This window comes from Sinohyriopsis cumingii, chromosome 7 (assembly GCF_028554795.1).
Source record: "Sinohyriopsis cumingii isolate HCF-2022 chromosome 7, ASM2855479v2, whole genome shotgun sequence".
Lineage (NCBI taxonomy): Eukaryota > Metazoa > Mollusca > Bivalvia > Unionida > Unionidae > Sinohyriopsis > Sinohyriopsis cumingii.
The window spans coordinates 96,395,117-96,510,790 of NC_142967.1; the positions used below are offsets into that span (position 1 = coordinate 96,395,117).

A 115,674-nucleotide genomic window follows, 5' to 3' on the forward strand; every position below is an offset into this window, starting at 1 on the left:
ACATCCTGGGCATTTCCAGCCACAAGACTTGTGTTGCTCTCGATTGTTATAACCATAATCACATTTCTCACAATAATAACCGTATCCCAGGAATCCAGTGATACTGGTAATGGTATCGAAATGTTCATCGTGATAATAGACATGAATGTATTTTCCGTCCTTAAAATCTTGGCCTCGAAACAACAGAGACCCACGCATTTCTTGAGGGTGCACTTTCAAGGTGTAGCGTGGAGCTAGGGGATCTTGCAATTTTTGCATCTCAGGAATGCCACAGGGTGTGTCTTTGGACAGGCCAGCTTGTTGCAACAGGAGTTCTGCTTCGTTTCGTTGTTTGGCTAGGTCCGATTGTCGAATAGTTTTCCAGGCTCTTTTCCATTCTGTCGTGTCGTTCTTGTTGGCATAGGTTCGTCCCACCACGATGGCTCGAGCTAAACACATCTGGTCTTGAGGGTTGTTAATTCGGACGAGACTTGTTTTGGTGTTGCGAAGGTCGTCCACCAATAACATCTTTTTGCGTCCAGTCCCTTGAGGAGGAGAGACGTGGGCCATTTTCAGTGTGGCTTTACCATCGGTTATGTCAAACTGGTCATTAGATTGTTGTACGTGTTGAATCTTGTCCATGACTTTGGAAGGGGTTAGTTCTGCGGGTCTGCTAAACTCGATCCAAACAGGGGATTTCAAACCGTTGTGTTGTATGGATAGTGTCAAGCGATCGTCTTCTTTGGCTTGACATTGTCGCTTGAGTGCGGTGAGCAAAGAATCCCACATCTCGGTGATAAACCCTTCTGCTTTCTCTAAGGGTACGTCGGACTTGAAATCTTTAAACTTCACCGTGTAGGTGTAAGCCGTGGTTCTAAATTTTCTAGAGGAGCGCTTTTCCGTCTCTCGAATGGAATAGTATTTTTCAGGATTGACTAAGGGTGGTGAACTTGGTTTAGAGGTTTCAAATTCTGGTTCACTCATGTCCTCTTCAAAATCACTGGCATGAATTTGTGCCAAGATTTCAGCCCTGGTACGAGGCGATAGATCACGTTTCTGCCTCTTACTTTCTTCTTCTTCTTTCTTCTCAAATGAATAGGATCGTTTCATCTTGAGTGCAAAACGTCAAATGACTCAAGTTCAAACACCATAGACTAATTTATAGTCATGGCAAACCAGCGTATATAAAAAGGGTGTGTGTCTTGTCCTTTCACTATTCATTTCACTCTCAAGCCGAGCACAAGGATGGAAGAGACTAACCAAATCGAACGTTTCGTCAGAGCTTTGCGAGGGGTCATTAGAAAATTCTCTTCAGACCAGCCGACGGACTACTCTCCTTCCTTTCGAGATAAAAGTCAAGATACTTGATGTATCTGTCAGAAGAAAGGGCATTGGTCTTCACAGTGTCCAGACCGTCAAAAAAGAAAAAAAAAAACAGGGGCTAAAAAAGACAAAAGTCAAGATACCTGTTATTATTGTAAAGAAAAAGGACATTGGTCTCCAGATTGCCCAAAAAAGAAACAAGAGGAGTCAGAAGAAAAGAAGGATTCTTCAGAAGAAGAGAGGGATTCTTCGGAAGAAGAGAGGGATTCTTCGAAAGAAGAGAGGGATTCTTCAGAGGAAGAAAGAAGACAATTCTATTTAAAAGAAGCAAAGAAACAGGAGAAGAAAAGAAGGGAAGAAAATGAGGAAAAAACGGTGAAGAAATTCAAAAAACAGAGAGACTAAACAAGGAGAAAGAAGAAGTCTATGAACTTTTAATTAAAGTGTTCTGTGGTGAATTGTGAATTGGATTATAAAAAATGGAGTAAAGAATACATGAATGATATAAGGTAAGTGTCTTTGAGTTTTGATTTTAAAATAAGAAGCTACACTCACGCACTCATACACAGACACGTACTATAAGGGTAAAATGGGTGGGGTTTATTTTTGAGTTATTAGCAAATTGAAATTGTATTTCTTTTCGAGAAATGTGGGTGGCCCTGAAAAGGGCCTTTTTTCTTTATGGTGTAGGAGTGAGTTTAACCAATCAACTTTAACTGCCTTAAGCCTTTGCCACGGCCAAGGCCTACTTCTGATGATTGGGTTGAAATCACTAAGGGTGGTACGACAGGCTTAGTCACAGGGTTGGCGTGTTTAGCTCGGGAAGGTCGTATTCTCTTCGGTCGTGATAAAGAAGTCTGATACATTTGTTTCAGACTTCTTAACTCCGCTAAAATGTCCAACAGTACCGTAGCCGTTTGATTTTCACCCTCTTGTTTCTTTGCTGCTACTTCTTCTTGCTGTTGTTGCTGTTGTTTTTTTCTTACCTCTTCTTGTTGCTGTTGCTGTTGCTGTAGGAGAAAAGCTTGTTCCGCTTCCTTTTGTCATTGCATAAATTTCTCCAATTCTTCTTTCTGTCTCTGTCTAAAATTCTCCACTTGCGGTAATGACGAAGGTTCCGGAACAAATTCTTGCGAGGTAAGAAAATCCACAAAATCCCAATGTACCTCTTCTGAAAGTAAGTCCGGGTTCCCTTGGGCGGTCTCCCCTGCTGGTGCACCCCAATGGATCGTTTTCTGAGTTTCCGTCATGTTGAATCACTGTCGCATAGATTGACTGCACACAAGCGCTAGCGAATCTATATAGACCAACTGACGTCACAGACTAATCTCTTCAGATTGGATGCGGGCTGACTGAATTTTGTAACGCGTGTTTGGATTGGTGAATGAACTCAATCCGTTTCAATCCTACCTCTACCTATAAATAAGCGCAGTTCAGTGCATTGATTCACTTGTTCTCGTCGCTTCAAAATGTGGACCGATGTGCAATCTTCTACGCTTGTGTCTTCCATGATGTTCCGGACGGACATACCCATGTATGTCCGATCCAAGTGGACCGTTGTCCACAGGACAAACACCAGTCTGTGGATACGTAGGATCTACGTAGAAAGACAAGGATGCCTCAAAAGAGTCCTGATTTACGGTCCTACAGTGAAACGCAGCCTAAGGACAAGAAGAAGACCAATGCGGTGCCCTTTATGTTAATGGATACATTAACATAAACCCAAAGGCCCTTTTCAGGGCCAGCCATATTTCTCGAAAAGAGATAGCCTTTCCATTGCCTACCCTTTTTTAAATTTAAATTTAAATTTAAATTTAAAAAAACTTAAAAAAAATCCCATATTCAATTCCCCTTGTCCCTAGACAAACCCAAACTCTATTCCCATTGTCCCTATACAAGCCCCACAATTTATTCCCCATGTTAATTACCCTTGTCCCTAGACAAGCCCAAACTCTATTCCCCATGTTCAATTCCCCTTGTCCCTAGATAAGCCCAAACTCTATTATTATGTTCAATTCCCCTTGTCCCTAGAGTGGCCCAGCAATTTTCTCCATGTTAAATTTCCATTGAGGCTAGAGTGTCCCAGGGGTCTCTGTAATGCTAATTCCCATTGAGGCTAGGGTATCCCCATTTACTACTCTCGGATGCGTGAGGTCGTGGGTTCGATCCCTTGCCGAATCATACCAAAGACTTTAAAAAATGGTACTAAACAACTGCCTCGCTTGGCGCTCAGCATTACGATGTTAGTGTTAGGACTGGTCGGCCTGGTGTCAGAATAATGTGTCTGGGTGGGACATGTTACATGTCTGCAGCATGATTCCCCAGTACTAGACATTACTATGAACTGCCACACTGCAGGACACACGGTACTAATTATACGGAAGAACTGTGAACCAGTAACAAATAATAGAGTATATACGGATTTGGTGGTCCATAATTGGTTAATAATGAAAATTAAAATTTTAGTAAAAATATCTTCCGAGAGCTTATCCTATCTGTAATTTAAAAAAATATAGGCAAAATTCTATTCATGCAATTTTAGTATTTGTACAGGCTTGACTTAGGGGTATTCAAAAATGAAAGTAGCACCTGATTCATTGGTACAGAATCAATAACATGTGTTTCATGCACATGTAGAATAAAAAATGCCGCGGGTCATATGGTGTTCTCCACACAGAAGCTTGCACCAAAGATAGGTGTGCATAGGGAAATATAAACCTGATCATCAGCACCCAGAAATTGTAAGTTATTGAATTTTGAATATGATGGTGTTTCCCTATGTTTATCTATGGGAGTTGAATTAGTACCGTGACTCCTGCAGAAAGCGATATGACTAAAAAATTGTAAAGCTAGGTTATACATCCAAATCAAATCAAATCACATACACACACTGATAAGAATATATCACTAAAATGGGATACTCAAAGGTACCCGGATGGTGTTGCTAAAGAAACCCTCCGCTTGATTCTAAACTCCGATCATATTGACATTGTTTGTGACTCATCTGGCGATAATTAAGGTTAGACATATGAACTGTTTAATGTGCGACTATGAACCGAAAAACTAAGTTTTCTGCCTTTTTTTTAACTAACAAACGGGAAGGTGTGTGAACGTTATCTTTTTTTTATAGTGTGATGATTCTTCCCCCATAATCATACCAATATGGTAAGTATTATTACGATTCTGGGTCACTTTCGAGGTGATCAGAAAGAGGCAACGATATTCCGAATGAATGCAGAGTGATTACTAGTCTGGTTCCCTGACCTCTCTCTACTCCGTCACTATTGTTTTTGAGGGACCCTCATAAAACTCAGGGAACCAAACTAAGTGATTACAAGAGTTATATTTGTATATAGTGTAGCTGCCAAGATCGCTGTCGCTAAGTTATGAATATTCATAACGCATCCAGGGCCTTTACCCTCTAGGCCTACCTGAAGCACTTGCAGCATAGTCTATGTCAAAATTAAATAGTGTACCGGTCTGACAGTTAGTTTAACCAAAACATTGACCATGCGGACATTGGCACTCCATTGCTCTTGCATATGATGGGCACGATTGTGTCATGAGATACTACGAAAATTGGCAAACAGATAACACCAAACGCATTTCCTTAGCAGCCATTTAATCGGTGACACAGTGATGACAGCAGCTGTTCAGAACAATTTGTGGTTGATGCAAAACAGCTGAGACCGGCAACCTTCAAGCTTCACCTTTGCTGCAAAAATAGTTTGGTGAGTTCAGTGAGTGACCATGAACTTTGCACATACGAGTTGATATTTCATACATGCAATGCTGTGTGGCATTTCTGCACACGTAAGGTTTCCGTCTTGAAGCAGAACGCATATCGAATTCGATTTACGAAAATAAATAACTGCAATGCTTACCATTTGAAAAGAGGCAAGTATCACCAGAATATTCTGTTCAAAATAATATTAATTTTGGACACACGGGATACCAACCCCGTGTTTTCCTTACTCACAATATGTAAGTATATTCAGCACACAGCTTTGAAAAGATGCAGTGTTTATCCATCCAGCTATATAAATGAAATACATTACTTTGGACTGTTACTGTCAGCAGTTCAGGTCGAGTCAGGTGTTTAGCTAGTTTACAAAATTCAACGTAACAATGGCAGTAAATGGCAAGAGATATTAAGTAAACTAAACAGATCTTGTAAAAAACTTTTTAGTAAAGTTTAACATTTTATTTATAAAAAAGCTATTATGTGGAAGAGAAACAACAATGAATAGGATGTAATGTATTTACAACATCTTGTTTATGAGGGAAAATAGCTAAAGAAATTAGAAATAGACTATATAACAGGGAAGTTCTTGAGAATCCCATTCTAGCGCCAAGTTGACATGTTGGGCAGCAGATAATTTTGTACATGTGAGACAACTTGCAAAGTTGAAAACTTGGATTAAGATGCAGAATTTTTTGAAGGTATACATTTCCATCTTTTAAATAATTTGTAAGATTCTAAAAGATGCATAGTAAATTGGATATTCTGTGTTAGACATTCAAGAAGGTCAGGGTGTGGGTCTTCAGGATGACATTTAGAAATCACATTTTCATATGTGTTTTGAGTTGAAATTTAGGATATTTTTTTGCACGTTATGAATATCACTTTTTTAATTAAAGTACAATCGTTCTTACTAATACAAAATGGATTTTTGACCTAAAATAACACGTGATCCAATGTTTACAGAAATGATGTATCATTGCGCATAATCGGCAGACAATTTTTTTAAAGGCTTCAATTTCTTTTGTTCCATGCTTTATACCATTTGCTGTTAGTGTTGACACTATGCTTTTAGCAATAAAATTGTCATATTATTCCCTATTTATATTATGAAGTGTGCTCCTTTCTCAGATGTGTTATATATGTAATTCGTATAAACTAACTTTGTCTATTTGCATAGTATTTAATGTAGTATGTCTTTTAATCATCTGTGACCATGGACACTGCAGTGTGTTTTGTTTCATTGTAAATATGTACTATCAGTTGAATCATGAAATAGTTTTGTTATATCATGTTAGTAAAGCTTTTACAGAGCTTAATATTTGGTGTGCTTTTATCCAGTCGTTGTTGTTGTAGGGTTTAACGTCATTTTTCAGCACAAGATAGGCCATACATGGCAGCCAGTATAACTGGTCTAAGAAGAACCCCTTTTTGTTTATTTATTTTATGTTCCAGATATAAAATAAAGCATAAGCATGTTCACCGACCAAGCAATTAAATATAAAGTAACTTACATTCCACAAAGATGTCACTGAAATTTCTATGTAGTAATTAAGGTTAGTTTGAAATAAACAAATATAGTTTCTGGTCAAAGAGAAAAAAATTCAAGTTCAAGTTAAGTATCATATATCATCTGAGCTAATTATGTTTTGTTATATTTGGTAAACATTTCTCATTAAATTGCCTAAAAAATGTCCGATTCACAGTTTGGGCCACCCACAGTCACACTAAGATTTTTTTGAATTAATGTATTGGCTAAAACAATATTAATTTGCAAATATTGTTAAAGAAATTACTTCGAAATATCAGTGCAAGAGATGGATGACATTGAACAGCAGGTTTAAATGTCAAATATGGAGAAAATCCTGTTATTTTATTATTTTGGTTTTTGTAGAAAACAATGTATACATTTAAAACCTTACTTTCCGATTCAATTTACTACCATAGAATTCTTGACATTAAGTACAAATATTAGTATAAAGTTTGATTACCCAAAATTGGACTGGATTACATCCCTTTATTTTGCCTCAGTTTGGTGTTAATTATGAACTTCATTATTGTAGAATGTGCAGATGCTAATTTCAAATGAAAATACTAGTTTTTTGCAGCATATGGTTACATCTTGTGTTAAATATCGTAATAAGAGCAATTGTTTTGTTTCTTATGAAAGATTATACAGCTAAAACAAAAATTTTATCCAACAATTTGGTATCATTATGACCTTTGCAAGTACAATTAAACCCGTCAATTCTCATGCACAGATCAATTCTATGATATAAATTCATCGTCATCAGTATTAACATGATTTTCAAATACAAATCTAAATGTTTTATGATAAATGTCTATCTTTATTGCTATACAGTATTACTTTTGAGATGACATGATTGAAGCATTTTGAGAAGAACTATGGATAATAGGTAATGTAAAATGAATGTACATCAATTGTTGATGTTTTCCTCTTTTAAGGCTGTTGCTTTTTGTCCTTGAACAGAAGGTTGGTATTGGCATCAGGTGCTGTGTGCCTTGTTATGGTGTGAAATGACTTCTTTGGCAGGTTTGTGAACAGTTATTCAAGGATGCAGTTTGTAAATTGCAAGCTGTCAATAAACTGCAGCTACCTAATGAGATTGTTCTGTGTTGTCCAGATAGCCAAAGCCTCAACTCAGACTGAGTGCCCATTACACACGATTGGCATGGTACATGTGGAATTCTTCCCCATTATTGCCTTTGCAGGTGAATTTTACAGACACCGTTCACACATGATTTTTGGCAGTAAACAGGCTCTCCATCCATGGCCATTTTTTAGTTTTTTTGGTTTAACGCCATTTCTTAGCGCAAGATAGGCTATAAATGGTGGCCAGTATAAATGGTAGAGGAAGAACCTGGTAAGAACCACTGGACCAGTAGAAGTTACTGGCAAGCTTTCTTAAATACCTACATTGGCTGACCAGAGACTCAAACCCTTTTGAACATATGTGAGATGGCAGTGATCATTAAAGGTGGGTGCTTTGAACCACCACCCTGGGCCCCATGGTCACAGTTATTAAAATTTAAATAGCTTTTTATTTAAAGACAAATAGAGCTCCATTATCACCCAGGGTTATCAAGTTATCACACATTACTTGGATTAAATAAGGGCCATCCACATTGCGCCAATTGTATATAGATTTAGCATTGAGCTGTTGGTAGCAAACATGACTCACTTTTCATTTTAAAGGTTAAATTTGATATTGTACATGGTATGGTAAGTTATGCCATAGGAATTGTTTTTTATGGCGGTCTATGGTACAGCAACATTTTAAAGGTTATATCATGTGGAGACAAATAGAGCAAAGTTCTTTGCTCAAGGACACACCAGAGGACCTGGTCTGATGGTTCATATGTGGGAGGAGAGACAGACTTAAAAATTTTTTGCTAATCGATGAAATGACTGGAAAATTTGGAAAAATAATAATATTAGTTGTCATTAAGGTAGGTACCTCTAATTATTCATGTTGATGTTTTTAAAAAAAATATTATTCTTCAGATTTCTTTGTTGTTTCTTTTAAATTCAGTGGTAATACAGGTTAAATATACCATAGAGCTAACTGGTTATATTTTTTTATTTTACATTATCTATTCAGACTCTTGTGAAAGAGGAATTGGCTACACTATCACCTTCATTTGCGTCATATTAAGGCTCAAATTCTGATTGTCAATTTTCAAATTATCGCTCCCCCACCACCAAGTTTGATTCTATTAGCCATCTTGCAAACTTGTTTATTGGATTTTACAGGCTGTTTTTAAAGTAGTTTTAGGCTTATTCTTGCACTTGGACATGTTGGCTCACTGGTTAACATGCTAGACTTGCAACCAAAAGGGTTTGGGTTCAGATCATGCCATTGGGTCAGTCCTGGTCAGCTAACATGGTGCGTCCTAGTTGGACAAGGCACTTGATTCCAGTTGTCATGGTGCTAACCCTTAATGCTTTGCTGTGATATGAAATCTATCCATTGGATCAGTCCAGGTCAGTTACCAAAATGGCTCAGCAGATAGCATGCCAGATTCATGATTGAAAGTGTGCGGGGTCAGATCTTTCCAGTGAATCAGTCAGGGTTGGCAACCATGGTGGCAAGTGGATATCATGTCAGAATTATGACCGTAAGGGTGTGGGTTAAGATCTTTCCAATGAATCAGTCAGGGTTGGCAACCATGGTGGCAAGTGGATATCATGTCAGAATTATGACCGTAAGGGTGTGGGTTAAGATCTTTCCATTGAATCAGTCAGGGTTGGCAACCATGGTGGCAAGTGGATATCATGTCAGAATTATGACCGTAAGGGTGTGGGTTAAGATCTTTCCATTGAATCAGTCAGGGTTGGCAACCATCGTGGCAAGTGGATATCATGCCAGAATTGTGACTAAGGGTGCAGGTTCACATCTTTTCAGTGAATCAGTCATGGTTGGCAACGATGGTGGCTGAGTGGATAGCATGCCAGGTTCATGATTGAAAGTGTGTGGGTTCAGATCTTTCCAATGAATCATAGTTGACAACGATGGTGGCTGAGTGGATAGCCTGCCCGAATCGTGACTGAAAGGGTGTGGGTTAAAATCTTTTTATTTGATCAGCCCGGGTTGGCTACATGTTATGACCTTGGGCAAAACATTTTATACCTTAGCACAAAAAGACCTACATTTGTTGCTGCGCTGTAAAATACCAAACCAAATGGTTGGTTGCAGATATATATCACTAGATGTAAAAATGAAATGGTTGTCCATGATGCAGTTTTGTGGTTGATTGTTCATACACCTTGCATAATCTGATAAATATAGACATGGTAATATGTATAAATCAGACTTCAGTTGTAAACAAGAAAAACAATTTAGGCGTATGCATGTATATATTTCTTTTATAATTGAAAATGATAATAAAAATTACAGTTAAACTGAGAGAGAAGTATTATTGTTATTTCTTATTCCCTAGAAGAAATTTAAACAGATCACTCACAGTTCACCTCTGTCCATGTGCTTTAGAGTCTCAGTCAAGACATTGTGACTTTAAGTTAGCTTGCCAGTACATGTACCTATCTGTAGGTTGGTGGTTTTAAGTTAGCTTGCCAGTACCTCCCAGTAGGTTGGTGGTTTTAAGTTAGCTTGTCAGTACCTCCCAGTAGGTTGGTGGTTTTAAGTTTGCTTGTCAGTACCTCCCAGTAGGTTGGTGGTTTTAAGTTAGCTTGTCAGTACCTCCCTGTAGGTTGGTGGTTTTAAGTTAGCTTGTCAGTACCTCCCTGTAGTTGGTGGTTTTAAGTTAGCTTGTGGGTACCTCCCTGTAGGTTGGTGGTTCTTCCTCGGGTCTTCCCTAGTTATTCCTCCACCAGAAATACTGGCCACCGTATAACATGTACTTAAAATAGCAATAAACCCATAAATCCCAAACCAATGAATTGACTTGGGGTTAGCCAGGTGAGTGTATCAGGCACTTGGGTCTCATTTTTTAAAAAGATATATTGCATTTGATATATCATTTGAATCACTACTTTCTTTTTAGAGTATCAAATTAAAAAATGAGCTAACTGAATGAAATGTTCTTAAAAAAATTAATCTGATACATGTACAGTAAGTAAATAACTTTAACTTCGTAAATGAACACTAATTGCCCATTGAACATTTTTATCACCCAGGGCTATCAGTTTATCACACATATAGATTAGATAAGAGCCCCTCATACTGTCTCTGTACATGCATATCAATTTAGCCTTTAGCATTTACCAGCAAATGTCATTCACTTTTCAGCTGAATATTACATTTAATATATACTGCACAGAGCATGGTAAGGTTCATGATAGGAATGGTTTGTTTTGGTCTTTTATGGAACAACAACATTTTGAAGGCTAGATTATGCTGAGGTAAATAGAGTGGAGTGCCTTGCTCAAGGACACACCATGGTACCTGACCTGGTCTAATAGTGGGAATTAAACCTAAAACTTTTTGGTCAAGAGTCCAAAGCATTAACCACTGAACCACCATGGTTTGTACATGATAGGAGAGCATGAGACAGACTTAAAAATATTTGCAGATACATGAAATGTCCAGCAAATTTAGCAGAATAATAATATTGGTTGTCACAATGGTAAGTACCATTAGTTATTTTTGTGTTTCATTTTCTTTGGTTTTTAAAAACTAAGTCTAAAAAATTCTCCTCAAAATTATACAGATTATACATGCCATTTAACTAGATGGTTAAGCTGTTTTAAAAGAAAAAATCAGAAATTTGGCCAATTTTTTTTTATAGATGAACTGAAATGACATACGGTTTGAGTTTTTGTTTATTTCAAAAACTAAATTTACCCCCCCCCATATTTTGTTCAGTCATTAGTAAGGGTGGAATATTGATGTTTGCCAATTTTAAAATCATCCATTATATTGTACCTGAGTAGGTTTCAGGTTTATTGTACTTAGCCATGGTTGCTCATTGGTTAGTATCTTAGATTCACAACTGAAGGGGTATGCAGTGCTTGGCGTTATTTTTTGTTTTCTTCAGATACCATCCCAGGGCAAGGGACTTTAAGAAATTGCAATCCCCAACTCAAATTCCATGTGCCTGAAAGGAGATGTTTTGTTACAATTACTTTGACATTGTTGAAAATACTGTACTTTAAATATAAAAAGAAATATACAAAAGTCATATGAAATTGATGTGTGTTTATTCATCTGTCAAAATATTTCACTGTACTTTCTGTCGTCATCATAGAATTTCTCAGCACCAATCTGTAGCTAATTCCCTGTTCAGACTTTAGGGAGATCCTTGCTGGATTTGTTTGGGATAAGGCTAAACAGTAGGCTTCCTTTTTACGTTTCCCCAATTTTAGACCATTGAGCATAGGTTCAGTGGTTAATGTTTCAACTTGAAGTGGGGTCATCTGTTTGCTTATGCCTTTTCATACTTCATGATGATTGTACAAGTACTTAAAAAGTAATGGACTTCATTTTGATTGCCTCTCTGTCCCCAACGATTGTGGTTCAAAGATCTTCTCAACCTTTTGGTAGACCACCCCAAAACATTGCCCAAGAGAACAGACTTGTCACAGCACATGGGCTGTCTCCTACACAAAAGCCCCCCCCTGCCCCCCCGAGGCTGTCTCATACACAACAGCCCCTAGATTCTCCACCTTTACATGTTAGTTATCACTTCTTCTAAACTACTTGCATGATTGCCATGAAACTTTATATCCCATAGTCTAGTTGGTTCTAAATAAAAATGGTGTCACTGAGACATCTAATATGACCACTACAAAAGCCATTTTGGAAATCCTGTTTTTGCTTCTACTCCTTTGAATGAATCATCATTATCCGGGTTTTCACTGAAAGACTTCTTCTGAAGTTTTGATGATGATGTCCAATATAGCCAATGCCACATGAACCATCTGAAAAATGTTATCGCTATTCCTTCTGAATGGAAATATTTTTGCGTGTTTCTTGAACGTGCCAAAAAGACCTCTTATGTTTGGTTAGTTTTAAATGAAAATGGTTCCATTTTCGATATCCAATGTGGCCTCCCAAGCTTCATCCTGAAAATTTTATCATTACTTCTCAGTAGATGATCATATCACTGAAAGACTTTTTGTGATGTCTGATTAGTCCTAAATGAAAATGTTGCTTATCTGACATCCAATATGGCCACCATGACAGCCATCATAAAAAATCTTGCTAGGTGCCATCCATTTAGTATGTATGCAAAAATCTGGCAAAGCTTGACCTCGACCCCTTTCCGGTACACATGCATCCATTTTTCACCCTCACCTGTGTATGTATGCTTGATGCAACCCCCCCCCCCCCAATTCTATAGAATGGCCTGAATTTAATCCGCACAGAAACCATCAATGATTAATAATATTAATGTGTTTAATAAAACAGGTAGTCCACTGACGTTGAATGTCTAGCTGCATCAAATAAATAAGCTGTGTAACTTTAAAGAGTTTGTAGTGTCCACTAAAATTCAAAAACCTTGACTGAATCGAGTTGAACAGGTTAGGTATTAGACAAATTATCGAGGTTTCACACCCACCCACCCCCGTTTCCTCTGCATACGTACATTATCAGTAGACAATATATATACAGTACCATATATACTTGTGTATAAGACAATTCATGTATGAGCCAACCTGTCAAACTAAATACACTAAACTTTGAAAAGTGCATGACCCACACATAAAGTCGACCCATGTGTCCAACCATATTGAAAAATCTTATTACTGATTGAAAAAATTTAAAAATGACTAAAAAGTCTTGAAAAAATTTCCAAATTTTTTGTATTGCAACCATTTTCATAGAAACCAGGAACATGGCTGCTCTTAATGGAGTTACCTTGGTAGTCTTCCTAGTCTGTGGAAACATATTAGACCTGATATTGTGATTGCAAAAAAAGCTGTACTCTCTACTATAGCAGGTGTTGTTATTTCCTCAGCATGCTATGGCTAGTAATGTGTTAAAACTGCTTTGTTGTTGTTGTGGGGTTTAACGCCATTTTTCAGCACACGATAGGCCATATATGGCGGCCAGTATTAATGGTGGAGGAAGAAACCGGGAAAACCCCGGAAAGAACCACCGACCCACGAGAAGCTACTGGCATGCTTTCTCACATATCTACATTGGCTGAATCTGAGACTCGAACCGGCGCAGACAGAGGTGAGATGGCAGTGATCCGTAACGGCGAACGCTTTAGACCACTCGGCCACTCGGGGCCCCTGTTAAAACTGCATTAAAACCAACAAAAAAATCATGTTGGATATCCCATTATGGTTGCCACAATGAACTTATTGAAAATCTTGTTACAAATTCACCTGAATGGGGTGGTCATATTGGCATGGAGTTTATACCAAAAGACTCTGATGGTGGCAAATTTGTTTTAAATAAAAATGGTGCTAATTAATATTGCTTGTTTTGAAATCATTTTGCTCAAGAATTTTACAGGCAGTTTCAAGACTCTGCAGTTGTAAACAAGAAATGGTCTTTTCTTAAATTCCTGGAATTTTTTTTTTGAACTACAGTGACAGTCCCTTTGATGGACTCTTGTTTCATTTTGTCTCAAAGTCCACATAGTGTAGCAAAGTTTTTGAACCACACTAGTTGGTCAGATAAGATGTACAAAACATTTTATTCAGCTAAATCTTTTATTGTTTGACTCCAGTATCAAATTTGTCAAAAAGTGCTCTCTGTCAAGGTTCCTAATACAGACAAGTTTGACCTTGTACAGTACACTGGCATTGTTTATTGTTCTTGACCTGAAACTGACCTGCAGGATGTATCCCATGGGTCATGCAGTATAGATAGCACCTGGATTGTGTCACAGCTCTTGGACTGGCAGAATGTCTTTTCTCCATTGTATTCAGCTCTCATGTTATTCCAATACCTTGTTTTATACACTTAAATAAAAAAAGTTTATTGTGTTACACAGGATTATGGTTTAAACCTGTTTTCAAAATTCATCATTCCTATATAGTTTTGATTCTTTTATAAATCATGCAATGTGCATGCATGGTGTGGCTGTTGATAGGTCAAAATTGGCTATTGAGGTACTACAGATAAGAGGGTAGTTTGCAAATATAAATATAGATAACAAAAAGAAACCATTTGAAACAAATTTCTGACAAAATCCAAACTCTCTTGGCCAGTTACTTATGCCATTAGCATAAAAGATTTTTAAACATGGGGTTTAATAGGAATCACTTGGACTTGGTATGGGTGTGTGTACTATGTTTTATTGGTCTTGTGGAAGTGGAACAGTGATGAGCAGTGTCAAGGGCAAGCTGTGAAAGTCGGAATAATATCATCACATATGTACATGTGCATATAGTGTTGATAACGAAATATGAGCATTCAGAATATAATAATAATAATAATAAACCTATTCCCAATATTAAAAAAAAAAAAATAAATAACACAGCCAAGCAAATGAAAAATTTCTCTTAGAAATTAGTTTTATTCTAAAAATTTGTTTTAGAATGTATTTCATCTTAATTTGCACTGAACCAGCTTAAGCAAGTTGTTTTTCAGTTTTAATATTTATCAAATCATGTTTACAGGTACATATATTTTAGCTATCAAAGCATGTAGTTTAAATTCTGAAGGCAGCAGCCATCACCACCTGTTCTGTTGAATTTAAATTTAAAATAAAATTTACCTTTGTCCCATTAGACTAATACCAATGTTCTGATTTTAGTCTGTAGTGAAATCTACTAGTGTTAGACTATTGTTAATTTCACACACTGAAAATGTCTACATAACCCATTTTCTGAATCTTATTTTAAATAATATTAATCTGTAGTTTATATATTTTAATTTAAAATATGATTATTCTATAGTTTTTGATAGTTTATTTTTCATGGATGCAATCGCATTTATACACAAAAAGGTCTCTTCCTTGAAATTTTAATCTGACATGCATATCAGCAAAAAATGCAAATGCAATTTTTTTTTCAAAATTTGTTCCTTTCATCACTATTTTTGTTTCCTTTGCTTAAATAAATCTAATGGAAATCCATTTCTGATAATTAAAAATAAATCTCCAGTCCATTGAGCATTTTCTGAGAGCTGTAACAGATTGTGAAATGTATGCCAGTATCACACCTATTGTTCTAACTGCAAGGCATCCTTTTTCCTGCAAATTGTGGCATAGGTGCAACATACTTGTATGACAGTTTGTCTGCTGACACCATCATTTGTTTAGATTTGAGGATTTAAGATTTCTTTTAATTGTTTGACATTTAAACACTGTAAATCTTCTAGGCTATTATGAGATTATGAGATAACTCAAGAGCATTATTTTCAGGTATTGTGAAACTGGCCCATTGTGCTAATTTTTTTTAAAAATATAAATTTTGTTAAAATGAATTTGTCCTTATAATTTAGTTGCAGTATTTTGAAAAGTTAGTTGAAAAAACTTAATGAAAATTAATATGTTTATACGAAAACTGATAATAAAAACAACTAAAATAATGCTAAATTTTGAAGCTGTAGGTTCATCAGTTATGACTCATCATTTAATTATTATTTGTGCAAATATTATAATAAAAATGAGAACGTATGGAAATCCATAATATCTGTCCAGAAATTTACTTCTTGAGTAATACAGAAGAATTTGCACTCATATAGCTTTATATGTTATCTGTTTCCATTTTTGATTATAAATTCTTCACAAATTTACTCAGATTGATGTGTAAAATTCTTGGCACTATAGTTCTGTTTTTGAAATAGAGAATTTCTCTGTACTGTGATGGTTGAAAAGTGTTTGCTTGGTATTGGTTGTAATGAGATAGTTGAAAAGTGTTTGCATGGTATTGGTTATAATTTGATGGCTGAAAAGTGTTTGCATGGTATTGGTTGTAATTTGACAGCTGAAAAGTGGACTGCTCCTGTGTCTTAGTGGTTAGAGCATCCGCCTCGAATGCGAGAGGTCGTGGGTTCGATCCCCGGCTGAGCCATACCAAAGACTTACAAAAATGGTACTAGCAGCTGCCTCACATGGCGCTCGCTCAGCATTAATAGGTTAGTGTTAGGACTGGTTGGCTTAGTGTCAGGATGATGTGACTGGGTGGGACATCATGCTACATGTCTGCGGCATGATGCCTCGGTGCTAGACATCACTTTTAACTGCCACACTGCAGACATCGTAGTGATATGACTGAAAAATTGTTAAAGGTACGTTAAAAATCCTAATAACACACACACACTAACAGCTGCCTCACTTGAAAACTCAGCATTAAGAGGTTAGTGTTAGGACTGGTTGGCCTGGTGTCAGGATAATGTGACTGGGTGGGACATCATGCTATGTGTCTGCGGCATGATGCCCCAGTGCTAGACATCACTATAAACTGTCACACTGCAGACATTGTAGCAATATGTCTAAAAAATTGTTAAAGCTACAGATAAAAATCAAAATCACACACACACAGCTGAAAAGTGTTTGCTTGGTATTGGTTGTAATTTGACACCTGAAATGTGTTTGCATGGTATTGGTTGTAATTTGATGGTTGAAAAGTGTTTGCATGATACCAGTTGTAAAGCGACATAAAAAGTGTTTACATGGTATTGGTTGTGAGGAGACATAAATAGTGTTTACATGGTATCAGTTATTATGAGACATGGTATTAGTTGTGAAGAGACAGATAAAATGTGTTTACATTTTATTGGTTGTAAAGAGACAGATAAAAAGTGTTTACATTGTATTGGTTGTGAAGAGACAGATAAAAAGTGTTTACATGGTATCAGTTATTATGAGACATGGTATTGGTTGTGAAGAGAGATAAAAAGTTGACATGGTATTGGTTGTGAAAAGACAGGCAAAAAGTTTACGCGGTATTGGTTGTGAAAAGACAGGTAAAAAGTTTACATGGTATTGGTTGTGAAGAGAGATAAAAAATGTTTACATGGTATCAGTTATTATGAGACATGGTATTGGTTGTGAAGAGACAGATAAAAGGTTTACGTGGTATTGTTTGTGACGAGAGATAAAAAGTTTACATGGTATTGGTTGTGAAAAGACAGGTAAAAAGTTGACATGGTACTGGTTGTGAAGAGAGATAAAAAATGTTCACACGATATTGGTTGGAATATTTTTGTGTAGCATCAGCAGTGGTTGTGAAATTGACATTTCATGTGACAATCATGCAGACCTTTGCATTAAAGTCCCAAATGATTGTCACTCTGAAATGTATGACAAGTTATGTTAGAATGCATTGGTTTACATTGACATGTCTGCCAAGAAATGATAGCATTATATTACTTTAAGTCCTGTACATTAATTTTTATCTCAGTCTAATTGATTTCTCAGTAGGTTAGCCTAATTAATCTGCTTAATTGACACAGAGTTGACCTTAAGGTACATTAATATTTTAAAGCAAGTCAAGGCTAGGTCAGGTTTTGTGCTCTATCATGAAATTACCCTTCCTGAATAGGGTTTGCATCAAAATATATACTGATACACTGCTCAGAACTTGCAAACTGTTGTATGGTAACAGGTAACCTGTGGTTGCATTTTGTCCAAAAGATTTACCTAGACTGACCATGAACCAAGCCATTCTTTACTCTACCTGGACATTGTCCCTGTTATGATACCGGTACTACATGTACCTACTCAGATAACAACTATTCCTACTGTATGGAACTGTAATTTAAGCTCAGCAGTGAAGAAACTATGCTGATTGTATGACAAATAAATTTTGAAGATCTTAAGTTTGTGATGCAGAAATGTTAACTCACCATTGCTTGTAGTTGATCTGGGATTGTCATGACAGTTCTATTCTATGCTCGTTTAGCATCAGTTTTTGAGAACCATTATTGCAATTTGTTTCCAGGGTGAAATGAAACCCTCCTGTAAACCTTGAGATTTGGACATGCCTGGAGTTGTATCAATGTTGCCAGACCTGGAAAATGTCTATGCCAAGTGGGAGAAGAAAGGGCCAAGAGGGCACCACAGCAGTGATTATGGTAGCCAGGCAAATGGTAAAGAGATTGACAGAAAAGGTGCAAATGGTAAACAAAAATGGAGAAACAAATTTGGAGACAACATACAGCTAGCAAAGCATCGACGTTCTCGAGAGAAGAGGGTAGTTGCCATCCCAGTTGAAACTGTAAGTATTTTAATCTCACTAATTCAAATGATGGGCCATAGATAATATAGCAGTAATAGATTTCCTTGGCATCTCTGCGAACCTTGGTTTGGTCTTAGTTCAAGCAGGTACTGTATAAATAATTGCCAATCCGTGGTCAGGGATTTCCAGTGGGTTTTCCAATTTTACATTTAGCTACAATGACCAGCTTGTGCGCAGTACATATGAGTCTCACTGCAAACTGCACAGACCCAGATCTGCTGTCACAAATGAGCCAGCTGTTCTGGGTCTGTGCAGTTTGTAGGGGGTAATCAGACTAGTAGAACAACAAGATAGACCCTGATCTGCAGGTGAATTATGCTGTGGCAAATTTACTTATTAATATTTTGGTATATAGTAAAAAGAAAACTTTTGTTGCCTCTATTAATACTGGATATATTTTATGTTGTGGTACCAAAAATGATATATTTTAACTGGTGGCTTTGCCCTTGTTAAAATATCTAAGTTTTGGTATCACATGATGATATATGGTATTAAAGAAAATATTCTGTATGTATGGCCCATGAACTTTACATTTTTGGCCCATGTGACTTACGTTGTTGAAGAGGCAGGACCACCCTCATGCAACTAATATTGTGTTAAAAGTGCCATTAAAACAAAATCAGAAATCACCTGAAGGAGGTAGAGGAGAACTGTTGTAGCTCTCTATGTGTCAGGATCTGCATATATAAATGCATATACAGTCTGGCTGCATACCAGACTACATTTTGGGGTGGGTTTAATAACACTCAGCATATACAGTCTGGCTGCATACCAGACTACATTTTGGGGTGGGTTTAATAACACCCAGCATAAACAGTCTGGCTGCATACCAGACTACATTTTGGGGTGGGTTTAATAACACCCAGCACCTTGAGAGAGGGCTGAGGGAACTTAGCATACGTAAATTCTTTGTGAGATTCAGCATTTGTAATTGTATAGTGTTTTACATCCAGCATGCAAGATGTTGAACCTGGGATCATGAAACTTGGTGATGGGATGCATCTCATAACTTTAACCTCATCATAACAAGTCATTGTGACACCTATATGTCACACTTGAATGACTTGGTCATTATATAGTGTCCTCTTTGGTCATGAGCTCAAATAAACAACTATGTGTGTGTGTGTGTGTGTGTGTGTGTGTGTCTGTATATATATATGAGAGAGAGGGAGGGAGAGAGAGATTATTTATGTCCCAGTGCTAGACATTGTAGTGAAATGATGGAAAAATTATTAAAGCTACGTTAAAAATCCAAATTTCAATCTCACACACACAAACACATACATGTACATACAAACATACATACATATCCCAAGATCACAGCATGGTCATCAATTATGCTATTTATCGTGATTATTATAGCGATAATATTATTATTAGCTTTCACATATAGCAGGTTCTCATTAGTTCTCTAGTCCAGATTTTTCCTTTAATCAGTTTGTAAAGAACGGAGAATATCCTCTCTGTGTCAGCATTAGAATTTGGTAATGTCAGGACGACCAAGCTTAGTCAGCAGAGAAGTTCTTACTTCAATTTTCCTGTTGCCAGGTGTGTAATGTTGCCGACTGTTCTCCATTACTCCTCCTAGCTATGTTCACATCAAGGAGGAAGTTACTGATTTGGACTTAACATATTTTCCTGAGCCATAACCTCAGGGGATTCAGTTTTTCATGGTGCAGATCCAAAATTCTGTGAAAGTTTCACCACTGTAAATCTAAAAAGGTGTAGATTGATTTAGCTTTGAAGTAAGCAATGAAAAAATACATGATGTATTTATAGTTTATGGGGGAAAAATCCCAATTTTAAAATAAATTATCTTGTGTTATATTTTTAATTGATATATTTTATATATGGCTTGACATTGGTTTATGTTGATGAAAACTTCAATAGTTTATGAAATACAAAAGATGCATACCTTTGAAACATACAGTGCAAACTTGGATGCTTACTACTCACCTGCACACACTGAAATCCAAGCATTGTTCAACTTGAAGTGTTTTCTAGCTGTGTGGATTCTTAGCACTGAGAGAAAGCACATATCTTGGCATGAACTGAAAAAAATGTAGGAGCTGTCTTTATATATTCCTCTTAAAGCCCCTTGAAAAGTGCAATAATAATTTATCAGGACAAAAAAAATCAAAATACTCTAGTTTCTGCTGAAATCATTTTTTATAGTTCTCTCCATTTTATCTCCCATCCATCAACGATTGGACAATTTTCATTGAAGACTTGAAAGACATTGTGGACTTACTTTCTTTTATTACTTATAACACCGCAGAAAACATCCTGCAATTGGCCATAATCTCCTAAAATTATGAGACTGCTCCAGTGGCCTAGTGGTTAGAGTATCCGCCTTGGATGCGGGAGGTCATGGGTTGGATCCTCTGTCAAGTCATACCAAAGACTTACAAAAATGGTACTAACAGCTGCCTCGCTTGGCGCTCAGCATTAAGAGGTTAGTGTTAGGACTGGTCAGCCTGGTGTCAGGATAATGTGACTGGGTGGGACAAAAATAGAAAAGCAACAAATACTGTTGAGAATAAATCGGACAAACAGTGGAGAGAGTTTAGCTGAAATAGGGAGAATACATGTGGCTTTATTTTTAATGTTGATGTAGATTACAGATTGTTTTGTTGGGATCATTATTCTGTTCATAGATATCTGCAGAAAGATTATAATCATATTTTTTAATACTTAATCCTTGGATCATATTTTGTCAGTTGTATAGCTTTGTTACAATTATTTCTTCTAATGATATACAATTTTATAACAGCTTTGAAGTTTGTGTCTATTGAGATGCAGTTTTTCATGATAGAGCTGTTCTCTTGTTGCATTTTAGTTTAGTTTACTTGGTATTAATATTACTATTACTAATTCAATAAAGTATCCGTAAGTAGTGTCATAATTTTTTTCTTCTCATTTTGACCTCAAACAGGTTAAAGCTTATATATGGATTGGCCTAGCTGGGCAGGCAGTTTTGTTTTTTTTTTTTTATCTTTTCTGCTGAGTCAACATTTTGTAGGTCAAGATGGTGTGTGGATACTTACCAATACTTGACCTTCAGTTACAGTATCATTTCTGCTCAGTAACTTTAGATGGACTTTATAGATTCCAACAAAATTTCACATTGGGCTCTACATTAAAAAAAGGACATGGGTCAAATTTGATTTGTCAAAATTTCCAACAAAAATGTACAGGAATTATAACCTCAGCTTGACATAGAACTTTGACATTCAGTTCATCAGAATTTTATTTCTGCAAGTTCAAGGACTTCACTGAAACCAAATTTGGTACAGGTCATTACATTAAGAGATACAGTTATTTAGAATTTTGTTGTTTTATGACAAAAGTTTGTGGAGTTATATCCTCAGGATTTTGCCTAAATATTTGCCCTTCAGTTGTATTATAATGGCTCAGGCATCCATGTTGTATTGATGCATTTCTTGTTTTACGCTCCACCATGACAATGGTAGTGGCATATTGTGTTACCCATGTCCTTCCATTGTGTGGTATAATCAGCCGTGCAATTTTAATATTTATAAATCTGCCATAAGTATCTATGTTTTTTCTGTGACCTATTCTTTTTAACATAATAACTTGAGTTTCGTCACTTGGTTTTGTAAATAGCTTTCATTTGGAGTTAGGAAGAATCCTATGGATCTTACCATCAAAGGTCAAGGTCACTGATTGAAAGAAGAATTCAATAGTTCTACAACACATACCTGGACCAAACATTGTAGATGGAATGTAATTGAGGTAAAGAAGAAGCTTATCAGTATTGGGATCAAAAGGTCAAATGTCAGTGTTGCTGTGAATGAAATAATAGTAGTTATACATCACAGGCTGGAACCAAATTTTGTAGATGAATTGCACTTTGGGTAAAAAATAATAGAGTCTGTCATTTTTGTGGTCAAAAGGCCAAAGGTCAAAGTCACCAACTGAAAGAATAATGCATTTTGCACATAAAATTCCATTCATGACTAAACAGACTCTTGAATGTTTATATTTGACTACATTAGGGTAAGAAAGAAGTCTTTAATATTTGAGTCACAAGTCAAGGTCACAATAACTGAAACAAGAAAAATAGTGGGTTTTTGCATAATTATTTAATTTGAGACAGTGTACCTTGACCAAAATGCATGTGGTAACAATGGGGTACTCTGATTTTATTGTCAAAAGATCAAGGGTCATTTTCACTGTCACTGAAATAAATATGGGATTTACACAGTAACTTTTGTTCTAAAGTAAGTTACGTGACCTAAACTTTATGGATATTTTGCACTTATGGTAAGAAAGAAACTTGATCTGGGGTGTGAAAAGATCTAATAGTTTCTGCACAGTAACTTGAGTTGAGTCATGCAGACTTTTGTAGTTTTAGCATAGAAAGTTTAATTGAAGACCACATACTTTCATGGAAAGGTTAAAGGTCATTGAGATGTTATGGACTTAGTGCTCTATTTAATTACATTTCTGTGTAATCAGATAGTTTCTTCCTATTGTTAGGGAATTAAAAATTACAAGTAACAATCTTCTTTTCTTCTTTGTATTTTTTCTGCAGGTAAGAAATGATACCATTGCAATGTTTAAGACCACTCCTACAGTTCTTCCAGATGATTTCATGAAAACAAGGCCACTTATGGGACAGTGCTGTAATTTGCTGCCAAACAGTCAAGTACGTCTGCTTGAAATCTTATCATTTACAAAATGACAAAATCATCATTAGAAGTGTCTGAACTATTTTTGTTTCATCGACAGTTTTGGAAATATATATTTGATGATAGTTAGCTTATTTACATCTTATGTGGTTTGAAAGTTTTTTTAAAAAAAAATTAATATTGAATTTTGGGATACAGTTATGGATGCTACTGCAGATGAATTATTGTAATATTCTGACCATATTCTTCCATCACAATAAATATGATTACTTCTGACCATAATCTTCCATCACATTAAAGTTGATTACTTTTGACCTTATAGTGAAAATGATTACTTCAGACCATAATCTTTTACCATAATGAATATGATTACTTCTGACCTTATTCTTTTATCACAAAAAAGATTTTTTTTACTTCTGACCATAATCTTCTATAACAGTAAAGATGATTACTTGTGACCATAATCTTACATCACACTAAAGATTATAACTTCAGACCATAATCTTCTGTCAATATAAAGTTGTTTACTTTTGACTACAGTGAAGATGATTACTTCTGACCATAATCTTATATAATAATGAAGATGATTACTTCTGACTATAATCTCTTAATAATGAAACTGATTACTTCTGACCATAATCTCATATAAGAATGAAGATTATTACTTCTAACCATAATCTGCTATCACAATAAAGTTGATTACATTTGACTATAATCTTATATCGCAGTGTAGATAATTCCTTCTGACCATAATCTGCTATCACAATAAAGTTGATTATCTCTGACCATAATCTTCTATTACAATAAAGTTGATTACCTCTGACTATAATCTTCTAATACAATAAAGTTGATTACCTCTGATCATAATCTTCTATCACAATAAAGTTGATTACCTCTGATCATAATCTGCTATCACAATAAAGTTGATTACCTCTGATCATAATCTTCTATCACAATAAAGTTGATTACCTCTGATCATAATCTGCTATCACAATAAAGTTGATTACCTCTGATCATAATCTTCTATCACAATAAAGTTGATTACCTTTGATCATAATCTTATATCACAGTAAAGTTGATTACTTTTGTCCATAATCTTTTATCACAATAAAGTTGATTACTTTTGTCCATAATCTTTTATCACAATAAAGTTGATTACTGTTGTCCATAATCTTTTATCACAATAAGGATGATTCCTTCTTATCACTTAATATTAAATTTTAAGATAAATTTGATCATATATTATGGAATATCATTGTAAAAAAATCTTGTTTAATTTCTGTGAAAAAGTAAAACAAACCCAACAAGTCAAAGATTATGTGAACCTACTTGCACATGTACTGATGTGGTGTATTTGTTTCTAGTGGCATCTCTACTCTACTTAAGCAGCAGGGGGGGCGAATCCGACATTTTGTCCAAACGTCATTTGGCTTAATTAGTACTTTCTGCACTCAGCGGATCCGGTGTCGTCAGCGCCTGGTAAAAAAAAAACGACGTCGTCGTCATTGTCATCGTCGAGAGGCCAAATCGACAATTGTCCGGACGTCATTTGGTTTAATTAATACCTTCTGCGCGCCGATCCTAGCGTCGTCAGCGTTCGGTAAACACAGCGACGACCGCGTCGATGTCATCGCCCCCCCTGCTGCTATGATCTTACAAACAGAGTGATCACTAACTCCTCCTCTTGTAGGTCAATTAGGTTATTTGACTGATCGGTAATTCTAAAATTAATTCTCGTTAAAAACCGATCATGGCATCGCATATAGACCGGATTAATCGGACTCTCAATGATCAAAAATCCCGGAGGGGCTGTTGGTGAAAACGAATAAAGGATATACCCCTGTTGAGCTTGATTTGATTGCTTGGTATCCACCTGGTAACTCCCTTCGATAACATCGCACACTAGATTAATCGCTATCACCGATGCAATATTTACGTTGTATGGAGCAATATGCCTACCACCATCTCCGTTATCGTATCTGAGGATAGTTGATGGGGGGGCGTCCGCGGGTGGATTCTTAGGCCATCCTAGTATGGTTCTTATTGAACTGTTATAAATATCAACCATATACCCCGGTGTGCTTATTTCAATCGTCGACGATAACGTCGGTTCCTGAACCGTAATAGCGATTTTTGATTCTTTTCCTGTGATCGATTTTATCCTGCGTTGAAATTCCTTATTGATTTGTTCTATTTGGTATGACCCAGTTGGTATTGTAACCTCCTCCCAGTCTGGGGTCCCATCGGGTTTATTTGTCCGTGCAAAAACCAGCGAGTTATTAGGTTGTTGTCCATTAAATGCGTCCGCTCGAATATTAGGCCAACTGTGATATATTCGCAATTTTGCCAGTGCTATTTCCTTTACTGGAACCGGCGATGGGAAGTTCACACTGAATTCGGGTTTCGTTGACGTTATCGATATCATATTTGTTTGTACCGGAGTGGTATTCTCCGCGATCCGCTGAAGTAATTGAGACCCTTCGGGGTTCAGCGACATTATTATTATTCGTTGTTTTTAGTGTCTAATTTCAACAACCAGGTGGTTCCGGCTTCCAGTTGAAAATCCTCGATTTTTGACATCGCGGAGCTATACAACTGGACCATCGTGGAGAATTCAACATCGGATATGAACAAATTATCAATCGATAACGAGATCAACCCGGATAATTTCGAGTACGCGTCGGATACTATTTGATGTTTTACTGTATACTCGTCGAGTTTTTTCTGAAAATACGATGATATCTTTTTAGTGATTGCGTTGGCGACTCCAGCAATTGTTGTCATCGCGGAGATAGCGATTGGAACAGCGATCGGGGCTATCGTGGTCACCGTGGATAAAATAACACCGGCGCCAGTTACTATACCCGACACCGAGTACACGACCGCGTCGATGGTGGTTATTTTTCTGCGGTATTTTTTTATTTTTGCGCGGTATTGTTCGGAAAGCGTTTTCAAATTCGCGGAGAATTCTTTTGCGGTATCGAATCGATATTGATGTGACGTCGGTGATACCTCTGATTCAATTACCCTGGTGGTCATTTTATTCTAAAAGAGCTAGTGTTTTTAATTACTTAGATTCGCTACAAATTCCACATACCATGTGATGTTTGCCCGGGCTAAATTTCCATCAACGGCATAAATTGTAAACTGTTCAGTTGCGTTCTTGTCTATAATTGTTGATATTGTATTGTTAAACCCGGATGAACTCGACGATAATATATTAAACTGCATCATTGAAACCAGTGTCAATCGATAAATGCCCTTAACAGTTGCGGTAGTATTTACTGTATTCTGTGTAGGAGTCCAATCGAATGATCCATGCCGAATTGTGTATACTGTGTTGATGATGTTCTCATGAGGGATTTTTATTTTTTCGAATTGCTCTGCTACTCTCGGTAGTCCGTCTTTAATCGCTTCAACATCAGTTCCGATTATTTCTATTCTCCGCAAATTCGCGTCTATATTATTCTTGTTCGCTGCAACCCTAGTAATGAGTATATCTATTTCCTGTATATGCGCGTCCACATTTTTTTTGTTCGCTGCAACCTTAGTAATGAGTGTATCTATTTCCCGTGTATGCGCGTCCACATCTTTTTTGTTCGCTGCAACCTTAGTAATGAGTGTATCTATTTCCCCTGTATGCGCGTCTATATTTTTTTTGTTCGCTGCAACCTTAGTAATGAGTGTATCTATTTCCCGTGTATGCGCGTCCACATCTTTTTTGTTCGCTGCAACATCAGTTTTGACTGTTTCTATTCTCCATTCATGCGCGTCTATATTATTCTTGTTCGCCACAATATCAGTTTTGATCGTTCCTATTCTCTGTTCATGCACGTCTATACCTTTTTTATTCGCTACAATATCAGTTTTGATCGTTTCTATTTCCCCTGTATGCGCGTCTATATTTCTTTTGTTTGCTGCAACATCAAGTTCGATTGTTTTTATTTCCTGTCCATACACGTCTATATTTCTTTTGCTCGTTGCAACATCAGTTTTGATCGTTCCTATTTCCCCTCTATACACGTCTACACCCTTTTTGTTCGCTTCAATATCAGCTCTGATTGTCATTATGTCCTGTGTATGCGCGTCTATATTCCTTTTGTTCGCTACAATATCAGTTTTGATCGTTCCTATTTCCCCTGTATGCGAGTCTACATTATTTATGATCGTTGCAACATTAGCGCCGATTATTTCTATTTCCCGTTCATGCACGTCTACACTCCCTTTGTTCGCTGCAACATCAGTTTTGATTGTTTTTATTTCCTGTCCATACGCAGTGATATCATTTATAGTTGTTGTGATTTCATCCAGCTTGGTATTTTTTTTACCAAAGAATTTATCAAAGTTGTCATCGATCCTGTTAAAATTTTTTCGTAACGTGTAAAATTGGCCCGACAGCGTTGTAAACTCCGAAATAGTATTTTTTATTGTTGCAAGATTCGGTTCGCTTACCGTCGGGGTCCCGAAAAAACTAGCGGTAGTGAGTTGTATATCGGTGACAGATTTTTTCACCTGCGCGTCAAGTTCGGTCACCGATCTATTCAACCTTATAAAACCGTCTTTGACTAATGTTATCGTCGACAGATGTTCACCCGGCTTGAGTCGTCCGTCGCTGGTATACAGCGCGATAGTGTCCTCGGCGGCATCACGCCGTCGTGTTAAAACGTCATCCAGCGACACATTACTGGATTTCAATTTACCCTGGCGGTCTTGAAATACAACTATTTCACCTGGGTCAACACTTGTTAAATTCAACGTATCAGCGATTTCATCCTCGATTAGTTTTTTTATGTCATCGGTGGCGGGCGTTTCCGTGGATCCTTTCAGCGCCGATATAGGTCGTCCCCAAATATCAATCATCGTTATTGTAAAAAAAAACAGCGTTTCTAATTAACCCGCCGGGCCTCTACGACCCCACTAGTGTATTCGTTTACAACCACATAAGGTGGTTTTCGCGATGATGAAATCGCCGCGAGTACGTTCAATACTTCACGGCCGCATATCGGCGGGTCGCTTAACTGCTGTGTTGGCAGCGTGGAATAAAAAACCCGGGCTGAACACGTCCGGATATACCGCATGAACTCGTTTGGCGGGGCTAACCCGTATGAATCAAAATAGACGATTGCACGCGGATCAATCGCGTATGCAACCCAATGAGTTCCCGCTCCGGAGGACCCATCGAGGTTAATTATGCCTGTTTCAATATTCCTTGGTGCCGCCGGTAATTGATCCCTCATAAAAACACCTCTGAAGTTTTTTATCGCTAGCGCGTCTGCGGCGTCTATTAAATCAAAATTAGACATGGGGGTCATAGACTCCTGAGTCAATAAACGGTTCCCGGTAGTCTTAGACCCTTTCCCGAGTACCATGAATACGGGGTTCCCGGTAGTCTTAGACCCTTTCCGGCCACGGATCGTTTTTTTTTATAGCCTTTCCCGGTTGCCTTCTTCAATGCCATCCCCGCCGCGGTACCAACGGCTCCTAACGCAGCCGCCTTAGCCATTGCTGGTGCGGCCGCGGCAATCAACGCTGGAATCGCAGCTAACAGCGGAAATATCCCACCGGTCTTTTCCATGTTTTTAATTGCTGCGGCCGAGAAATCTACCTGAACACCCTTTTTATTCTTCATTGCATCATTGAAATGTTTTATTTGACGCGCCGTCAACGATATCTTATGATTACCACCCGCCATCTGCGACGGCTTCAGCGTTATTGTGGTTCCGCATTGTTTAGCCGACTTTGATCGTAATTTCTTGACTTGACCATCAGTCAACTCTACACTGACGACACTATACGACATTTATTGTAAACGCGTTTGTGCTTTCAATTACATGTTTTCCACTGGTGCATCAATGATTCTCATTCGTCCACCAACACCTTCTAGCAGCATTGATTTATCGCTGAGAATGACAGCAACCGCTCTATAATTAACATTACCTGGGGCTATATGAGCTCGGAAGTGTATATCAACGACGGATTGTCTCGTTAAATCAAGATGTTCCAACGAAAAATAATAAATCGGATACAGCTTTTTAAAATCAAGTTGTGATATTTGCAAACCAGTGTCGACGTTTTGATCACGACCCATATACGACAGCAATCGATGATACACACGTGCGATGTGGTTGTCGCCGTAATTAAGCTGTATATCCTCGGATGGTTCCTGTTGTCCGTTTATTCTCAGCGAAACATCCCTGACTCCTAATTGATCAAATATCATATGGCTGCGTTCTTGACTGCCCAATCGTTCCCTATTCTGTAGCGCTATGAATATATGACGCGGGGCTGAAACACCCTGTTTTGATGCTAGGTGCCATGTAAACGTATCGGCGACGTTATCCTCTTTAGCATCAGTTGTTACCGCTAGCCAACTCAACAACGATTTTCCTCCCTGTTCCATAAATGCTAACAATCGTGCTTCCGTGGTAACTGATGGAGTCAGCACCGGCATCCACAATGCCATTTTAGTTAAAATGACTTTACCGGCAGCGACGCCAGCAGCATGCCATATTGCATTGTTATCATCGCCCCTTCGCGTCAGGGCAATTGTATGCTTAGCCCCATAGATGACTTTTCTAACATTTCTGCAGAATCCAAATATGTGATGGAGTGGAATCGCGCATGAAAACTTTCGGCGTGGTCCTTGCAACATTCCTACTCGTGCTGCGAATCCCATATTGTAATTATCGTTAAGACTTTTTGTAACAGTGAAATCAGCGTCCGGTTTTGCTCTGCGGTCTGGATTGGCTGCTTCAGCCTGATCACCTGCGATATCTTTTTTCGCCAGCACGTTGATGTACTGAAGATGATCAGCGCTATTAGCGGTGTCCTTCGCAAACATCATAGATGGGCCCGCCGATCTTGTATAATCATCCGAGTATCTCACTAACCCAATTATCGTCGTTGCAACATCAACCTCGCGTTCTATTGATTCAATTTCTCGCCCATCAATAAGATATCTGGCGCTCTCAAATAACGCCATGATACCGTTGTTGACGAAGCCAACTCGAACACGATGGTCATCTGCGTATGGTGCATTATCGGCGGCATTTGTCACGAGTTCTCCCTCAATTTCGATAAACGCTTCACACGGCAGAAAGTATTTACTGGTATCTTGGACTTGAAGTTCAATTCGCGATCGTAGGTCAGGTTGCGCTGCATAATAAGAATAATATTGATAATCACGGACAGAATCATCCCTGCGCACTGGGGCATCCATATCAAACGCGGGATCAGCGGTTCGCGCAAACATTTTATTATTATTCATGTTGATGTTTTCAATTGAAATCCATCAACGTCGTTTTCGTCGTAGACCACTTCCCGCTATCGCGTTCATGAGCGCGTTGGTTGCCGCATCGGCGGATGGCGAAGTCGCCATTGGCGGAGTCGTCGCCAACGACTCTAGTTTTTCTTCCACGGCGTTATTTATTACTTTACTGACATTTGCAGGCATCACTGTCGTTGATGGCATCACCGGTGGTTTCTGTTTTCTTTTTCTCACCAATGACATTAGTTTATCCCGCGCGGCTGAAAGCGCCTTTCCGGCAACATCTCCAATAGCACTAATACCCTTATCACGAATAACATCAATAGCCTTCATTCCTAATTGTTTGGCTAACGGCGCTACTTTTGGGGCCATTCTTGTAAATAACCCCGCAATGGTGCTACCGAGACCATCTCCATAGTACGCGCGGTAAACAGGCAATCGCGAGTTTACCACGTAGACGAGTACTGGTTTATCGTGGTTGTAGTGTATGATCATCTTTATTATAAAAACACCGGTTTTTCAATTAGTGATTGTGATCACCAGTGATTGTGATCACCCCTTTCCCCTTTCCCACCGCCGTGTGGAAAACCGGAATAAATTTTATCAAAATTTCCTGGGGTTTTTGCCCTCGATAAAAATCCGGTTTTTTTCCGGTTTTTTCCTGATTTCTAGTCATTTTTGGTCGTTTTTTGTTGCCTATAGTCGTTTTTTTTCGATTTTTCAGCAAAAACATCGATTTTCTCTAAATGATTTCCTGGGGTTTTTGTCCTCGAAAAACGGTCAAAAACGACCAAAAAATGGCCAAAAATGGCCAAAAAACGGTTAAAAACAGTCAAAAAATGGCAAAAAATGGCCAAAAACAGTCAAAAACGATAATAATTTTATAATTTTATAATTTTATATTTTTTTAATCATCCACGAGTTCGTCTATGAGCGTTCGATACGCACTAACGTCCATGATACCACCCGTAAATAACCGCTTGCAAATATCGGCGGCCTCATTGATTATTTCCGGAGAGTTATTTCCGGCTCGTTTTCCTCCGATTAGTACCTCTAGCCGTGATATATCACTGAGAACACTGTTAGGACAGGTAACGCCGTAGGATTCTTTACCAACAGAGTATCCTTTTCCTTTTTTTGGTATTCTACTTTTTACTTTATTGTGGAATGCGTCGTAATCGGGGCCATCACCACGTAGTAATGCATTCTCGTGTTTACTCGCTAAATACACTATTCTTGTCCAATCCTTTAACGACTTTATACTTTTCTTGTAACCGCTATTGATATGCTCCTTATCTCGTATGCTCTTAGCAAAATTGGAGGCAGTAAAATCAATTAATTCTTCCCTCCTGTCCCTGAGGTCTCTAATTTGATCTATTGTGCTCTTCTTAAGTACATTACGGGGTATATTCCTCTCTTTTTCTTCTTCTGGTATTTCTTCTTCCGGTATTTCTTCTTCCGGTATTTCTTCTTCTGGTTCTCTTGCGGTGGCGCCTAGTTCTTCCTCGTCGGCCATTGTAACATAAGGTTCTTGTGGTTCGGTTATAGCGAGTGGTGGTGGCCTCCGTGTTGCAGCAGCCGCTAGTGTTTCTAAAGACCTTTTTGTTTGTTCGGTCTGAGCCGCTATCTTTTCAAGCGCATCGAGGACGGGTACAGTTGCCGCCGTAACATCTTTGGTCGCTTTAGTTACCGGGGCAAAGAGTTGTTCGCTTCCAACAGTAAAATCGGTTTGTAGTTGCTGCCGCGTTTGAAGTTGCTCTCGGACCCTGTCTCGTAACGGTATGAACTTTTTAAGCGCCGCTAGCCGCTCTCTGGCTAGCCGAGTAGTAAGTGATTCGCCTACCATTATTGCAATTGCGAAGCAATTTCTAATTTCTCGCCGGAGTTTTCGTCTATAATCCTTCTAATGTTTTTAATCTTGCTAGAAATCTCCCGGCGTCGTTCATAAACACGTCCGAGTTTTTTTCGTATTATTTCAGCGGCAGTAAATAGTCCAATGAATGCATTTGCGTCATTGTGGTACAAGTTTTCATTAATCGTATGTTGTAATCGTTTTACAAAAAAGTACTCGCGGGCCAGGGTAAAACGCCCCCGTTTCGACTGTTCGTTAATAATTTCATAATCGGATAATATTTTTTCACTGTCGAGACCATCAGATAATTCAATTCCTTGATTTTTTAATTTTGAAATCTCGGCTAATATATTATTGATGTCTTCGATATTCATTATTCCTATAAAACATCTTGTTTTTAAATAAAAAAAAATGAAACCCCCGCGTATCAATTCCGAAGGTGTTTAATAATTCGTTTTCTTCCGGAATGGACAATTTATTGTCATGGCGACTTCGTCAGCGCCATAGGCGCCGGTGACTTCGTATCTACATATGAAAATCGAATTCTATGCCCGGTCTTTTTTGAGATTGCTGTTTGATATACTCGTTCTGCTACTTTTCGTATTGAGGCGATACAAATGTCAAAGTATCTACTGGCTTCATTCATCGACTGAAATATTTTTTCCTCGTGAGTTGTTGTATCAAATGACTTTATGGGTTTTGCTTTCTTTGGGTATTTACCGGTTTGGCCTTTTTTGGTATTTTGACTCTGCGAGACAGCTTGCAAGTTTATAAGAGAATTATCAGTCTTATTATTATTAATATGATCAATCACAAGTCCATTTTCGATTAATCCGTTGAATGCTTCAAATACCGCCCTATGAACATGGTACTTCTTCTTTCCGGCACCAAACATCAGATACCCCTGATTACTTACGGTACCAACCGGCTTCTTCAGTTTGCGGTTTCTAACAATGCCATCGCGAGATGCCTCGTAATTGACGAGCACAGGATGCGGCTGAAATTCTTGGTCCATTTATATAATAATACTATTTGTCTAATTTATTATTTGGTTTAATTATAAATCTTTCAACGTAGTCTTGGGGGGTTTTGATGACGAAGTCAGCGGTGGGGTCAATGACGGCGTTTTTAATTCGCTTGTCATAATAGCGTTTTAGTTCCCTGTATCGCTTTCCGCCACAATTAATACACAACTGCGATTTTCCTCTTACACCGACGTGGCAAACCAAGCACGGGAGGGGGCCAAGAGAACCATTACGAACGCTTTGTAAATGATACCCGCAGAATTCACCTCTACATGATTTATTGCACGGGGTTGTCGACCCAATCATCAACCATTTGCAGTGATTCATTATACTATATTCTTTCATTTAAATACTTGTTTTAATTATATGGATGAGTTCGAGAGATTAGCAGCAATTAAGCCCCGGAAAAATATTAAGTTCAATTTCGATAGAGTCCTCAAGGACACACCAAAAGCGTTAATAAACGATAGAACCCTGTTGAGTAAAATACGCGATTGTATCGATGAATTCAAGCGTGATGGTGCATCTCATAGTTGGTCAACATTTCGAATTGATGGCGTTGTTGATGCTACCATGAACGACAACCGCGCAGCAACGATAATATCACAACTTGATGGTAAAAGGTATTTCTTCAGAGTAAAATTCATTGTCCGGGTGGAATCAGGTGATTGGATCATACGTGATAAATTTGAACCAGTTCTCAGCGAAAAGAAAACAGTCATTGTTAGCCGCGACTCCAAGCCGGGGTTGTTAACCGGAATTGACAGACCATACTATGAACGAGCGTATCCTGAAACAGCAGTTGTTTATGGAATATACCCGTTAAATAAGAAACCTGATATCGGAAAACTAGCGCCGATGAAACAGTCAACAGGGATAAATTGTGTAGCAGAACGAGTAACAGAGCATTTTACAAATGCGTGTCGAGGAAACAAGTTGACTGATTTACGACGTAGCAAAATCAACCGGTGGGAGGAGACAGTGCGCGAGCGTGGAGCAACCATCAGCGACATAGCGAGATTAGAAACGTCGTTGAGATTTCCAATAACCGTTACAACGATAACCGGTGAAGTATTATACGAATCGAAGTACAAATCAAATGGATCCCCAATCAAAATTATTGATCATAACGAACACGCGTGGACGCCCGCGATCACAGTGTTTCCACGGGATAGAACGGTAAAGTATATCCCGGGGGAATTCCTGGAAGAGAACGGGTTTCTCGCGGAGAGAAAACTATTTGATGCTATCGCTTATTTGTGTAAAAACGACCCTGTATCAGTGTGGTTACTTCGCAGCGCTGATACCTTTGATCAGTTTGTAAGACCAAACGGCGAATTATATCGCACTGAAGCGTTTCACAACAGGATAAAAAAAACCGCCATAGAATTTGAAGAGCATGATGAACAACTGCTAACAAATTGTTTTACGATTCCATCGGTTGCGGCTCATGTTGCAGCGAGGAAAAATGCGTGGAGTCCAACACGCAAGGAATTTCTACCGGATGTACAATCCAGTTGTTTGGAATACTATCACGGTGGACTATGGAACACTGAATACAACCGCAACGCTATGATTTCCGTTGATATGGTTGCCTGTTATCCAGCGAGTTTTCTCGGGTATGGATCCGCCGCTGAGTATTTCAAACGATTTGGACACCCCAGACATGAAATGACTCGTGTTGCTATTAATGGACCACTGCCTGATTTTGATTTAACCGGATTCGCTCGCATAGTATCATTTGAATTCGCGGCAGGACTTCATTGCTGTTGTTATATTTGGATCGGTAGACACATGGCTGAAAAGAAGTGGTTGCCAATAGCGCTGCTACGGTTTATGATTGATTGTAGCATGCTAGTTTCGTTGATTGTTAGTGACGCGATTATATCATACCGGGCGCAGACTGAAGTCTGGTTACCAGAACCGGAGCGTCTAGATAGCATAATTGACGAGTCCAAAAAACACATCGATGCCGACGAGGAATATATCATCGAATGGTCCAGAAGGATATTCAACCAACGAAACCGCGAGGCAAAAGATCTCGGTAGAAGAATAATTGGTAAGTTCACACAAGGTGGAAAAAACTGCGATTACAAACGATATTGCTCACGGCTGATTATAGATGACGCAGAATATGATTTCGTAATCAAGGACGCAGTGGCGAAAAATAGATACGTGAACTGCGAAACAGCTTTCTTGTCCAATGGAACAAGGTTGGGTACAGTTGTTACCTACAGCGACGGAGACAGCCCGGCATACCCGCATTTGAGGGCGTCTATGCTGGGTTACGCCGCTATCAATTTATTCTCGATGATAAATAGATTCCCCGACACCGTGGTTAGAGTAGCCGTTGATTCGTTTTATGTTGACATAGCGTATAAGGAAAACGTAGCCGAGTTTACTAGTCCGGACGAGAGTTGGGGTACATGGAGAATTAAAAATGAAATACGACGCGATTATTCCCCGTCAGCAGATGTCACCGTTGAAAACAATTACTTACGCGGTGATAAATTATCAGAATGGTCTAATGCACCACCGTGTTCTGATCCAATTTGTAGACACAAAACAGTTTATTTAAGCGGCTGTGGCGGGTCAGGAAAGACGACTCGGGCAATTGAATTATTTCGAACGCGGGCAAGTATAATCGTGCTTACACCGACCCATAGACTAGCGCGAGAGATAAAACAACGAAATGTTGACGCCGTTACTTATCACAGCTTTTTTCGATACAGTGGCGGTGAGTGGACTCCTGATCGAATGGGTGAAAAATTTATTCCTGGGGTTATCATTTGGGATGAGATATGTACTGTTTCGTTAGATGTTTTACAAATGTTTCTTGATTGGTTGCTGCGCGCAAATACAGCGGTGATCATGTGTGGCGACCATGGCCAACCACCACCATTTGTCGGCGAGGGTCCACATGATTGGTTGAGCGGGTTCGTGGACTATTATGAAGAAACCGATACTGATTACCGGGCACTTGATGAACAACTGCGCGGGGTTAAAAAATTAATCAGATTACAGCCGGATAGAATTCAGTGTGAAATAATCCGTGAGGTGATTCCGGAAACGCCGTTAAATGAATTCTGGGAAACATGGAGACCAAACGATTTGATTGTAGCGAGTAGAAAGATAGTCAGGGACACACTTCAGCGGAAGTTGTTTACGTTGCATAAGGAAAAGTTTCCAACGCGTCCAGTGCCGTTATGTTATAGACCCGCGGATACACGGCGGCAGAACATTGAAGTTGAAATCCCGGGCCGGACAGAAAAACAAATTCTCGTGCTGAATGATATTGTGCTCGTTGATATCAGCGTCGTCGAGGACGCGCTACGTGCTGATAAATCCCCGTGGACGCTAGGATACGCAACAACAATACATTCCTCGCAGGGACTAACCATCACGGACACAATTGTTTGGATAGTTGATAATCGCATCGAATGGTCCAATCTAGTCTATCTTGCAGTGTCCAGAGTACGGAGGATAAATCAGCTTCGAAGAATTGTTATTGACGGAGTCAGTGACGAAGCCGGTGACGGGGTCACTGACGGAGTCATCGATGCAAGCGTCATTGATAGAAAACTCTCGGGTTACCGCCAACAGGATAAAAAAAAACAGCGGCGTTTTGATATTGATGCCGAATTAATAATTGCGTTACGACAACAACAGAATAATCACTGCGCGAGTTGCAATTGTATAATGAGTTGGCGTTATTCGGATAAAGACGCTCGCCAATTTACCGTGGACAGAATCGATAACAGTCTCGGTCATGTCAAAAACAATGTGAGGTTGACCTGTCTTGAGTGCAATAGACGAAACGGCGCTAGTTAAGACCACGCGGGGGTAATTGAGTATCGTCAGGTATCACTTGTAGTTGCTCGCGTGTAAATCCGCGCTGAGGAGCAGTTGAATCCAGTCTATAGATCGGTGGTCTACCAGTTGATCGTGTTATCGTTGATATGTTATGTGTGGTAACACTCCAAATAGGATCAGTAGCTCTTTTTTTACCGCCTTCAAGCTCTCCTGGTTCATATAGATATCTAACAGTGACATCGCCGAGAATCGGCTTGGAAACGCTATCTATTTTTGATCTTCCGGGTATGTACTCGTATTTAATCGCGTCGCTGGGCTCCATGTTGATTGCTCGGGTAATCTCGTTATTTAACGCTCCAATTACGCCTGGTAACCTTTTAACCCATTCACGAGATCGTTTTTCTTGGATGAATTCCTTCGCGTATTGATACCCAAATAACCGTTCAGCAAGAGTCCGATTGAATCGTTCAACAATTGCCTGATCACGATGTAGTGCAGTATGACCTCGTCGTATCGCGACGCTATGATGTTTCAGCGTTGATAAAACAGCGCCGCGAAATTCACTACCAGGATCAACTTGTAATAGATTTGGCCAGCGCAGAGGACCTCTTCGATAAATTCTTTCAAACGCAGCGGCTACTTCAGTTGCTGACTTTGTTTTTAACGGCTCCGCTTGTTTGTATCGACTCGCAACATCAACTACGGTTAGCGCGTATTTGTAACCGTTGTCATGCGGCAGAAATAATATGTCAGCTTGATGAACTTCATTGGGTACGCTGACATCAAAGCGCGAAAAGTTGATTTGTTTAGGTGGCGGTAGATAAATTTGCCATATAGCCTGTTTGGATAACCAATTAGCCGCAACGGCCTTTGTTACCTTTGCAGCGCTTGCGAGTTTACCAATTGCGGCCTTTCCTTTCCAGTATCCTCTCGGAGAATAATAGATGGATTCCATGTTGTTATTATAAACGCTAGCGTTTTCAATTACCAGCGCGAGAAGCTCCGCTTCCAATCATTAATTTACCTTTCATAGCCGATTTTACCAACCATGAGGCCAATTTTTCTTTGACGGATTTATCGGGAATAGCATTTAACGCGTGAATTAATTTTACATCCGCGATATGACGCTGTTGCAGATCGCTACTTTTGTAAGCAACATCATGAGCATGACACGCCTTATCGATAGCGTTTATTGGGTACTCACCGGGTTTGGGCTGATTTTGATCATCGAGTCTAATATCTAATCGCGTTCCGGGGCCACAGTAGCTATATCCTGGGAGGTGTTTTTCTCCTGGATACTTTGCCCATGGTGTTCCGGGGAGTTTTGATAACTTGGCTGCAATATCACCTCCTCGCTTTTTTTTAAAACATCTCCGGGTCTAATAGAAATAAATCTAAATTTCTTTGCACCGCATTGTGCACACTTGCCAGTAAGCGCCGATCTGTTATTTTTTGTTGTAGCGGTTGTCATATCATTTGTGCCAGTACGCACTCTACACTTTACACAATATAGATCCATAATTTATGTATAGAGACATGAATATAATTGACTTTTCAGCGACTAAAACAAGAGAACCAGTTAAGCATGTTGCAGCGTTACCAAACTCGATCCGGATGATTATCATCGGACCATCTGGATCCGGCAAGACGCAATTGTTACTTAATTTAATAATGAGATGGATGAAGTGGGATAAGTTGTATTTAATCGCCCCTAGCGTAGATGATCAACGATGCTACGAGGTGTTGAAAGATTTCAACGAGAATGCATCAGCGATCGCTAAAAAAAATGTTATTGAGTTTATTACAGATATCAATGATGCACCAGGTATCGATGATATTGATGGCGACGTCAACAATCTAGTCGTGTACGATGATGTTATGTTAGACAATCAAAAAAACCCAGCTAGGATATTTTCCAGAGGCAGGCATAAAAACACCGACGTGATATATGTCACTCAACGATACACTCAGATTCCAAAAGTAATCAGAGACAACTGTAATATTCTTGCTGTATTCAACGGCGTTGATACACACACGCTACGAAATATTTGGCAGACATGGTGCGGCGGTGACATGGACTTTAATGTTTTTCGAAACTTTTTTAGTCATGCTCAGTCGACCCCACATGGATTTGTAACGATAAATTTACATGATCCTCGGACACGATATCGTATCGGACTTGACCAAATATTCGGTTAGTTGTAAATAATTTTCATTGTAAATAACTACTTAGCAGCAGGGGGGGGCGATGACATCGACGCGGTCGTCGCTGTGTTTACCGAACGCTGACGACGCTAGGATCGGCGCGCAGAAGGTATTAATTAAACCAAATGACGTCCGGACAATTGTCGATTTGGCCTCTCGACGATGACAACGACGACGACGTCGTTTTTTTTTTTACCAGGCGCTGACGACACCGGATCCGCTGAGTGCAGAAAGTACTAATTAAGCCAAATGACGTTTGGACAAAATGTCGGATTCGCCCCCCCTGCTGCTACTTAAGCTGGACACTTCATACCTGTGCTATGATTTTGTATTATCGTTTGATGTGCAGATAAGTCATCAGAATCAGAAATTTAAAGTATTTCTCCCCCTCCTAATTAAAACTGAATTTTTTGTATTGGCAGTTAAAACTATGTGGCTTGGATTGGTTTGGCATTTGAGAGCACAGCAACTCAAGTAAAAACAATGTGCCAGGACTATTGTTCAAGGACACAATAATGGTAGCCAACTCTGGTTTGTTTGTTGGTATGATTCAAATATGCATTATTTCAGTTACAAGTGCAGCACGCACACCACTGAGCCAGCACAGCTCTTGAAAATGCTTGGTGGCAGTCTCACATTAGAATGTAGTTACTGATATTCTTTTTGAAGTAAGATAATTTCTTTGTAGTGATTTTACATAGATCCGACATAGTGTAATACTTAATCAGTTAATTCCATTTGCTGGTCATAATTGAATGTATTTAATTTCAGAAAGACCTTTTAGCACCCAGTAACTTAGGAATGCGCAATATCCTTGATGTCGCCCATGAGATGAGGTAACCTAGTTCACATGCAAATGTTGGTTCTAGATAAGAATTCATCAAAAATGATATTTTACTAATTGCATATTTTGAAATGCAGTAGAATATTTCCGTTGCAAATTTATGATACCAAATGAGTAAAGGTCATAAAGGCATTAATCATGCCTTTGAGAATACATCCAGTGGCTTAGTCGTAAATTCTGTAACAGGGTGCATTTGATTTATATGCTTTTGCTTGAGTGAGTGTCACTGATCAAGTGCTATCATTTCAGGTGTGCACAGAACATCTGGAACTGTCCCAGTTACATAGTTGATATTGACTGAATACATCATCATTTTATGAGATCAGTACATGTACTTGTATGAAGGATTTTTTAGGAATAAGTTACGGAAATTTTTCTGTTTGAAAGGAAAGTATTAGGTTGCATATGTAAGTATGAATGATGTGGGAATTTCAAGTTTATTTGACTTGCAGAAATATAAAATGTAATTTTGTTAAGAATTTATTGCAAAACTATGGCATATACTGTTACAACTTTTACACTATGTATAATGTTGTGTGACACTTCTGATCTAATTAGAGAGGGAGGTTATTTTGTGCTGAATGAAATCAGTAAAATGCACATGCACGCACACACACAGATAGAGCTCTCCCTCATTACAGTGTACTTCATTATAACACAGTTATGAATATAAATGTGATACCATTCTGGATAACATGACCAACACCATTACTAATGTTCAACAACATGGGTTGAAAGAAAACAAGGTGAAGCTTAGTGTTCGGTCTTTATTTTCTTTTCAGTTCAATATATTTTCCTATTCTCAGTATGTCATGGTTCTATACATATCCTAGATTTAATTATAACACAGTTCAGTACATAATGTGGTCATTGGTAGTTATAAGAATAGGCTTTTTGTTTACTAGTTAAAAAAATCACAAAATAAAAAAATTGTATAAATATATGAGAGAGAGGGGGAGAGAGATTGAATGACACAGAAAGACCCAGAGACACAGTACTGTTACTTGTATACATTGCTTCAGAAAGAAAGAGATGGGGGATACATGCAGACTAGACTAAAAAAATGAGGTGATATACAGCTTTTATGTAAGATATTTTAACTTCAGTATCTATATGAGAAACTGCACATAGAAACTCTGAACTCTTTATCTTTACTTGTGTTCCTAGAAAACTCTGATCTTGTTATCTTTTGTTGTGTGCCTATAAAACTCTGAACTCATTATTTGTAGGTGTGTACTTGTCAGACTCAAAACTCGTTATCTTTTGTTGCACCAAGAAATCCCTAAACTCATCATCTTTTGTTGTGAACCTGGAAAACTTGAAAATCATTATCTTTAGTTGTGTACGTAAAATACTCTAACTTGAGTTGAGTACCTAGAAAACTTGAAAAGTGTAATATTACCAAGTGGACAGTTGTAAATGGCATTATTGATAGATGTGTTCAGTTTATGCATAAGAAGAAATCACTTTTATATTAAGCTAAAACTAAAACAGCATAAAACATTATCTGAAATTGGTTGTAAACATGTTTGCCAGGGTTATAAAATCTGTCTTTAATTAAATTGATTGCTAGTAATATGTGGCTTCATGATTATAAACTCTGTCTCTAATTACATTGATTGCTGTTAGCATGTGGCTTCATGATTATAAACTGTCTCTAATTACATTGATTGCTAATAATATTTGGCTTCATCAGTGGCATCGCTAGGAGGGTGCGGGGGGGTGCGGACTGCACCGGGTGACACCATCTCAGAGGGGTGACACCAAATGAAAAATTGCAAATTTTACAGAGCACACACTGCTCGGTCTAGTCTGGAGGGGTGACACCATGAGTTTACCGCACTGGGTGACACCAACCCTAGCGACGCCGCTGGGCTTCATGTTTATATAATCAGTCTCTAATTGCATTGATTGCTGTTAGCATGTGGCTTCATAATTATAAAATCTGTCTCTAATTAAATTGATTGCTAGTAATATGTGGCTTCATGATTATAAAATCAGTCTCTAATTAAATTGTTTGCTAGTAATATGTGGCTTCATGATTATAAAATCTGTCTCTAATTACATTGATTACTGTTAGCATGTGGATCATGATTATAAAATCTGTCTCTAATTATATTGATTGCTGTTAGCATGTGGCTTCATGATTATAAAATCAGTCTCTAATTGATTGCTAGTAATATGTGGCTTCATGATTATAAAATCAATCTCTAATTGATTGCTAGTAATATGTGGCTTAATGAATATAAAATCTGTCTCTAACTAATTGATTGCTAGTAATATGTGGCTTCATGATTATAAAATTTGTCTCTAATTAAATTGATTGCTAGTAATATGTGGCTTCATAATTATAAAATCTGTCTCTAATTAAATTGATTGCTAGTAATATGTGGCTTCATGATTATAAAATCTGTCTCTAATTACATTGATTGCTAGTAATATGTGGCTTCATGATTATAAAATCTGTCTCTAATTACATTGATTGCTAGTAATATGTGGCTTCATAATTATAAAATCTTTCTCTAATTAAATTGATTGCTAGTAATATGTGGCTTCATGATTATAAAATCTGTCTCTAATTACATTGATTGCTGTTAGCATGTGGCTTCATGATTATAAAATCTGTCTCTAATTACATTGATTGCTAGTAATATGTGGCTTCATGATTATAAAATCTCTCTGTAATTAAATTGATTGCTAGTAATATGTGGCTTCATGATTATAAAATCTGTCTCTAATTAAATTGATTGCTAGTAATATGTGGCTTCATGATTATAAAATCAGTCTCTAATTACATTGATTGCTAGTAATATGTGGCTTTATGATTATAAAATCTGTCTCTAATTAAATTGATTGCTAGTAATATGTGGCTTCATGATTATAAAATCTGTCTCTAATTACATTGATTGCTAGTAATATGTGGCTTCATGATTATAAAATCTGTCTCTAATTAAATTGATTGCTAGTAATATGTGGCTTCATGATTATAAAATCTGTCTCTAATTAAATTGATTGCTAGGAATATGTGGCTTCATGATTATAAAATCAGTCTCTAATTAAATTGATTGCTAGTAATATGTGGCTTCATGATTATAAAATCTGTCTCTAATTAAATTGATTGCTAGTAATATGTGGCTTCATGATTATAAAATCAGTCTCTAATTACACTGATTGCTAGTAATATGTGGCTTCATGATTATAAAATCTGTCTCTAATTACATTGATTACTAGTAATATGTGGCTTCATGATTATAAAATCAGTCTCTAATTACATTGATTGCTGTTAGCATGTGGCTTCATGATTATAAAATCAGTCTCTTATTGCATTGATTGTTGTTAATATGTGGCTTCATGATTATAAAATCAGTCTCTAATTGCATTGATTGCTTGTAATATGTGGCTTCATGATTATAAAATCAGTCTCTAATTGCATTGATTGCTAGAAATATGTGGCTTGCTGTTTTTAAGGACTTGAACAGTTATCCCTGGTAGATCTTTATCTATAACAAACTGGATGGGAAAGAGATTTTGTCTTAGAGGCTGTAAATACAAATTATTTCCTGTTATTGTGAACCTTTCATTTTGTTTTCAAGGTCATAGCAAATATTTTTGCCATGTTCATTTGATTATTGCAGTAATGCTGGCTGATTTGAATTTTAGTCATTTAAATTTCTGTAACTTTTGATATGTATGTATTAAATATGACCAGATTGGACCAGAGAATCAAACTAGAAATAATGGGAAAATAAGATGAGTACACTAATAGCAGTTTATAATCCATTATAATCCAATTAAATCTATTAATTCATTTTAAATATAAAATGAATTGCTAAGCAGCAATTTACCTATTTATTTGTTTTGGATATAGAATGGTATCAAGATTGTATTTCTAAATTTTGTCAATAGATGAATTTGAAGTTCAGACAATTGCAGCAATGCATGCTCTCAAGTCATCAGTGTCTGTTTCCATGTTAGCCATGAAAATGCACAATCCTTTGCTATCTCTCTTTCATTTATGCATATAATAAACTCATTACAAAGAAAAATGCATTTTTAAGGGGAAAAGCCTTTTGTGAAATAGTGCTTTCATCAAACATGCCATTGCTTTGTGATGCTTCAATTGACTTGTATTCTGTGTTCAGCATGGAAGATTAAGGAGGAAATACATTTTTTTAATAGCTTGTTTTATATGGTGCTATAAACCAGTTCTGCATGAAAATATCACAGCTTGACCTTATTACATTTATCAGTCCATATTTCAAACCCAAAATTCATTTTTCAGAAACTAATATTTTGTTTTATAAAATTGGTTGACAAGAAACATTTTCATTCAGAAGCTTATGTTTCTTCAGAAACATTGGTGCTTAAAATGACATGAAAACTTGACAATTTACAAGTGCAGCATCTGACTTGAGAGTGAAAATGTCAACCATTGGCTATTACTTGATGACCAGCTAATGAAAAAAGTGATTAACATATTCTTTTACATGAAAATATGAATAGTTGCTGATAGAGCACTGAAGACAAATTCTGCATTTGAAACTTTACAAATTTGTCATACTCTCAAGTTATCAATTTTTAAGTCTATGGATAAAGCTGCTGAGGTTTTCTATTGCATATTTTTTATTGTGTAGATATATGATGGTACATTATTCTTAGTGAATAAACTTGAGAATTACGACACATGCCATTATATCCCTTGGAGTTAGACATCATTTGCTTCAAAAATCATGCTTGACTGAGATCATGGGTCCCAAATGTGTTACATATATGTCAAAAATTTAATATATATAAACAACTTGCATTGGTTGCATACTTTTGAGCTTATATGTAATGAATATTTATAAAACTGACCTCAGAGATTCATATTTTGACTTGACCATGAGGAGAAAATCAACACATTGAAAATGTTGAGCATATAACTTGGTGTCCTCTTTTTGCACAAATTACAAATGGAGGGGCCCCGAGTGGCCGAGTGGTCTAAAGCGCTCTTCGTTATGGATCACTGCCATCTCACCTCTGTCTGCGGCGGTTCGAGTCTAAGATTCAGCCAATGTGGGCATGTGAGAAAGCTTGCCAGTAGCTTCTCATGGGTCGGTGGTTCTTTCCGGGGTTTTCCGGGTTCTTCCTCCACCATTAATACTGGCCGCCATGTATAGCCCATCGTGCTGAAAAATGGCGTTAAACCCCACAACAACAACAACAACAAATGGATATGGACACAAACAAGCATAATAATACAGAATATTTCATTTCACAGCATTTTTAAGTGAAGCTTTCTGTGAAACTTAAAGGAGTAACTTGACATATAATAATCATACATAATTGGACACCATTATCTGTGGAATATACACAAGATTAACTTTTTCCTACTTAAATATTCTGAAAACATTTTATTATTTAATCTGATCTGTGCTATTTGCAACAACTCTGGAACTCCATGGACACTAACAATGTGCAGTTACTTATAGTCTAGAATAAACTAAAACTATGGTCATCTCATAATTGTCAACATTTAAAAAAAATCAATATTGCGAGTTATGAGACAGGAAATGGAATATTTCTGCATGTGTTTGGTGGCGTTAATTTACTTAAATGATTTTCATTTTTCTCTTCAGAGGTCACAGCCCATTGGCTCAGAGAATTTGCTATTTAGCCTACAGTCTCAGCCGCAAAACGACACACAAATACACTGATGTTTCAATGGCAGTACTCACCAGTCAAAGGTAATCATTTAGTTTTATATTGTTAGAAGATTAATTGTATTGAACAGAGTAAACTTATGTAAAACGTTTGTGAGACTGTGCTGCAGGCAAGGTTCTAGTAACCCAGAGAAAGTTTCAGAAACTGGGATAAAAGAATCTCCGCTATTCTTAGACTTGATAAAGAGAACACAGTCACTCTAGTCCACATCATTAGTTAGTCTTTGTTTAAATTTTGGTCACAGTTTTTTTGTTTGCTTGTATTTCCTAAAGTACTTGACAGATTTTACTTATACTTGGCTTGAATCATTATAAAGCCAAAACAGTTCATTGTACCACATGTTCACTCAACCCATTTACCTTGGAATCAAGGTCATGGTCATAGAATATTTGCATGAAGGTTTTGTTGAAGTTGTGTTCATACTTGGGATGGATCAAGAAGAAGGAAAGACGTTTGGTGACATGCATGCTTGCATCTTTTATCATACAGTCGGGGTCAGTTATACTAAATGACATTAAGGTTTTGGGCTCTGTCTTTTTCATTGCTAATATATCATAATCCCCTTGATTGATTTGGTTTTTACTTGAAAAGAATCATTATTAAGCATAGACAATTAAATTGATGACATTTAACTTGGTCAGAGTCACAGTTTGTAATAGAAAAGTGCATGAGGATTTTATATTGTTTTTTATTTGCTTATATTTTTGTAACTTTTTCTTCATAATTGGGTTGAATTGTGATGAAGCTGAGACGAGTAAGTTGTTGGTCAAGGTCACACATTTTAAAGCAATGTTTTGGTCATGGTTTTGACATACATGTCATGGCTTTCTTGTTATTAGAATTTTTGACCTGAATGCTGTGTATGACAGAATCTTGTGAACACAATTTATATTTTGGATGTATCATTGTGATATTATTGTCCTTCATCTATGGTGCGTCATTTGTCAAGTCATCCATTGTCCACTGAGTTACAAGTACTTCTCAAAAACCACTTAATAGAACTTTACCGAAATTTACAGAAAGCATTATGGCATGATGCCCTTTCAATTTTTTTCGAATGATGCCAATCTGCCATCAGATATGGCCAATATTATTAAAAATTGTAAATCCTTTAAGTGTCTTTTTCTCAAAATCTCAACAGCATTTGACCAAATTTGATTGGAAGTATCATGGCATTTATTTTTTTTGTTATCTTATAAAGGAAAAATAATTACTATTTTCGGGTCAAAAGGACAAAAGTTAAAGTCACTGTCAACGAAATAAGATCAATGATTTCTGCACCATAACATTATATCTTCATCACAGACTTGTTCTAGACTTGTTAATGGTTTGTATTTGGCTAATGAAAATGTTTGTTGATCTGAGGTGGAAAGGTCAAAGGTCCATGCCATTATGCTGGATAGAAGAAAAAAAACGGTTTCTGTATCTTGATTTTGGGGTCATAAGGACAAAAGTTGAAGTCAGTGTGACTGAAATAAGATCAATGATTTCTGCACCTTATCATTATTTTGTCATTACAGACTCAGACTGGATTTGTTAATGGCTTGTATTTGGTTAATCAAACTGTTGATCAGTGGTGGAAAGGCCAAAGGTCAAGGACACCATACCAAATGTTTATAAAATATGGCTTCTATACAAAATCTTTAGTTCTTGTATGTGTACCTTCACTTGTGGATGACTTACACATTTGATAAGAAATAAGACTCTTGATTTTGGCATCTAAAGATTAAAGGTCATGGTCACTGTGACTGAAGGAAGAAAAGTGGATATTGCACAATAACTTTAATCCTTTACCATGTCCCATGACCAACGTTTGTGGAGGACTTGCACATAAATGTGTGGGTAGGTGTTGGATTTTTTATGTAGGGTTAACAATTTTCCAGTCATATTGCTACGATGTCTGCAGTATAGCAGTTTATAATGATGTCAAACACTGGGGCATCATGCCACAGACATGTTCCACCCAGCCACATTATCCTGACATCAGACCGACCAGTCCTACCACTAGCCTCTTAATGCTGAGCTCCAAGCGAGGCAGCTTTCTGTACCATTTTTATAAAGTCTCTGATATAACTTGGCCGGAGTTCGAACCCATGACCCTCTGGATCCGAGGTGGATACTCTAACCACTTAAGCCACTGGAACTGTATGCAGTTAAGGTATGGAAGAGGCTTATCGATTTGCAGATTAGAAGATCAAAGATAAAGGTCACTGTGACTAAATGCCAAAGGAGATTTTGCAGAATGAAGCTAGTTCTAGAGTAAGTTCTTTGACCAAACTATTATGAATGGATTACACTACTCCGGTGGCTGAGTGGTTAGAGCATCCAACTTGGATGCAGGAGGTCATGGGTTCGATCCCCGGCTGAGTCATACCAAAGACTTACAAAAATGGTACTACCAGCTGCCTCGCTTGGCGCTCAGCATTATGAGGTTAGTGTTAGAACTGGTTGGCCTGGAGTCAGGATAATGTGACTGGGTGGGACATATGATTTTATGTTTGTGGCATGATGCCCCAGTGCCAGGTATCACTATAAACTGCCACACTGCAGACATCGTAGCAGTATGATTGAAAAATTGTTAAAGCTACGTTAAAAATTAAATCACACACACACACACACACATATAAATGGATTGCACTTGAAAAAACAAAGAAACCTCAAGATTTTCTGGTCTCAAGTTCAGAGGTAACAGTTTTGTTAAATCTAATAGCAGATCTGCCATAAGTCTTGCTAAAATTACCCTTAAATTATTGAGTGAATAATAGTGAAAATACAAAAAGATAATGTTTCCAGTCAAATCCAGTTATTGGCTTGTTCTGGTTTGGTCCAGAAGGGAATACCTCAGACATTTTAAACTACCCATAGTTTTCTTGCAAAATGCTGGCATGATCAAGTTTATTCTTGGAAGAAAACAAAATGCCTGCATGATCGAGTTTTTTCTTATAGAAATACAAAATGCCTGCATGATCAAGTTTTTTCTTTGAGGAATGTTGTGTAACAATTGAAAAGGCATTGATGGCAAAAGGAACAATCGTCGTCTTAAAAAGTTCATACAAAAAAGAAATATAAAAACAAAAACAGTATAACCTGTCTTGAGTGACCTTTGCTATGAGCAACCGTCTGTAATCTACAGTCACAATCCTTATGCATAGATCAATTTTATTATATAAACGCACTTTAATCGGTGACCATCAGCAGAATATGACCTTCAACCAAGATTTTCTGGCAAAAAATGTATTTTGTCACTGCAATGAACAACCAGTTCACAAAAACAAATGACCACTGCTGACTTTTGTTTAGTCCAGTGTAACTATTGTGCATAGTCTCCCATGGCTGCTTAGTAGTGTCTGCAGACAAAGTGAAGATTGTTCTATAACAGCACCGCTACACATGACTGCATCACAAAACAGAAATGACTGGTCCTGATATGATCTTTTGAAGTCAGAAATCTTTATGAGAGTGTTTGTGTTTAAAAAAAAGCAAAAATTAAAAAATTATCGTTGAATCCTAAAATGTAGATGTGAGCAGGTAGTTGTCGTATGCTACACCCCATAAACCAGACTAAAGTACATGTCACTAACTACCACTGTAGTGCCAAAGTCCTGTAAATCCCCATTATAATTTTATCCATTACTTATTTAAAAGGATCTGTCACAAATGTACATAGGCAATTCAGAGGGTTGTATCATTTATTGATCTTTTGTGAAAAACTGCAAAACCCAGATAATTCTCCCAGTGAGAAGCCTACACTGTAGTAGTAAAATTTGTCTTTGGAGTCAATCAGTAATGCCTGGGGTGAATGAGGTCTTTGCATTTGTCTTTAATAAATGATTATCATATTACAGACTTGACTCTCATTGTAAAAGATTCATCTTGTTTGTTGATTTCTGATATTACTGATATTAATACTCACACCATATCATGATCTGTTCACTGTGGCAATGACCATTTAAGCCTATTGTTATCACACAGGTGTTAATCCCTTGAGATGAAAACCTGTACGCCAGACCAATAAAAACCTTACAAAGACCAAAAAACACTTACTTGAAAAAATGTATTCATACATTATATAAGATCATAAGTTTTAAAACAACAAATGCTGCACACCACTTTAATGTCTTTGCTACCAATTTTACAAAAAGCATGGAAAGATCCTAACTTGGATACATCTACTCTGCCAGGGAACACTTCAATCCAATCAGCCTGAAACTTGCCACAACAATGGTCATATCTTTAAGCTTGCGTTTCTTTGAGTTAGGCTCAGCCTTTTGATGGATGGAATATTTCAACTAGATGAAAGAAATAAAAAAATTAATTTCAGAATAATTTTTTTTTTGTTTTGTTCATAAACCCCAAGATATTATGCCAGAAGCTATCCAGAAGTTGAAATCGACAAAGTAGCAGTCCAGAAGTTTATACCTTGTAAGCAGTTGATCGTTTCTATTAAAATTGCGTATCTGGTATTTGAAAAGTTATGAATTTGCTATATGGTGTGCCGATTTTGGTAAAAAATCTGATATAAATTGGCAGTGTTACATATTATCGAGCCACAAGAATGTCACTCAGTATCTGTACTACTTCCATCATGCTGGAAATGCATCTTCCTGTTACAAACTTGATTCAAAACTGTGACCGCATGATAAAATGCCAGTGCTAAATTCAGTAGACCATTTATTTTTAATTAGTATATTGTTAAAATTTTTAGTAAATCATCTTTATCTCCACACCGAAAAGTCGGATGATTTACAGTTAGAAAAACATGACTGCCACACTATCTAAAGTATGAAAATTGATGCAAACTTTATGCATTTGATAGTAATAAGTATAAATAATAAAATAATAATGTATAAAATATGAAAACATACTTACTACACAGATGGTTAGTCAGTATTAGAAATCTGAGTGAGCGTCAAATGTCAGTGATAAACAACAAGATCTTCACACACTGGAGTTGAACCATGAAACAAAACTTGTTTCATTATCAAAGTAAAAGCGCAGTTTTGAGTATGATTTGATTATTTGTTTCGGAGCACCCTGATCTTGTTGAATTCTCATTCTAAAAAATGATTATGACCAGAGTCCTGGATGCACACAAAGTGAGAAAAAAAATTTAAAACAAATTTGTACAGAAAACCCCATACAAAATGGTTGTACAGCCATACACTGATGAAAACGGGGAAGAAACTTACAAATTACGGGTAAACCTTACAAGTTGACACCTATGAAATCAGGTGAATCTCCTTTATCAGTGACAAATTAAGCATTTTGGTTTTGGCAATTTATTCCATATTTTTCTAAAGCATGATGTTTGCTAGTTCACATACAGGGTGAATAAATGAACAAGTGTTATCATAACTGACATCGCAGTTCTTATGTTACATATGAAGTGAGTCAGAAATTACTGTAACAATTCTGAAATTCATATGCTAACATTCATGTATAAATGATCTTAAAATATACCTGTAAATGTTTTATGCACATGTATATCTTTATTGCTCTCCAAAATTACTCTGAGAAAATTTGATTGCATTATTTTGACAAGAACCATGAAAAATGAATACAATGCATGTACAGCAGTTGTGTATATTTTCACTTAAACCTGCTGCATTTTGACCTTGAAATCTTGCACAAGCTTGTTATGAGAAACCATCTGTCTTGAGAGACTGCTTTATGTTGGCAGTAGGGGTGGTCTCTGAAGACAGATTTTAGTGTATTCATATTTTTGGAAAACAGCAGGCAAGGCAATAATTATCCCAGGTACATTTATTTGACCTTCATGTGTCGATTTGTATAATGCTCACACCTAGAAGAGAGATCTAGCAAGAAGTCATTGACCTTCCTAGTTTGGAATTGCAGTTTATGAAACTGGGCTGGAGGTAACTATGGTTAAAAGATGCTTAACAAACTTATTAGTTGTCCACAGATTTGTCTTTGCAAATGATTTCTTACACATTACTATAAATTGGTCTAACTTAATGGATAAATACTGACTGCCTTACTGAGATGGTCTTGTTCTGGATGTCCAGGCTGTACTATGTACTAGGTAAAAAAATGGTTTAGTTTATTAAGAATATATTATGACCAAAGGTCCGGGACATCAAGGTCCAGTGGTCAATAATCTCCATCTAATCTAATAGTCAACTCATCCCCACTTGTGCCTTCAAAGAGAACTATTAAAAGGATGGGGTATGATGTGCCATTTACCATCCTTTTGTTGTCTTAAAGATGGAGCAGTATATGACAGAAATTCGTGAATGCAACTGCTTTTGCAGTTTTCAGTGGGTTGTTAAGAAATTTGGTACTTTTATGGTCATCGTCAGAAGATGCATGTTGACCAGTCATTATACTCTTGTGTACTATATGGAAGTGGGGTTGGGATCAAGGGAGGTGGGGAGGGGTGTATTTGTGGGATTTCTTGTGCATTCTTTAATAAGAGACAAAATTTCCAACTTTGTCACTTTACTGTGTTCATGGAGAGTACTATTTTACACTTACCTTATATACTTGCTTATATATTGAGTCTAACTGCAAACTGTCCAGACCCAGATCTGCTGCTGCATAATGCACTGGCATATCTGGGTCTCTGAAATTTCTTTTAGGAGTAATCGGTAGAATAACATAGACCCTGATCTGCAGGCACATTAATCTATGGCAGATCAGGATCTTTGTTTTTTGCAGTTTGACTCAACTTATAAGTGAGTATATATGGTAGGTAATGATTGACATCATATATGTGATGTCACTGTGTGATGATCATAAGATTTTGAGCATAGCAGCTGGCATTGTTTTATCAAAAGGGAGACCACTCACATCTGCTTTCTCCTAGTTCTCCTTCTCTCTATTTCAGAGTGATAGATGCTGTTCAGCAAGCTGTTTTGAAAGAAAAACATGGTGAGTCTTCATGGAATATATTATCTTATAAAGAAGTAAATGCATAATAAAATGGAATCCATGCCCATACCTGCCATATAATGGGAGATGTGTTATAATGAAGGATGCTATAGTGAGCGAGTATTTTATTAAATATATTTTCTATCTTAGATATTTTTCTTTGTATTATGAATGCTATGACAAGTATTTATTCTCTCTTCCATGGTGGAAAACATGAGTAAGCTGCATTATTTGTTTCCATGTTAAGAATGAACACACTGTACCAAACAGAAATTGAAAAACAAAATTGAGTGGATCATGATGGCATACTAGATGAAATGTACTATCATGCATTTTAATATTGTACGATAAACTGTCTCTTCCACTGAAGACTGTATGTGCATGTACCGTATATTATTGCTTAAATGTTTAATCCAATTGCAGTCAGCTTGGAGCGCTTGATTTGTGTTGTTTTTTCTAATGATTAGTTCTGCCTGAATATACCCAGATCTGCTGGAACATATGCAGTGGTATATCTGTGTCTATGCAGTTTGCAATGGGGTCTGATTCATATGCATGTATATATGGTAGTTATTGACAAACCACAAGTAGGTGTGATGACTATCATGTTAATTTCCTACTGAATTATTCCAGTAATGTAACTAATGAAATTGTGGTGAGAAAGTTTCTATTGAATTGCCCTTACAAGAAATTTGCAATATGCTGAACTAATTCTGTTTACCATTTACACACATATATAAGTTGGGTCCAACTGCAACTAACATAGACCTAATCTGCTGGCACATTAGGCTGTATGTAGTTTGTTCAGATATGTTCTAGCTATCTGCACAGACCCAGATCTGTCATCCCACTATGTTATTGCAGATCTGAGTCTGCAGTTTGTATTTGGATTTGACTTTTATGTTGTTTATGAAAGATTCAAGCCTTCATTATTTTTCCATGTGAAATGATAATTGTTAATTACACAGTATTGTTAAAATGTATGCTGTTACCAATATGCTCATATGGTAAGAACATCTTCACTATTCGGAATGTTAGCAAATACAACACTTCATTATAAATTGGTTTCTGCTAGATGGCAGATTTGGTCATGGATGTAGTGGTACATGTAACACACACTTTATGCCATAAATATGTTCCAGGGGTTATGGCATAAATTGAAATTAGTGTAAATCAAAAGTAAACTTGGCAAGGTAGGTTGGTACACCCTGCCCCTTGGCAACTATTCCAGCTGTTGCTAGCTTGTTAGTTTGTGTTATTAGCTATTGTCAAATGTCATTTGAAAATGTTTTACAAATGCTTGCTCAGGTCAGAGCTACGTCAGGTGCAAACAGATCTTTGAAAGGATGAATGCAAAATAAACAGTACTACGAGTATTCATTTTTAAAATTTATATGTCTTCACCAGGCAGCAGTGTGAAAAATATTTACCTCTACACTATGTAGCAGAAAACTTTGCTTGAGGAGAGCTTTCCTGAAGAAAAAAATTGGATCAGAGGATTTTTTCCTCCAAGAACATTGATTGTACATCATTCCAAGGTCATATGTCTCACTTGGGGATGATTTATAATTTTTTGAGCTTATCATCCATTTTTGCAGTAGAACTGACCGAACTTTGGAACAATTTTAACACAATGGACATTGTTTAATCTAGTTTTTATCAATGATTTTGTCAGCACTCAGTCATAAGGTAACGAGTTTTCGTATATAAATCTCTATCTCTTTTACAGAGAAGTTGGTCAGTGAACTCGAGAAACGAGCTAGGAAGATTTTACGAGGCATGAAGGCATCAGTCTCAAACTATCTAATCAGGTAAGGAGAAAAACTTTGCCTAAAGGGGCTTCTTACTTATTTTATTGATGAGTAATTTTGATTTATATTGAATCAGAACTGTAGAAAACATGCACGTGGCACTGACTGATTGTGAAATTAACATATAGGTCCTATGCACTGTACGAGTAAATGCTGAACAGTCTTTCTCAAAAATGAGCATGCTGTAGTTCATTTACTTCTGAGTGCCTCTTAGAATTTATACTGGTGAATAGATATTTACATTTTTTGTCAGTTGAGACAAATGTACATTACTTTTTAGTACTTTATTTCACTTCTCAATACCAAATCTTTGCCATGGCATGCTTTAAATTTTATAATTAACTGAAACTGATAGTTCAAAACATTATCAATCTGGTTTGAAGCTGACATGTTTTCCATGGAAATTTTAGTATAATAAAAAAAAAAGTCTTTTAAAAAAATGAGTCAGTACAGCTTTATACCATTTTAGATTTCTTTAAACTCTGTGAAAAATGTGACCCAAGGAAGGTATTTTTCAATACGTAGTAACTTGTATATACAGTTCAGAATTTTGTATCATTTTCATATCAGTTTTTTCAGTATTTAAAGTACTGGCATTTTTTAAATAAGCTGTCTTCTTGACATATGTTTAAATGGACCAGCCCATAGCAACAGTATAATTTGTTAATTGCATGCATTTTTTTTTCTTGCCTGCCTTTCATATAATATGAGGGAATAGTACATTTGGCCTGTCATTTATTCCATCTACTTGTTGTTTCTTCTGTCTATCCCACTCTTGTTTCAGCAGAATAATTCCTTTAATTTTTATTGTATATAAACTTAATCATGTGTGAAGCTTGATATTTTATGGGACATTTTGGCTGAGTTCATTTGTCTGCTTTGTGTCCTCATTTAACAGAATATAGTCACAGATTGTCCAACCCACCATTTTGTTCCTGCACAACACCTGGACTATTTTCGCATTTCAACCAATTTTGGCATGCTTCTTGATATTGATGAGATCTTGGCTATGTTCGATTTTCAGCTTTCTGTGTCATTATTTAACAGAGTTATGGTGCCAGTTTTTCAGATCCACTCACTTTTCCATGCAGTAAATCTCTTGTTTGGTATTGCATTTCAGCGAATTTTGGTATACAACTTGATTTTCAGGACACCATGGCTATCAGAGTTCAGTCGTCAGCATCCTGAGTTATTTAATAGAAATTTAGTCCTTGATTGTCAGATTTACTCCATTCATTAGTTTTGCATTTCAGTCAAATTTCAAATGCAACCTGATACTAATGAAACCATGGCTGAATTGGATTTTCAGCTTCCAGTACTGTTGTATGGCAAGGTTATATCTGATTGTCAAACATGCCCATTTTCATTTATGCACAGTAACTCCTTTATTTATTCCAGCCGGATTTAATATGCAACTTGTCAGGACACCTTGGCTGAGTTTGATTTATCAGCATTCAGTGTCCTCAGTAGTCCCTGATTATCATACCCAATCACTGTCATGTCTGAAGAATAACTGTTTGTCATACCCAATCACTGTCATGTCTGAAGAATGACTGATTGACATACCCAATCACTGTCATGTATGAAGATTATCTCTCTTTTTCTGTTGTTGTATTTCAACCAAATTTAGTTTACAATTTGGTATTAATGAGACCTTGGTTGAGTTGATAATCCACATTCATCATCATTGTATTACTGAATTATAATCCTGATTGTGGAACCACTTCTTTTCCACACTGTAATACTTTAATTACTTGATTTCGACCAAATTTGGTATACAGTTTGATCTTCCTGATGCGTAGGCCGAGTTGAGTTGTCAGTTAACTAAAATAACATTGTCACCATCAGATAGTGCATAATTTTAAATATATAGGAATTACATTAACTTTCTACACACAACTGTAGAAATATATAGGAATTACATTAAATTTCTGCACACAACTGTAAAAATATATAGGAATTAACTTTCTACAAACAACTATAGAAATATATAGGAATTACATTAACTTTCTACACACAACTGTAGAAATATAAAGGAATTACATTAACTTTCTACACACAACTGAAAATTACACAGGAATTTTCACCATCAAAACATGCATAATTTTAATTTTGTAGGAATTACATTAACCTTAAACAAAAGAAACGAAAGAATCTAGAATAATATTGTCTTTAAATGGAACAGGCTTATGGGAGTCAGCACCATACTACACGATTTTTGAAGTTTGTATTACCTTATTATAATAGATGTTTTTAGGGACCTTCCCTTTTTTTTCTTTTTTTAGGTTTACAGGATGGTTTTTGTTCCGATTTCTTGGGCGAATTCTGAATACTGTCCAGGTTCACAAAAGCCAGATGCAGATGATTAAAACTGCTTCAGAGGTGGGTAATTAGGATGATGTAGACAGTGAATGAACTAAAGTCTGTTTAACACTTGAATTCTTCATTTACTGGGTACTTGTTTCTGTCAATGTCATAAAACTTGTATAAATGTTTGCAGTAACAACTTGTACATGAACAGAGACGGTTAATTTTTTCTTTGAGAAAGCTCAACATAGTGATGACTATGGTGTCCATGTTTGAATCTTGAGATTTAGGTCACTATTGAAGTTTTTGAAATAAAGTTCCATCTTCAAGTTTTTTACTTTCTTTCTAAATAAAAAGTGAGCTTGAAGAATTGGAATCTCTTGTTTCATTCCAGCGAGGCATGCCTATCATATATCTTCCTCTTCATAAGAGTCACCTGGACTACATCCTGGTCACCTGGATTTTGTGGCATTATGAGATAAGAATTCCCTTTGTGGCTGCTGGGGATAACCTCAGGATACCTTTATTTGGGTCAGTATTACCCTTCCTTTTCTTCTTTCTACTACATTTTCTCACTTTTTAGCTCACTGGCTATTAGGCTGAGTGAGCATGGTATGGCCCAGTGTCCATCATGTGTCATCTGTCAGTCACTTGTCCATCAACATTTATTTATTACTGTGCTGGAACATGAGCCAGTTCTTTGTTTGTTAATGAGATGATCTTAAATCTGATTCACTAAGCTATTTCCCACTCTGAAGGTGATATTTCTTATCTGATTCTGATTAAGCTTGGCATTTTTGCATATATTATCAAATCTCAGTTAAATTTAAATAATGAGTGAGATCCACAGATAATAATGAGATGGCATTGCATGTATTTGACTGTGCTTGTTGTCACACTGAAATCTTTATTTTCAAATCCTATTTTAATAAAACTTTGAACATTTGTTTATATTATCAAGAGCTTGGACAGGTTCAGTAATGAGGGCAATCCACATCTGCTTTCTTTCTTTCAAAAAGAAAGCAAGGGAAGTAAGCCATTATGTTGACCTTTGAGAATAAAGGGTTTAGGGAAATTCAGACATCCTCAATCTTTCTCAATACAAGCTAGAAGAAACCTCAGATGTAAATAATGTAAACAATGGCCATTTTGAACGCTCTCCAAGCCTGTGTTTGTTTTCGTATTTTAATAGCTTCATGATTTCACAATGACTAGATGACAGATCATTGCTAACATCAAGTTTTATTTTCAACATTTATCATTTTGTAAAAGTATGTTCTTCTTGCACTAGCTGGATATTCGCCATCATAAACATACCAGTTTGGTAAGTACCACTAAGATGAACTTCGTGTCCCTTTTGGAGATTTTACTTGCTTCACTCACATCAGAAAGATGTGATGTTCTTATTGGGTTTTGAGGTTGTACAGTGTTCTTCCCCTTGCACAAAGTATGTTAATGTAAACCAGATCTCCCAAAAGAATTTCTAGATTGCAATATCCATGAATTTCAATAGAACAATTCATACAAATTGGCAAGATAATATACTTTAGCAATTAAAATGAATAATGTTCAAAATGTTCAAAATAGGAATATTTTTAGAGAAAATATACAGGTGCAAGCTAGTATAATTGTGCAGTTCATAACTCATACAGAATTATTTTTAAAATGCTCCCACCTTTGAAATTCTGAAATATTTGGAAGCAAGGTTGATACGTTGGAGAAATAGAGTTTGGGAGTTGCTAATATTTCTGTTGCTGTGTTAGAATGCCTGAATTATTTTTCATTTATATGGTCTCACATGTAGTGTGCATTATTTTATGTCATTTTACACATTCAGGACCTTTATTCATAAATTGAAATTTATATGTAACATTAAATAAAAATGAACCCAGTATACTCACTTGAAAGACTTCTGAATTTGTACATATTCTTTATGCTTTTGTCTTTTGAAAGTATTTTTGTGAGACTTTAGTAAAATGGTAAAATTGACATGATAAAAAGGTTGGGGAATTTTTTTAATACATAAATTGTGTTTTTACACTATTGCATAAGCCTGCTTCTTGAGATGGTTAACTGTTGTTTAGCGAGGCAAGTGTTATTTGGTGAGGCAAGTGTTATTTGGCCTACATGGGTCTGTTGTATATATGTACAAGTCTACCATTTGCACAACTGTTAAACTAATTTTTATCTTCCACGTTTTTTTAGTCGTGAGCATTGATTCTTGTTAATCTTTGTATAAGCTCGGACCTTTTCTTTCCTTTGTATGCTTTCTGTTAACATAGACACACAGAAAGCATTTGCATTCAATACATTCTAGACAGTCCAAGTTGTCTTAGACTCTGAAAATTTAAAAAATATTCAGCATGTTTATAGGATGTGGGGATTATGTTGTCCTACCTGTATATCCTTCCTTCCATCTGTACATCCACTATGTCCATCTTTTAGTAAGTATTTTGATCAGTACATCTGTGGATAAAGATTATATACATTTGGAGAGAGTGGTCAGTAGATGAGCATGCTAATTAAAAAATTGTTATTACACTTTGGGATGGGGTTAGGTGGTGGGTAGTTTTTGAAAATCCCAAAAATGTCTAAAGTATGGTAGGTGGAGATCTGAAAGTTGGTTTGTGTCATCATCAAAGTCAGTGATACAACATTTGCAACAGTTTTATGATTATATCCTTGGCTCAGGCCACAGGAGTGTGGAAATATTACTGGGTCATCTCTTCGAAGCTTAATATCCCTACCTTAAGACCGTATATATGATGAAGGACATACTAAGACAAAATCAGACACCTATACAAAACAGACTCCCCCAGAATCAAGCCATACCCACAATGCCATCACTAGGAAGTGCAGGGATATGTGGTTGCATGCCATTGATCTAATTCTGGTATCTGTTTTCAGGAGACTAATGAGTGGCCTTGGTGCATATTTCATCCGCAGGAAGTTAGACATAGAGGTTGGCAAGAAAGATAAAATTTATAGATCTGTGCTTCATTCAGTGAGTAGTATTTTTTATATCAAAAGAAGCATGCAATGGAAGAGTTTTCTTCATTTGAATCACATTATAAACTTAGTAGAGCAGATTTTATCACAGTCGTGTTAGTCTTATTAATCAGTCTGTGGTTATGCGGTTTGATTTTATCAGTCATGCTAGTTTCATCAAACAGTCTGTGGTTATGTGGATTGTAGTAATAAAATGATATATCGTATGCAAACCACAGAAGCCATGTTCTATTGTATCTCCTGTGAATATTGTTGTCACATATTGAAATGATTATTATCACACTACAAAGAATTTTTTTCAATAAATAGAATGTTAAGTTTAAGCATTATTCACATCAGTTTATGTATTTTTTGAAAACCCTACAACAATACTAAAATCTGAAAATAAACCACAACAATAAAATTGTCACCAATTAGTTTCAATCCCAAATGATCACTGTGAATGCTTTAGCATCTCTGTTCCCACCAAAGAAACTTACACGAGTGAACACCTGACAGTACTGTACCGTATATACAAAAGGTAATTACCATCAATAAATTGAAAGAAAGAATGAAGAAACAAACCGTGCAGCTTATGTGCCCGCAAAACAATAACTCAGAATTAATGTTATTTAGTAAAAGATGTTAAATGCCTTTTGAGTTGAGAATAAGTAAATAAAGTGGGATATAACACATGGGAAAATATTTGCCACCTGTATGATAGCTCGAGACTGCATATTTACAACAAAATAGGAGATCATTTATTTACCAATCAATTGCTGGTGCTTACATAACACACACTGTAGAACACAGATTCTTTGAATTATGTCAGAAAAGCACTTCCTTTGAATTATGTCAGAAAAGCATTTCCTTTGAATTATGTAAGAAAAGCATTTCCTTTTCATATGATATTTGCAGTGATAAAGATTAACTGTTCATTACTCACACTGGCTTTCTTCGCTTGTTTGCTTAAGACTAACTTTTAGCTCTTGTGCAGTTTGGCCACAGCTGAATAGAATATGAAAAGAGGGTATTTCTTTGAGGGAAAAAAAGTCATGTCAATATTGAGAAATGATGCATCCTTTGAAAATTTCACATGTATTGGACCCGGAAGATCAGTCAATATTTAGTGCAGACAGTGCTAAAAAGTGCCACAATAAACCTCCTAATTTTAGGTCCAAGTCTCTAGGTTTTTTTTTATTCACTGTCACTATTTGGCTTTTGAAAAGTTGACAGGGATAGATGTTTGAATGTTGCAGATGTTTTTTTTGTGGGGGGGGGGAAGAGTTGATAGATGTTGAATGTTGCTGACATGGGTTTGGGGGGTCAGTGGATAGATGTTTGAATGTTGTAGATATGGGTTTGTTGGGGGTAGTGGATAGTTTTTGAAAATATGGTCACTTAGGTTAATTTTTGTTTTAGTTTGTTCAATATAAAATTAAGTGTTGTCAGTGTTCACTGTGTAAAGAGTCAAAAATATTAATTTATTATCATTTTTCAGGGTTAAAAAGTGTTGATTTTGTTTGTTTGGTCAGACACTTGTTACACTTGACCCAGGTTGCTGGTATTTTGGAAAACTTTTCCTTTATTGATACATTGCTATGCCAACAAAAAAATATTTCTATTAATACGAAATTGCTTTTCACAAGAAAAATGTTGCCAACTTAAATTCAAAATAAGTTCTGTAAGTAGCTATGCCTGTTTTGACCAATTATCACACAGTGCATGCCATTGCAATCTACACAGCACATAATGCTAAGACAATAGCTGATTGGTCAGAATTTAATAGGAGTCATGACCTTGAAATATTTCAGTTAATTTGGCCAGTCCGCAATCTTCCCTTTTTTAACACTACTCTCGCAAATGGAGTTTTATCTAAAATGGATCATTTAGTTTTAAAGTAGGTTGAAATAGAGATGGTTGAAATTAATCTGCAAGTTAACAAAATTTTGTTGTGAAAATAGGAGTCCTGACCTTAAAATATATCTCTGTCATAGTTGGAACCTGACAAACACTAATGAAGGTTTATGTTTTGGTGACCTTTGGAATTCCCAGTCCTTTTATTTTTAGTAATATGTCAGATAAGCATTGAAATTTGTATTGGGGATTTGTTATGATTAATACTGACATGTTCCAAATGATACTTGTCACTTTCAGAACTGTGAAAGCTGACCTTGCATTGATGTTTATTTATTTTAAGTAGATCTCTGTTTTAATTTGATTGCTAAACACTCTTATACCAGATAAAAATCAAACATTTTTTTGCATTCTATATCACTTGACTTCTACATATCGAACTTGTAAAGATATGTGATTGAAAAGAACAGTCTCAGCATTAAAATGACAATATAATTACAGAGAGGCATCAATGTTAATGGAAATAATGTAAAAGAAATCAAGCACTATGGGTGCAGCTGCAATTTCTCGAGTCACAGGCCTTGTCACTTATAATATTTATCTAAGGGTCCCTGCATTTGAACATAATATTATCAGTTTTAAATCATTTTAGTATCGTGTTTGCATCATATTGCAACAATAATTTCATGGTTTTTACCTGTTTTGTTATCGAGTCTGAATCATTACAACAACATATCATCATGGTTTTTACCTATTTTAATATCAAGCTTGCATCAGGTATCTAGTTCTTTAGTAAAACCATAGGCAGTCTTGGGAGAAGTGTACTGTGTTGAGTAAAATGAAGACAGGGACAAGTAAATGTTACAACTCGCTATTTCCAGGTACAAGTTCCTGGATAAAAATCCTGAGCCCTGGTCATTATTTTACATTAATAACTTGTGCTTGTTACATTTATTAAACTGTTAACTTCTTGTCCTTATATTTATTATTTTGGTACCAATGTTATTCTTAAACAGCTAAAAATGATGCCTTTGTAGCATCTTGAAAAATATTCATCTCTCATGAAATTCTAGGAACATGCTTGGAATTTAGTTATAAATAAAATCTGAAATCAGACTTTTTTAGAGTCCTCACCAAGCAAAGTATTGCAAATACTAACTGGTCCTCATCAAGCAGACTTGTGTAAATACTAACAGGTCCTCGTCATGAAAAGTTGATACATTTTAGATATAGACTATATCTTAACTTACCTCATTTTTGGATGGTGACATATATCAGCCATAGTCCTTTGGCATTTCAGTTGACAGGCAAACCTCAGAGAACACTGCAAGTATTTGCATGAATGGTAGTGTCTAAGGGTCATACATGTGGTTGGCTAAATCATTAATTTGGATGAACTGTTTTGGACAATGTGCATAAGCCATGCTTTGAATGCCATGAGGCATGCCTGTTTCATGGAGAGATGGATGAAGAGAATCATAACCATGTATTTATGTTTCAGTACATGGAGGAACTTTTAAGAGCAGGAGAGGCAATGGAATTCTTCATTGAGGGAAGTCGGAGCAGATCTGGGAAGGCCTTGCCACCAAAGGGAGGTCTGATGTCTGTGGTTATGGACAGCCTCAATGCAGGTAAAACTTCTTGCCTCAAACGATCAGTTCTGGTCAGAATTTTATTTTGAATCATGTACAATAAGCAGTCTGTACTGTTTAAGGCTTCATTAGGGTCCCACATCATGTACTGTATAGTGCTTTATTAATGTCCCACATCAAGTAGTGTATAGTGCTTTATTAATGTCCCACATCAAGTAGTGTATAGTGCTTTATTAATGTCCCACATCAAGTAGTGTATAGTGCTTTATTAATGTCCCACATCAAGTAGTGTATAGTGCTTTATTAATGTCCCACATCAAGTAGTGTATAGTGCTTTATTAATGTCCCACATCAAGTACTGTATAGTGCTTTATTAATGTCCCACATCATGTGCTGTATAGTGCTTTATTAATGTCCCACATCAAGTAGTGTATAGTGCTTTATTAATGTCCCACATCAAGTACTGTATAGTGCTTTATTAATGCCTCATATCAAGTAGTGTATAGTGCTTTATTAATGTCCCACATCAAGTACTGTATAGTGCTTTATTAATGCCCCACATCGTGAGCTGTATAGTGCTTTATTAATGTCCCACATCAAGTACTGTATAGTGCTTTATTTATGTCCCACATAATGTGCTGTATAGTGCTTTATTAATGTCCCACATCGTGAGCTGTATGGTGCTTTATTAATGCCCCACATCAAGTACTGTATAGTGCTTTATTAATGCCCCACATCATGAGCTGTATAGTGCTTATTAATGTCCCACATCAAGTACTGTATAGTGCTTTATTTATGTCCCACATAATGTGCTGTATAGTGCTTTATTAATGCCCCACATTGTGAGCTGTATAGTGCTTTATTAATGCCCCACATCAAGTACTGTATAGTGCTTTATTAATGCCCCACATCATGAGCTGTATAGTGCTTTATTAATGCCCCACATCAAGTACTGTATAGTGCATTATTAGTGTCCCACAACAATTACTGTATAGTGCTTTATTAATGCCTCACATCAAGTATTGTATAATGCTTTTTTAAAAATAGGACTTTGTACATCTTTGTGATTGGGGGCCCTAAGTGGCCGAGTGGTCTAAAGTGCTCTCTGTTACAGATCACTGCCGTCTCACCTCTGTCTGCACCGGTTTGAGTCTCGGATTCAGCCAATGTGGGTATGTGAGAAAGCTTGCCAGTAGCTTCTAGTGGGTCGGTGGTTCTTTCCGGGGTTTTCCTGGGTTCTTCCTCCACCATTAATACTGGCTTCCATGTGTAGCCTATTGTGTGCTGAAAAATGGTGTTAAACCCCACAACAACAACAACATCTTTGTGATTGTTAAAAGAACTTTTAATTCCCTTTATTCTGTTGTTTGTTTGATTGATGTAATTTGGGTTATAGAGTAGACTCCTTAGCCTTACATCAGATTTGTACCTATAAAAGAAACTTGGCTCTTCTTGATCATAAAGTAAATGTAAAAAAGAGGCATAAACGTTTTTTTTACATTTGATATATTTTGTAATTCATTGAGTGCACTTTAAGAAGCTGGTATTGTCTAGCCTGGCAAAATTGGTTTTCTCTATTTTAATAACTGTTAAAGATAGTGTAGTAATTCTGGCTGATTATTTGAGTGCTGGGGAATAGCTATTTTTGTTAGCTGTGTGCTTAGAGCATATACAGTCTCCACAAGTACAATATCCAAAGATATTTCAGCCACAGTACATGAAAGTTACATAGAGGTATGCCAAGATTCTATCCACTGTGCATGTTTCAAATGCAAACAGCTTCATCTTACACTTGTTACTGTCAGAAGTACATAGTATCTATAGGAAGACCCCTATACAGTACATCATCCCAACACAAGAAGAACTGTGTTCATTTTTTAAAATTTAGCTTTGTTAGAGATGAGATACCCAAATTGTAAGATGTTGCCCAGTTGAAAAGCTTTGGCCATACCAGAATCAACAGAACTGAGACTCAAGATGTACTTGTTTATTATGGGTGATAAGGTCAACCAAAAGTATACTGGTTTTTATTGGCTTTTGAAATGAAATTTGTATGGACGGTAGGTCTCTTTTATTTCATTCTTTACTTCTGCTAATGCATATATGCGATCCTAAAAATAGCCTTGTAACCCCAGAGACACATATACAAGCTGCTAATAATACTCTGTCTGTCCCGGCTGGTTCATGCATGTGTTTCCGGCCAAGGGTTGGGAAATTCCATAGATGCATATAAACGTTTTGTATTAAAGCTTTGCATTGGATGACATCACAAACATCCTGTCTTTTTAATAATATTTAGCCAGTGATAATAGTCCATACATAAAATGATGAAAGTGTTCTATTAATAGTTTTACAGCATATAAGTGGGAATTTCCTTCGAAGACGAGGTCAGTTGTCAGAGTGAAAAACAAATGGCAACATTCATGTATTCTGACGATGATTCCAACGAATGTTTTGAAGGATTTGAAAAATTGATGACATTGCAAATGGCATTGCCTTTAATAATCTGATTAAAGATGAATGATCAGACATTAGTACAAGTCCTGTTTCAACACCTGACATTTCAGATTTATCTGAATCTGTGGATGAAACATGAGATGTTCTTTTCTGGTCGGAACATGTTTGACAATTACATGTGGATGTCTTTACAGCAGATTCAGGCCCAACATTTCATTTAGATGACAATGCAAGGGAGATAGATTTATTTTTAGAGTTTTGAGGTGTAGTTTTTTTTTTATTAATATGTGAATACAAACATTGGTTCCAGAGGATTATATGTACTTGTTGGTGGAAATGAGTGGCACAAAACTCTGGAAAGTGTTTTAAATATTAGTTTTCATTAAATTACATAGTTTGCATGGGACAAGATATAGGAAATGTAAACAGCATGTGCACTAACTCAAGAAGTTCTCACTCAGGCAGCCATTATGATGCTCTGGGGTTCAGCCTACAAACAACTGCTAGATGGCAGGCTGCTTATCAGGCTTTGTAGGCAGGGCAGTAAGTACTTGCAGAAGGTAAAGGGTTAATGTTCAGCTAAATTTATTTTTTTCAGGAGTAATAGAAGATGCCTACATTGTTCCCATCAGCATTAGCTATGAGACTTTACTAGAAGGAAATTTCAACAATGAACAGATGGTGAGTTATTTCTGCATACACATCCAACTTTTAATAGAGAAATAATCAGATTTATTGCTTTTGTGAATATCCTGTCCTGGTTTTTAAATGTAATTAAGAAAACTTGCATTACTTTAGCAGTTACAACTCTCATCTGCATAAATTTGCCCTTTTTCAGTTTATGGCGAAAATTAGGAATACTTTTGACACATGGAAAACTTTATGACTTTAAGTGTTTATGCCAAACAAGATTTGGCAGTTTAGCTAGTTATACATTCGATGCCAAAAAGATATGGACAGTTTAACTAGTTGTACAGTTGATGCCAAAAGAGAGATGGGCAGTTTAATAAATTGTACAGTTGATGCCATAAAAGATATGGGCAGTTTAACTAAACAATTGATGCCAAAAAGATATGGATGGTTTAACTAGTTGTACAGTTGATGCCAAAAGAGAGATGGACAGTTTAATAAGTTGTACAGTTGATGCCATAAAAGATATGGGCAGTTTAACTAGTTGTACAGTTGATGCAAAAAAAAAATGGGCAGTTGAACTAGTTATATGGTTGAGGGCAAAAAATGATATTAGCTTTGTGTAACGTTGTCTCTTATTAAAAAGTTTTCATCATTCTCTCTTGTAGGGAATTCCGAAAGTGAAGGAGACTTTTTGGGGTGCCTTAAAAGGCATTTGGAGAGTTATCAACAGCAACTTTGGAAGTGTCCGTGTTGATTTTGCCCAGCCATTTTCCCTCAAGGTAATGTTTTATACTGTTAAGATAAACTAGAAATGTGAAACATTAGGCAATGTTCATTATTTAGTAATATAGTTTGTATTAAGTTTTTCTACATCAGACACTGTTCAGTAATCAGTAATTTGTGTTGGAACTGCAATTTTTTTCTACATTAGGCATTGATCATTGGTTCTAGGCCTTTGAGACATCTCGACACATGAGACCTGGTCATTTTTAGGAGGCTGGGGTATCTGTGTCTGTGTGCTCGACCTTTAAACTGAGAAAGTGTTGGACATGATAATTTTTGCTTCACCTTGCAGTAGTAAGGTGGATAAAATTACAATGGTTCAGCTGATATATGGTCACAGCAGTGATTATTGTTATAAATTATGTTGTGTGGATTTCAAAAGCTGTTGCATTTTTAATGAGTATGATACTTCTGCCATTAGAAAAGTAATGTCTGACTGGTTACTGGCTAATGCAACTGAGACAATTGAGGATACAGTAATACCTCGAACATTCGCAAGGTTAGGTTCCAGAACCAGTCGCGGATCAGGAGGAATCATGAATGTTTGGTACGAGTCACTAAAAATGCTAATAAATGCTTATTTCTAGGGTTTAAACCCTAAATATGACCCAAATCATGCTTCCAAAGCACTTTAATTTCATTTAAAAGTTAGCTTAATACATTACCCTTAAAAAGAGAAATAAATGGTTGATGTAAAAATAGAGTACAGTATCGCCTAATGGGTATTTGCCACACTAGCACATTTACAGTACGGTACATGTATACTAATATTACCCCTATACTAATTCATTGGCTGTGGTTTTCTTTTGCACTCACAGTAAGGTAAAACCAAGTAACAAATGGGACTGTAAACTTAATGACTGACATTTTCTTTGTCATTGTCAGGAAGGTAAACTAGGTAAACTTCATATGTCACAGAAGTCATATAATGAAGGTACAATTCAGTAAAATAAAGAAAACATATACGTAGAGGGTACCAATGAAAATTTCGCGAATCCGTGAATTTGCGAATCCAGAAACGCAAATGCACGAGGTATTACTGTACATCTTAATGTAAATTCATTATATCATAATTGTTAAGTGTCTCAGAATCATAAATTATTATTACTGTTGCGATGTAATATAAAATCCAATCGGTTGCAGGAGTTTGTGCAAGTTTGTCAGAGTGCCTCTCAGGCTAGACGAGACTCTGATGTCTCACCTCCAACCACCCCTCATGCACCCATGGAGACTTTACGCAGGATATCAGAAAGCAATGCAGCTATATATGGAACCAGTGTGGTGGAGGAAGAACAAAGACAGCTAGTGAAAAGGCTTGGGGAACATGTTGTGCACAGTAAGTAGTGGCTTGAATTCATCACCATTGCAGTGATGTTTACTGTTATTTCACCCTAGTTAAAGAAAGTACAGCCTTTAGATCAAGTATCAGTTTTACTGGCAAAATTATCTTCAAAGATGCAGCATGTCAAAGTTCTGTGCTTTTTCTTAGGTTCTTTAACTTGAGCACTTGAGAATGCTTTTTTGTACTATATTCATTCTGTAGGAGTGAGGTCAAACCTGCAAATCTGGTATTGTAAATGAATAAGCTAAATCTGTTGCATATATGTTCACTCTGAGTTACAGATGAGATGTTTGTCTTAGAAATGAAGGTATGCAACAGTGATTAAAAGCTTGTATTGGCCAATTCATGTAAACTTTGGTTGGTATAAAAGGACTGGCCAATTCATGTAAACTTTGGTTGGTATAAAAGGATTGGCCAATTCATGTGAACTTTGGTTGGTATAAAAGGACTGGCCAATTCATGTAAACTTTGGTTGGTATAAAAGAATTTGGTGGGACTTAGCAGATAGAGGATCAACTGCTGTAGATACAGTCCTAAATAATAATAAGACAAATAGTAATAATATAATAACCAAATTACAATGACACAATATGTACATACATTGGCAATATAAACATACAAATACTTGTCCCATACAAGTTTAGAAAAAAACTTGTTTTCACTTAGATTTCTCAATTTGATGGATACATCAACAAGGGGTTTTCCCTAAAAGACGTATTGTGATGCCTAGTTTGTCCTAAACAAAGATGATGTCGATCTGCCTTCCATTATGGCCACCTTATTAGCCATCATGGAAATCTTATTGCTACTTGTTTTGAACGGATGGTCATATCAGCATGGAGTTTGCACACACAAAAAAGATGTCTTGTTGAAACTTGTCATATCTGGTTGGTTGAGAAGTCTCAACAAGGCATCTAAAAAATGGTTTATATATGAAGTTCAGTATTGTTGCCATGACAGCCATTTTGAAGATCATCTTATTGCAACTTCTTCTGAACAGAACATTCTATTGATGTGGGGTTTTCAATAAATTACTTAACATGGTACCAATATGGCATGATTTATGACGACCTCACAGCAGCCATCTTGGAAATCAAATCATTTCTCTTCCTGAAGGAATAATTATATTATCATGGGGTTTTATCTTAGAAATTTCTCTTGATATTTTGATGGTCCTAAACTAAAATGTGCTGATCTTACATTTAATAGTGGCCATCTTGAAAATCTAGTTTTGAAAATTTTGCTGAAGAATATTGGAGAAGGTGTTAACACTAGCAGTGGAAAGGAAGAAATGGTCTTATCTTGAATTCCTAGAATATTTTGCCCATTTGAGCCTCAGTCCCTTCAAGGGACTCATGTTATACTCATGACTATGCAAATGTAAGTTATCTATATGGAGACCAAAATATATAATACAGTTATGAGAAATGATTATGTATATACTATGGGAGATTCATTAATCTTAGACTAGGACTAGCTGTCTGCTTTAAAAGTTTAAACTATTGACATGTATTATGGGTAGGACTTTGTTAGGCAACCATCAGGGTAAAAAATGTCTACATGTGGAAATGATATTGTAGTTTTCAATGAAAAATTAGTTAATCTAAAATTAAAAACATAGGGGTATGGTGACAAATTGGAAACTGTATTCTTCATGTGTATCAGTAATCAGCATAGTAAAACCTGTCTTGAAAGACCACTGCTGTGTGAGAAAACCTGTGTTGAGAGATCAGATTTACAATACACACAGTTTTACTGGTTATGTAGTGTTATGATGTGTCATGAAAGACAATTTGTTGTGAGAGACCATAATTCTCTTTATAAATGGGGTGGTCTCTCAAAACCTGTTCTGTGTATTTGTTGTTTTGCAAAAGTTTAATTTTCATTGAAACTTGCATTTGCGGATGTGGAAATGATATCAAGTTTTCTTTACTGATTGATAAAGGTTCTTAAAGTTTGTGGTTTATAAGCTGCATTCAGATATCTAGAAATTGGTACACGGCAAATTCACAGTATTTTAAATGAGTTTGTAAAGGCCATTAGTAACCCATTCTTTATGGGCTTATCTCCTTCCATACAGTTTGACTTGTCACAGCCACCAGGCCTGCCAACCCATTTTGATTTTACCACATGGCTTATCAAAATGCCCTTAAACTATGGACTAGTGGAACAGTAGCAAAAATTAAAAAAGAAAATATTTAGTTTCTTTGAGTTAGTCATAATCTGTGTTTTCATATTAAACTCTGTGGAGTTCGTCAGGGAACCAGAGTAACTTTAATTTACTGGGGATACCTCAGACATTTTAATCTACCCATGTTAATTATGCAAAATGTGGATGTTATCATGCTTTTGCTTTGACATTATAGTATTGTTTGCAAATGTTGTCTCGTTGAGCATCAATGTTTTCAAGGTCAAGGAAACATCTGGTGGCCTCTTATACAGTCAAAATAGTTGGCACAGAAGTATACAAAATTGTATACAATTTAATGTAGAGAAAGGGAAATTAAGGTACTTCATTGTTCATACAAAACATGGGTAGAGAATAAATACAGAATTTGTTCTATTTTTTAAATTATCTTTCCTAGTTTACAAGCTGGATTTAAATGAATGTAGAAGAAGTCTGGCTTAAAAATAAATACGATCGCCAGCTGCTGGAGATTGTTATTTTCAATCACATGAGATAAAGAGTCCTCTTTTGTTTGGCACTTCTCAACACAAAGACTGAGCAACAATCAGATGACATCATTGACAGGAAAAAACTGTTGAATATAACCTGAGATCTTTTTTGAATTTGCAGTTTGGTGTAACAAGTAGCCATAGGCCATCTTCCATTAATATGTCACCATTCCTTGATGGGTCACTTTCATTAATGACTAGAATTGTCCAATCCCTTGACTGTTGGCTTATATAAGGTTGCAGTGTAATTCAGTTACGTTTTGTATGTATAAGCATATCTCATTAAGTTTTTGTTTCCCTCCATATATACAAGTTCTATAATCAGTTTACAGTTTAGATAGTCATCTATGCAAAATGAAGTTAACAAAATGTACAAGTAAGATTGAATTATAATTTGACTGTTTTTCAGCTTGTGTTCAGACCACAGCATTCATGTGTACAAATCTGTTGTCCTTCTTGCTTCTGACAAAGTATAGAAAGGTAAGTGGTGGCTTGCACATTTTCTTGTCCTTCTTGCTTCTGACAAAGTATAGAAAGGTAAGTGGTGGCTTGCACATTTTCTTGTCCTTCTTACTTCTAACAAAGTATAGAAAGGTAAGTGGTGGCTTGCACATTTCTTGTCCTTCTTGCTTCTAACAAAGTATAGAAAGGTAAGTGGTGGCTTGCACATTTTCTTGTCCTTCTTGCTTCTGACAAAGTATAGAAAGGTAAGTGGTGGCTTGCACATTCCTTGCCCTATTTGCTTCTGACAAAGTATAGAAAGGTAAGTGGTGGCTTGCACATTTCTTGTCATATATGCTTCTATTAAAGTATAGAAAGGTAAGTGGTGGCTTGCACATTTTGTTGTCCTTATGGCTTCTAACAAAGGATAGAAAGGTAAGTGGTGCCTTGCACATTTTCTTGTCCTTTTTGCTTAATGAAATATAAACCTTTCAAATTTTGATTCTTCTGGTGCAGACATTTATATCACATGACTGTCCTCCATTAAGGTGCTGATTCAACTCAGCAGTTAGTGTGAGAGATGATTATTCACATAGTGTTAATTCTGAATACCAGTGATTAATTCAAGCAGCCATGTCAATAGAGAATCTTGTGGGTGAGTAGATTTGCGATATTTTACAGTAAAATTGCAGAAAATAATTCCAAATGCATATACAGATATTTAGATTGATCAGAGTTAGTCTAGGCTATGCCAAGTAACTTGTCTTTCCGTTTTCTTCCCATTTTAGTGGACCAGGTCAAGTCTTGTCCTTAAAAACTGATCAGTTTTGTAAAAATAGCAGTCAAGTCACTGAATGATCATAAAGAACTGGTTTTGGAAATAAACAAAAACAAACATTTATGAAACTTTACATTATATCCATGGATGTGAGATGCCAAAATATTTAGACACATGTTCCAGATATTACAATTCTCGGTTAGTAACATAACACCTTAAACTTGCAAATGATGCCAAGTTTCGGCTGACTTGACATGGGAACTTGTTAAAATTCCTTTAAAATGAACCCCAGGAGAGAATCACAGTCTGCTAATATCTTGGTACAGAGAGGGGGGTGAGAGGAGACACCTGGCCTGTCTTCATCTCATTATAAATCTGGACCAAAGTTACTATGCAGTCAAACTTTGCGACATCATCTGGACCCAAGTTACTATGCAATCAAACTTTGTGACATCATCTGGACCCAAGTCACTATGCAATCAGACTTTGTGACATTATCTGGACCCAAGTTAATATGCAGTCAAAATTTGTGACATTATCTGGACTCAAGTTGCTATGCAGTTGCTATGCAGTCAAAATTTGTGACATTATCTGGACCCAAGTTGCTATGCAGTCAAAATTTGTGACATTATCTGAACCCAAGTTGCTATGCAATCAAATTTTATGACATCATCTGGATGCAAGTTACTATGCAATCAAACTTTGTGACATTATCTGGACCCAAGTTACTATGCAATCAAACATTGTGACATTATCTGGACCCAAGTTACTATGCAATCAAACATTGTGACATTATCTGGACCCAAGTTACTTTGCAATTAAATGTTTTGAAATTGTGTTGAGAAAGGCATTAAATTTTCTTTTCTTAGCTACCACCTCAAAGTGCAGCTTGTTAGAAGAACCAGCTGTAAACATGGCCAAAGGTTTGCTATGAAGACTTGGTTGATTACTTAATTTATTCCAGGGTCTATGATTGAAAAGAAATGAAAGCATTTAGATCCCTATATTCATTGTATTATGTACAGAATGGATAAATGGATGACATTTTTCATAGGAATGAAAACAATCATAGCTTTCACAAAACCATCCCAACAACGTGTAGGACATACCTGGGGTGGTTGTGAAAAATAATGGCCTTGAAAAGATAGCATCATGCACTGATTCTACAGTCAAGGGAGAGTATGCCATTTCAACCATCTTCTTTACTGTTTCACTTGTTTGGAGACATTTCTTCTTCCTTTTCACTCCTTCTCTGAAAAATGTATCATGCATACCAGAAAGTCCATCAGCACTATTTGTGCATATGCAATAAATGTAAACCTATTTGTTGTGTGCTTATAGGTGTAAAATATACTGGTATGGCGGCCAATGTGTGCCCTTTTTATATACATTGAATACAATGAGCAAATTTTGGAAGCAAAAATCTAGATCACTTGTACATATTTACCACTGTCACATAATTTATCTGATTAGTCTCAAATGTAAAAAACATTTAAAAATTGTGCATTAATATGATTGAAGTTGGATTGATGAATGCTGAGTAACCAGCTGGTCGGTCAGTGACTTATTTAATAGGTTTTGTTCTCAGTATTACAGTCATTTGTATAGACCTTTACCAGACACTCGATGGCAAAGATTTCATGGAGCCACAAGAAAGATCTGGTTGAGAAAGATTATTTCTCAATGTAAAAAACTGTATGTAAGAAACCAGTCAGTTAGATGGTAATTAGTTGTGAAGTGGTGACACAGGTGAAGGAAAAGAAATGTGCAGATACTTCAAGAGAACTAATATTTATAGTTATTGTTTTGGACCAAAATGTTCCAGAAGTTAAAGGTTTTGGATTTTCTAGGAATGGATTCACCATTTATTGTCGTTGGACCTACATTGTTTCAGACTGTGTACAAGTATGTATAGATTTATAGGAAGATGCAGTTAGGATTAACTGAGGATAATGTTAATAATGATGTTATCTATTCTGAATGGGCTTCTAGATTCTACAGAATTTTACTGCTTGGATTCCTGATCAGAATGCTCAGGGGTTTTATCTTCATGTACATCTTATAATTTAGAATATTTTAATGAGAAGATTTTGGTCAACAATATCATTGATAAGTTTGATCAGTAAAATGCTTGCATGTTACTGCAGTGATCTTAACTCTGATTGGATGAGCTTGTTACCATTCTGGAAGCCATATTTTTATCTGATTCTGATCAAACTTTGAATATAGGCTTATATAATCAATAATACATAAGCCTGCTTTGTGAAATGGTCCACTGTTGAATGTAAGCCAGGTGAGTTATATAAGCCCAGTTTGGGCCTCTTTTTATTAAACTCATATGATAGTTGAGAGGTGTTCATTCTGGATTTAGAAATTCAAGTACACAAAATAAGTACAAATTTGGTTACACTCAACAGCAAACTTTATTAAAATATAATCATATATAGCTAAAGAATATGATTGCCAGATTCCTTCCAAAGGAGACTGATTTACCTTGAAAGTCCTCTTGATCTTTGGAGTTCATAAAATGAATTTAAAAAAGCAAAACAACAACAACAATTAGAATCTGTTGTAGAACTTGAATATCACAGCTTGGTGCCAGGAACACAAAACTTAAGCATAGAAATGGACAGGTGTATGGTAACACACTAAGCCCATTTCCACAGGATATAGAAATTAATTCATTGTGATAGTTATTAAATTTTGTAATTTATTTATTTGATGCATTTTCAGGGTGTGGATCTGGAGATTCTCAAGACAGATTTTGAATGGTTGATTGAGGAAGTCATGGTACGAAAGAGAGATGTTGGGTTTTCCAGCACCTCCAAAATATCAGATGTTCTTGATTATGCCTTGCCTCTTGTTGGTTCAAATCTTGTGCAGAAAAGGTTAGTAGAACAATAACTTCCTTTATCCATTGCAATTAAAAATTAAACCACAGCTCAAAGAGTTTTGGTTACATAAGGCAGATGGGTACATTGTCCAGATCAAAGACATTTTTTTTCTAAAATGCATACCTTTTACAAAATTGAACACAAAATGTTCTCAGAATTGAAAATTTGAAAGGATGATGACCTGCTTTTCACTTTCTCTGTTATAGGAAATTGTTTTGAGTTCAGCTTAACTCTGTGGTCATAGGCCAGAAGAGCTTATGGGATGGCCTGTTGTCTGTCATCCATTACCCAATATTTGTCAGTAATATTTGTAATCACTATTCATTCCTACTAAACTACTTGGAGGATTGCCATGAAACTTGGAACACATGTTTATATCAAGGTCTAGTTCATCCTTTTTGAATATAATGCAGCTCACTTTGCCAATACGGCTGCTGTTAGCATTTTATTTTCACTAAAAGACTTCTTATGATGTCTAGTTGGTCTTAAATGAAAATAATGCCAATCTGACATTCGATATGGTCACCATGGCAACCACCTTGAAAATCTCATTATTACTACTCTTCCTGAATGGATGATGATATCATCATGAGATTTTCACGAAAAGATTTTTTTTTATGGTGTCTGGTTAGTCCTAATTAGAAACAAAGCTGATCTGATCTGGGTCCTCAGGTGGCCATGTGGTCTGAGGCACTTGCCTTTACAGATTTTTGTCATCTCACCTCTGTCCATGTCGATTTGAGTCTCAGCTTGGCCAAGAGAGTATGTGCGAGTACCATTAAATTCCTATGGTTCTTCTCATAGCCGTCCATGGTTCTCTCTCCTGCATATACACTGGCCATCCTGTATAGTCTATTGCATGCTAAAATGGCATTAAAACCACAATAACAGAGCTGATGTAACATGCAGTATTGCCACCATGTCAGTTGTCTTGAAAATTTTGTTATCACTACTTTTCCAGAATGGATGGTCATATCATCATGGGATTTTCGCTAAAAGATTTTTGATGATACCTAGTTGGTTTGATGCCAGTCAGATAGGCAGTATTATTGTCATGTCATCCATCTTGAAAATATAGTTTCTCCTTCTGAACTGAAAGTCATATCAAATAAGGTTTTCACTAGAAGACCTTTTATGATGTCAAGTTGGTCATAAATGATATAGTGCCATCCAGTCATCCAATAAGGATGCCACAGTGGTCATCTGGAAAATCTTGTTATTGCTACTTCACCTGAATGGATTGTCACATCATCATCACGTTTTTGTTAAAAAGACTTCTTATGATGTGCAGTTGCTCCGGTAGTGAAAACGGTGCTGATCTGACATCCAATATTGCCACCACAGTAGCCATCTTGTTATTGCTACTTTTCCTGAATGGAAGGTCATATCTGCATGAAGTTTTCACCAAAAGACTTCTTATGGTATTAGTTGGTTTTAAATACAGACTGTGCTTATTTACTGCCCAATATGGCCATCACATCTGTCAGCTTCAAAATCTTATTGCTACTCCTAGATGGAAGGTCATATCAGCATTGGTTTCGAATCTGACATCCAGAATGGCTACCATAGCAACCATCTTAAAAACCATGTTATTGCAATTCCTTATATCTACATGGAGTTTTCATCAGAAGACTAATTATGAATGAAAATGGTGCTAATCTGACATTAAATATGGTGCTACAAGTCTTTTCATGGTGCCTAGTTGGCCTAAAAGAAAATGATCCCAATCTTACATCCAATATATATGCCACAGTAGCTAATTTGAGAATTTGATTGTTCAAGAATATCAGAGACTGTTTCAGTGCTCAGCAGTTAGAAAGAAGTATAATCTTATCTTGAATTCCTGTAAGTTATTTTTGAACTGCATGTTATCAGTCCCTTTCAAGTACTTGTTTCATTATGTATCAAACCCCAGCCTCTAGGGTCCATCCATCTAACCATCTCATGATCCATCCATCCATTTGAATGTATTATACTGTGAACCTGTCTGTCCATCTGCCCAATAGCATTTCCTATTGCACACAGTGACTTCAGTTCTGCAGTACGTATCTCCACTAGACTTTAATTATAGCTTGCACTTTGGGTAAAGAAGAATCCATTCAATTTTAGGGTCAAAGGTCAAGATCACTGACTGAAAGCATAAAACTGTTTCCCACAACAACAACATTTGTACTGTCTCACATACTTGGGCAGAAACAGTATGATGCTTCCACTTGGTGTAAGGAAGGTCAAAGGTTAGTGTCATTGTGACTGAAAGAATACACTGTATTTGCACAAACATTTCACATTCTATATATCAATATACCTTGCTGAATTTTGTGTATGGATTGCACTTGGGGTAAGAAAGAAATCTTTTGATAAGAGGGCCAAATGGTCAAAGGTTAGGGTCACTGTAACTAAAAGAAACAAAAATGGTTTTTATGTAGTAACTTTAATTTTCTAGACCATTTGCCCTAACAAAAGTTTGTAGAGGGCTTGCACTTAAGCTATGGAAGAGGTTTGTTGATTTTGGGAGCAGATATTGAAAGGTCAGGGTTCATTGTGGCAGCAGGAAAAATGGGTCTTGCAGAAAACACTTTTGTTCTTGAATAGTTAGTTGAGCAAACTTTGTGGACAGCTTGCACATAGGCTTTCAAAGAAATTTGTGGTCTAAAGGTAACAGGTCACAGTTATGATAAGACTAATAAGAAAATAATGGTTTCTGCACACGAAGTTTAGTTCAGAACTGCATACTTTGACCAAATATGAGATAACCAAGACCATTGGTGAAAAATCTCCAGAGTCAAACATACCCTATTTGTGCACAGATAGAGGACTTTTAAATTCAGGGCTGTGATACAGTGGGCCATTGACTGTATTAATTTTATTTGGTAGCAGTGTATGACACAGTCTCAATGGGCCATTGACTATACTCCATTTGTCTTGTAGCAGTGTATAACACAGTCTCAATGGGCCATTGACTATACTCCATTGGTCTTGTAGCAGTGTATAACACAGTCTCAATGGGCCATTGACTGTACTCCATTGGTCTTGTAGCAGTGTATGACACAGTCTCAATGGGCCATTGACTGTACTCCTTTGGTCTTGTAGCAGTGTATGACACAGTCTCAATTGGCCATTGACTGTACTCCATTTGTCTTGTAGCAGTGTATAACACAATCTCAATGGGACGTTGACTGTACTCCTTTAGTCTTGTAGCAGTGTATGACACAGTCTCAATGGGCCATTGACTGTACTCCTTTATAAAGGGATACAACTTAACAGGTGTCAGTTTTGCAGCATGATCAAAAGGAGTTCAGATAACTACCCTTTATTACTTGCCACTGAACATGTCTCAGATTTGTAGCTTGATCAAAAGGAGTTCAGATAACCACCTTTTATTACTTGCCACTGAACATGTATCCGATTCATGGCTTGATCAAAAGGAGTTCAGATAATCACCCTTTATTACTTGCCACTGAACATGTATCAGATTCATGGCTTGATCATAGGGTTGCCATTGGGAGAAAACAAAGAGGTGCTGCTTAGGGATTAAGGTTAGAAACTAAACAAGTATCAAATTTGTGGTTCAGTCAAAGGATTGTGAACTTGAAAATAAAGTGGGTGTTATGTTTACAAGCCAAGGGGCTTAGCAACCCATGTGCATTGACAGATAACTTAGAAAATATCTGGCTTATAAAAAGAAAGTATAAATTAAAACAAAACTTTTATCAAACAGTATTTACATGGCAAAACACAAAATAAAATACAAAGACAGGTTGCTCAATAATGGAAGCAATATCCTTATTAGTAAAGACCTAAGGTAAACTACATTTATGGACATTTCACTTTGTGTTGAGTAAAATTTAATATTTTTAGATTATTAAAATCAGAATTAATGCACATACAAGTGTTGTGTAATGAATGCTGTAATGATAAACACAGTGTATGCCATATATGCATTTCTGGATGAAAGTAGTGGCCTAAAAAGATAAATATTTAAATTGACACTATTTGTACATCCTGCAAACATCTTGAGTTCCCAATATTACCCCTAGATATTTCAGATATTTTGTATGTTACATTTATAGGATGACCGCTACTTGGCATGAAATGAATTTTTAGCTTATAAGGAGATAAATATATGGTATTCTTGTGCCCTTATGTGTTTTGCATATATTTGTAGACAATGGTTAAAATATAGTTCTCTTATTTATTTCTTGAGATTTGTTATTATTTTTATAACTGTTGTAATTATAAGAATTGAACAGATATTTTACATATCATGAAGTCGTAAATTTTCAATTTGGTTACACATTAAGCATGAACAGTCTTTGTTTAGATACGGTGTTCTTGCAGTGTGTAATTGATTTGCAGTCTTTGTTTAGATATGGTGTTCTTGAAGTGTGTAATTGATTTGCAGTCTTTGTTTAGATATGGTGTTCTTGCAGTGTGTTATTGATTTTCAAGATCAACATTTCATGAATCAATGCTTAATTCTTACATTATTTTTGGCTGTTAGGACAACAGAAGGAGTAGTTACAATTTATCCAAATTTGCAACTTCCAGACATCTTTGAACTCAGTTATAACAGCAACCAGGTGATATCAGTGTTCTACCTTGAAAGTATTCTAGGTAAGTCAATTCCAGCCTCTTGCTTATTCAGATTACTCCATTATGTTTTTTCTTATTTCTTTATTTACATCAGTATATTTTAATGGAAGCAGCAGCTTTGATGAAAAGCTGTCAGTATTGAAATAAATGCAAAACTGTACAGATTGCCATAATTGAAAATTGTACACTAATGCTTAAAAGAATAGAAAAATATGTCCATTCTGTGCATTAAGTCCCATTTAAAGCAGTTTATAATGTAAACAAAGAGTTATTTTTACAGAGCAAATGAAATTTAGAAAATCTGCTAGGTGTTGCTTGAATTCTTTCACCAAATTGCTGTTCATGTTTGGAATGTTTGTTGCCATCAAGTGTCAGGCTTTTTAGAATGTTCAGCTGTATCACAAATTTATTCCTTTTATATATTTGTTTTTACTTTCGTTTCATGTCGTTTCCTCTTTTTTTCTTCAGTAAATGCTGTGATATTTTTGAGTGATCTCAGCCTTACAAACCTCAGTTTCCTCAACTCAAGAGATGTTAATCTTGTGTCAAGGGATGAAATCCTCGAGGTAGCTGAGCAGCTTTGTGATCTCCTGAAGTATGAATTCATTCCTACTTCGGTAAGTTTGCTTTGTTTCTTAATGGCTTTGCAGATCAATAATTATGCAAGTTTTGAATATTTTCAAATGTAGATACAAGTATCTCCTTGCCCACATGTACTACTTGTGTAGTCAGCAGGAATGGACGAATCATTGATACCCTTTGGAGCTTCCATTGGTAGGTCCTTGCTCAGTCAAATCAGCATCCATTTGCATATTGCAAAAGGCAAACTGTTAATGTTAAGTGTTCAAAACATATGCACTATTGTTAGAATGTTGTTAAATGTTAGAAAGTGTTCAAGTTGACAGACCTATGTGTATGTATTTCCATCACAGAGGAGTCTATTTAAACTTCTGTTTGATGTACATGGGTTGTGTGAAAAGAAGTGTGCATGTTTGAATGTATGCATAATTGTGGCTTTATAGTGCCAAGCAAAAGCAGGATACAGGGTTCCCACGCTATTGGGAAAAAGTTTTTCCCGACTGTGAAAAGTCCTGGAATTTAAAAAATATTGATAAAAGTCAGGAAAAACTTGTGGAATTTAACGCTACCACTTGACGCCCAAAAAAATCACGTAACTGAGTCATAACTAAACTGATTGTGAGTTAAATTTATTGAGTTCTAACCAGAATTTTCAGAGGGTGCAGTATGAATCACTTGGGTGCTTGCAATAAACATGTATGCTGATTCATTCCAAACTCTCAGTGGATCAGATTCGTCTATTTTCAAAGTCAGCTTGATATCCATATCTTTCCTTACGTGGAAGCGATGAAAACTACTCTAGCATCACAAGAGGCAAACATCTTGTTGGCAAAGTGTAGCCACTTTCTGGATAGTGTAGTAAACTTTAAACGTTGTTAGATCGAGTGATACTTGCATGAAATGGATATGAAAATACATATTTTCTCAGAAATTGTGAGCAATAAAATCAGAGTTAATGAAATATGACCTGATAATCATGATTTGCATTGCTAGTCACATGAGTACACAAATCTAGCAACCCACATTTTCAAATGTTGTTGTTGTTGTTGTTGTGGGGTTTAACGCCATTTTTCAGCACACGATAGGCTATGCATGGTGGCCAGTATTGATGGTGGAGAATAAACCCAGGAAAACCCGGGAAGAACCACCGACCGATAAGAAGCTACTGGCAAGCTTTCTCGCATACCCACATTGGCTGAATCCTAGCCTGGAACCCATGCAGACAGAGGTGAGATGGCAGTGATCCGTAACGGAGAGCGCTTTAGACCACTCGGCCACTCAAGGCCCCCAAATGTTGCAATAAAAATTAAAAAAATATTAAATGAAAGTCGTATACTGGTTGTAATCAAGATGCAAAAACAAAAGAACACAAAGTTTTCCATATTTATATATTCCAAGAATAACTATTGGAGTTGTATCACGGGACTACCATGTTGACGTGTGCTCTCTGCTTGATAAATTGGACTGGCAGACTGCTGGTTTTCACAAAGGTATCTGACTTTCATTTAATTTAATTGAATTTCTCTATAACAGCATTACAATGCAGGTTGTTGTTAATATGCTGTGACTAATGTTCTTCCAATGTCATCGTTTGAGATTCGTAAAGTGATTACTAATGCAAAGGGTGAGTACTGGATCAGGTTTCATCAATGTCGTAGTTTCGTCTAGTCTGTCAGCGGAATAAAGACATAACGATTTGTTACGCATATCTGATTTAATTCATATTTATTTTAATTTAATTGTTTGTCAGTTTTCAATTTTTTATTCTATTATATGCTGTTATAGTGTAAATTTATTATGATACTTTTTCAGAAAATTGTTTGACCTTGACTCTTAGTTTATAAACACCAGGTGTTGATCTAAATTCTGACCTTGTTTTAGAACTTGTAACTAGCTTTGTTGTTGTAGGGTTTAATGCTATTTTTCAGCACACGATAGGCTATACATGGTGGCCAGTATTAATTGTGGAGGAAGAACCTGGGAAAACCCCGGAAAGAACCACTGACCCATGAGAAGCTACTGGCAAGCTTTCTCACATACCCACATTAGCCGAATCCGAGACTCGAAGCCACACAGACAGGTGAGATGGCAGTGATCCATAACGGAGAGCGCTTTAGACCACTCGGCCACTCGGGGCCCCACTACCTTTGTAAATTGATTTTAAAATGATTGGTTGTTTCCAAGGTCATGATGGGCCTACATGATTTAAGATGTAAACAATTTTGTTTTAGTTTTTATTTCTTGGAGTAAAATGATTGGTTGTCATCAGGGTCATTGTTTGTTGTATGTGACAAACTCGATCATGTGACCCCCCCTTCAATTTCACAATTCTGGTTTTTCCATTACCCGTATCTGTTAGTTTTAATAGAGATGCTTTGAGAGAGATTTCTGTTTTGGGCTTTTGATACTGATGTCAAGTTTTTTTGTTGTAGCCAGATTTTAAGTTGTAATTTTCTTCAGATCAGTTGGATTTCAAAAGGATTAATTCTTTTTTCTCAGGAAATATTTTGAGGAGTGCTCACACAGAAATTTCGGAAAGGCATTGCTTACAAGATTAATTTGGATTTCCAACACTGGAGTGCCATTATTTGTATTTCTACAAGGAACTGTAGATAAGCACAGTACTGACTACAGCATATGTCATTGTCATCCATCTTTGATTTTCCAATAGGATTTGAACTTGAAATTATTAGAACATTTGTTACTAGGACTTGTGCAAAATAATTTGTGGATTATTCTTTGATTATTTTTGGATTTGATTATTGAAACCGTAAGTTTTTCTCCTTTTTTCATTTTTACAGAATTTTTCCAGGAAAATAAATTATTTGTTAAATTTTAAAAAGCTTGTTGTTTTCACTCTTTCTGTGTTATTGTTTATTCGAGCCTAAACACATAACAGAATATAATACTTGCCATTTCTGAGAAAATAAATCATTTTTCTGTTGATTTCATGCAGGTATAAGTCGTTATAACATAAGTTTAAATGTTCTAGGCCCACTGGTAAGTGATTACCATTTGTCCTTACCGCACGGTGGTGGAAAGTTCCAAATTTTCGATATGAAATTGCAATGACCCTACACCCCAACCTAAATGTCTAAATATGAAAAATGGAGTGGGAAAATTTGGAGTAAAATCTGGATTAGAAAACGGACTGCTATTCATTTTAATCCAAATGTGTAGTCCAAATTGTTGAATCTCAGAACTGAAATGAGAAATTATCATCCCTTGTATTATATATTAAAAAATGATTTGAGCCTCTGTATCAGTACAGGTTTGGGGACTGGTTTAACGAATTACAAGAAGACAATTTGAATTTACAGAAAATTCAGTCCTTGTTTATACAACAGTATATAATTTTGAAGGTCTTTTGTCAAAATTTAAATCCACCCTTTTGAAAATGTTTTTTAAATGATGGATTTTTAACCAGCTCTTATTAAGGAGATTAGGTCGTTTGAAAAATCTTGCTTGGGATTTTATTGGCACAGATAAATTCAGGATTAAACTCTCTTTGTTACAAGACAAGATTCTAATTATTTGTATTTATTAGTTTTTATACTGTAATAGGAAATGTTTACTTTCTACAAGATGCATATATATTTATACACACACACACACACATATATATATATATATATATATTGCTATAGAATTCTTTAGAATTAAAGGTTTGAAAGGAAACAGAACTAAAGTATGTTCATTATGTTGTTCCCACTTAGCAGGTCAGCAAAATATTTAGTTAGAATTTTTTTTTATTTTTGCCAATTTAAAGGAATATAATCAAACTTGTTTTGTGTGATACATTTTGTGGTTTTGTACATAATCATCTTTTCTAACTTGGATGTTTTGGAGAGTCTTGAAAGTGAGCTATCTTTAGATTAAGAAACTGCATGTTTTATAATCTAAAATGTTCTTTAATTCCATTCAGTAATGGTCATATGTGAACCTTGAGAAAATTAATTTCATCCTGGAAATGACCTGGAAATTTATCTTTAGGAAAGCATGGGAACCATGAGGATATACCTTATCAGTATCACCAGAAAAACAAATCTCACCAACCAAAACCTAAAATGCAGTTTTAAAGTCCAAGATATCAGTTGAACATCATGGTACATATCCTCTGGCAAGCAAGTTAAAAACTGAAAACGATATTACGGTAATTATTTACCTGTGCAAACATCAGGTACTATTTTTGTATTTCATGTTAAATATCTTGTCTTATATTGTAATGTATAATGAGCTGTGTTATTATTATACTATGACTGTTAAGCCCTTGACTTAAAATAGAACTAACTTTTATTTATTTCCTAAGTTGTTTTGCCATAAGAATCAAACCACTGTGACTATTTTAGTTAATGCCTTTCATCTTCTCAATAGCCACTTATGAAACTGGAGGAAGTCCTTGCTGATACTATGGACCAGCTGGTTACCATGGAAATACTCAGTGTTCAGGAGGATGAGCAGGTAGGTTATGTGTCACCAAATTGTTTGGCTCCACCATTTATAAACGGAACTCCGCTTTTGGGAAGCATTGGTCTAGACATATATGCAGCATCTATAAATGTAACTCCCTTATTAGGATACAATGAGTGGCACATGTAGCATTTATAAACGTATTTCCCAATTTAGGAAGCAATGGCCTTGACATACATGCAGCATGTGTAAATTTAACTCCCCATTTAGGAATTGAGGGCCCTGACATACATGCAGCATTTGTAAATTTAACTCCCGATTTAGGAATTGAGGGCCCTGACAGACATGCAGCATGTGTAAATTTAACTCCCCATTTAGGAATCAAGGGCTCTGACAGACATGCACCATGTGTAAATTTAACTACCCATTTAGGAATTCCCCCCTCCCCCCCCCCTCATGTTCCCAGACAGTGTTGATGTTGATGGGTATTGGGTATGGGGGACTCAAAAAATGTGCATTGAAGTCCCAAAGGCGGTCAATGTGTGTGACCAAAAATATGACATCCAATTGAAAATAAGTGATCTTTTCATATAAGCCTATATAAAATTACTGTAATTTAAAATTTGATTAGAAAAATGAAAAAGAAAATAACGTTAGTTTTCTTTGAAACATTTAATATTCTTTCAACCCTCCAAAAAATAGTTGGTAGACTTGTTAGAGCATTGTCCACTAACATTGTCCACCACATACATTTGCCCACACTTGTATAAATACTACCACACAGACATTAAATAAAAATATATACCAATTTTTTTTTAAACATCCATTGTATAGTGGAATATTTTCTTAATTAGCTACTGTCTTTGCTGCTGTCATAAGTTCGGAAAGGGGGCATTGAAGGTAATACAAATGTCACTCGTGTTCATCATTGCACCCATTTGAGACTGGATGGTACTTTTGTTAAAACTTGATTGAAGATAATCATTCTAAATCTGCAAAGATGGGAGGGAGGGAGTGGCAAACATGCTAGGTGTTGTTGCTATTTTGGTGGGTGTCATACAACATGCTAGATGGTGTTGCTATTTTGATGAGTGTCATAAAAAAAAGTTGGTTGGTGTTGCTATTTTGGTGGGTGTCATACAACATGCTAGGTGGTGTTGCTATTTTGATGGGTGTCATACAACATTCTAGGTGGTGTTGCTATTTTGGTGAGTGTCATACAACATGCTAGGTGGTGTAGCTATTTTGGTGGGTGTCATACAACATGCTAGGTGGTGTAGCTATTTTGGTGGGTGTCATACAACATGCTAGGTGGTGTTGCTATTTTGGTGGGTTATACAACCTGCTAGGTGGTGTTGCTGTTTTGATGGGTGTCATACAACATGCTAGGTGGTGTTGCTGTTTTGGTGGGTGTCATACAACATGCTAGGTGGTGTTGATATTTTGATGGGTGTCATACAACATGCTGGTTGGTGTTGCTGTTTTTATGGGTGTCATACAACATGCCAGGTAGTGTTGCTATTTTGATGGATGTCACACAACATGCTAGGTGGTGTTGCAGTGTTTGCATGAAATAAAATGATCCCTCACCCAGCTGTTGCACTTCAGAAAGTCATCTCTGTCCAGGAGTTCCAAAATCTAGTCATGCTGGATTCTACTCCTTTGGCAGATGGCTCATCTTTTCCTAAATTAAATCTGCATTGTGACATTTTACTGTGAAAGAACTAATCACACTTGTTAATCATAATTTTGCATTTTATATATAAAAGAAAATCAGACCTCAAATAGGCATTGCCACTGCTCACAAACTCCCCAGTAATCGGTATTAATCAATGGCTTAAACAGTCTCATTCAAGGCAGTGATGTGTAATAACTTTTATTCTTTATCACATCTTTGTGACTATACCTAACTCAAACAAATTGGGTTGTTCCACTTAGTATACTTTTCCTATGCAAATTAGCCTGATGGGCTCTACAACAGCAGTGTTCAAAGGACTTCATACCACATAACCCTAGCTATTCTCAACCAGTTAAGTAATCTGTGTAATGGTGGTTGTTTATCTGTGACCCACCTACCTCTTAGTAGACTGTGATAATCAGATGTTTAAACTGACTCCAGGATCAAAGCAGAACTGTTTACTACTTGTACACATTTCATGCTCCTGATATTTATAGTTGTCAACAATGTTTCTTTCCCCCCAGCGAAAAATTGTGTATTTTGCTTGATGTGTTAAGGCAAGTATGACTAGATTGGTATTAGAATTTCCCCATTAGTTGCAATATCATTTCTTGAAAAATGCTGACATGTTTGATTATCTATTGTACCATAAAAAGTCTGAAGTAAGGAAGTTTGCTTTGTTGTTCTAGGGTTTAGCGACATTTTTCAGCACAAGATAGGCTATACATGGCGGCCAGTATAACTGGTGGAGGAAGAACCCTGGAAAACCCAGGGAAGAACCACCGACCCATGAGAAGCTACTGGCAGGCTTTCCCACATACCCATGCTAGCCGAGCCTTGGACTCAAACCAACACAGACAGAGGTGAGATGGCAGTGATCTGGAAAAGTGAGTGCTTTAGACCACTCTGCCACTCGGGGCCCCAGGAATTTTGCAATCCAGATCTTGGTTCTGTTCAGTGTTATTCGTCACCTATTATTAACTCGTATTTTCTTCCATAATTCCTTTTTCTCTTAGTGAATATCAGCTACTTAATGCAAAAATCTGCAAAGAACAGCACAGTCACCTTATACATTGTTAGCTGGCCTAGGTGGCCAAATGGTCTAAAGCACTCGCTTTACTGGTCATTGCCATCTCACCTCTGTCTGCACTGGTTTGAGTGTCAGGCTGTACCAATGTGGGTATGTGAAAAAGCTTGCTTGTAACTTCCTGTTGTTTGATGGTTCTTACCAGGGTTTTTCTGGGTTCTTCTTCCACCCAACTGCCATGTATAAGCCATAGCTGAAAAATGGTTTAACCCAAATCAACTTTAACATTCTTAGCTAATCTGGTCACAGACCAGAAGAGCTTATGGAATGTGTTTCGTGTATCTGTCTGTTAGCTGAAGTTTGTTATCACTACTTTAAGGATTGCCATGAAACTCTACACGTACATTTATTCCATGGTCTGGTTAGTCCTAAATGAAAATGGTGCCAGTGGTTGAAAATGTTATTGCTACTCCTTCTAAGGGAGAGTCACAGAGGGTTTGTACTTCAAGACTTTTTATGACATCTTGTTAATGAAAATGGGGCTCTTTGAACATTCATTATGTCCACCACAGTTGTCATCTTGAAAATCATGTTATTGCTGCTCGTCCTGAGTGGAGTCATAATGACAGAGGTTTACATCACAAGACTTCTAGTTGGCCTATATGAAAATGGTACAGGACAGCCAATTACAGTGGTCATCTTGACAGTCTTGACAGTCTTGTTATAGGTAGTTCTCCCAAGTAAACGGTAATGTCAGCATGGGGTTTTCACTTAGTCTTTTTAAGATTTCTATCCCAGATGAAAAATGGTGGCAATCTTACGTCCAGTATGGCCTCCATGACAGCCAGCTTGAAATTGATGTTCTCAATATAAAGATAGAGAAAATTAATTTTATAATCCTTAATACATATGTTGCTTAAAACTGTATATAAGATATGATGTTAAAAGGAACTGGATTTTGTCTTGGATTCCTGGCTTTTCTTTACAGCCAGTAGAGCATCAGTCCCTCACAGAAGGTCTTGTTTTTACTGAAATCAGTTGAATAATTTTAATCAGTTTTAGTGATACCTAGCAACTACATTGCCAGCATATTACTAGAATTTACATTTTCAATTTTCAATATTTTCTTTGTACAAATTATAGTCAATGATTTTAAAAGTCTGTCTAACTACCCATTCAGCTATTAGCCATGTTACCAGGTTTGCCTTTTGATAATAAATAAAGTTTTATCTCGTTTCTGTTTTAGTTCAGCTCATCGTATAATACATATGACCGTAACTGGGCCAAGAGGATATCAGCCAGTCTGTCTTGGGCGGATGAAGAGGACCCAGATGATGATGTTTACAGAGAGGAGCAACTTCTTAGAGTATGCATCTGTAATTGTACTATAATTAGATAATCACTGGCAATCAGCCAGTTAAATTTTGCTATTTTGAATTGTTTTTATCTGCACATCATAAAGTGGAACCGTTTGTCAATCCATATCTCTATTGTTAATTTTGTTCCCAAATAACAAACTAGAGTTCTCCATCATCTACCATTATCAAACTTTGGGGATGGCTTGTACTATGGGTATGACAAATGCCTTTTTATTTTGGGGTCAAGCTTTATGTGACTGAATAAATAAAATGGTTTCTGTGCATTAACATTACTTTAACCAAATAAGGAAGAAGCCTTTGGGATACAAATATAACAATTCAGTCATTGTGACTGAAGAAAGAAAACTGATTTCTGCACAGTAAAATTAGTTGTACATACTATGCCTGGCCCATTGGTCAAATGGTCAAAAGCACTCAACTTTTTCCAATCACTTCCATCTCGCCTCTGTCCACGTGGGTTTGAGTTTTGGATTCAGCCATTGTAGGTATGTGGGAAAGCTTGCCATGGGTTGGCAGTTCTTACTGGGATTTTCTCTGGTTTTTCCTCCATCAGTTATACTCGCTGCCATGTATGGCCTATCATGCACAGAAAAAGGGCATTAAACCCAAAATAACAATGCATTGACTTCATGGGTTGTTTTGCATTTCAGATGAGGAAAACTACTTTGATTGTTGGGTTCAGAGGTAAAAAAAAATAATAAAGGCAATAGTGACTGAAAGAAGTAAAATGGTCTCTGCACAACTACATAAGGTCTACATAATATATACCTGGACCAAACTTTGTGGATGGCTCACAGTTAGAATAAGAAAAGACATGTTGATTTTGGGGTAGAAATGTCAAAAGGTCAGGTCAATATGCCTCCAAGAAGAAAAAGGTTTCTGCACGGCAACATTAGTTCTACATTAGACCAGGTCAGACTTTGGATGAAGGAAATATCCATTGTCTTTGGGGTAAAGAGGTAAAGGCTGCAGTGAAAGCAAAAATGGGCTTGCTAAATGGCTTTTGGTCTTGAATAAGCTACTTGGCTAAACTTTGTTGGTGGACTACAAATGGTGCTAATTTAAGTTCCGATAATTACTTATGGTACACACACCCCCACCCCCAATATTCTGGGGTTAAAGACAGAGCTCGCAGCAGACATGGTAAGTCTAATAAGTAAATAATGGCTTCTCATTTAAATACTTTACCTGATCACATTACATTAGGATAACTTTCTTTGCTACCTCCAGCTCCAGCTGTCCTGGAAAGACAGCAAAATGTCTTTTTGCCTATATGTTGTATATATAGATGAAGCCAAGCAACTGTTACAGGTTAAACCCCTTTTCTACCCGCTAGGTGGCTGCCATTATGTCTGGTTGAACCAGTTTTTACTTTCGCTGCCATGTCCCAAAATGACCTTTAGACAAGCCAGTTAAATTCCATGAATTTTATAACTTCATTTTAATCATCCACATTTCTTTTTCAGTGGTACATTAAGTAAAAATGTTGTTTAATATGTGAATTCTGGTGAATTTATTGATATTTTTTTGGTTATCTTACCATTTGATATTGCCACATGTGAGCATCATTCAGTTTCACTAGAGAAATTTCATGCACTATTCTTACATATATATATATATATATATATATATATATAGTTGCAACTTTATGGTCTGAAACTAAGTAATGGAAAAGAGTGGAAACCAACAAGTTTTGTAAAATGCAACAAATAATTTATTTCCCTAGAAAAGTTAAAAAGGAACTTATAGTGATATGAATTAAATCTTAAAATGGCCCTAAATGTTCTATCACAATTCCAAAAGTATAGACTGAGTATTCTGAATGAATTTTAGTGGTGTTTAGAATAAATCTTGAATGTGCATATGTGTATGTCTTTTCAACTGTGCTAATGTGCCAGCAATTTTGATGTATCACAATGATACCCTCTCCACCCCATGATGATGCAAAACAGCACCAGATACACTGTATCCAAGAATGCAGTAGAATTGTTGATTAGGCTTATGGGATGTCTACACGCCCCTCCAGGCAGACACAGAAACAGTGCCAGGACATACTGTATCCATGTATACAGTAGAAAGCACGGACAATTCTAATCAGGCCTTGGAATCATATATATTCTGTATGACTCAGAAGGCTTTGTTGTCGATATGTTGACAAAAGGAAATTATGTTTATGTAGTAATCTTGGTGGAGATAAGCATAGGATCCTGCAAATGAGGCAAGAAGGTTTGCAATTATTTATTCCATCCAAGCATGACAACAGTAAGAAAACAAGCAGGAAGTTAAGATTTGCAATTTCACATGTGCAGTACAAACGATTGATATGGATAGACCATACCAACCAGACCGCAAAGCATATACCATCTTTGAGACACTGTTTTGACTGCCAACTAGTTTATACAGTTGTATAGGTGAGCTGTATACAATTGCAGTGCTTAGGAGTCTCTTATCTCTTATCACCAAAAGGTAGCTGGACAGACATATTGTATTACTGGCTTGCCATCCTGACCATACCACACCAGTCAACCACACTGCAAGGTGCACTTTCTCTTTGGTAAGCTGTTCTGACTGCAACAGTATGAATACAATGTTCTTGACAGGACAGTTTCAACGAAATTTAAAAGCTGGCAGTACTTATGAAGCCTGTTTGATGGAGCCATTCTGGCCACCCCAGTCCAGCATTCCGTAATGCAGCCATTACTTATGGCATACCCAGTGGTCAAAACGATGATCCATGCTGATGATTCTTCCTTATTTCCCACTGATGAAGGGGATGAAACAGAAATGCTGAAACATTCCCATCCAAAAATTTAAAGGGCAGTGATAGAGGAAATCTATAGGAATTTGTCTCCATCAAAATACAATCATCCACCTTCCCACCTTCATTCAGTTTCAACTACAAGGTCATTGCCTTGGTGGATGTAGGGTAGACAGAGATGACAAACTGTCATCATTCAGAACCTTGCTACAGTTGTATTGCAAAAATTACTGGGCATATCTTGGAGCATTCATGATCCTGGTAACACAAGAACTCTATGGTCAATCAGTTGCATGCAACTTTTTAACCCCACTGGTAAAAAGTGACATACAGAAGTATTTTCTCCACATGTTCCTTGCCTAAATGTTGATGAAGTACATATTCAGTAGACTAAGTCAAAGTTAGTTGTGATCATTGTGTTGACTTCCACCATATTGAACTTGTGCATCTGATGAGTTTTTGGTCTAGCGGAAAATGCATGAATTATGATCATCGCTTTATTTCTGTACACTCCTTCCCTTTCTTCTCCATGTCAGTTAGGGCATCAAATTGAGGAGGTGGGAAAACAAGAGGCACAAGAATTTATGCAGTTCTGTTCTGATGGTTTCAGTCATTATAATGACTTAGCTGGTCCATTCCAAAAAACAGGTTGCTGTCGCTAGTCGACCAACAATTAACTATTCATTTCCTCTTCTTGATCAATCTTTCAATAGACGCAAAGGTGCAGGAAGCTGTGCATTCTATCAGACGTTCCCCTGATGTTATCTACATCAACTGTAAAGGACTATTCCTACTGCTCTCAGTAGGAATGCAAGATATAACCCCACAAGTGTTGGCCACCTGGCTAAAGGGAGACATTAATCAATGAGCTTGGAAATCTCACAGGACCAGGCACAAATTGAAGATTTCAGCTCAAAAAATACAAGCAACTTCCATGAGGCTGGCCTTGAATGTAATGTCTCAGTTTGGGACATAGATGAGTCAGCTGTCTGGCATGCCATCACTGCCTTCTCTAGTTTTCATTTTCATGACATGGCCTTGCTAAGGAAAAAACTAAATCTTGGGTTGGTGGTAGCTGCACAGACAGTGGCCACTTCCATTTATGAAAGTACAACCTTTGACCCAGACGTGAATTTGCCACTTTGCTGGAATAACCTGGGAAACATTTGATGGTAAGAATATAATCAAGTGCAGAATCCTGCTGGGATCTCCTGTCCACATGTGAAAACAAATTTTCTCTTGTTGTGCTAAACTAACATTAGAAGTTCCTCCTTTTAGTAGAGTGACACAGGTAGAGGTTGGCTGCTCATCATATCCTGAGTGACACAGGTAGAGGTTGGATGCTCACCATTTCCTCCTCTTCTTACCTATTCTCTAATGTGATCAGGTAATGTATTTGATGGAGAAAGCAAAATTTTCTAGTAAAGTATGTTTCTCTGATAATACTTAGCTGATTACATTAAAAATAATTCCTCCCACCATTCCCCACAATGCAAGCATCCTTTAAGGTGTTGCTCATGTAAAAGATGTAGCAAAGAAAGTTATCCTAATGTATTGTGGTCAGGTGTTTGTGTGTGTTCGTGTGTGCACATGTGTGATTAGGATTTTTAATGTAGCTTTAACAATTTTTCAGTCATATCACTTCAGTGTCTGCAGTGTGGCAGTTTATAGTTATGTCTAGCACTGGGGCATCATGCCACAGACATGTAGCATGATGTTCCACCCAGTCACATTATCCTGACACCAGGCCAACCAGTCCTATCACTAACCTCTTAATGCTGTGCTTTTAAGTGAGGCAGCTGTTAGTACCACTTTTTAAAGTCTTTGGTATGACTCGGCCGGGAGTTCGAACCCACGACCTCCTGCATCCGAGGTGGAGGCTCTAACCACTAGGCCACCAGAGCGGTCTTTTGGTCAGGTAAGTATTATTTGAGAAACATAATTTAGTAAAAATAAATATTTGCTTTCTTCACGATAAGTTTAGTTCAAGACTGCATATCTTGACCAAAGGTCCTGGTCTTTGAGACCCATTGGTCAGAAATCTCATGAGTATACTGTGACCTATTTGTGCATACATTGAGGACTATTTAACATGGGACTAGTTTATGATATGCTTTTCACAGTACTCTTGTTTTATTCATGATTTCCCTAAAGGTCTTTTGACTCAGAAGGTTATTAAAAACCACATTGCCATTTTTGTTTTATACAAAAGGCTGCGTGTGTAATGCTGTGATGTATATCAGTTGCCTTTTCTGTTTCTGTTTCTATTTCACCATTATATTATAATTACACCATTCACTTTTACCAAACTTTGTAGGTGGCTTGTAATTAAGGCAAAAATGACACCCATTGAGTTTGGGTTAAGTAGGTCACAAGTCAAGGTCACAGAGATTGAAAACTGAAAAATTGTTTCTGCACAATAATTTAAGTTGTAAACCCAGTATCTTAATCTTTAAAGTGGTTGTCATGGCATAAGTAATGCCTCTGGTAGAGGTGTCATGGCAATTCTAATGGCATATGTAATGTTTCAGGTAGGCAACTGTTTACACATCTGGTAGAGGTGTCATGGCACTTCCAATGGCATTTGTCATGTTTCAGGTAGGCAACTGTTTACACATCTGGTTACTTCAGCTTGATGTGAATGGTTGTGAAACTAAATTTGGTTAGTACATTGGGCCCTGCAACAAGGAGTGGAAATATGATAAAGTTACATATGTGACTTGATGTTTTACTAAAGTTCAGACTTCAATTATTATTTTTCATATAGAGTTTTTTCTATCTGTTAGGTACAGAAATTAGAATACATGAAGATTAAAAGCAATTGCAAATACCGAGATAAATTGTGATGGCCATAGTGCAGTTTTCATTTCTTTTCTCATATAATTCAGCAACTTTGTTTTCTGTTAAGCCAAGTGGGAATATGTGCATGGGTCTTGTGCTGCAAAACTATATTGTGCTTCAAAGGTCAACCAAACTTGTCACATTGCTTGTACTCATGCAAGGAAGATTTTGAGGTCTAAGGTCACTGTGATAAAACAAATGGAAAAACAGTTTCTGCTGAATAACTTGAATTCTATTACACATCCATTACCAGACTTGGTGTCTTGCATGTTTTTAAAAGCAAGAAAGACAGCTTGTGATTTTCACTTGTTTTGTCATAGATCAAGATCACAGTATTTGAAGAAAAAAAAACTATTGCTTGTAATAGTTTTATGACAACTACATTGAACTAACATGGTGGAATATTTCTGCTGGAGATTGGAAGATGACTTTTGTTATTTGGCACAAAAAGTCATATGTCTTGAGCACTATGACCAATAAATGGACAGTTGCACAAAAAAAATTTGATCTTGTATTATGTTCCTTAAGCTAACTGTGTTGGTGTATTATAAATGAGGCTAAATTATTTAAAAAAAAGTAAAGTGACTTCAGAGTGAAAAGTTTGGACAGGTCACAATCATAATGACTGGATGAAATGCTTAAAGTCCCTGTCAGTCAAAGAGTAAAAATATGCTTTCTTCACATAAACTTAGTTCCAGAGTATATACCGTGACAAAACTTAATGGCATCTCTTCCTTTGCATGCTATTTTTAATGCAAAGTAGGGAATTCCCCAAATAAATGACATCAAGCATTGGGCGAGTGGATAATGTACTGTTCATGGTATTCTTGTTGGTCAATGTATATATTGTGTATGGCATGTTAACATTGTTTTATTTCCATGACTAATTTTAAGACATTCTCCAAATATATCCTATATCGAACTTAAGGGATTCTTCAGTTTTTAGCATTATTTTTAAATACCATTTTTGTGTTTTGTGTGGTGAACATTTTTACAGTATTTTTATATGGATTGTCTTGTAACTTTACATTGAGATATCAATTAGTTTTAAACATTTTTCATCTTTGGTCAGCTGTATACAAATGCTACCATGTTCATGTAGTGCAAACAATTACCGTGCTGAAAATAATTATAATCTTTGTAATTCAGAGTTAAAAATCTCTGCATTGAATTTGTAATCCTTCAGAATAGTAAAATATTTGTCTTTATTATGTTCTGTCTATTTGTGATTTGTCTGTATATTTTGGTATATTAGGGTTGCTCCTGATTTAAACATATGAGGAGTTTGGGAAGAACTATGTTAATTACTGAGTAGACTAGCGTAAAAGTCTTAGTCAAGTCCAACTGCAAACAGTGTAGACTCTTATCTGCAATTGCATAATGTTCTGGCTGAGCAGTTGTTTGCTCTACTGATTATTTTTATAAGACTGCATAAACCCAGATCTGCCAGTGTATTATGTGATGGTAGATCTGGCTCTATGCAGTCAGACGTTGGACTTGTAATTGAGTATATATGGTAAATGCATGGAGGGTCTAATTAATACTGTTCCGAATTTGGCAAGGAAATTAATATTTGATGGATGCTGTGGTCTTTTTATTTTTGGTACTAATTATTGGATAGCCCTTAAGTTAAATGGCTGTTACTTTCAAAGATTTATGGTCAGAAACCTTGCCCATAAGAACCCTTTCACATAAGAAACCTTTCCCGTATCCATCCATATTGCAAGCCTGATTCTTCTTACTCTCCTTTTTTAATATTTACTTAACATTTACTTAATTAATTTCAGGTTAACATCCATAGAAATGACTGTGTCGACAAACTTGTTTTTTTCCATCGTATACTGGCTCCATTCTTTGAGTCATACCTTGTTGCTGCAAGTCACATCTCAACTTCCCTGGAAGAGGAAATGTCAGGTTAGTTCAGTTTGTTTCACTGTATTTTTGTTTTGTACCTTTGTGACAGTATAATAATGATGATGATATTGTCTAATAATTATTTCGAAATTTTACCATGTACTGTTGATAAAGAAAGTTAAGAATCTTGTATTTCAGTTCTCTCTCAGTTTCTGTTTGTCTCACTGTCTCTCTCTCGCAAGCAAAATAAATATTTAGAAGGACTGACATATGCATAGTGTACACAATCTGGAAAATCAAGGATTAAGGTATGTAAATGACATGGTTTCTTCCCATTTAGTAACTCAGTTTTGAAACATGGAAAGGTGGATGGGAGGCTTGTTTTATAGATGCATTGTATGTTCCTGCCAACCACTATGACTTTGGCATGATCATTACAGTTTTGTGCTCTAAATTGTCTTTTGCTCACCTTTGTATGGAGTTTAGATACACTGATAAAAAAATTAAATAAAGCAATATAAACTGCTTTTGTCTTTTAAAAACCCTTTTTACCACCCGAATGTGATTTGTAATCAGTAATGTTATATCATAAACAAGGATCCCCTTAGTTTTTGAAAGAGTACACGTATCACAGTTATAGCTTGAAATTGTGAAGAAAAAATAAGGGATATTCCAGTTTTAAATGAATCGAGGATATGAGGAATGCACTGTAGTTGTTTTTGGTTCAGCATGGGGTCTGAACTTGTTTTTTTGTTGGCCAATTTTCTATTAGATTTTCCATTTGTTCATCTTTCTATCCTTCTGTCTGTCCATTCCATTTTTCATGTCTGCAAAATAATTTCCAGCCCTGGTTTTCAGATCCACTCACTTTTTTTTTCTGGATGCTAACACCCTTAATTATCCATGGACTTGAAAGTAAATTTGGGTTGCAGCTTTATGAAACTGACTGAGTCAGCATTCTATAACATTATTTAGTGTAGTTATAACACCCCTGATTGTCAGACACACCTAGGGCCCCAGGTGGCATGGTGGTCTAAAGCATTTGCTTTTACCAATCACTTCCAAATCACTTCTCTCCACATGCATTTGAGTCTCAGGCTCGGCCAGTGTGGGTACATGAGAAAGCTTGCCAGTAGCTTCATGTGGATCAGTGGTTCTTACTGGAGTTATTCCAGGTGCTTCCTCCACCAGTTATGCTGGCTTCCATGTATAGCCAATCTTGCACTGAGATATGGCATTAATGCCAAAACAGCTACAAACAACATCAGGCCTACCCTCTTTTATTTCTTCACAATAGCTTCCTAACTATTACTGTATTTCCAACCAAATTTTGATGACAGCATAATATTGATTAGGCATGAAATGAGTTTGATTATCAGTGTTCTGCTTTATCAATCGCCAGAATTTTATCCTGTCATTGTCAAACCCACTCACTTTGATTTCGGGACAATGATTCCTGTATAATTGGATAGTTACCAAATTTGGTAGATACTTTATATTGATGGAACAGACTTGCTTACTTTTATTTCTGCACAGTAGCTTCCTTGCTTATTATTGTAGTTTTGAATACAGCGTGATACGGATGAGATCTTTGCTAAGTTTGATTGTCAGTATGACCAAGTTAAATTTTCAGCATTTTTCACCATCTTATACTATAAATATAGACCCTTATTTACACTCTCCTATTTTCCTTTCTACCCAATAATACTTCATTGATTATATCACCATGGTCCCCATGTCCTTCCTTTACAAAACTACCATCTTCTACTTCCAACATAAAATGAGAGGCATTCATTCCTTTATTTTTCTTTTACATTATATTGTTAGAGTTTCCATTTTGGGGTATAATATTATTTTTTTTTAGTTGTGGTACTCCTAAAAAAGTTTGGCTTTCTCCTCACAACCCCTCCCATTCTCATGTGTATTGCATATATGAAAGTACAGAAATATATAAATTGTAGTTTTTAGTTTTGCCCATTTTATATGAAATTAAATATTGGAAAATATACAATTAAATGTAATGATTATAATTTAACTGACACACTTTTATGTTTCTATTGTTTACACACAATACTATCACAACTTGAAAAGCAGTAGTATACTTCATTTTCTGTCCATCATATTTCAGAGGATGATTTCATTCAAAGTCTGCATAACTGTGCAAAGGAGAGGGTTGAGAAAGGTGTTGCAAGCTACAGTAAGTAAAGGACTTGTATCTCTATAAACCTAATGAATAAGTTGTAAATTCCCTCTAACAGATGATTTACAAATTACAAGAGGTATGTTTTATATAAACAAATTCATTACAGTTTACTTACATTTTGAGAAAAACATCACTGAAATTATACATTTGCTGCTCCTGCATTATAGCATGCACAGATAAATCGCAAACCCACTTATATTGTGAAGCTTATTATTATGTTCTTCTAGATAATAGGCCCCTTATTTACTCAATCTTGGTTTTAAAAAATGCCCCTGTTTGCTGAACATCAGTAAATATAAGCCCCTGTTTGCTGAACATTATTAAATATAGGTCCCTGTTTGCTGAACATCAGTAAATATAGGCCCCAGTTTGCTGAACATTATTAAATATAGGTCCCTGTTTGCTGAACATAAGTAGATATAGGCCCCTGTTTGCTGAACATTATTAAATATAGGCCCCTGTTTGCTGAACATCAGTAAATATAGGCCCCTGTTTGCTGAACATTATTAAATATAGTCCCTGTTTGCTGAACATAAATAACTATAGGCCCCTGTTTGCTGAACATTATTAAATATAGGTCCCTGTTTGCTGAACATCAGTAAATATAGGCCCCTGTTTGCTGAACATTATTAAATATAGGCCCCTGTTTGCTGAACATCAGTAAATATAGGCCCCTGTTTGCTGAACATTATTAAATATAGGCCCCTGTTTGCTGAACATCAGTAAATATTGGTCCCTGTTTGCTGAATATCATTAAATATAGGCCCCTGTTTTATGAACATTAGTAAAAATAGACCCCTGTTTGCTGAACATCAGTAAATATTGGCCCCTGTTTGCTGAATATCATTAAATATAGGCCCCTGTTTTATGAACATTAGTAAAAATAGACCCCTGTTTGCTGAACATAAGTTAATATTGGTCCCTGTTTGCTGAACATCAGTAAATATAGGCCTTTGTTGGCTGAAAATTAGTAAAAGTAGACCCCTGTTTGCTGAACATAAGTAAATATAAGCCCCTGTTTGCTGAACATTAGCACTGTTCCATTTAAATGTAAATGCTACCCAGGGAAGGCAGGTTTGTCAAAATATATGCCAGGGTACTTTGAGTTCATAGAGTTCATATTAAAATAATAAGAAACTTCTAAATTGCATTTCTGTGTGAGTACCCCACTTTAAAAGTGCCTTCCCTGGGTCCCATGTATGTTTTAATGGAACAGCCCTTAGTAAAAATAGGCCCCTGTATACTGAACATTTATAAAATAGGCCCTGTTTGCTGAACATCAGTAAATATAGGTCCCTGTTTGCTGAACATTAGTAAAAAATTAAAAAATAGACCCGTTTTCTGAACATCAGTAAAAATTAGACCCATTTGCTGAACATTGGTAAATATAGGCCCCTGTTTGCTGAACAGCAGTAAAAATAGACCTCTTTTTGCTGAACATCAGTAAAAATAGATTCCTGTTTGCTGAACACCAGTAAAAGTAGACCTCTGTTTGCTGAACATCAGGAAACATTGTGAGCAAATTGGTAATAAAACCTTGATAGATCACCCATTTTATCATCAAACTGTTGGTTGGTCCATGGAAAAAGTTTGGAATCAGTATAGAGGAACTCCTTTTTAAAAAAAGATATTATACATTATTTTTCTTTTAAATTTTTCATATGTTGTAAATTACAATATATGATGAAATATCAATAAATGAAATATTAAAGGTGCCTACTGGTGGCAAAATTTTAAGAAATAAATACTAATGCAATAAGTCTTGTCAAATGAAAGTTGTCCTTCAATTTAATCTTTTCTTTTGGTTTTGGTCTAACTATTGTAAATATGATATGCCCTATTCTATTCATATGTGAAAGTGTCAATTGACTTTCAAAGTGGTTCCCATAACCATCTGCATGAGAACCCAATTAAATGCTAATTGTGGTCCAAATTGAAGAAGTGTTTGTTGCTTTGTTACAGTCAGCTAACAAGTCCATATAATTTGTATTATCATGTTAATTACATCTTTTGTATAAAATCAAGTAAAATAGTACAATAAAACAAAAGACATGCAGAGCTGTTTGTCATGATTTTGCATCAGGTCAGTTTATTTGAATTGACCATTCGGATACAGTTTAAAATATTAAGTAACACAATGTTTTTCAGATTGCTGTCATTGCATTAACAGATTGCTTTCTTAAAATTTTGAGCAGAAACTTTTCTTATTTGGAGCACCTTTTCTGGTGTTCCACACCCTGTGTGTGAAAAATATTCATCCAGTTGAAGTGGTACATGTTCCTATCCATTGTATGCAAAAAAATCGTGAATAATATTTTAAAAAGTTCAAAGTGGAGGTGTGAATATTTTTTAATTAAACAATGTTGTAACATAGCCTTTTAAAGAAAGGCATTGCTGAATGCTTTGAGAAGTTTGCATTCTCTTCAATCATAGTTTTATTTCTTCTAAAAAACAATACAAGTTGCATTTAGCTGATCATGTATTAATGTTAACATTGTTAGTGTATCATATGCACAGAATGACTGACAGTTCTGTATGTACAAGTAAAATTAGGCTTTTGTCCTTAAACTGAGAAAGTATGCAACAAAGATTTTATGACATAACGGTGATGTCTTCTAATTGCTGTGTTCGATCTATTCCAAGCCATAAAAGTGCTGTTAACAAATTGCTGTACGCGATTTATTCCGAATCATAAAAGTGATGTCAACTAATTGCTGTACGTGATTTATTCTGAGTCATAAAAACACAAAAATGAATAAATGTTTGATATGCTGACCTCACTGACATTTGGGACAAATGTTCTTGTAATTTTAAATTCAGAATATAACCATATTTTACTAATGCATAGAGTAGTAGTAGTATTTATGTCACTTTCTCAGGCATTGGAAGTTCCTGACTGCAACTTTATATGTAGACACTGTGACCTAAATTTTCACTTCATTCAAGTTTTGTGTTTCAGTCAGTTTCTCAGGAATTTTTGGCCCCAGAGTCCAGCAGCTAGGCATATAGATGCACCTTAGTAAGTGCAAAGCCATCCTAACAAATGTAGGCCACTGTGACCTAAATGTCACACTTAAATGACTTTGGTTATTTTTTGTGTTTAAGTCAGTTTCTCAGGCACTGTTAGCCTCACAATCATGTTTTAATGGCATGCAGATGTATCTTATTGAGTGCAGTACCACTGTACCAAATAAGGTCACTGTTACCTAAATTTCATGCTTAATTGATGTTGGTTAGATTTTGCATTTAGGTTTCTCAGGCATTGTTAGCTCTAGAGTCATGTAATATGAAATATAGAAGGGTCTCTTTGAGTTAATTACCGTCTTACACAATGTAGGTCATGATGACTTAAATTTCACATGTTAGTAACTTAAGAAAGTTTTGCATTCAGGTTAGTTTCTTGACCATTACTGGCCACTGAGGCAATCAGCATAGTTTGTAAATTATCATAGCAAGTACAATGCCATCTTTTCAAAAGTAGGTCAGAGTGACCTAAATTGCACATTTAATTGATGGTGAAGTTTTGTGTGCAGGGTCAGTTTCTCATGCACATTTTGACTACTTGGTCATAAAGGGTGTTGGGATGGTAAGGCATTTGTGTTCAGTGAACACATTTATAGTCGATTTTCACCATGCTACTTCCATTAATGTTTTTTCTATATATCTACCAGAAATTTATTCTTATATTTAGCCAAATTAACTTAAAAATATGGGCCATTTATTAAATATTTCCCTTGTACTTCTGGAGCAGTAACATTGTTCTATCTTGTTTTTCCTTGATTTCATATTTTGTGATCATTGGATCTGTCTGGTAGACTTTTCATACTTAGCTCTGACAGTTTTTTGCAGCCTTATACATCTGTCATATTGACAACTGACTGATTGGATTGCTAGAGTTATGCTTGTAAGGTAATAATTGATGTTTGTACATGTACTATATTAAATGCTTCTCTTTCAGGTGAAAGTGCTGCTGTAGACACCCTCAGAAATGCATTGAAGTCATTTGAGTACCTGAAAGTTATTGACACTTGTTTTGCTGGAAATTTGAGGATAATAGGACTACATGATGACTTTGATGTCAAAGATAAATTGACACAGTATATTACTTTACTGGAATCACTTAGAGAATAATCTTCCACCTTTGTGATCAAGAGTTTTAGATCTCATTAAAGAGTCTTCTCAAAACGCTGTGCTCATTCTTGTTCACGTGTGTTGTAAGAAAATAAGAAGCACGGTTGTAAATGCCATGAAATACAAGTGCCCATTGACTCGAATCCAGCAGTTTGGGATTGTACCCATAGACTTTTCAGGCTGTGAAAAAGTTTTGCTAAGTTTCCAAGGTTTTCAAGCAGTGCAGTATTAGAGAAAGATTAAAAGCACAAATGCAAACAGTTTTGTACAGACTCCCAAATCTTCTCCAAGACTGATGTAAATGTAAACGAGGTCTTCTATCAATGAAAAATAAAACAAGGAATAATTTTTTGAGTATCTCCCAGGATTCTCTGAATTATGGTTCAAAAGGTATTTGAATAAAATGTGAAAGCAATGAAAATTAATGGACCAGTTATTAATGACAGTTTTCAATTTACAGGAATAAATGCATGCTTAGAGGCTCTGTGTATGGACCATCATATAAACTTTAGAGAGCATGTAAATTGGTTCATCACTAATGACACTGCCATATATATCTCCTGTCTTTGTCACAAATGAGATGCGTGTACATGACAACATGAGATTTATATTCTAGGCCTGGAAATCCTAATAAGTCTGAACTTGAGATTTTGTGTAAGTCATTTTCCTAGATGAGATATATGGCATTGTGAGATTATCACTCTTGGCCTGGAAATCCTGATGAGTCTGAACTTGGGATCTTGTGTAAGTCATTTTCCTGGATGAGATATACGGCAGTGTGAGATTATCACTCTTGGCCTGGAAATCCTGATGAGTCTGAACTTGAGATTTTGTGTTTGCTAGTCATTGTCCCTAATTAGATATATGGCAATGTGAGATTTATACTACGGGCTTGGAAATTCTATTAAGTTTGAACTTGAGATTTTGTGTTTGCTAGTCATCGCCCCAAATTAGATATATGGCAGTGTGAGATTTATACTATGGGCCTGGAAATTCTATTAAGTTTGAACTTGAGATTTTGTGTTTGCTAGTCATTGTCCCAAATGAGAGATATGGCATTGTGAGATTTATACTATGGGCTTGGAAATTCTATTGTTTGAACTTGAGATTTTGTGTTAGCCAGTCATGAAGGAACTACTTAGAAAGGCACCTTGTTTTGGATGGACAATAAAGCTCATTCTCAAAATTTCTACAGTATCCAGGTCTGATGCAGATCAACACTTGTGTATTTATCTTAAACACCAAATGAGATTCAAGTTTAAGCCCTCTAATTTAGTAGTTTAAATTCTTCACAAAATTTGCAGATGTTGGTACACGATATATATTTAGGTATGCTATATTGTGAAAATAAAGCATGTATACTTTATAGATACATTTGATCAAAATAATTACACACATAGCTCTCATAGATGTAAAATACAGCTCTCTCCCAGAGTAATGTAACTCCAATTATAATATGGCAACACTGCAGACTGACGCTGCAATTTATGTTTAAAATAACGTTTAACAGCCATGTAATTTATATTGAAACCAAGACATTGCCAGATTCGGGTTTTTACAGTCAGCCATAGGCTCTAAATAGTCGCAGTTGCTTTAATGTCGGATGTTGTATCCTTATCCAGAAATTACCCATATCTCTAACAAGCCACTGGTAATTGGTCCATGTCACTTATTGTGTCCAGAAATTACCTGTATCTGTAACAAGCCACTATGGTAATTGGTCCATGGCATGTATTGTTTCCTGAAATTACCCATATCTGTAGCAAACCACTATGGTAATTGGTCCATGTCATGTATTGTGTCCAGAAATTACCCATATCTGTAGCAAGCCACTATGGTAATTGGTCCATGTATTGTGCCCAAAAATTACCCATATCTGTAGCAAGCCACTATGGTAATTGGTCCATGTATTGTGCCCAAAAATTACCCATATCTGTAACAAGCTACTATGGTAATTGGTCCATGTCATGTACTGTTTCCTGAAATTACCCGTATCTGTAACAAGCCACTATGGTAATTGGTCCATGTCATGTATTGTGTCCAGAAATTACCCATATCCGTAACAAGCTACTATGGTAATTGGTCCATGTCATGTATTGTGTCCTGAAATTACCCGTATCTGTAACAAGCTACTATGGTAATTGGTCCATGTCATGTATTGTGTCCTGAAATTACCCGTATCTGTAGCAAGCCACTATGGTAGTTGGTCCATGTCACTTACTGTATCCTGAAATTACCCATATCTGTAGCAAGCCACTATGGTAATTGGTCCATGTCATGTATTGTGTCCAGAAATTACCCATATCTGTAGCAAGCCACTATGGTAGTTGGTCCATGTCGCTTACTGTATCCTGAAATTACCCATATCTGTAACAAGCCACTATGGTAATTGGTCCATGTCATGTATTGTGTCCAGAAATTACCCATATCTGTAACAAGCCACTATGGTAATTGGTCCATGTCACTTATTGTATCCTGAAATTACTCGCATCTCTAACAAACCACTGTGGTAAATTGTCCATTTCACTTATTGTATTTGGTACACACAACTGCTAAAATTGCATTTAACACTAAAGCCACTCGAGCATATCAGTGACTTAACGTCCATAAACTCGCTAATAATGTAGGACATGCTGCCTTTAATCCTTTTTTGATCTGTTCTTGTCCAGGTGTCAGCAAACTGTGGTCTGTATTAAGCTCATCGTTTGCATTTGTTGTGCAAAACTGGTGACTATACTCTTTCCCCCATGGATGCTCATACATGCAGTCAATGAATTTTCGATTGTTCTTACTCTGTTATGGTTTGGTAAATAACATGGTCACCATTAAGGGAACCCCGGTACTGTGTTATAATGGGGAAGAGTTGTATGTAATTTGTGACCACACTTGGAATAAATGTTTTCCCAAAAAAAAATTCTCATCAGAATGAATATTTAATGCCTCGAATGTGCCAGTGTTGCTAAAAAACAAGAAATCTCCATTTGTATTGAGATGTTGATGTTCATACTTCTGTTTTGAAAGTTCATTCTTTGATTTATATGCAAATTACTTTGTGTTAAATGGAATTCTAAATGCCAGCTGAAATGGTGAATATTTTATCTGTGTTTATTTTTTTTCAAAGGTACAGATTCAGTTGTTGTTATGTGACATTGCAGGATTTTTGTTGAAATGTAATATTCTATATTTTTGTACTGTACATAATTTTGTGACAAGCTTAACCACGGACCATTATTTTCATGTCTCTGTATGTCAGTATGTACGTCAGAAACATTATTTTCATGTCTCTACAGATGTTTACTAGGAATGTTATTTTCATGTCTCAGCAGATGATTCCCAGGGAGAAAAGAATTGTGTGTATATGATTGTGTATCTCGAACATTATTTTCAAGTCTCTACATAAAAATGCCTGAAATGTTATTTTCATGTTTCTGCTTAAGTATGCCTGGAACTTTATTTTTATGTCTCTGTGTATGTATGCCAAGAACATTATTTTGTAGGGAAGAATTTAGGTATGAGAACATTAGATTTACAGAGTAAAACATAAGACTTAAAATTCATGTATTCTGTGAAAATTATTCATGTTAGAGGAACAGTTTGGTGAGACAATATTTATTTACTTTGTGATTATGATATTACATGCAAATGAGAGATTATTTTTTATGCAACAAGTACAAATATTTCATCTAAATTTTATAAAGGAGCAAGAACTGCAAATTTATCTGTCTTGACGTTACGTTTTTCAAATATTGTGACGAGTTGGTTCAGGAAAATGATAACTAGATAATGCCCCACTAACTAATGTTAAAAAAAAAAAAATGAAATGTCTAAGGCATGATAACAAGTTCATTTACAAAAGTTATCTCCCTTTGTAACCATACTACCTGCAAAAGGAGAGCTATTTTATGGGAAGTGAATGTTTTCAGAACTGTTAACTAGCATTTCACCTTAGAATTGAATTCAAAGAGAAAAGAATATTTTACAATCATAAGATCATGCAATATCTGTAAATATCATGCATTTTGACTTTGTGCATTTTGTAATATGTTTTGGTTATATGTGCTGTATTGTCATATAGTAAAAGTATAGAGTTTTCTGATTGTGATAAGGAGATTAGAAAAGTATTATGCAAGTAAAATGTACTTAAGTATACTTTATGAAAATAAAGTCTTTATTTGTCACATTTTTCTTCCTATTTATTTGCAGGGAATAGATATACATGAGACCAAAGGATCACTGATCATTGAAGGGAGAGTAAAAATTGCTTTGTAATTGCTCATTGGTTCCAGAATATGCTATATGATTCGTGCCAATTAAGGTTTGTAGTAGACATTTATCATCGTGTCTGCAAAGAATATTCTCTACAAACTGAGATATCAAGGACATGTTTTGTCATCATATCTATGTAGCTCTTGATAAACTTGACATTTATTGAAATCCCGGTCAGAAAATATTAGAAGCTTTGTAGTGCCACTCTGCTACTTTGCATTATGGGGCCCCGAGTGGTCTAAAATGCTCTCTATTATGGATCACTGCCATCTCATCTCAGTCTGCGTAGGTTCGAGTCTCAGATTGGGCCAATGTGGGTATGTGAGAAAGCTTGCCAGTAGCTTCTCAAGGGTTGGTGGTTCTTTCCGGGAATTTACTGGGTTCTTCCTCCACCATTAATACTGGCCGCTGTGTATAGCCTATTGTGTGCTGAAAAATGGCGTTAAACTCTTCAACAACTACAACTACTTTGCATTATGTGGTTACACTAGTGGTTGCAATGCATAGTGTCACCCATGAGCACACGATGTTGTAGTTGAAACTGCTTGTGTAAACTTAATGAATGGGCAGCACTATGAATGGTTAACTCAACTGCCTTGTGTTCCCCAGTTAATACTAATGTATAATATACATTAATATGAAAACTGGTTCGTCTCTGTTGTTGTTTGATTGTGTTCTAGTTTTGATTCAAAGAAATGCATTCATGTTTTATATTTTAGCTGAACAAGATTGTCAATAGATCTGATTCATTATTTTTGCCAACTGAATTCCTGGTCTTAGACACCAAGACATATCATTCATAGAACAAATCTTTTAAAACACTGCATTATATAGGGACTGGTTAATATGAGATTTTCAGGACTTAACTATCCTTCCATTTTTGTAAACTTAATATAGTGGATTTGCATTGTGAAAACAGAATTTTGTCCATATTTAAACAAAAAAAGGACTAGAGGATGAGTGAACAACTTGTATAAATATATGTCCAACTTCCTTGACACCCAGTTTCTACCCCATGATGGAGATGGCCTTGTGGTTTTTTAAAAACCCCACAGAACTCTTATGAAAGCAGAGTGAGTAAAATGTTTGACATGCGTATCTTCTGGTGATGAGTATCATTTGTACTAAGTTTCACAGCAATCTACTGCTATATGTACAACTAGTTGCATCCACAAAACTCTTGTTACACTCCATCCAGAGGTAAGTTAAAAAGGGCAATAACCCCTTACCAAAATCGAGGGACAACAAAGATTTGTCAACATATGCAACTTAATACCGTAAGATAGGGCTTTGCAAATTTGATAAAAGGGCAAGCTGACTGGAAAATTGAACTTGCCCTTGGGAATTTGAGCTTGATCGAAAATATGGGAATAAAATATCAGAAACTAAGAAAATAAAGTACAGAATGTTTTAAGGAAACTACACTATTTTTAAAAATATAGAACTTTCTTCATGTTATTTTTGCATACACCTTAAAACAATGTCAATAAAGTTTACAAAAAGATGCATGTAAATAGTATATGTAGATGCAGAAATAAAGGAAGGTTAGAATGTAGATGTTTAGGTAAAATGCCTTAAACTGAAAAGTTCCAAGTCCAGGAATGGACCTGTGTTAACTTCATTTTAGTCATGTTGTCACATCATAACAATTTTCATTTTGTTTCTGCTTAAACTTGTATTGATCATGGAAATTTTAATATCAAATCCAGTAAGAAAACAGTTAAAACCACATCCCACACTGAAATATTCCAATGTTAATGAGTTCAGCATTTGTTTTTTTTCTGGGGAGTGCTGTATGCACTCGCATGTCTGCTGATTTTCAACTTTAAAACAGCAACATGTATCTAAAGAATCCTTGACAAGATGATACCTGAGAATGATTTGAGGACACTTTTTTTTCCTTTTATTTCCAAACAGTAAGTATGCATTGGTCTTCTGTAATAATCTTGTAAACAACATCATAAGTCTTTTAGTGAAAATATTGTGTTGATATGACCATCTGTTCAGGACCAACTTGGCATAAGTTGTTTTTAATGAAACCCCATTTTCCATATTGGATGGAACCATTCTCATTTAGAACTAACTAAACACCAGATGTTTTTCAATGAAAACCCCAATGCTGATAAGACCTTCCATTAATCAAGAGTAGTGATAACAAGATTTTCAAGATGACTGCCATACCAACTAGACATTATAAGAAGTCTTTTGAAAACTCCATGGTTTTTTTATGAACATCTATTCATGAGGAGTGGTGATAAGATTTTCAAAATGGTCATTGTGGTGGCCATATAAGATATCCAAGCAGAACCATTTTTAATTAGGACCAACCAATTATCAAAAGAAGTCTACTAGTGAAAACTTATATGTCAGTAGGCATATTAATATCAAGATTTTCAAGATGACTGCCATAGTGTCCATATTGGATCTGAGATTGGCATCATTTTTATTCAGGACATAATGTGAAGTCTTTTATTGAAAACTCTATGCTGATATGACTATCCATTGAGGAGTAGTGATATCAAGATTTTCAAGATGGCTGTTATTGGATGTTGCCATTTTCATTTAAGACCAACTAGACTTTGGGAAGAATGTGTAAAATTTCATGGCAATCTTCCAGGTAGTTTAGGAAGAGTAGGGTTAACAAACTTGTGCAAACTTATGGTTGTTGGACAATGGATGACAGACAACGAGCCATTCTGGTATATGATAAGTAGAGATAAAGCTGCACGATGAGCTGTGCTCACAAGATTTTGTATTACACTGCATTAAGGTGCAAGAGCAATAACTCTTAACAAAACAGGAAAGAGCAAATTGATTTGTCAATAAGATTATCTTTAAATGAGGACTACAGCATGTACAAAATCCAATGAAACTGAGACTATTTATGTTAACAAGATTCTGTCATACAATGCATTTAGTTACAAGTAATAAAGGACAATATTTCATAAAAATTGTGTGAGCTTAGTGAATTTGCAATCCATCAAAAACGGGGGACTAGCTGTGATAATGAGATTTTTGAATATATATTGCATGAGGTTTTCAGTCATAAACAGCAATAACTCTTTAAAAAAAATTGCTCAAGCAAAGTGTAGAGATATGCATCTTTAGGTGCTGATATCAAGTTTCATGACAATTGATGAAAAAATGCAGACTAGTTGCTCTAACAAGGTTGTATGCTGAACTGATGGATACCGTCTATACTTGCTCATAAGACAAGTCAAACTGCAAGCAACAATGATCCTGATCTGCTGTAGCATAATGTGCCTGCAGACGAGGGTATATGTTTGTTCTATTGATTACTCCTAACAAAATGCACTGACTGAGATCTGCTGGTTCTTTATGTGATGGCAGTTCTGGGTTTGTATAGTTTGCTGTTGGTCTTGAATAATAAGCAAGTTACTACAGTACATGGACTAAATACCTCCATATTTCTAGATATTGAGGCATAAAAAAACACCCCTTTTAAAAAGTTGACCAATCCTAGATCATGAATAACTGTACATCATATCAACACTGTTACCTATTCAAGAGGTTAAACTTGAATTAGGGTTGCAATTCCAAGTGTTACTAAGCAGCACAAAATGGAGGAAAGGGCTTGTGACACTAAACCCACTACAAAGCAATTTTTATTCTCTTAGATCTTTGAGATTTAGCAAGTACTTGGACAAAATTTAAATACTGTTTGCCTTGAAATGTTGTGGGGGGGGGGTCTCTGCTGACGATGAAGAAAATATGAACAAAGTATAATTTTTATATTTGGGTTATTTCTCAGACACTAGGATCAACAGTCATGCAGCTTGATACAGTGTGATGGCCATCCTCTTAACATCTTGTCATATCAATTTTAATTTTCCCTTGTGCTACATCTTTAATCTCAGAACATCTTCTCATATCAAGTTAAATTTTCCATGAGATGAATCTTTAATCTCTGAACATCTCATATCAAGTTAAATTTTCCCATGAGATACATCTTTAATCTCTGAACATCTCATATCAAGTTACATTTTTCCATGGGATGCATCTTTAATCTCTGAACATCTCATATCAAGTTAAATTTTCCCATGAGATGCATCTTTAATCTCTGAACATCTCATATCAAGTTAAATTTTCCCATGAGATACATCTTTAATCTCTGAACATCTCGTATCAAGTTAAATTTTCCCATGAGATGCATTTTTAATCTCTGAACATCTCATATCATGTTAAAATTTCCCTTGAGCTACATCTTTTATCTCTGAACATCTCGTATCAAGTTAAATTTTCCCATGAGATGCATCTTTAATCTCTGAACATCTCATATCATGTTAAAATTTCCCATGAGATGCATCTTTAATCTCTGAACATATCATATCAAGTTAAATTTTCCATGAGATGCATCTTTAATCTCTGAACATCTCATATCAAGTTAAATTTTCACATGAGATGCATCTTTAATCTCTGAACATCTCATATCATGTTAAAATTTCCCTTGAGCTACATCTTTTATCTCTGAACATCTTCTCATATCAAGTTAAATTTCCCCCTGAGCTTAATCTCTTAGTTACTTCATACTGGTGGGTGCATAAAATAGTTTGCACGGTAGATACATACATCCTGATGAACAATAAAGTACTTAGGTCAGTTTCTTTTCTTGTGTAGTATGCATGTAAGTTATAAAACTTTATATGTGTCTTCATCTAGTGGAATACTTCACTAATGTCAAACATTTTGAGTACTTACCACTACAAAAATCTTGGATCTCCAGACTGAGATCTAGAGATTGAGATCTAAGGAAAGAGGTTGAGATCAAGAGAGAGAGATGTGAGGCTTTCTTCTACAAACAGATAGGATTTTTTCCCTATAATAACTCATTAATAGCTCATTACTATTTTGTATGAGGTACCAATTTTCAGGGGTTTTGTGGTTGATACAAAGCATGAATCGAAAGCCGCCACATGAAGTTCTGTGGAAACAACAAAACTCTTTATCCATTCCATGAATCTACATGTAATTTCTTGCAGAAAATGTACACCTATTAAAAAATGAATGGCTGTTATCATCAAACTGTTAGAGGGTTTCAAAATGAACACCAAGTTCATGGTTTGACTCTATCCTGGACGCAGGACATGGTTCCTTTATTACACTAGAGGTTCTCAATGTAATAATGAGTGTCACCCAAAATATGCAAATTAATAGCAAGACATGACGGTAAGTTTCAATATCTTTAAAAACAAAGAAGACAGATTTATGTAAAAGTCACAAAATGCAATAAATGCCTACAGGGAAAGAAGATTCTACAAATATATGCTACTATAAAACTGTATTTAAAACATGTCTAAATTTGTATCTAAAACCACTAGCATGCTGATATCCATATAAAAGGAATGAGCTTCTAATAAAATGATAATTAAACATTTTTTTTCATCAGCAAGAATGGATACATAACTATTGCTTTCCTATATTAACATCAAAGCATTGTACAAGTCAAATAATTGGGCAAATGTATATTACTAATGGTCATACATATTTCAAAAGAACACTTAACAAACATACATTAAAAAATATTTTTAGTTTCAACCATTGCCTTGTTTTCTGTTTTTTTGTGCTCAATATACAGAAGAACAGAATAAAGGCAGAACACAAATATTTAAAACTCATCCAACGATTTCTCCATGATTATAATAACTTGTACATCTGGCAGCATGGGCATATGTAATAATTTTAGCAAGTAATTACAAGGACCTTTCAAATATGAAAAATAATATAAAAATCAGACATACTTCTCAAAGAACCTATATTAAAACCCTTTCTTGAAGCTTAACATGCCTTATCAATGGCTTACAGAGATTTTGGTTGTAAAAGATGGACACGTTGGGTACTAGTTGCATCCATCAGCTGTTCAGCTTTGTTGGTGATGTGAACAGGTCCAGCATCATTGTTATTTCTCACCCATTTGACAGAGAAATCTAGCTGTTTTGCTAACCTTACTTTTCTTATCTCAGTCTAGTCATCTCAGACCAGTTATCTCAGTCAAGGTGTCCATGCGCTCAGAGTTACTTGAAAAAAAGAAACCCTGGTTGTCTTCTGCTGAGCCTCACATATTTGCTCTAAAATCAAACAAAATAACAACAACAACAACAAATATATAACATAAACATAATAACTTAGGGTCAATTGATGTTTGAGAACACACTATATAAAAATATTCAATGAGGGACAAAGACATACACGCATACGATGTCAAGCTTTTTGGTATTATGCTAGTTCGTTCCACACAGCATAGTCAATTTTATCCTATATGCAGGCCTAGCTCATTACATTTTCAGGTCAGCATCAATAAATGTAGCTAAAGCTACCTAACTAGTTTTAAATTCTTCATGTGAAACAAATTATGTATCGTTAGCTACATTTAATGATGCTGGCCTGAAAATTGACTGTACTACAGATAGGATAAAATTCTCAATACTGTGTGAAATGAACTATGATAGAAAACACTGATCCATGCACATAGACTATAGACCTATACACTTCATAGCCTCCTAACTCTGTGAACTACAGAAAACTTAGTAACAATCAGAAATGTGTTATGTCAAACATGCTTTATTCTAATTTTGTCAAGCATCTCCACTGTGCCCAGTTGAATAAAAAATATACCTACAATATTTAAAGACAAATAATGCACTTACCAGCCAGAAGGAATCATTTATCCATCAACACATTAATCTATAAGCAAATTTCACTGTAGTACTTGCCATATTTCCAAGACAGAAAAATAAATTTTCAAAGAATCTGTGAACTTCAAGGTTTAGCACATCATTATCTGCTAGGGTCCGTATTTGGAAGGTCTTTTATACACAGGCGTAATTTTACAATTAATATTATGGACAACACAAGTATGTCACAAACAGTTTCACCTCCAAAGAAATGGAGAGCTATATACAATAATGACACAGATCTCTAATTACCCATGAAAAATCTAAAGTAAGATGTTACTCTTTGTTATAGCTTGTACTAAGTATAACTACAGTAGAACTGAGTACCCTGGTAACCCAGTATAGTTTTATTATTTACACTATAACTTTTCAAAATTGCAACTGATGATAATGAAACAGTTTTTGTAATAAATATTAATTATTTATTGTCAGTACACCACTCTCTCGATATCTCATGCCTGATAACTCGCAAACCTGCTTATAACGTGGGGTCAGGCGTGGATCCCATTTTTTAAATCAGAAAATATTCCAAAAATTGATCCCTATTTGATGAACTTGAAGAAAATCACGATCAAAATTGGTAACGGAAACTTTGATGTATCACTCATTTTATCGTCGAAAACGGTAGATAGGACCTGGAAATTTTAATAAACACTATGAAATATCAAATTTAAAAATAGGTCATACAATTTTTTACGTTTTCTTTCCAAACGACATTCCTTGTACACTGCATTTAACAATATGTAAGGAAATTTTGATCAATGAAAATGTCACTCACGCCAAGTGGAGGCAGTACTTTAATAAATAAATACAAATTAAATAATTTTTCATCAATTGAATTTTGGGTTCTAGTTCTATCTTTTAGTTCCTTTTAAATGTAATTGTCATTAATGCAATGTGTCCTCTTGTAAATAAACATAAAATGCGTCAATCTACCATAACAGTTATGTCCGCAAGCGTTTCTCCGGAAGTATTTGTTGTATTGTTGCACTGAATTAAAAGCTGGTTCCTTTGTATTAATACGTTAATTATGTCTTTTGAATCAAATAAAGGAGGTGGAATAAAAGAAAAGTTAAAAGGCATGAAAATCCTATAAACATAAAATATAGCGGCTCCAGTTGTATGTCGGGTGAACTCACTTCATTTGATCAATTGAACACATAAATGTTATTGCGTATGTAACATAAACTACCTTAAAATAACTGACTCTTTCATAACTGTGATCAAAGATAACAAGGCAATCAAGTGAAATGAGTACTTCATAAAATAAAGAGTTTGATTTCAAAGATATGGACCATTGTGGGCAAGCAAGTTTCAGAAAATTCTTGAACTGGCACTTAGAGATATCCTCAAGGATGATAAGAAGTTTCATTATTCATTCCAATTAATTAATTCACAACATGAATATTGTACTAATTGAGGAATACAAAAATTGAGTTTCAACGTAGACGATTGTCCCATGAAATAAATGTGTTTTTGAAAAAAAAAAGGAATCTTGTTTGGTGGTGTATCAACAGTTAGCCTAGTTTGGTGCTCTTTGGACTCTCGATTTGGCAGAATAATATTAAACACCAGTACAGGAACCATACTCATCACGAAAACAAAAAGCAGTGATGTAATACACAGACTTTTTTAACGCATACATGTGATGGTTGTTGAAACTAGTTGGAACGATCTTTCATATTTTGGACATTTTGAAAAAATGTTATTTAAACAGAATAACGATTAACTTCATTGGAAAAAGCGCGTTATTAAAAAGTATTATCAACATGATTGTA

At 36.1% G+C, this 115,674-nt stretch overlaps 1 protein-coding gene across 3 annotated transcripts; it reads left to right on the forward strand.

Annotated features, from left to right (window-relative positions):
* Nucleotides 1-4,673: 4,673 nt before the first annotated feature.
* LOC149795762 (glycerol-3-phosphate acyltransferase 1, mitochondrial-like) lies at nt 4,674-107,116 on the forward strand. 3 transcript variants are annotated; one of them, XM_089965669.1, is made up of 23 exons: nt 4,674-5,033; nt 18,375-18,650; nt 23,230-23,343; nt 40,260-40,324; nt 45,951-46,058; nt 52,883-52,926; nt 54,656-54,737; nt 57,023-57,119; nt 57,439-57,575; nt 59,952-60,048; nt 63,391-63,520; nt 66,537-66,619; nt 67,237-67,350; nt 68,498-68,690; nt 71,782-71,852; nt 75,325-75,479; nt 79,987-80,099; nt 80,547-80,695; nt 85,032-85,118; nt 89,019-89,138; nt 96,538-96,664; nt 98,733-98,801; nt 102,766-107,116. In XM_089965669.1, exons 2-23 carry the CDS (start codon nt 18,414-18,416, stop codon nt 102,936-102,938), a joined length of 2,565 nt encoding a protein of 854 aa, XP_089821795.1. In that variant the 5' UTR covers nt 4,674-5,033; nt 18,375-18,413; the 3' UTR covers nt 102,939-107,116. The 3 variants fall into 3 exon arrangements, with proteins under 3 accessions (XP_089821795.1, XP_089821796.1, XP_089821797.1); XM_089965670.1 differs by lacking the exon at nt 4,674-5,033 and adding an exon at nt 8,427-8,515; XM_089965671.1 differs by lacking the exon at nt 4,674-5,033 and adding an exon at nt 10,925-11,152.
* The last annotated feature ends 8,558 nt before the right edge of the window (nt 107,117-115,674 follow it).

Coding starts and splice junctions, on each gene's coding strand:
- LOC149795762 (XM_089965669.1), top strand. CDS start 18,414: ATGCCTGGAGTTGTATCAATGTTGCCAGACCTGGAAAATGTCTATGCC. Junction 40,325..45,950: donor GATGTCGCCCATGAGATGAG/GTAACCTAGTTC, acceptor TTTTCTCTTCAG/AGGTCACAGCCCATTGGCTC. Junction 85,119..89,018: donor GTGTTCAGGAGGATGAGCAG/GTAGGTTATGTG, acceptor TTTCTGTTTTAG/TTCAGCTCATCGTATAATAC.